The 102,836-nt window shown below is 46.2% G+C and overlaps 1 protein-coding gene and 1 non-coding gene across 3 annotated transcripts; both read right to left on the bottom strand.

Moving 5' to 3' along the window:
• Positions 1 to 13,123: 13,123 nt before the first annotated feature.
• On the bottom strand, positions 13,124 to 13,197 carry TRNAT-GGU (transfer RNA threonine (anticodon GGU)). The gene has a single exon. It is a non-coding gene; the product is annotated as a tRNA-Thr (tRNA).
• Positions 13,198 to 23,842: 10,645 nt separating this feature from the next.
• LOC149340596 (uncharacterized) lies at positions 23,843 to 88,956 on the bottom strand. 2 transcript variants are annotated; one of them, XM_089551299.1, is made up of 4 exons: positions 88,837 to 88,956; positions 44,788 to 44,993; positions 34,709 to 34,844; positions 23,843 to 23,931 (listed from the first exon to the last, which is right to left on the bottom strand). In XM_089551299.1, exons 1-4 carry the CDS (start codon positions 88,883 to 88,885, stop codon positions 23,885 to 23,887), a joined length of 438 nt encoding a protein of 145 aa, XP_089407425.1. In that variant the 5' UTR covers positions 88,886 to 88,956; the 3' UTR covers positions 23,843 to 23,884. The 2 variants fall into 2 exon arrangements, with proteins under 2 accessions (XP_089407425.1, XP_089407424.1); XM_089551298.1 differs by lacking the exon at positions 23,843 to 23,931 and adding an exon at positions 32,508 to 33,506.
• Positions 88,957 to 102,836: the final 13,880 nt, after the last annotated feature.

Below are 102,836 nucleotides of genomic sequence, written 5' to 3'. Positions count from 1 at the left end.
ACATTAGTTTTCTGACCAGAAGACTTCCCCAAAACGACCCTTTATTGGGCCGTCAAGACATATTGTTTGGAACCTACTTATTAAATCTGAATCGTAAACGTAAACAACTATTTCGCACTGCTGACAACTGGAGAATACTTTTTTTTTTTTTGAGTTTAAGTCAACCGAGATCTTGTCGCTGTGAAACATTAGGAAGAAGTAGCACCAGCATATAGACAGCTTTAGCATTGCGCGATCGGCGTTTCTCTGCAGTGATCCGCTTACGCAGGTGCCAAACTTTGCCTGCGCAGATGGACCTTTTTTCTCACACCTGGCCCCTAGGTCTCACTGCGCACATGCACTTGGCGTCTTGTGAAAGCGGGTCACTCTGTGCTAAAGCCTTTTAATATTCTGGCTATTCAGACGGTATACATCAACAGGTTGGGTTACAACCCCATTTTTAGGCACCTTTTTTGCGATGAACTCTCGATGAAGTATGCTTTTGCTTAGCGCTCAGCATTACAAGAGTCACTGCATGTTAGGAGGCGGACACGGAAAGGCTTGCCTGCGTGACTCCAGAGCATAAGGCGTGATGCTCTCATGGTGGCTTACCAAGAATTAGTTCGTAAACTAACAGCAACATCTCTAGGAACGGGAAGATACAAGTTCACTGCTTTCAGGGCGCGTCAGAATACTGTCCCCTGAAGAGACCAGACCACGGAGCCATGGGTGCGGTTTGTGCGACAAGCTGGGAGAAGTCGCTTTCAGCTCGAGGCGCCTCAAGTGCGGCCCTCTTCGAAGCTCTGACACTTGAAGGATCATCCAGGATGCATGCTCTCCATAATGCAAGTGCTCCGGCCTGCACAGTCTTGTTTTTATGCGCGCTTGTCACCTGACATCGGGTTAACGTTCATACAGTGTTAACACCGTTTAAACACTTTTTTATTAAACGTTCTCAAAATCTGTGTTGATAACGCAACGTAGAAATTGGATTTAGAAGCGGGGATTTTTTGGTTGTGTGGTAGATTTCTGTCTAAGAAAAACCGAGCGGAAGTAAGCAGGAAAAAACCTGGGTGACAATTAAGCTGCACCTTTAAGAGTATGACGCGAAAGCTTTAATGGTTCCTGTCAGCGACTCTATTGATCTTACTGGCATGTTACCCGGTCGTGAGCTGTACTAATTTTACCCGATCAGATGAGGCACCAGTGTGACGCGACACACTGAGCAAACAGTCGTGCGCGTACGCTCACCCTTCGCCGACATGCACTTCGCTACGCGCTTGATTACTAATCTCTTAATTAGTGCCTCTATAATCGCACATACTCAGTAGAATGCACGTTATGGGACAGACCACACAACATACATATAACACCCCGCTTTAAGCAAGCCCCATAAATGTTCCTCCCCTAAGGGTAGCGCGTGTAACTCGCAATCCAAGGATCAGGGGTTCGATTTTCCACTAATTACCCCAATTTGCTTTTCAGCGCAAATCATTTACTCCATGTACTTACCTGTCGTAACGAGTAGTGATGCGGCTAGTAATCACGATATATGTAATGTTTTATTCGCTTTTCAATTCCGCCGCTCCACGCGTGAAGACGTTTTCGACCAGTCCGGAGTTTCGCGTCTCACATGTTACGCCTCCAACGAAACTCCGAATTTTCCGTTGAGCGACAGCCTTAAAAGTATCGCTTTAAAACAGGAGCCACGACAGTTCTGTCTTGTTTTGTCTTCGCCCTGTTCAGATGCGCTCATTTTCTGTTCAGAAGAAAAAGAGACGCTGAATGCGTAAGGCCCTCTTACTCTCAACGAGTAGATTTTTTCAAGAGATGCTTCTTGATTTCGATACCTAAAAGAAGAAAAAAGTCTTTATTTGCCCATAACCGTAGGTAAAATAAAATAGTATTCCCCCCCCCCCCCCCCCTCCAGATCCTGCAGAGAGATGTGATGAGGAGTAAGTATACGATAGAGCTATGAACAGCTTCATGGTAACTCACTTCATCAGCAATCCCTCTGCAGTGAAGCCCGCCTTCTCTTTGACGCTCTTGTTGTCAAAGTCAATCAAAAACCACATGTTTGTTCTCGGCGGCCGTCTGGAAGCAACAACCTGGCACCGACGAACAACTTTGCTATGCGTGCATGAGTTTAAAACACGTTTATTATTATTTTTTTTTACCCAGCAGTCTATGGCTGCCTGGTGGTAAAATAAAACATATACTCGCCAAAAGATGGTTTAAAAGATGGTTGGCTGCCTTCGCCAAACGCTTTGGCGAGCTCCGGTGCGCTAGTGAACTGGCGAATTTTTAAGCAACAAGTAGTATTACTTGAAAAGCTGGAAGCGCGCTAGCGTGAAAGGAAGACATTACGCTCCAGATTTTCGGAGCTCAGTTTTTTCAGAAAAATCAGCTGGTTGAGTTAAAGGCAACCAACACAGCCCACGATTGGTGGTTGTTTGTCTCCAGCTTAGAGCCGTTGAAACTGCTTAGGGATGTTCGGCTACTTCTCCGGAATGAGGTAAGATGAGATGAGTATTGCGTCATTCATGAAACCACAGCGAGTCAGCTGCACTCTTGCACCCGAAGGCAGTGAAATAATGTGTTTATGGGAATGAGAAAAACGGAGACAAAATACTAAGTTATCCGGTCGAAGTAGAGCATAATATGTCCATCATACTATGTATATTATTATTGGGACAGGGTTAATTGGAGAGACATGAAGTGGCCTTTGCCCTGCAGTGGGCGTGGGCGTAGTCAGGCTGATGATGATGATGCATGTTACTGGTCTTATATATATATATATATATAAGGGAAGGGGGATTAAGGGACTTGTTATAAATATGAGAGAAGCCAACAGCCACAGAAACCAAGGGGCACAGGGGATTTTTAATTAATTTATTTATTTTGTGCTGTTGTTCGATTTAGAATATTACTGAATATGTTATCGCTTAAAACTAAATGATTAGAAAAGCAGAAGAAAAAACAGCCTTCTGGCAGCCTTGACGCCATAGGAAGCAAAAGAGGGTTCTCACACAGCTTCCACCCTCGCCGTTCGATGACATTCTACGTCACATCAGCGGTAACTCAGGACGTGCTACGTCCGCCGCTTAAGAACGTGGGTGGCGCTGATGAACACTCTCAAGGTTAGGTTATTTGTGAACATACCCCCGAAAGCAGAAGATTTGACAGCCGTCGCCGTAGCTCAGCGGTAGAGCACCGGACGCGTAATTCGGAGGCCGTGGGTTCGGATCCCATCTGCTGCATGTGGTTGTTTTTTCTTCTGCTTTTCTAATCATTTAGCTTTAAGCGATAACATATTCAGTAATATTCTAAATCGAACAACCGCACAAAATAAATAAATAAATAAATTAAAAATCCCCTGTGCCCCTTGGTTTCTGTGGCTGTTGGCTTTTCTCATATATATATATATATATATATATATATATATATATATATATATATATATATATATATATATATATATAGGATAACAAAATCTTCAAGGCAACTGATTAAAAATATAAGAAGTTGGGGAAGTCACATTGAAAAACTTAACAGACTTAACTTAAGTTTTTCAAGTTTCAAACTTAAGTTTCCAAAAAAAAAATATATATATATATATATATATATATATATATATATATATATATATATATATATATATATATATATATATATATATATATATATATATATATATATATATATATATATATATATATATATATATGCACACCAGGCTACGCCGACATTGTGGTCGCCAGCCCACACCAGCTGCGAGGTTACCCAGCGTAATGTAAACCTGTGCCATGGTTATCTTCCTCTGGGTGGTAATAAATCTAGTGATGAGGAATAGCAAGAGCAGCCTTGATACTTTTAACAAACACGGTACGTGCATGTACTGCAGGTAGAGAACCCAGTTGCAGAGTATTCAAATCATGACCCCGAGAGCACAAGCACATGACTTAAAATCTTTCACAGGTGTTGCCTGTAGTGAGCTGAAAACATATTTAATGGGACTAAACCTTACAAGATAGCGAACACGAGACAAGCAGGAAGGAAAATGAAGGTGATGCGCGAAGAGACAAACACCGCACCGCATAGCAACGCGACTTCTTCTCGGCCGAGGGTGTCTATAAACCCTCTGCTCGCTTGCCGACATCGGCAGCGCCTTTGCGGTGTGACTCGGAGCAAACAACTGGGCGGATGGAAAAGAGGGGCGGTGGAAGCAAGGGAACAAAATACGAGCCGGCTGCGGCCTGTTCACTCCACCTTCAGCAAAAAGCGGCCTGGAGGAGGCGGCGGCAGAGGGGGCACTTTCGCCACTCTTAGCCGCAACGGTGAACGTGATCGCCTTGCAGATACCTCATCCCCGGAGAACACGGAGCGCGAGCAGCAGCGCCACGCCAAAGACGCTTCTCTCTTCTGGTCCGCGGGCGGCGCCCATTAAAGCGCTTTCAAAGCGGTGTGCGCCTTCTGTGCTCTCCTAGCTTCTCCACTGGCCTCTTCGTCCTTGCGGTTGTTTGTCTCCGTGCATCGGAATGTGGGACCGGGAGTTCCTGCCGCGACTGGGGAGAGAGGCGCCGAGTATGCAGGTGGCGTGAGGAGGATTGACCTTAGAAGGGTGACGTCACTGATAATGCTATACACTGCTCTAACAAATTGAATAAAGAAGGAATTATACACGAGGCGTTAGCCGTATTACAGGGTTAAGGATTAGCACATTGGGGCCTGCCCGAGAAGGCAAGTTTGACAAAAGCCTACAGTTATGGCGACGAGATAGAAAAGAGCATTCAAATATAAGAAGCTGCGACAGTCATCTTCGGTGGGGAAGTTCATAGGGCAGCGACCAGTTGCAAAAGGGGAAACGGTGCTTTGGTTTGGTTTCGTTTTATGGAGATTAACGTCCCAAAGTTACTCAGGCTATGAAGGACGCCGTAGTAGAGGGCTCCGGGAATTTCGACCACCTGGGGTTCTTTAACGTGCACTGACATCGCACAGCACACAGGCCTCTAGCATTCCGCTCCTTTGAAATGCGACTGCCGCGGCCGGGATCGAACCCGCGTCTTCCGGGTCAGCAGCACCCTAGCACCATAACCACTGAGCCACCGCGGTGACAGGAACGGCGTTTTAAGAGGAATGCAGCTCCCTCGTTCACAATGTGATGCTTTGACGATAAACTGTCTAGATGCATGCAAATGGCTGGTAGTTCCAGAACGCTTAACGGAAAGCCACTGAGCCAACGTCTTAGCCTTTATTTATCGCTGATTTAATTTTGTAATTCCCTCCTTCCTTATAAATGTGGATTAAGCTCCGATTCTTGCGATTTAAAGTTGCGTCACTAAATAAAAAGATTTCAGATATCAGGTACTCTGTAAACACTACGATACTATTCCTCAGTTTTGCATCGGGCTCAGTTTTGTGGTGAGTCGCAAGAATTAAGAAGGTCGATAATTATTTCTAAAAAAATATCCTGGGATACGCAGCTCCGCACTTTCAGTAGGTACTGATGTGTTAGAATCCAGTTTGTTGCTTCCATGCTTTCTCTGATACCATGCGCATTGGCGATGACCTCTGAACACAAAGTTAATCACCTTATTCAACCTGGAATGTAATTACAGACAGGGTCAGTATGAGGTTCAATTTATATTCTTGAGCATTCAAAACAAGCTCGTCGTCATTTCAGAATTTCTTTTTCCTCCTCTATAACCACCTCATTTTTATTTATTTTTTTTTTGGCTCCCTTTAAAGCTTCTTATGTTAAAGTGAAGCCCAAGACCTTCTTTTTGGAACGGAAAAGATGGTCATGACTGTGGTTATTTTTTCACATGCTTCGTATGTCCTTCTGCTCGGTGTGAAATAATATAAATATGAGGGGGAGAGGAGAGGTGGCATGCTTATACAGCGTGCCTAGCGTCTCAAGAAGACGGAGCATCCTACTCGAGTGAACCGAGCCAAGACCTCTTGGCAGCCGCTTGGGGTAGTTTACAGTGGCGAGAAATAGCACTACTGTCCGCAATCACGGATTTCGCCCGTGTCTGTCCGAAGCCACGCCGGGACCTTGAAGCACGAGAGAGAAGCAGGTAGTGACGCGCGCGTCTCGTGGCCTAGCCAATAACGAGGTGGTGCGGTTCGCACAGCCGCAGCCAATGAGCGAGTGGCTGAATCACAGAAATGAAGAACGCAGCATTGAAATAATTCAATCTGCACACCGAGGAAAGCATCGCGGCGCTACTACCAGTTGCTGGGTACAATTCACGTTTTTTGGAGTGGACGTCGGAAATAACTTCACTGTGAAAGCTGTGCTATAGCGTCACTCACCTATTCCCCTCTCCCCTCTAAAATCTGACGTTGTTTATTTAAATGAAGTATCCAGTCCAATCGAAGAGTCTCCCCTCTCCATGTGCATCCTACAGAATAACACCTCCCCCCCCCCCCCCCCCCCCCCCTCCAGCACCTAAATATAGCTAAGGGGATGCCCACCCGCCCACTGGTGCATTTGAACCACCTCCTCAACTTCATCCTCCAGAAACTCCGCCCACCTGCACCCATCTTCAACCTGCAGAAAAATTCCGTCGCGTGGTGGAAACATCGGCCTAGAGTGTAAGCATTCAGTAGAGTAAAAGCCTCAAAATACTACACATCGAGGGTAAATGAAAGTGCTCCACTTGCTACCTGTCGACCGTTCCCCTCTCCCCATAACTCATTCCCCTCCCTTTATCCACTTGTAGAAGAGGGGGGAGACTCCGGAAGAAGAATGACTAAAAAAACGAAACAAAAATGACTGAGTAGAAAATGACTCGGACAACAGCAGGCCTACGTGCAAAGCATCCAGCCTCAAAAGAACCATGTGTGCACAAATGAGGCTTGCCGGAGCTATTCCTTCAAGCATCGCTCTTGAAGATCCACCCGGGGCTGACAAGAACTAGCGGTGGGTATTTGAAACAGACACCTGCCGGTGCAGTGGCGCATCGCTTAATCTCTGCGCCGTTACGTCGGTAGCGGTATGAGGATTCCCCGCGATGTAACAAAGTGACACATTTCGCGTAGTTGCCTAGTCGGAATAGAATCGTAACCGAAATAGATTGGAGGGTGAAATATAATGCATTCAGAATGGGAATAGAATCAGGATTGAAAGAGAATCAAAACTGGAATAAAGAGGCGAGGGAAAGAAGAATGCTGACGCATTTCCTGCCCATAAATACAACTGATCGCCCCACTTTTTTTTTTTAACTTTTTGCAAAAGCAGAATTTCTACATTTATTTTATCCTGGTACACCACTTCTTCTGAATGACGTGAACCACGATTCATAAAAGCAACAAAAATATTTAGATTAGCCAAGTCCTTCTTCCTGATTTCTTCTTTAACGTAAATAATTCCAGAGACGGAAATTTCTTTGCTATCATAGCTTTAAAATGATGATGACAAAAAATTATTTCATTACTTCAAAAGTCAAACGAGAAACGGTACAAGAGGGAAGATTGTCAACCGTTTGTCACGCTGACAAAATTTTCTCGAACCCTGAGAAAGGCAGTTTATCCGGGAGGACAAATCGTACAATACAACTAAGAAATGCTGTAGAATTGATCGCTAGAATCCGTTGCCGTAACAAATTACTGTGCTAAAACACTGCGAAACTTTTCCCGCCGTCCTTCGACATTTTGAATACCTCAAGTAGAAATGTCAACTCCGATCTTTCACGTTAAAAACCCGATTACCGTCGTGAAAAATTTAGAAATAACGTGACTTGCATTCGCGACGAGATCTATCCCATCACAAATTCCGCTTTAATTCAGATCACAGCGAGATGAAAGACTTATTCATGGGAGCGCAGATTCAGCAGCCCAGACACCGCTTAACGCTACTCACGCTCACGGTTAACGAAGTTGACCGTATAATTAAGTCCTTGTTAAGGTCAGAACCTCCACGAAAAATTTAAGGCGCTAACTTCTCTCAAATATACATAGGCTGCGCGCGCGCAGGCCCCAATCGACGCTGCGCACCAATATGCAATGCAAATGGGGTAATTATGGCGGCGGAGAAATTACATCGCGTAATAGAATCCGCGAAGATTTCCGCCTCGACTCTGCGCCTGCCTCGGGTGCGAATTAAGCGTGGCGCCCCCACGTGCGCTCGTCTCATGTTAGACAGAGAGAGGGAGAGAGCGCTGGAATCCTGTTAGCGTCAGGATCAGCGACTTCAATCTGGGAACAAACGCAGGTGCGTCTCTCGCCTCCAACCAGATTATCATCGCCGCGAAAATTCTTCGCTCCTCTGGAGCACCCACAGCGGCGCGCAAAGAGTGCAGGCTTGCGACGGGGGTGCCAGGAGCTCGATTTCTTGTTTTGAGCCATGCAACTCCTTTATTTTGCGCAATAAAAAGCATGCAAGCTGTTCGCCCTCGGGGATGGGTTGCGGCGTTTCAGTTTGCTCTGCAGTGGCGAACTTAGCTGATCTACAGTCTTGATTGAAAGTAAAGGAACAGTTGGAAATTGTGACCAAAATTGGCGCTGAGCCGTGTAGCGTCCACTGTAACCGTTCCTTGTGACCAAATGAAAGCCACAGGCAGCGCGCACCCCCCCCCCCCCCCCCTCTCCCCTTCCTTTAATTTCACGCAAGCACCCTCCCTCGCTCTCCCATGACACCAGGCGCAGTTAATGCACCGGCTCAAAACTTCATGGAAAAAAGTTCCACGGAAAAGCCTTGAAACACCATAGAAAGTCCCTGATACATTGATTTCCATGAAAACAACAAACGAAAACGCAACACGACCTTGAAGCTTCACAGGTTATCAGACAGGATTGTTAACATGTTGATTTTCATGTGAGAATGGAAAGCAGCAGAAATGGAAATAAAAGTGCTCAAGCAGCCGTCAATATCGACTTGCACGTTTCAGAAGGATACCTAAATTGTTCTAAGTGCAAGATACTCTTGCACAATTATAAGGACGAGCTAACTATGCGATGATCGTAGTTTCTTATCGTTTAATGACAAATAAACTGCCCTCTTCTCACATCTGAGGACGAGTTTGATTACTTGCTTACATATGTGTAATACCATCTTCAAACGATGTTTAAGGATAGTATCCCAGCGCACTATTTCTGCACAGCTGAAACCCTTGTCTTTTGCATGGCTACAGTGGCTGGGAATGTGAAAAACCGGAAAACATATACCACCTAAATTCTTATTTTTGGTTACGTTTAGTTTATGCTGAATGAAATTTGTCCTCGTTTTGACCCTTTTCCACTCTCGACTTCCACGATCGCAATAAGCCGCAAAGAAATTTATAAGCCCATTAAGGTCTTGTACCTACCCAACAGCACAACTAATTGGCCCAGTATTGAAAATGTATTGGTATAGGCCGATTCTACAAAGGACTAGAGTGAAACCATCCATTTGCAATATTGAGACTATTACCTGCGCTGCTTGGGATGGTAAAATACTCCTCTCCGGAAACGCCTCAAGCCTGGCCACGTAGCATATATGCCCCAGAATCTACTTCAACAATAAGCTTCGGAAATTTCCCTCTTTGTCTGGTTAGGTAGCCCCACCATCGCCTCCGGTTGCCGACCAACTACCGGCCAGCCAGCGTTTCCTCCCGCACTGATGCAAAGTTTTCTCTCGCCAGCGCCGAGCTTGGAATTTCAAAGGCAGTTCGTCAGCGCTGAAACAGACACCGCAGGCCTCGCTCCCAGCGGAATCGGCGCAGTTAAACCCTATTCAAGGCATCAGCGTGGACGAAAGCGACTGAGAGAGGGCGGGCGACAGGCGCTAGGACATGACTACCATCCAGCTCTATTCAACCTACACGTGCGTCTCACAGCTCCCTCGCTCTCGGAGTTTCCAACTGGCCGTAAACTCCGTTTGGGAACCGACGAGCGTGATACAATTTGCGCCATTTACATAGGTTAGCCTGGAAGAGGAGCTTGAAAGGCATGAGGGGGAGAGGAGAGGTGGGAACGGCACGGGGAGAGAGGGAGCTACGAAGAGCGCGAATGCATACACCGCACAATGGCGGCAGAGGGGGACACCGAAGGCGGGCAGAAGGCAAGCAATGCGGAATCCTTGACGCGAGGGTAAGGAAGGCCCTCGTGGGAAGGGACTCCAGTGGGCAGAAGTATGTGGAGAGCCGGAGGGGAAAACTCGACTGGCGCGCCGGTGATTAGGGTTTCGGCTTGGCGCACTCACGTATTCCGACCTCAGGCAGCTTGCGCCGCCTTCGTGACCGGCATCGTCCCCGTCCCCGCGATGGACAATGTCCATCGTTGCCGCGTCTGCGGTGGCGGAGGCAAAAAGGAGCCGGTTTGGTATGCCACTCCCGGACCCGGCGGACCGATGCTGAGTAGCGCAACTCGAGGCAGGCTTCGGGGCCGGGCTCTGACCTTCTCAATCGAGAGCAACACGGCGCGGCGCAAACCTCGAGCCAATGCCCACGCAGGAAATCTCGGCTGAACAACGCAGAACATGCATGTGCGACGGTTATGGTATCTCGTCAGGCCACACAGCGCTCGAGTGCATGGCTGTCACCATATATGCCAAACACTCGATGGGCTCCGCTGTAGCCGATTTCTGAGTTTCTTTTTGGATACAATGCGACAATGATTCAAGTGAAATTGCTCATACGCCCATGAAAAGGGTTTGCAAGCGTCACTATTAGTCCTTAATAGCTATAACTGTTCATAACATGAAATAGCCGGCTTTTTTACTCGTTCTTGGCTTGTCTTATAAGAGCCGGTTATTTTATGCGTGCTAATTTGATAAAAATAGTAGCTTGGTAGTTTCCAATCGAGAAGTGTGGAGATATTTCGTTAGAAAACAGTGCACAGTCTTGAGGATACTATGCCGTTAAATGCGGCATTTGTTGTTGCAAATTATGTTCTTCTGGACCTGCTAATAAAAAAGATGTCATCCTAAAACATCTGCTCACATCTGGGACGTACATATCGAACTAAAAGTGAAGCGGGTGTTATTTTATTTGCTTCTTTACATGCGCAAAATTTCAGCGTTTTTTTTTTTTTTGAACAATGCGTAGAAATATTGTTCATCACAGCACACATGCACTCGTTGAGCTCCAGGTCCTGATCTTCTTCTGCACGGAACGTTTCGCTGTTTCTCACGCGCTCACAAGAGGCAGGATATGTCGGAGAACTAATTATGTGCGAAATGTTTTACAGAAGTAGACGGTTAATATTGTATCTGATTTCTACTAATTTTTTTCTGGTGGTTGCAGAGATTTAAAAAAAAAACGTTATGCGCAAAAATGTGTTCACCATTAGCACACTGTGTTTTATTTTTAGAAAACAAAAGCATGTTTTGCTCAAAAAAAAAAAGAGTTAGTGAAAACAAAAAAAAAACTGACCACAGAGAAAAAGAATAAGCTATGTGCCTTTTCCTTTCGTCCTCTTTTTTTCCCTTCCTATTTGAAGTTTCCGGCTATATCTGAGCGACTAAGTAAATGTTCGCACTCGTAACCATATCTTGCGGGAAGTAAACATCACCTGCGGGTCATCCGCAGTAGTAAGGGCGCACTTGACGATGGCTCCAAGGAATGAATCAAGCTAAGAATTGAAAAAGAAGGATATACGTATTTTTTCAGATTAAACTATTTATCAGGGCGACCTTTTATCAGCTGTAGACCACCACGCAAGTTAAACCTGCCGACTTCAAACTGAACTCAATTTACAAGGTAAGCACACAGGAAAGCTTGTTTCGTTTTTGGAAAAGTTAAAGGCATCGACCAACCAAACCAGTCTGTTAAAAGAACAGGCAGACTGTTAAGCGCCTTGCAATCAAGCATTGTGGACGGTGTAAGCCGTATACGGTATGTCAGTAATGCTAGTAAGGAAGCTGCCTTTGATTTTTTTTTTCTGCACGTCAACGTAAACGTTGTATTTTTGGCCATGATCGGTACTATGGCCGGTAGTGTCACCAAATGATTTTATTTCGTACCACTATTCAAAACACCGTTTACCTAAACGCGAACGTTTATGCCATGGAGTTTATTAAGAAGAACCCGTATCTTTTAAATTGATACCGTTATGCTTTCGGTGCGTCTCGAACAAAAAGTTCGAACTCATTAAACGGAGATTTTCAGTACATTTCAAGCGTATCTTATTTCTGCCTCATTACTGTACATGTTCAGCGCTCCCGGAAAGCGTGCCATTACGCTGCGAAATAGACGGCGACTAAAAACGACAGCGATACAAAAACTGCAACCACAAGCACGTGCGCACTGAGAGTGCATGTTTTTTTTTTTCTTCCCGGAACGCTTTCGTAAACGAGTACAGAAAATTGCAAGAACTTGCGATGAGAACGGAAGAGAGTTTGCGCACTCTACGGAACGCTTGAACGATGCGGTGCTTTAATACAGCTTCTCGATATTTGTAAACCGTCATCTAAAGATGGCGAATAAAGTCAATGGCAAAGAGCCCCCAAAAAAGAACTGAACTAACGGCCTGCAAAAATTCATACCTAATATTGCTAGACATGACTCCTAACTAAATAATAAAGATTTCTTCACCGCTCTGAACAAAGTGTTTATGCCAAGTGAGACAGGTCGACAAGAGGGAAATGGAGGCCATCGAATATCTTCAAGAAAGACTACGGTTTCCTTACCTAAAATGAGGAGGGAAGCGTTGAAGGAAGCCGTCTAATTTTCAAACCATCCTTAGGCGCTCCTTGGGTTACACGCACTCACGGCGACCGGGTGCCGCTTGTACGCGTCTGGTGTCGAGACTATACGCTAATGATATACAAATATATTTGCTTAAACTGGGAAAAAGGCCAGTACACATCTGCAACCTTGTATCTGCTCTTGAGGTGCACGCGCCTATTTTCGGTCGTTTTGCATTTTAAGCGCATTGTTTCAATGCGCTATATGGCTTTGCGGTAAAACATACTTGGTCTGGCAACGTCCCACTGTTTCCAGTGGCAACAGCGAATGTTCGCTCTGCCATTGTGAACTGTGTGCCACCACCGCCATCGCGACCGTAGACGCCCTACTGTGCGAGCGCAGAGCGAGTTGTGCTGTACTGAAGCTTGAAATAAGGGAGTAGTTACTCAATGACGTCCACCCAAGCGCAGCCATACGGCTACAAAGGAAAGCTATACAGCTTCCTCAGAAACTTCGCAGTTAAAGAAAAATTCGTCCTGGTCCGGGGATCGAACCCGGGACCACTGCTTCACCGGAGCAGTCGCTCTACCAATTGAGCTAACCGGGAAGGCAAGCTTATGGTAGGGCGAGAGCGAATTGATCAATAACTCGAAGTGGGAACAGTGTTGACCCAATGTTTAGGGGAATCCCCCAAGGTGGAGTAGATTTGTAATAAGGGAGTAATTACTCATTGACGTCCACCCAAGCGCAGCCATACGGCTACAAAGGAAAGCTATGCAGCTTCCTCAGAAACTTCGCAGTTAAAGAAAAATTCGTCCTGGTCCGGAGATCGAACCCGGGACCACCGCTTCACCGGAGCAGTCGCTCTACCAATTGAGCTAACCGGACGGCAAGCTTATGGATGGCGAGAGCGAATTGATCAATAACTCGAAGTGGGAACAGTGTTGACCCAATGTTTAGGGGAATCCCCCAAGGTGGAGTAGATTTGTAATAAGGGAGTAATTACTTAATTAATTAAGGGAGTGAAGCTTGCGTACTGGTCAAGGAGCGAAGTAAGGGAGCACGAAGATAGCGTTGTGCCCACCTTAAGCAAAGGACGCTCCAAGGTTGACCTTACGAAGGGTTTCTTTGTGAGGCGTATTTAAAAATGGACCGTAGGAAAGGGAGCCGATCTTAAGGCATCCTCACTGGGGTATGGAACGTTTTAGAATTTGGCCCTATGTTTCACTTTATGCCATGCCGTGTGGTACGCACACAGGGTGACCGAAATTAAGTTTTACAGATTTCTTACCAATAGGCTCGGCGAGGTACATCAAATTTATGACGACGATGATGATGAATTTTTCGGGCGCAAGGGCATCTGTGGCCAAAGAGTGCCATGGCACAAGTTTTTCTCTTCTACTCCAGGTGGGGTCAAAGACCCATTTCCCAAGCATTTTACCCAGTGCTGCCGGGTACCCGCCTGTGGTACAATGGGTACAAGCTTTCACCGGCCTGCAGCTCGGCTTCTTTGGGGTGAAATGCTTTGAAATGGGTCTCTGATCCCACCTTGAGTAGAAGAAACAACCTTGTGCCATAGCGCTCTTTTTCCAATTATTACCTAGCGCCACTAAAATCATCACCATCATCATCATCGTTATATACCGGGAGCAAAAGCCCACCGTACTGTCGTTTGCAGCGCAGAATGATAGCACGCACTCGATTAATGCGGTGTACTCAATTCAGTGGTGAATAAATCTGCTGAGGTCTGTTGTTAGAGACGAGAGGCGGGTCACCCGATTAGGTCCCCAAATTACTACTTCTGATTCCTAAGTTCAGATTCAGAGAAACGTGTTTGTGAGATTTGCCAACAAGAACGTGCAACAGCGTCGACATCGCCTAATGCGTAGGGATAAATTCGCATCACCGAATCCCGAAAACGAGGTGGTGCGTTTTTTAATGGCGAGCTACAAGTTTGCCATTCGTCCGCCTTTCAAACTTTCGTAATCCGCGGGTACTTTGCATCGATATTAAAGCTCAATCCCTGGAACCAGCGACGACTGCCGTCATAAGCGAACACTCTGTAGGTACGTTCAAATGGAGTGACGTCCTGTTTGCATACACCTCGGGCTTCTTAGATTTGCAAACTGCAGGCGCAAGCGTCGTTTCAGGTGTCAACGAACTCTATTTGACTCGGCGCTTGACTGATTACCATCGGAACATCGCGATGTACGTCCGGAAGCCCTGCGAGGATAAAAGAGTGGTCGAGGAGGAGGAGACTGTACTCTAAAGCCCCCAAAAAATGTAAAGAAGAAAGACGGCGCCTCGTTATTTACCCACCGAGACCGCAATTTCAAACGACCAGTCAACCATTACCCGAGATCCCTTCGACTGCTTGTTACCGGCTTGGAGCGGGCAAAGATGTGTGCTCCCAGAGAATAATAAACCACGCGAACAGGTACGCCGAAGGTACGAAGCCCCGCACCGCAGAAAAAGTGCGACACTTCGCCAGAATAAAACAGTGGTTAAATAAAAACGGGGGAAGAAGGGGGTGATGGTGGAGGGGTAGATCCCAGCACATAGCGAGACACCCGCACGGTCCGGCTGCAAGCACCGATGTGCGAGGCGATGCCACTGCCCAGAAAAAGGTGAGGGAGATCCGTGCGGCACACGTATATTGTGTCCGGGGTTGCGTGAAGTATTATAATTTGAAGCGGACAGGGTGTGGCGGGGTGTGAGTGCGCTCGCCCGAAAGGCCAATGATGGCGGCAGCTCGCGTGCTAGGAGAGCTTCTCGGGCGCGAGTTGATGGCACCTCGGGGCCCGGCGCTTAGCGACGACGACCCCGCTCTCCCTCGGCGACCAGGCACCGCGGCTCGGCCGCCGGCGGCGATCTCGCGCAGTGCCGTTTTGCGAGAGAGGAAACTCCACTGGAGCTGCAGCCGCAACCGCCGTCAGCCTTTCTTCACAAGAGCGGTTGCCCTACTAGGCTGTCACTGGCGAAGGTCAGCGTTAAATTAATAAAACTGCTTCAGAAAATTTTCCTGCTTCTGTGACGGAAAACACTCAAAAAGGAAAAGACAGTGATAGAAGGATATCGCGCTCAAATATCAATCAGGATACCGAAGTTTTAGATGTGTGTTTTGTGTCTGGGATAAAATATGCACCGCATTTTTCGCTGCGGTAGTGACCTTTGCAACATGATAAACTACTTAACCGTACGCTTCCAAGGTAGGCATTCAACAAAGTTTTGGTTTCCGAGTGGCAGTTGGAACTACCAATGATTTGTACGGTCATGGAACGAGCTATTTTGCTATTTCGGTGACATTTATACGTGCGGAGGAAACCGTTTTGAAGTTGCGCCATCTGACGGTCCTTAAAGAAGGACGTGAAAATCAGCTATGTGCTTTTAGCTTCTTTAATCACTTATAAAAACCCAACTTTACAGCTCTCAATGCAACTTTTAGTTTAATCGGAACCACATCAACGTCCCGAACCTTCATTAGTTACACACAGAAGAGAAGTAAAACTAGTAAATCTAGGTGTCATGATAATGTATTTATTAATAAGTGTTCTTTATTTTTTTCGGTTACGATTAGTAGTTTTCTACGTTGCAGTGGAGGCCTGTATTTCGATGAGGCCCTGCTCAGCCAGGTTATATATTTTTTGTTTACAAGCGCAGAGGCCAGCAAGCTCTATATTTGCCTCAAATTTCATGAGTAAACGCCTATATGCTCTTTTTTTTTTTTAAACCATGGAAGCTTGGCAGCTCGGCGAAGATGTGCGCTGATGGAAAACCAACGTTCCAGTACGAATTTGACACACGGTACCTGCTTCTAAAAAATGAGAAAAGGAAGTCTTTTAAAGCAAGACACTCGTCAGATATATAGAGAGGGATAAAGAGGAAGGGGGAAGGCAGGGATGTTAACCAGAAGAGCGTTCCGGTTGGCTACCCTGCACCGAGAAAGAGGGATGAGGGGATTTAAAAGCCACTCTTTATGCTAACAGGGCCCCTGTCGTTGCGTCGTCCAATATGTCAGCCTATAGCCTATTACTACTCCTTTTCCTCTAAAACTGCTAATCTTTCCAACAGTTCACCGCCTGTGTCTTGGCCACTCACCCGTAGTGGGTATGTGCCATTTTACTTGAGGCCAACCAACCAACTAATGTCTACGTGTAATGGTGTACAGGAAAGGCGAAGAGAATAATAGCCTTACCCGGCTCTGCGAAAGGATGAAGGATAGACTGAAAGAAGGAAGAGAGAAAGAGGCGCCATAGGTTAGTGTCTCGGATTATTTTAAACCATTGGACACTATTTAACGCTCACTGACATCGCCTAGCTCGCGAGAATTTTCGTCATTTCGCTTCAGGACATTTTTATTTTTTGGGCCGTTATAATACAAGGTTCTATTCTGTTTGCGATGCTGATCAGTTTTTGCATTTTCCCTCTATTAGTTTTTGGCAGTAACGACGCCATGCTCTATATTCACTGTCCTTTATTTTTTTTGAAGACGAGTGAAAGCGGGTGTGTGACCCGTGTGAACGACTGTCCAAGAGCGGAATAAAAGAGGAATTAATAATGAGGTTTAAGACATGTTGCGAACTTCTTATTACCAGTTTTGTAAAGAAGGTGGCACAGGGCACCGCTGGCGCAGAGATAGAGCATCGCCTCGCGAGCGAGAGGACTTCGAATCCCGGTGACGAGCAGTTCTCCACCGGATTAAAGAAGAAAAAACTCCGTGTGTCGATGGAATTGCATCACCAACCCTGGAGTGCGACCTCAACTCGGTGACCAGAACAGACAACGCACTCCCTCACCAGAGCAGGATTTGGCCATCCTGGTGCAGTACTTGTCTGCAAGCTCCTATATGAACAAACCAGTTAACCCTCGGCCCTCGTTCTCCAGCGGCTGTGGGGCAACTGACCAAGGCGCCGGTGAGACCTATGCCGCAACGGAGGGTGCTGAGAATCTCTGGTTCTGGACACGCCGCCACTGGAAACTGAAACTGGCAACGTTTAACGCAAGAACCGTATCTAGTGAGGCTAGTCTAACAGTGCTGTTGGAGGAATTAACGGGTATTAAATGGGATGTGATAGGGCTTAGTGAGATTAGGGGCACATATGAAGCGTACACAGTGTTAAAGGGCAGGTATGCACTAAGCTTGTTCATAGAAGGTCATGATCCGGATCATGAGAGAGAAATAACTAGAAGAATAAGAATGGGGTGGAGCGCATATGGCAGGTTCTCTCAGATCATCAATGGTAGCTTACCAATATCACTGAAGAGAAAAGTATACAACAGCTGTATCCTACCGGTACTCACCTATGGGGCAGAAACGTGGAGGCTAACAAAGAGGGTTCAGCTTAAGTTAAGAACAACGCAGCGAGCTATGGAAAGGAAAGTGATAGGTGTAACGTTGAGAGATCGGAAGAGGGCGGAGTGGGCGAGGGAACAAACGCGGGTTAATGACATCTTAGTTGAAATCAAGAGGAAGAAATGGGCTTGGACAGGGCATGTAATGCGAAGGCAGGATAACCGCTGGTCCTTAAGGGTAACGGAGTGGATTCCAAGAGAAAGCAAACGTAGCAGGGGACGGCAGAAAGTTAAGTGGGCGGATGAGATTAAGAAGTTTGCGGGGATACAGTGGCGGTAACTGACAAAGGACAGGGTTAATTGGAGAGACATGGGAGAGGCCTTTGCCCTGCAGTGGGTGTAGTCAGGCTGATGATGATGATGATGCACTATGCTATCGTGGATTAGCGCACAGACGAGAACTACGCTGGGAATTCCTCATCATTCAGAAGAGTAGCGGACCGGGCTAGTTGGTGCATGTTTGACATTTTTCGACAGCGCTAAAACCACACGGACAAAGAAGGAACAGACAGGGACGAGCGCTACTTCTGTTTATTTCATGAAACCGCAAGTGCTTTACACAGTAGTCAAAGTCTACTATGACAAGGCAGGAGACTGTACGTGCGTGACGAAAAAGTGTAGCTGCCCAGCCTGACAGAAACCAGAAGACTTGTGCAAGATTACGTTGATACACTGAGGAATCTGAGTTCTTTTTTTGACAATGAAATGGAAGGAGCGCCGACACCGGTGCTTCCCAGTGATACAATTTTCTGCGCTTCGATAATCTCTCGGGCAAGTTGATCACGACTACGTCCGATAATACGGAACTGATTTAACAATAGAGCATAGTTCCCGCACTTACTGCAGTGAATGGCTAGGTTGCTTCCGGACGAATTCCTAACATTACTGTTGTGCTGGCGCAGCGGGCCGTTGAGACAACAGCCTGTTTGTACAACATACTTTTTGCCACAAGACAGAGGGATGCAGTAAACAACACAATCAATGCAGTCCACGTACGCAGTTTGGTGTTTGATGCCACATGTTTGTTTGACCGAGGAGTAGGGCTTCGTCAGCTTGCAAAGCTTGTTAAGCTTGTGAGGGGCTGTAAACACAACTGTCACATCTGCCTCAACTTAAAAAATATAGCGCAGAAAGCAGACGGGAGAACGGAGGTAGCCTAAAAGCGGTGAAGAGAGAACAAGGCATAGGCTGAAGTCGTAGAATGGAAAGTTGGGCGAGTTGGTATACGTTCATTTTGGGTGGAAAAAACAGCGCGAAAGGGACGGAAGACAAAGATGAAGGAAACCACACGGACGAGCGCTGACTCACAACTATTTTTTATTCAGAAAAAACAGACATTTATAGTTAAAAAGTCACATGACCTGACGTCACTTGCGCACATGCCCAGACTAACAACAGTCTAAGAACTACATCATGAGTCAAGATTAAAACCTTACAACGCGATTTCAGAACACTGTGATTAACCGAAAAAACACGAGACAGCCAGAAACAAAAAAAAACAAAAAAAAACAGACAAAGCCACTAAAAAACAAAGCACAAATCACGTGTTGTCAAGAAATGCGACCTCTTTATCGACCATCAATAAGGAAGGCTGACTGACGCATTCACCCTGTCTTTTCCGAATATGATATGCCTCAATGAGCTCCCTTGTCGTCTTATCTCTATGGCGGAATAAAATACGTGTGTGCGCGACTAAAGGTCTGCATACTTTTTTATTTTCAAGCTTGCAAGCTTTGCAGTGCTCTTTTAGATGCGAATAGTTTGAATCTGATAGTGAACGAAGATGCTCCCTAAGTCGAATATTTATACATCGGCCGGTCTGTTTTATATATACTCTTTTACATGAAAGAGGAAGTTCATACACAACTGAACATGCGCACTCTACACACCTTGATCTATGGGAAACCAAACAACGAAATGGGCTAATTCTTGATATATTGTCATGGCGGTTCCCTATCATGCGACAAAGCCCCCCCAACTTGTGTGGCGCAGAAAACACCACATTCACGTCAAATCTGCCCGCCACCTTTTTGTTTCTGGCTGTCTCGTGTTTTTTCGGTTAATCACAGTGTTCTGAAATCGCGTTGTAAGGTTTTAATCTTGACTCATGATGTAGTTCTTAGACTGTTGTTAGTCTGGGCATGTGCGCAAGTGACGTCAGGTCATGTGACTTTTTAACTATAAATGTCTGTTTTTTCTGAATAAAAAATAGTTGTGAGTCAGCGCTCGTCCGTGTGGTTTCCTTCATCTTTGTCTTCCGTCCCTTTCGCGCTGTTTTTTCCACCCAAAATGAGGCTAAAGTCGGACGTCTTCGTCTTCGTTAAGAGGCAAAGCAATATGGGTAAGATAGTTAAAGTAGCCGAACGGTTCTGCACACATCTATAGAGTAGCCAATGTAATCAGAACGTTAATGAGAGAAGCAGCACAGCACAGCAATGAGACATCCCGCCAGTAACGAAAGGGGAAGTAAAGAGAGCCTTAGGAGCAACGCAAAGGGGGAAAACAGCTGTTGAGGCTCAAGTGAGGATCAGCAGATCTCTTGAAGGACGGAGGGGAGTTTGTGCTAGAAAAACTAGCCACCCTGTATATGCAATGCCCTATGACCTCGAGCGTGCCAGAAGCTTGGAAGAGCTCTAACATCGTATTAATTCATAAGGAAGGAGACGTCAAGACCTTTAAAAATTACTGGACGATCAGCTTACTGTCCGTTGTCTAAAAAGGTGTTTACTAATGTAATCGCTGATAGAGTCAGGACAACCTTCGACTTCAATCAACCAAATGACCAGGCAGGCTTTCGAAAATGGTACTTGAAAACAGACGATATGCAAACTATCAATCAGGTGATAGAGAAATGAGTAGAATATCACCAACCCCTGTATATAGCGTTCATTGATTACGAGAAAGTATTTGACTCAGAAGAAACCTCAGCAGTCATGCAGGCATTGCGGAATCAGGGTGTCGAAGAGTCATGTGAAAAGTCATGGAAGAGTCATGTGCAGATATCTATAATGACTGCATAGCTACCATATTACTTCATAAAGTCAGCAATAAAATTACGGTAAGGAAGGGTGTAAGGCAGGGTGACACGATCTCGCAATGCTATTCACCGCCTGTTTACAGGAGGTGTTGCGAGGTCCGGATTGGGAACAGATGGGGGTAATAGTTAATGAAGAATACAGAAGTAATCTTCGATTCGCAGATAATATTGCCTTGCTAAGTCACTCAGGACATGAATTGCAAAGCATGATCAATGAGTTAGACAGGCACAGCTGAACGGTAGGTCTTAAAATTAACATGCAGAAAATGAAAATAATGTTCAGCAGTCTCGCAAGAGAACAGCAGTTCACAATTGGTAGCGAGGTGCTGAAAGTGGCAAGGGAGTACGTCTGCTTAGGGCAAGTAGTGGCCGCTGATCCGGATGACGAGAGGGAAATAACTAGAAGAATAAGAATGGGTTGGAGTGCATGTGGCAGGTTCTCTCAGATCATGAATGGTAGCTTACCAATATCCCTCAAACGCAAATTATACAGCAGCTGTATCTTTCCGGTACTAACAAATGGGACAGAAACGTGGAGGCTAACGAAAAGAGCTCAGCTTAAGTTAAGGACAACACTGCTAGCTATGGAAACAAAAATGATAGATGTAACGTTAAGAGATTGGAAGCGGACAGAGTGGGTGAGGGAACAAAGGCGGGTAAATGGCATCCTAGTTGAAATCAAGAGGAGGAAATGGGCTTGGGCAAGGCACGTAATGCGAATGCAAGATAACCGCTGGGACTTAAGGGTAATGGATTGGACTCCAAGAGAAGGCAAGCGTAGCAGGGGGCGGCAGAAAGTTAGGTGAGCGGATGATATTAAGAAATTTGCGGGAATACGGTGGCCGCAGCTGACAAAGAACATGGTTAATGGAGGTACATCGGAGAGGCCTTTGCCCTGCTGTGGGCGTAGTCAGACTGATTATGACGACAGTGGAAATTTTCCCCTGTTTACAGAATTGCAGGTGCAGATAGGAGATGGTGGCGCGACGTACAAGTTGGATCGCATCACCAACAAGCCATGTATCTTGAACGCAGAGATGTGCCGCCACCAACGTTCATGCATCTTCTACGACACTGCTGCCGCCTCAGGCACTTACGCTGGCAATGAAACATGTGGCTGCAGGAATGCCGAAGAACCGCGAATAAATTTTTACCGCCATAAAAGAAGTTAAATAAAGGTGGCGTTTCTTTTAATTCCTCTACGCCATTTTTTTTTTGTCATGCCACTTCTGAAGGAATACATCGGCGCCTTTTCCTCTTTGTTGGTTCCGGACCGCAGTGGGCGTATTGCTTGATGGTCCACTTACAGTCTGCATCCAGCTCGTTGTCATGGGACGGGATAAAACGTTCGCGCTCACTGTTCCCCAACCTATTACACAAAAAATATGTTAATTTAGAATTACTGGTCTTAACTTCCTTATGCTGCAGTCGCAATCCTTACGTTGCAACCGCAATCTTGAATGTGGCATTTGTAAGTGAAGAATTCAGTTCACAGTAAATATTAATTATTGCAGACCTGATTAGCCTCTATAACTATTAAATTGCCGCGGTGCCTCAGTGGTTATGGTGCTCGGCTGCTGACCCGAAAGACGCGGGTTCGATCCCGGCCGCGGCGGTTGAATTTCTTTGGAGGAGAAATTCGAGGCCCGTGTACTGTGCGATGTCAGTGCACGTTAAAGAACTCCAGTTGGTCGAAATTTCCGGAGCCCTCCACTACGGCGTCTCTCATGGCCTTAGTCGCTTTGGGACGTTAAACCCCATAAACCAACCAACCAACCTGACATGAATACAATACCGGAAAGCATAATATACAAAAAACTGACATTTTTTATTATGTTCCCACTAATGCACTCTCTTCTTCCAGAAGCTATTGCGCATCCAAAGCAACGTAAGTTCGTCCAGATGGCCGGTTCCGTAAGCAAAAAAGAGCGGTAACAAGCGAAACGCGATTCATCTCTCTGGCCTGTTAGCGCTGAGAACGCCCTTTGACGAGACCCATTGGACAGGAACCGCAAATTCAGCCGCCTAGCCCTAGAAGCGATATCGAGTGGCACCAAGAAATCTTCCCACCCAACATCCGGGATGTGTCCCAGCATGGTAGTTACGTGAGCCGTCGAGGACCGCAAAATATCCGCGGTATAGCGTAGCCTGTATATATTGCTCACAAATGGCGGTAAAGATGAAAGTTAGAGCGTAGCTTGTAAATCGTTCACAATCCGTGGTAAAATAAAGGGCACAGTACACAATACGTTCTACCGCTAAAAATGAGAATGCCCAAATTTTTAAAAGTGCGCACCTCTGTTAAGGGTGTCAGGCTCGGAGAGCAGCAGAAATGAAAGCGCTGTCCTCGCTTGAATTTTACTCATTTTATGCCAGATGATGATGACGATGGATTTGAATGGAGCAAGGTGAATCTTTTCGAAAGAGCGTCAGGAACAGACCTGATGGCCCATGCAGGTCTTCAATGTGTATGACCCTAGCAAACTTACCGTGTGTCTTTCCTTGTCCCTGTTCTGTTCTTGCGCTATTTTTGTTTGACCTGTTCTAACCAAGCCATCGCTAATCATAACAAAATACGGCCTGAACTAAGAAATCTTTCGCAGTTCAAACCTGTCTGACTCACTACAGCGTCTTAAACGACAATACCGCGAATTAAAAAATAAGGAATCGAATGTAGTAGCTTGCTTTAATAATGATTTTAGGGGCCATTAAAGTCAACGAATACCTTACTAAGGACAAGAAGAAAATCAATAAATAAACTAGTTACTGCGCCCAAGCGCAGCGCAAACTTCAGCACAATCAAAGAGAAAAAGTGCAATTGAAATTTATTCTCTCTAACTTTATCATAGAAGAAAAGTGATGCAACCTTTCGTCGCTTTGTAGAGCAAGAATTCCGAGCTCGAAGTCAGCAGATGCATAAAGCACATTTGTCACGAGAACGTGGCTGTCTGCCTGTGGAAAAAAAAGAAAATAAGGGGATGGGGAGGGGGGGGGGTGTAAGCGTTTCCCCCTGCTTGCAGAGAGCCTTCTTGCAGACATTAGTCAAAGCACTTGGCAGAGGCAAGGCGCCGGCTTTATGTAGGCCTGCCACGTAGGTCCATAAATATATTTCAAGGTTGGGCTCCCTCCCTCGGCACGCCTTGTTAGCTGCAAGCCATTGTTCAACACGGCCCTGGCATCGCAAAGCGACAAAGCCCAGAACGCGTCCAGTAACTACAATAACACCCACAAAACGAGAGTGCTACCGAACTCGGCGCTTCCTTTCAAACCTTGGGGGGGGGGGGGGGGGGGGGGGGCGAAACCACTTCGTGTCCGCGGCGCTTTATCTGACAGGAAACAGGGACACCAATACAAGGGTTAAATACTGAATCGACGACCAACAACGAGCTTAGCAACACTCATCAGTATTCCATTGGGAGCGCGGCCCCACTTCTGCAGCTGCGCGTCTTGTGTTTTCCTTGCGCTGTGTAACAAAAGAAAGGCGACTCGAGAAGGGCGCCGGGAAAAAAGGGAAGAGCAGAGAAGAAAAAAAAAACGCAAGCAGGCATGGCAGGCAAAAAAGCTAACGTCTCAGCGGCTCCTTAAGAAAAAGCTGGGTAGAAAGAAGGCCTAACTAGGAAGGGCGATGCCGAAGGAGGAGCCTAAAAAGAGCGGAGCATAACACGAAACAGAGGGAAGAGAGAGAGCGGGAAGAAAGTAGAAAGGGAAGAAAAAGAGGAGATAGGGAAGATCCTAGGCGCGGAGGGGGCAGGAGGCGGGGGGTTAGAAAGGGAGAGCATCAAGGTTCCATTTATACCTAACGGATGGCTGGGCGCGGTGCAGGCGCTTGCGTTTTTATTGCCCCCGGACTGGCCGCGGCGCAATGTGTCCGAGATTGACACCTTTTATTCCGAGCACGGACAACGATGCAGGCGGACACCCGAGCCCATCCAGACGTCTCAGTTGTCGCGGCGCGCTGTTTTGCGGAGATGGCCACGCATGACCACCGCCGCGGCCGCTTTTTGGGGCCTCTGCTCGGCTGTCGTCCGGCGGGGCTCGGTGGCCCCCAGAGACTGCGGCACCGCGTTCGTGTGCCGCGGTCCAGGTCGCTGCTGCCGCCGCCGCTGCAGGAGTTGACGACCGCACATTTTTGTGCCGTGCAACGCTGACACGAGAGAAAGCGCTAAGCGGGTCATAATGAGACTAACGTTAGCGCCCTGGAATTTCGCTTAAACTACGCGATCCCAAAAACAAGTTCTGTATTTGACGAGGGTGTGTAGCTGTTCGGGCTACGTTTTGCGCATCTGAGAACGTAGTGAGAAAAGGGCCCGTTCACGCATTACTTATTAGGAAGAGACGAAGAACACAACGAAGCTTCCTGGATTGTGGGCCCTTTCGTACGTTGTGTGTCGACGCTCGGTTTACTGACCATATTCTTAGTGCGTGTTATATATGAAAAACACTAGAGGGAATTAGTCGATATTTTGGGCTAGGGGTATGTCCAGAATGGTGCCACGAAACACAAGTGCGAACACTAGTGTTTACGTTTGTAGTCGATGTCCAGGCTTCCGGTGGCCGAATCACCTGAAGGGGGAGGGGGGGGGGGGGGGGGGGGGTTTGCACTTCATGCTTAGACTGAGGAAACGTAGCAAGCCGTGTACAGCCTGCCTCACCCTTCTGCAGAGCACTCAAGCGGCGCACTACCCTTCATAAAAATCCGCACGCCGTCGCAGCTCCTAGCTTTTAGTGGCAACTTTTGCCCGGATGCAGAGTCCCATAGATCTGCAAGCAAGTTGGAATTCAGCACACTGCCCGCCGATCGGGGCTGCATTATAATTTCGGCTTTTAATGCGTTGCGCCGTCTGATGGGGCGCTCTACAGAAGGGTATACGCAGACTGTACACATATCATTATCTTATAAAATGCATCGTTTCATCTTCTATTTTATGAAAAAATAAAGGGGGGGGGGGATTTGCCGGAAAAAACTCATGACATAGGGTTTCTCACAACGCATCTGCAGTTTTTCGGATCACTGAATTCTAAATTCTGTTCTTAGCGCGTGCATTGGAGTAAAGTGCATTAAAATGGGCATCTTAGCAATGAAATAGCCACATTCTCGTTTTTTCTCTCTTCTTTTTATGAGGTTTAACGTCCCATTGTAAGGCAATCTGTGAGGAACGCTTTTCTGGAGAGATACGGATAATTTCGACCCCTTGGGGTTCTTTAACGTGCACTGGCGTAGCGCAGTACACGGGGCTCTAACATTTTCGCTATCATCGCCACTTTCCCCAGTCCAGAGTGCTAAGCAATAAGGCTGGGAATTGATCTTAGCATTTCTGTATGCATGAAGCACATTCTATAAGTGAGGTATTAAAGAAATACCAGGTTTGCTGCAACACTTCAAAGATGAAAAAGAATTGCTAAAGGGCTCCAGTGCCAGCACGCTACCATTCTACCAATCAACCTCTCGGTGATATCACTGCGTAGCAGTGAATATGCCACTTATGTGTCGTTATTGATTCAAAATCCTTGTGAGGCAATTCCTCTCAACAAAGTTTCAACAAAAATTCAGAGCCCACACGCTCGAGATCAGGACCTCCTTTCTAACAATGTGATGTTCGTGTCTGTTGGTCAGCATTACTTTTTTTTTTTTTCTGTTAGAGCCAAGTTTTATTTCACATAGGCAAGCTATTTCTTTTCAAGATTTCCTGTTCCGCAGCCCACGCCAGAAAGCTTACGTGCCCTTCAATAACACGTTTTATTTTATTCCTTAAAGCAAAGCTAAAGTTCTCTCCGTTTTTAGAACGAAAATTTAGCCCTCAATAAATTGATAAGCTTCCCTCCCAGTACTCCCGGAACAAACCTCTTGAGCTCTTTTCTAGGGATAGCCTGGAGACGCTGATTCACTGGCTCCCATAATGGAAACCGAGTGCGCGTCAAACAAGCACAGCTTCGCTTTATGTTTTCTTCCGTCCATTCTCGCCGCAGGTGAACAGGCAGGTGAAACAAACAGCACCAGCGCAGTTCCAATCCATTTTCCATTGGCACCCAGCGGGGGCAGCGGAAGAGCTCGAAGTGGCGACGTCTCGAAATCACTCAAGCAGCCCGACTAGAGAAAAAAAACAAACAAACAGAAACAAAAGGGAGTGGGGAACTGCCGGACAACAGCAGCAAGAAGGGATCAATACCCCTCCGACCAAAACAAATAGCTCTTTTTTTTGTTCGCTCTTTGTTTCGTGGCTCGGACGTGGTGGTGTATACACTCGACCGCGCACTCCCAACTCAAGCTTCCGAACAAAAAGTCCACCCTAAAGCGGCGCGCAAAGTAGAAAACAGAAAGAGAAAAAAAAAGAAGATACAAAAAAAACTCACGTGTTTAAGGTGGTGTGCGGAAGGTGTAAGCAACAGACAATAGGTAAGTCAAAGACGCCTGAGAAGCTTAGTGGTACAGAAAGGAACCTGGAACGTCTTCTTCCAAATTTCCATGCCACGCATAAAAAGAGAGTGCGAAACAAGGCTACTAAGACGCTATATTTCGGGAAAAGAATATGTTGAGGAAGAAGCAGACATCATCCCGTTCAGCCAACACGTGGTCGTTGGGCGTCGATGCACGGGAAGTGAATGTAACGCAGAGCAGCGCAAAAGAACCAGAAACAAAACGCTCTCCTGCAGTACCAACCGAAAGGTGGAAAAGTGGGGAAAGGGCCGAGAGGTAGAAGACCGAACAAAATCAAACGCTCCGCACAAAGCCGTGGACAAAAGTGAGGGGATCGAAAGAGCACGAAATCCATCGCGCCTAGTTGGCGCGAATGTCTGTCTGCCAGAGGTTGGGGCGGGGAGCAAACCGCGGCGGGGGAGTACAGGGAAGTGGGGAGATATCTGCGGCAGCTCAAAGAAACGGTGCGGAGGGAGAAAGCAGGCGTAAGAGGAATGGAAAACAAAACGAGAAAACAAAAACGCCTGCAGTGCATGGGTCGCTCAGTCAGCCGTGCGCTCGCTAAGGGCGACTGGGCGCCAGGGATGAACTCTCCGAAGCCGAGCGTCTGCAACCGCGCACGCGGCAAGGAAGATTGAGGGGCGGGTGGGGACGAGAAAAATAAACGGGAAGTAAGGGGGAGGGGATGGGGCGGCTGTAACAGAATTGGGACAGTTTCGGTGTTGCCCCCTGGCTTTGGAACCGCGGCGAAGAAAAGGCGTTATTCGAAGTGTGTGCCGGCCGCCGCAGGAAAAACGGATTCCGCATCGCAGACCGGCGTAGTTGGAAAAGTGCATTGTCGAAAAGACGCAGGCTTGCCCCATTTCTCTCGAAGGCACCTCGCTTTGGGCCGAAGAGATAGAATGGGGGTGAAGGGAGAAATAGCTCAGGTGCGATAAATTTCCGCAAAGACTAGCAAAAATTGCGAGGATGGCTAGCGCTAAAGGATTGTCTCGCAAAGGTCAATGCACAAGGCATACTGAAGCAGAGAATCCAGTATGCGCCCCACGCCTTTTTCAACGGGAAAGCCTCCTGAAGGTTTTGAGAAATGTGAGAGTTTGACATTTAAAGAAGGCATTCCACAAAAGCTCTTTCTTTGGGTTGAAGCACGTTAACTCGATTTTTTTTTTGCTTTCTTAGGCTAATGGGTGCTAAGTTACGGAGGATTGTTTGCTTAAGGTTTGTATTGTTCATTACATATTTCATTATCACAGACGCTCAGAGATAACAGGTGATAAGTGAGCTTTCGAGCAGAAAAAAATAAAAAGAAAAGTACTAAGTCTAGCCCACTTTAATGAAGCTGACGGTCACGTGGATTGCATTCGTTGTAGTCGTAGTTCGCGGTAAGTGGGCTTGCCTTGTTACCGCCTAAAATAGTACAGCTAGACAGAAGTGGCATAGAGTTCTGCAACAGAATTGGCAGTGGCTTAGCTAGGCTATGCCAGGATATACGTAGCGAAAGCGAGCGCAACAACGAGGCAAGCGATGTGACGTCATACCAAAAGGCGGCGGCGGCTCCACGGCGAGGCGCATGGTGTGACGTCTTACCAGACGGTGAGGCGAGCGCGCGGTGTCTGACAGCTGCGGCGGTTGCTAGGAGATGGCTGAAGGTCGGTCCCTGTGCCTCCTCGGAGCATCGCCGCAGCGAAATCGCAAGTTCGTGGCCAGTGTAGCTTTCGCTACAAAAATCTACAGTGCACACCTGTTTCTTCAAAGCATAACTTATTAAGTTGCTTGATAAGTTCAGGACAACCATGAGCTCTTGGCCGAAACCCTTGCTGCGGAGGGGCCCCTTTAGGGACACAATAATACCGATAGCGATTGAGGCATTCGTAGCAACTGGTTACAGTAAGTCGGCATCCTCGATGTTGCGACGAAGGTACTACAGCGCATGCGCGCAGAAAATACAGTATAATACGCGCTATCCTTGAGTAAAGCGCTCGACAGCGGTTGGGGTTCAAAATAAAGTGACACCTCGCCGCAGCTACTAGGTTCCTGAAGCAACATCTGCGTGGAAGTAGCGCCGCATAGATCTAGAACTAGGTGGGAACTAGCACTTCGCTCGAACACCATAGGCTACTGCCCGAGTCAGTTTTTATTGATTGGTGCGCTCTACACGACAGTTCTACACCAGAGTGACGCAGACTGTCGTCTGCGAGCTACTTTCATACGGCGGCAGCGCAGATGGCGGAATTGTGATTGGGCAGGCGACGCACGCCAAATAATCTGGTAGGCGTGGAGGGCATACAAGGCTTATCTGGAATCTGGACACTGGTATTCAGACTTCTTTAGTCTCTATCTTTTAATAATCATTGACCGTGTGCAGTAGTTTCGTTTTCAACTCTTCCCCTGTCTAGCGCTTACCACGATCCTGCTACCTCTTTCGACTCTCTGCCCAGCCGGTACATACACACTCAGAGAATGACTTTGCAGACTGGCGGGGTGCGCTTGTACGGCGGTTAACTGTAATTTCAAAGCCGTTTTTTTTTTAAAAGTGCGAAAGCATTACTAGCCTAATTAGACGAAATTACTTTGGTGACCTTCGTTGTTGTTCACCTTAAGGTTTATGGTTTCTTGGGGTTTAACGTCCCAAAGCGACTGAAGCTATGAGAGACGCCGTAGTGAAGGTCTCCGGAAATTTCGACCACCTGGGGTTCTTTAACGTGCACTGACGTCGCAGAGCACACGGGCCTCTAGAATTTCGCCTCCATCGAAATTCAGCCGCCTTATGGGTACGACGAGATAGCAGAGTTAATGGCTAAATGCCTATATGTGCATAACTGGTAATTCTCTAGCTCGCATCCATACATCCATACGGCCGGTTAAGCAATGTGCCACTTCCTGCTATGGCAGGTGCTGCCATCGGTGGGGTTTTTGCGAGCCATGTTGCTCTTTCTGAGGAACACCTCGCGACCAGTTCCTTAATTTAACTGCAACCTGCCACGGTGGGCGGTTCGCTCAGAAGCGATGATGTCACAGGGTCACGTGACCTAGGTGGCCAAAATAGCTCCTAGGTTGCTTCTCTGGGAACTTTTCACTCACGATACCACCGCCGCCGACGACGATGCCGGGCTTTCCGCTAACCAGAACCCCTAACTCCATCGCGTCGATAATAACCGGTTTTAACATCTAAGGAAATGCCAACCCCATTGAAGAAAAGAATACAGGTGGTGCAACAGCTACAGTTTAATTCTTACTCATAATGTAACAGCGATGACAGTATGTACAGGATGGTTTATAATGCTTGCAATGAGAAAGTAACTGAACAATACTATAAACATATCACGTAGTTCTCAAGCAAGAAAAAAAAAATTCACGTAGTTTTAGCGCCTTGCTAAGTATTTGCCAGAAACATCTTGTCGTGGCATTAAATGCTGAGGAAGTGTCGGTTCATGAGACGAATATTTCACAGAGGTTTACCCATAACAGCATGGGTCCAATTCACCTCAAGGAAAGGACTATACACCTTTGAAAATAAAAACACTTTGCAATGGCCCATATTTCATCTGTGAGGCAATACGGTCCGAATTCATACGGAATCATTACTTACATGAAAAGCTGCAAGAATCCCTAAAGTAATCTGCGTTATGGGCGAAAGGAAAGAAAAAAGAACTCTGTATTTACTCTATTGCTAAATATATGCCCAGCGGCGAAACAAAGCAAGTTTATTATAGTTATCGTTCCTTGCGTTGCTGTATATTTATTTCGATGCGAAATGAGGAGAAGACCATGCCTTCAGCACTGCATGTTTTACAGCAAAACAGATAAAATATCGAGGACACGAGAACAATCATAAGCTTTTGCATTCTTACCCCTAACTTCCCTTCTCAGCAAGAGAATTCCTACGTTCAGAAGAGTAGGCAAGGTGGGTTGATGGTACATTAACGCACTGCGTTAGTGGAACACAACAGTAACGTTTCAGAGCACTTCGACACACCACAGCGCTGTCTGCAAATGTAGCGGACAGTTAGTAGCACATACACTGAAGAAACAAAATAAAATTACCTGCGTGTATAATTGAAAACATTCCACCAGAAAAACATGAAAGAAATGTACCTTCAACTATTCCGTAATTAAGTATTCAGCAAAACAGTGTCAAGGAAACCTCTTTGCAAAGACATCTCTACCGATGGCTTTTATTTGACAATGTACTGCCGTTTATTTGTTAGAGTACTTCGATAAATGTAGCGACAGTGTTAGAAATTACTTATGCAAAGAACAGTAAAAAGCTTTTTTTTTTTGCAAAATGTTGCTTTTGAAAAATGCGTTTGATTTTGGTGACCCTAGAATTCCTATAGCAATCGAGCAGAGAACGGTAGGGAAATCAGGGGTTCGTTATAGAATACGTATGAAGTAGGCCAACTACGTCTACTTTTTAACCAATTGTATTTCAGTCACAAAAATAACTACGACATTAATTTGCAAATGATTAAGAGCAAATATAAAAAAAAGAAACATTCCTCTTGGCTTTTCTTGGTTTCGGGGACTGTTGTGTTCCTTTATACACCAGGTGTTTCGACTAAGTAAATCTCAAAAATTGTTTTTGTTTTAGATAAAAATATGGCTTTTCAGCATAGTATTATCAATATTGGTGGACACCAGAAAACCGGTCAATATATTTAAGTAGCAAGCTGGTTAGCTAATTTTCAATAATTAACTTTAACTTTTATAGTTAGGCGCCTAGCTGCAATTAGAGGTTTGTAGCCGGCCGTTAGTAACAGCCATATCAGATTTTAGTATTTATAAACACGATTACCCTTGGCGCTGTGGCTCTACAAAATTTGTTTTCATATTTTTTTTACTAGTGGCGTGCCCTGGAAAAGTTCCTTTGCCTGCATACTTTTCGAAAGCGCTTCTATTTTGCAGGATGTGGCCAAATTTTTTCGAACGACAGCGCTGAGCATCGTCGCGTTTTCGAAATTCTATAAACTTTTATGACTTTTACTAACGACCGGCTAGAAAACTATGATTGCAACTAGGCGCCTAACTGTAATAGTTAAAAAGTTATTTATTAAAAACCAGTTAACCGGCTTATTGCTTAAAACGATTCACCGGTTTTCTGGTGTCCGCCAATACTGGAATACAATGGCGCAAAAGCGATATTTTTACCACAAAAAGGCTATTTTCTAAACTTACTTAGCCTTTCCTGAAACACCTGGTAAAATGCTGTAGTAATATCCGTTGTACTAGACTGAATTTACAGGGAGCACTGCTTAGCTGATAACAAAACATGTATCGGTTCCAACCATTGCATGTAAAACGCTATTTCATTAACACATAGCCTATTCTAAGGAGACGATCTTAGTCTGCAATCACGAACATTACTGAACTTAAATTGCCTTCAGGCTAAATTATGCGAGCGACAAAATAATACCACTGCACTGGCAGATGTGAGTTCCTTACGAGTGCGCCTCGACACAAACGATAAGAAAACAATGTCACTGCGAAGCCCACGGATGAACGTTAGAATATCCCCTCGGAAGGCTTACACGTGGCAACAGGCTTCGTGCTGCTAGTTTGCAGTGCCATCAGAACCTGCCTACGTGTATTCACTGGCGAACACCTTGAAGTTTTTATTGTTCGTCGGTCCTTTCATCTCTCTAGCTGTAATAAGCAGATGACGGCAGCGGGTAGGTGCCTAATACCTAGCACATCCGCCGGTGACTAGCCATCGATAGACCACGCGTACAGTGACAAGCATAGGCAGCCCGTTGCGTGCTCTCGATCGTAAAGTTCGTGACGGCCACACAGGGTGTACTCTTAGAGCAAAGCAGCGAAAGAAATAAAAAGAACAAAAAATAGCTCCGCGACTGCACGCGATGTCGTCGGTTCACGTTTGCCCACAGCTGCCGCAGAGGGCTTCTCGACGCTGCTTCTTTGCACTGGGCACTCCGAGCGATCTCTTCGACGCCACAGTCCTTGTTAGCTGAGCAATTCGCGGGGGAGGCTCCGCTTGGTGCACGGCACCCTCTGTCACGTGGTCAGCGCTGTGACGCAAGATGCGAGAGAGAGGACGCGAGTGCCAGGAGGAGAAGCCTTGTCGCCGGTGGAACGTCGACGCTGCTGGAAGAGGCTGTAAGGCGAGCGAGGGGATTGGAAAAATAGAATTAGAATAGATAGAGAGAAAGATAGATGGAAAGATAGATGACGAAAATGGTTCGCAAGGGAAAATTAAAAGTAGAAAAGAAAGAGAGAAAGAGATAGAAAAATAGACGAAGAAACTGGTTAGTAAGCGATGAGTGAGGGGACCAATACGCTAAATTCACATCGGAAATATCACCCTGTTCAATAACGAGTCAGAGGGATCTCTGGCACTGGTCCACAGGAAGAAAAGGCATGATTTTCCTGCCCGTGTTGTGCACAAATCTACACTGTGCTGGTCCTGTATCTGTTCTTCTATTTATGCCTTGTATCGGTGGGCTGCAAGGAGCATCACTGCAGTTCTTTGCCAAAAAATGCCACTCAGCTAGCTAGCACTTTTTTTCTGGATGCTGCAAAGGGATGAAAAGAGTCGTACTGGAAAGGTTTTTGGATAATGAAAAGAAGAGGTGTGAAACATTTTTGTTGCAGCGCATAATAATGAAAAATGCACATATATTAAAAATGATAGCAGAAATTTTTGTAACCTTGATTGCACATGAATTCCTAACGAGAATAACAACACGTGTATTTTCGTGACGAACAAGAACGCTGGGTCTGAGTACATTTAAATGCGCGTTTCTTTCATTGTTGACAAAATACCACTAGCGACAGAAGAATACAAACCATCGGATCCACGAGATCTGGTGCCATTAGCATTTCGCGTAAACCGGGTTTACTATCTGGACCAAAAGTGTAGCATATATTGCTTTGTGTGACTCGCTGTTCCAGCGACGCCTTTCGGCGTTTACGGCATGAATGAGCCCCACGGACGGAAACGATCTGGCAAGGATACAGCTAAGGGCATGTCAGTGTACTAACGCTCATGCCCTTAGATAAAAAAAGTCATCCCATGGCGCGGCAAGTACTAAGTGTAACCGCAGCTTGTCTCGTACAGAACAGTACAGCCAGGACATTTCTTCTTCTTGTCAAAAAAAAAAATCGGGTCTGATCTACAGGCTACCACAAGTACCACAAGATGTACCACAAGTTACAATTCACTTCGAAAACAGTCGAGGACTTTCTTATGCTCATGAAAATTTTGCGTTCCTTATTCCAGAAAGACCAAGCTCTTCCACGCAGACATACATATGCCCCCACACAAAATGCGGAAACAGTTTGGCTCGGGACACTCACAGTCTATCCGAATGAGCTTTTCCACGAACATAGTCTTGAATGAAGGGGCGTCGGCAGAAACCTCGCACTTGTAGTTGCCGCCTGTGAGGTGGTCCACGTTACGGATGAACACGGTCCCGTTGTTTGAACGCTGCAACTGGAAAGAAAAGAAAAGCATCAACTGTAAGGAGGCCGGTTTGCCCAATCAAAGCACTCGCATTTATGTTACCCTGGAGTGCCGTCTAAAGAACTCGACAATGCGCGCCGGAGGGCACACGTGCAAGATGAATGTATTCCTGCATTTTGGACTTTTCTGGGGAAAAGGAGTGAGTAGTAGTAGTACGTCCACCGCACCTCCGCCCAAGACAACTTGAAACAAATAAACGCTGATGTCGCATGTTCAAGGGCAACCACTCCTGGGCTCTTGTGGCCTTTATAGGTTTGATCCAAATGAACGAGGGTACTATTGGTCAACAAATGAACGTCAGGGTTTCCAGTTAGCACATGCGGCGCGTACGCCGATGCTTTTCACACAGTTTCGTTACACAGAATTTGCTCGAAAATTCCCAGACTTTTGCGCTGTATCGTGAATTACAAGTTACAGTTAAGGAAGAATGGGTGAAAACTCGTTATGGGTAAAAACGCCACAATGTGTTATTTAAGACCGCCTAAATTTTAAATATTCAGTCAGAATAACTAGACATTCAAATGTGATTATGCATCTTTTGCACGCTACAACTTTATTTAGGGCTGACGACATTCATCTTTTCCAAGCACAAAAAAAGGAAAGTGGGTCTTCATGAACGATAGAACTGTCGAAAGGTGCGAATGAGTACACGCCAATTTTTTAGGTACTCTTCATGTAAACTACAAAGCTTTTATGGTTTTATGGTTTATGGGGATTTTAACATCCCAATGCGACTCAGGCTATGAGGGACGCCGTAGTGAAGGGCTCCAGAAATTTCTAAGCGTCCTAGACTTGCATAATTATTTATTGCAACTTGCCAATGGTTTTATAATGTACAAAATTTAGGAATTCAGAAAATTTAGAAAATTTAGCTCCCGCAATAGTTAGAGTCGTTTAAGCTCTTATTACTTACAGAGCCCCTCTTAGCCGGTGACTCTTTCCTTAATTAGACTTTAACCCTGCGAGAAGCACTGAAGATCACAGCATAGTAAAAAAATATCAATGAATCTCAACGAAAAATTTAGTGTGTTTCTCATTACCTTTTCATACAAGTAAATCTCCTCAGGACACCGAAAAACTTGACGGCATTTCCACATGTTGAAATGCCTTTGTGATGCTCTACAACAGAGGAGATCGCTAAGCGTCGAAAAGTATTCTCATTTAAATGGTCTCTCAAATGGTCTTCTAGGCGACGACGTCTAGGTCTTCTAGGTTAAATGGTCTGGTCTTCTAGGCAACGACGACCAAAGCCACAAGTGCTACTGGTGCGGCGTTAAAAGCCCACGTGTAAAGCTCTTCTCAACGATATCACAAGTGGTTGCGCCTTGTTACTGTTTGAGTTCTAGCCGTTCCAGACGCTCTGACCCCCATATTTCAGTAAAAGGTCCAAGTCTATAGACCTTCCTGGCAAGTCTATTATGTGCAGAGGCGAAGCCTAACTTATTACGGTTTATTTACAGCGCGTTTTGGCAACATTAACTGTTCTGGCACTTGGGATCCGGAGTTTCTCGAACATGGAAATTCGTATGCGTTTTTTTTTTCAGGAAAAATAATCCACCTGTTCACACATGGAGGAGTGTTTTTTAGCGACTTGCAGGATGACGTAAAAACTCAAGACAAAGCATAAACAAGCAGGCCGTCGTTTTTAGTTAATCATGGTAACGATGATGATGAGTAAATGCTTTCAGACAAATATTAAAAAGAACTGAAAATGAGATAACTATTTCGGGGTACCAAAGACTTTCGTTATCTTGGATTCATTGGACTTCATAAATCGAACTGGCCTTCAGCTAGACATTGACGTCCTAAGGAGGTTACCACTGTACCCCGTTTAGAGAATGGCCATGGACTCTGCTAGAATTCCACGTTTAAGTGCTACTTGGTTCTGTTCAATCAGTGAATAGCTTCATTTCTTTAAAGGTATGCACTTGGGCAAAGAATATGAGGACAAACGAAGCAACGTATGAGGCATGTACAGGGCGCTTTGTACATGTCTTATGTGCTACATAACTTTGAAGAATTGGTTGTATTGTGTTGGGTTTTACGGAACATAGGAGATTGAGGCCGTCATTTAGTGAGTAGGAAATTAAATGGTTTTAAGATATTGGTTTGTTAAGCATACTTGCTTATTTCAGAAAACTAACGATTGATGAAATTTAAAAAGTGAACTATTCCCTAAGAGCACGCTTGGGCTAAAAGGGATGTTTTCATTGTAGAATAGAGTAAAATAACTTTTTCTTAACTGTTAGAGTTTTGCGCACCAGAATATGACGCGGTTTACTGTGAACTCACCTTTACATTTCTCACATATAAGTTTGTCTCCTTTTTCTTTTGTTAGAAGTAGTGCCAAGTGTGGGGGCCCAATGGGAAGACGGCACTAAATGACTTCAATGATGTGTTCTTGATGAGTGCGTGACTTCCTTTCTCTTGTCATGGGCTTGACCTTGTGTAGCTTAATATTTGCCTCATTATTCTGTTTATACTGAAATTTATTCCTCCGCTTCTAATGTTCTAACTTCATGTAACATTTGTAGGTAATGTGTTCTTTCTTTATTTCGAAATTCCAAGAATTCGCAGCACAGACGTAGGCTCTCTAATTGCCGCTTATCCCAAAATAACTTGGGACCTAACAAAATCTCATCATATGGCCTTGTGTTGGAACTGTTTCTATGTTGTAAATGATGCTACCTATCAAAGGTTCAACTGCATTTCTGAAACGTAATGCTTTGAGTGAAGTGCTACTTTGTGTTACCTGGCTGAGTAGTGGACCTCTTGTGGCATGGTCCACAGACTGCCCGCTTTGCCATTTCCATATTTGTGTCTTTCTTCTGCACAAATGCGTCACTGAGCTTAACGTCGGCACAAGGCAATGACAGTATCTCACATTGCTTTCTGTCCAGTTTGTACCGTGAGCAGGTATGTAAACGCTTCGCACCTATAAAATAAATAGGTTGGTGGAGACGCTGGTCTGGGAAAGGCATCTTGCACTTTGGCACTCACTCATTGGTTATCGTTGTCTCTTGAAAGACTTTGTGAACAGTATGTCTACTCTAACTTGCTGATTGACTGATCAACTTATATCGATGAAAAATAAACAACACAACAAACTGTTTCCACAAGTATGAAGGGTTGGAATTGATTTGTTTCTCTTGAACTACTGGTATGGATATTCTGCACACAATTTGTGTGCTCTAGAAAAAGGTCGCTTTCTCATTGTATTAACGATTGCAAAAAAAACTGGAGAAAAAAAACGATGCTGTAATTATAGCGTGCTCTATTGAACCTTAAAGCCACTGCTTAGAATACAGAGCAAAATTATGAAGTTTTTTCTTTTTGCCATTTTTAGCATCTTTTGTCATCTCTGGCCGCTGTTACGATAGAACTAGCACAGGTTGCGCAGACTACGCTTATGCGAATTCAGTAGTCACATGACGTTGATATTCAAAAATTCCTTTGATATGTCTGCAGAAGTTCACGCAAAGCGAAGAGAGGTATCCGTGGGGCCTAAGGGGGCAAAAATATACGGTAGAACACATTTCACTAAAATGAATCAAATGCAGAAAGTCACCGGTATATAGCTCTCACAGCAAAGGCAGACGGGGGACGCTAAGCGTTCAAATTACACTAAATGGTCTGCTTGCGTTTTTAGAAGCCTTTCCTAAGCGACTTGTTCCTTCAGCCAGCATGGGTTGCTGCACACATGACAGAAATGAGGAAACCTGTCACGTCCCGCTGTGCGTGGCATAGTGAATATGCTTTTACTACCTACCTGGGCTCAGCAATGATTCTTTGAAAGTAAACAAAAAAAGTGGGGCTTAAGGGACAGAACAACACACAGCGCGTGGAATTATGAAAGATCCCTCGTCACTATCGCGGGCAATTCATCTCGTCTCGGGCGCAGTATTGCGACCCAAGTTCTCGTTTTCTTTTTCTTTGCCCCGGTCGCTCATGGATCTAGACTTTGCACAAGAACACACAACGAATAAAGTAGAAAGCATCGCTGTTCTTATGCAGGTACGTAAAAAACGCCCCCTCACCCCGAGGGCGCGACATTTCGCGGCGGTTCCGTCTCACCGAAGAGCGAGTCTTTCGCGCGTTGGGCACAGCGCAGAAACCGGCAAAAGCGCTCCCTCGCGGTTCGCCGGCTGAGTCTCACACCCGTGCGCACGGTTACTCGTCTTGAGAAACGCGACGGGGGGAACACGGGAGGGGAAGGCCTGTCGAATTCACGCGCGTCCGCGCGAGGCACTCTCGAAGACGACACGCGGCGGCGCTTCGAGCGGTGCTTTCCAGCTGCAAAACACCTCGCGGGCGCATAAATCCAGGCAGCGGTGCGCGCCGCCGGCTCGTACCTGGGCCACGGTCGGTGAAGGTTCGTGGAACACAGGGAAGAGGGGTTGGGGGTAGTGGAGAGGGGTAGCGAAGGAAGGGGGGCTGCTGCGATCGTTCGAGGAATCAAGACAAACGACGGGCATCCGCAGTAGAGCCATTTGCATTCCCATTACGATTGCTAGGCTGTTGCGCACATATGAAAATGGCAGAATAATGAGCACGAACTGCATTGCATTACGCACCCTCAAAAACTCGCGCCGCGGCAGCGCAACGCACCGCGAACAAAGTTACAGGCGCACAGCTCATTACCATAATAACGAGTGAAGCGGAAAGGAAAGTGCGCGCGTGTAAATATTGTAAGCCGAGCGATGCGCCTCCTCCTTTCCCTCAATCTCCAATCCGTCCCCCCACCCGCTCCCTTTGCCAGCTCTTCGCATTACCACGGTAACACTCCACCGCATTAATAACAAAGATTTAAGGTGCGAAGGGAAGAGCCCCCGAAACACCTCTCAGTGACGCCTCCGACGTCGCTGCTGCCGAGCCTGGCAGGCCCTATAGCAGCCGCACACCCGTGTCCCGACCCTTCGCCTCACGTGTTTGCCTGTCGCCACCCTTGCGTCTGGTGCCGCTGCGCTACGGATGCCACTGCAGAGCTGCCAACGCCTGCATAAAGAAGCACTTTGCGTCGAGTGACGCTGTCCGAAATAAGCGCACAAGAGGGGCGTCGCTGGGCGCGTGTGTAACCTGGAATTCAGCAGCCGTACTGCGAGGACGCAAAGGATTACGCGCAGTCATTGGCGGCATGCCCGCGCGAATATATATGCATGCTGCCTGTCTCTTTTTTTTTTTGGTAATCATGTTCGAGCGGTTTTATTGATTTGGTGTCGCGGAGGGAGGTAAACCATCGTCTGCAATAAGTATAAAAGAGAAATGCTTTCATCGTCAAAAAATAGTCTTGCCTAACTACGGAACGAACAGCGATCCTCAAGCTTGTTCAGAAAAAGAAATTGCGCCAAGGAATTACACTTCGATTCCATTAATTCTATTAATTCTATTAATTTATCGTAAAAGGGAATAACGAATGAGTGAGCCCATTTGTATGGCAAGCAATTTCTCGAGCTCTTTTCGAGTGATCAGTTATAGGGGAAATACAGTGCGGGGATTTCATGTGACTATGCCAGTGTCAACACAAAATGCACCATGGAAAAATTTCAACCTCAAGAATTTTTTCCTTTGATACAAGGGTTGCCATCCAAGCTCGGTTTTAATGTTTGTTATGCGGAAGCCAAACAGATAATTATTAATGACGAAACGTGCAGCGCGGTTCTGAATACGCTTTAGTAGGTAATTAGGTTGTGGGTATTGGGTAAGTCGCTTCAAGATTATACATGAAGATTGTTGCATAGGGAGTACATTAGTGAGAAATAATTATATTTTGCAGTTCAGGGCAGCACTATAGAAGTTTAGCTTAAAGAAATTCAATACAACGCTAGCTTTGTTTGTCAAGTAGTCTACATATTGGTTCCATGAGCAGTCTGACGAGAAGTATACGTCAAAATACTCAAAACTATCAACGCGGTCAAAGAAGTTGCCAATAATGTGGCATTTGGACGAGAAATACTGTCGTTTTCGTGTGAACTGCACATAGCAATACTTCATTATGTTGAGGTGCAGTTTCCAGGTATCCCATCCTGACGCCAAATAATTCAAATAACTTTGCAAAATGCTAACATAATATAAATTGCGGATGCATCTGTAACTAACACAATATACGTGGGGGCGTACATCTGAGACCACATCGCTTGGATGAGATCATTAATAAGAATCTTAAAAAGGAGTGGCCTTAATGCCGACCCCAGTGGCACACCCGAGGTCACATCAACAGATGGGAAGGAGGCACCGTTAACTATAGCACATTGTGTTCTATTCGACAAGTGATCTTGTAGCCCGCGGAGAAAGAGGCAAGTGAACCATGAATGGACAATTTGTGCAATAAGGGAACACGTAGAACTGTGTAAAATGCCGTCTCAAATTCCAAAAATGCAGAATCAAATTAAAATACTTTTATTGTAAGAGAAAAGGATGTCATTTTAAAATTCGCCTAAATGGGTGACACATGACAACATTAATTTAAGACCGTGTTGGTGTCGCGAGAAAATGTACTATTTTCTAGATCATTATCGCAGTATAGATTATGTGCTCCAAAAATTTGCAACATATAATTGGTAAAAAGATGGGACTATACTTCATACCTAAGTGTTTGATGGATGGCTTATGAATGGGTACTAGAATTGCGGACTTCCATTCGGATGGTAGTTCATTGTCTTGTAGCCATTTGTTAAATAGAATGACGAGGAAGGGCACCAGTGCTCGGGCACATTTCTTCAAAACATGATAAAACATGATTAGATATTGCGTCTGGCCGTGGAGCAGAAGACGAATTGTGACAATGAAGAAGTGAAAACACTCCGCTCTCCGAGACAAAAAATATCCTCTCCGTGCCCTTCTTGTGGTAGACTCCCCCGGTGTTCCTCTCCCGTGTGCTTTCCTTTTGCCTTTACTGCGTACAGGTGAATACCAACCTTTACCACCCGATTCTTGGCCGATCCCCCAGAGTGGGTATGTGCCATTCTGTCGTAGGCTACAACAACAACAACAACAACAACAACAACAACACAACAACAACAACAACAACAACAACAACAACAACAACAACAACAACAACAACAACAACAACAACAACAACAACAACAACAACAACAACAACAACAACAACAACAACAACAACAACAACAACAACAACAACAACAACAACAACAACAACAACAACAACAACAACAACAACAATATCAGATTTGAGTTCGGAATGACATCATATTATGGGTGGTAGGTTTCCTTTGTAGCATTCTACAAATACTTATTTGAAGCATGTATTAAAAAGCATCACCTTACCAGCGTCATCATGTACAGTAGCTCTATTGTTAGAAATAGCGAGAACACCAATCGAATCTTCTCTATTGGACTTCACATATTCGCACAATTCCTTTGGTTTTGTACGTGATTCTTCTTTCAGCGGAACAAAAGATTATTCTTAGCTTCTTTTTTCTGCTTCTTCAAAGCCAAGTTGTCTGAGCTGGTCACGTAAAGCATCAGGCCTCACATCCCTGAAGCGCTGACAAAGTTGACGCTTTTTATTAATAAGAGCCCGTATATGTTTCTTGAACTATGGTTTCTCTGTTCTGCGTTTTTCAGTAATCATTTTGAACGGTACATGTCGGGGAACAGAAGAGGCGAGTGCATATCTGAAGAGGTTCCATAGGGTATTGATTTCCATGTATTCAAAGCAGTTTTCAAACTCGGGTAGGAACGCGAACAGATGCTGTGTTATTCCGTCAAAGTTGCTTCGATCACGCAAAAAAAAAAAAAAAAACTTTACGTGAAAGTTTACAGTTTACAGAAAAAAGTACCGATAACAACCTCGTGATCGTTAACACCAGAAATCGCTGTGAGTTACCTAATATCATCAGGATTAGCACATCCTAGTCGAAATCAAGAGGATTGGTTGGTGTATTGGGGTTCAACGTCCCAAAGCAACTCAGGCTATGAGGGACGCCGTAGGGAAGGGCTCCGAAAATTTCGACCACCTGGGGTTCTTTAACGTGCACTTACATCGAACAGTACACGGGCCTCTAGAATTTCGCCTCCATCGAAATGCGGCCGCCGCGGCCGGGATCGAACCCGCGTCTTCCGGGTCAGCAGCCGAGCGCCGTAACCACTCAGCCACCGCGGCGGGGCCGATATCGAGAGGAAGAAATGGGCTTAGGCAGGGCGTGTAATGCGAAGGAAAGATAACCGCTGGTCCTTGAGTGCAATGGAGTGGATTATAAGAGAAGGAAAACGTAGCACGGGGCGGCAGAAAGTTGGGTGGGTGGATGAAATTAAGAAGTTTGAGGGGATACGGATACACACTGGATTTGCTTAATGAAAGAGGTAATTTATTTTTCCAAACAATTGCTTGGAAGTTTAACTCCCCATCAAGATGGATCTGAGCCCAAGGACAATAGTACACCAGACAGTGCCTGGAACTTCTGAGAATTAGCACATTTTAGGGCCTGTAAAAGGATCCGACAGAAAAGTGGAGTGCATTGAGCAGTTCAGTTTTACAAAGTATAGTTCCGCGTGAAGGACCACTGAGTGACAGTGGCATGCTTTATATCTCTTTTTCCGCAAGAATAAAGACACCCCTGCAGTGGGCATTACGATCTTTGTGATTGACGTTAAAATTCGAGATAAATATTTCGCCATCAAAAATCGTATCATCCAGCCAAGATTCTGTGCCTAGTACAATATCAGCTTAAGTCGTAGCTAGTAGAGCGGAAAATTCTTCCTTTTTGTTTTTGATGCTTCGACAGTTAACAACAATAAACTTAAGTTCACAATTTTCAGCTCTACACTTTGTGACAGGGATTTTGATTGCTATTGTTGCTGGACACTTTCTACCACGCAAGAAGTGTTATAAACGAAAGTTTTCTTTCCGATAATCAATTTATTGAAATCTCGTATCTCCTGTAGCCCTGTTCCTTAGCAAACGCAAGCAGTTTTGTTCCTTGCAACGCACGTGACTGGAAAAGTCCTCGCTTACTCGTTTCTGTTTCTTTTTAGTTTACCTTCATTGGCGAGGAACCTGTCGTTTTCTTTGAAAGAAGAAAACTGTACAATAATCGGCCTATTCCTGTCCGGAGAAAAATTACCAATCCTATGAGCACGCTCAACTGCCGACGATTCAATTGTTAGCCCCAAATGCTTACAACAAATCTACACAACGTTACCTTCAGATTCTTACCACGTTTCGCCATCGCCGTCTTGCAGCCCCCCCCCCCCCCCCCCCCGAAAAAAAAAAGGCTAGGTTGGTCCTTCGTGATCTATTTTCAAGATTGTCTGGCTCAGTAAAGACTGCATCCAGTTCAGTGGCTAAGCCTGAACTGTGTGCCTTAAGGTGTAACTCAACACCCACATGTTTCCAACCTGTGACGTCGTTTTTATATTAATTCGGCCCCTAAGTGTAGCAAGCTTTTCACCGACTGATTTCTGGTTCAATCTGGTTTTTGAAATTCGTCTAGACCCTTTTCTGGCCATTCTGCAACTCTGGTAAAGCCCGAATGGCCATTAGTAGCTCCTCTTGCTGTGCTTCAGGAAAAGGACCGGGGTTTACTTTAACTTCCTCAGATAGTATGGCATCTACCGTAGGATTTGCAAAAATTAAAAAAAAATGCGTGACCTGCAAAAATTTAACCCAGAAAAGTAAGCCAAATTTAACAACGGACATAAAAAAAACTGGCAAAGGTGTCTTAACTGTGAAATTTATAGTCATTTGGCATATATACTAAAAAAAAAAAATTAGTTCTGGAGCACGTCCTCTTAGACCTCCTACACGTGACCATGGCCCTTTACATATTCGTGGATGCCATGACCGCATTACAAACACGACTCCCTTAATACGAGATGCTGAAACCCTGTCACACTACGTGAACACTCTATCATATTTCCATCAAAGCCAGGTGCATCGAGCAAATGCACTCACGTCGACCCTGATGCCGTCCACGGGGAAGAACTGTCCGGGCGGCCGGTCGGAAGGCACGAAGCGGAAGAACTCGACGTCGTCTCGGTACCACTTGACGGAGTAGAGCACGTCTCCCTCGAGGTCGTAGGCGCACCTCAGCCGGGCCTCCGTGCCCACAACCACCGTCTGGGGCACCTCCAGCGATAGGATCCGGATGCACCGCACTCCTGCGCACGGACGAGGCTGTCTCATCGAACTAGTTGACGGTAACCACAGCGCGGAAAGAGCCAGGACAAGAAGGAACACACAAGTCAAGGCGGATGCTATGCACCAACTAGACCAGACAAAAGTCCTTACTGGACGTATCTGACCGAACAACGCGGTTTTTTTCATTCGCGGTAACTAAAAAACGACAGAAAGTGAAAGCAGCAAGGCCAGAGCCCTCAGTAAGAAATGTTTCAGAAAGAGCACTCCAATCGAAAGAGTGGTGGAGAAAAATGTTTGTACTCTTGCTTTGGATGCCTATTAGTTAGGTTCTTTCAGACGTCACGCAGCTACCATGGCCGAGTCCAGTCAGCCGCGTCGTTCCAACTGGTCAGGAAGCTCCACCCTCTAGGGAATTCCCGCGCGTGTCAGCAGTGGGCGGCGGGGACTGGTGGCGGGGCCAGGTGAGAAGCGCCGACCTTTCAGCGAGCAAAAAGTGATGAAAGGAGAGGGAAAGTGCGCAGACGCTAAGATTCAAATTTTGACTACAGCTTCGAACAAATGCGTTAAAAAAATCTTGCTGGAGGATATTCGCGGAGCGGCGTCCTTGAACATCCCAGGCATACCGCATATTTACTGAGAGCCCCTTGCAAAGCCTCTTTAACGTGCAAAAAAACCTCGGCACACGGGCTATTTTGGTTTGAAAATAACTAATATAGTAGATATGTGAAGACGAAGACGACCGTTCTGCTTAGCGGCAGCGCTGCCATCGCTGCGCGTGCTGTGTTCTCGCCTTCGCCGACCACGGACTGTTGCCGCCCTGCTCCTGAGGTCCCAGTGCCTTTAACAAACCCCCATCCTACATTTGGTGGAGGTGCGGGGTAACGATATCGGCTCTGGAGCTCCGTAGCCGCACTCTTCCGACACCTGCGATGCCTGTAGACATCCAACACCAAGCCGTGCAAGCAGGCCCACCGATTGTCATCTGTGCCGGCTCCCTTCGCCAAAGGGACCCGGATATCTTCAGCGGCACAGATGACCATGATGTGGAAGACTGGCTCGCCTCCTACGAGCGGGTGAGCCTGTATAACAAGTGGGATGACGAGACAAAGCTCAACAATGTAATTTTTTATCTTACCGGCGTCGCAAACTTATGGTACCGCAACCATGAAGGGGACGTTGCGACTTGGTCAGCCTTCAAGACGAAGTTCTCAGAAGTGTTTGGTCGCCCAGCTGTCAGACAACTTCGCGCCGAACAACGCTTGCGTGAACGGTCGCAGCAGGTCGGCGAAAGCTTCACTAGCTACATAGAAGATGTAACCGCCCTCTGCAACCGAGTGAACGTCAGCATGCCGGAAGCTGACAAGATCAAGCAGATCTTGAAAGGCATTGATGATGACGCCTTTCAAATGCTGCTCGCTCGGGACTTGCGCACCGTTTCGGAAGTCATCACGATGTGCCAGAGCTTCGAGGAGCTGCGTAAGCAGAGGGTCCTGACTCGTCAGCACTCAGCTCAGCCAGAGTCACTTTCTGGACTGACACCCGCAGCTGACAGCTCCTATCTGCTGCAGCAAATGAAGGACTTTGTACGTGAGGAGGTGGCCCGTCAGCTTTCGCTTTTGCCTAGCCCTCAAGGGTCGCCACCCTATTGGGCCCCGGCTCTTCAACATGCAATTCGAGAGCAGGTTGCTGAGGTGCTTCCGTCAGCGCATTCATCACCACCTGTCGCAGCTCCGCTGGCGTACGCTGACGCCGCCCCAAGACCAGTCGCCACCCCTCTCAATTATGGCAACGTCGCCCCAAAACCTGTCGCCCGTCCAATGACTTACGCTGAAGTCGTCGCACAACCTCGGCCGCCTACGTACCCTATAATGTCAGTGCCCGTACAAGCGCCGGCCCCTTATCTGCGACCATCTCCACGAGACCGAGATCCTTGGCGCACGACGGATAACCGGCCTATTTGCTACACTTGCGGATATCCTGGCCACGTAGCCCGCCATTGCCGTCGCCGTCTCCCAGTTTCGGCACCGCCGGTCGGGTACTGGCCTCCAGCGCGTCAGTACTCCGCGTCTGCTGAGCCCCGTGCGTCCCCTCGTCCTTTCTCCCCCGACCGTTCAGCGATTCCCGACCGCCGTTCCCCTTCGCCGCGACGACGCTCCATTTCTCCGATGCGTCGCCGCCCAAGTAATTCTCAGGAGGAAAACTAGATGTCGCAGTTCCTGAGGCAAGAACTGCGTCCTCGTCGCGTACATCTCCAGTTAATTACACAGTCGAACCTCTCGTGCCGTCTTCTGATCGCCGCTGCCGTGGACGCGAGACTGTTCATGTCCAGCGCCTCAAGCCATTCTACGACCCAGCCATCCTGCCCGCGCCCTAAGTCGCCAGGTTGGCTCCTCTTTTCCCCGGGGGCAATTCTGAAGAGGAAGACGACCGTTCTGCTTAGCGGCGGCGCTGCCATCGCTGCGCGTGCTGTGTTCTCGCCTTCGCCGACCACGGACTGTTGCCGCCCTGCTCCTGAGGTCCCAGTGCCTTTAACAAACTCCCATCCTACAGATATAGTATATGAACCGACAATTGAAATTAATCTGTCACCCATTGTTGCCACTGCCACTGGACAGAGAGAGAAACAGAGGAAAGACAGCTAGGTTAACAGAACGGTGTTGTGGTTGGCTACCCTGCACTGGGAGAAAAGAAAGAGGGATTGTAAAAGGGAAGGAGAAATATAAGAAACAAGGCCATCAGGCAAGAACATGGAGATGCAAAGAATTAGAGGGTAAACTTAAGCTTTTTACATAACGGTATGTCGGGATAGCGTATGGGTTAATTCTCATATGTGCAGAATTGGTCATCCTCTACTTTACATTCATAGAACGCCGGAAGTCCTCAAACCACTCCTTGCGCAGTGGTGCAGCGGTTAAACGATGCGCCACTACGCTAGGATGGCAGGTGCTGTCACCGGTGGCCCTTGTGCGACCCAAGTTGTTCTTCCCTAGCGACCAATCATGAATTTAAAAGCCACCTGCCACAGTGGGCAGTTTGCTCACAATCCCATGGGTAGGTTGTGATGACGCCGCAGGGTAACGTGACCTACGTGGCCACCTGCCGCCTTGGCTGCTTGTCTGGGGATTTTTCGTGCATTTTTCGCTCACGGTCAGTGAGATTGACGAAGCCGAAGCGGGATGTTCTGCGACACGAGCTGCTTAACGCTATCGCGTTAGGATCAGAATTTTTCGAGAAAGCACGACGCCCTCGGTAATCACGGCTGGGCCTGAAATTTTGCTCTCCCTTTGAGAGCGAGGACTGACGCGGTCTACAGCACAGCACAGCGTCTGTCCTTCGTTGCTAGGCACAGGGTACTCAAAAAGCAGATGTTCTACTTTTTCATCACATCCACATGTGTCACAAGCAGAGCTGTTGGCCATTGCAACTCGGGATGAGTGCCGGTTTGATGAACACTGAATCATAGACGACAAAGCAAGGTTGCTTCACGCCATGGTACAGAAGGCTGGAGACGAAGCCTTAGTTCAGGGTTCATTGAAATGACGGACGATTTTGCGTGGTTAGGCCAAATGCGAATTAGGTACTCTAGTACTTCGGTTTTCACTTCGGTTTCGGTTCGAGGCTCGGTTTTCAAGGTCAAGCAGACTGCAGAAAAAGATGAGGGAAATCGACTTTATCTCGGTTTTAAGGGTAGTTAGTAAGGGCAAGGGTACGCGTATATGAGAAATCGGTCACTCTCTGGCTTACATTCATAGATCGCTGGTAGTCCCCACACCCCTTCTGGCGCAGTGGTGCAGCGGTATTTAGCGATGCGCCAGTGCCCTATGAAGCAGTTGCTGCCAACGGTGGGGCTTGTGAGGTCCAAATTGCTCTTCCCGAGCAACATCTCGCGACCAGTCATTCATTTAACTGCCAGCTGTCACGGTTGGCAGTTTGCACACAATCCAATGGGCAGGTTGTGATGATGTCACAAGGCCACGTGGCCTAGGTATCCCACGTGCCATCTGGGGGCAACCTTGGTAGCAGCCAGGTCACCAAGTGCAGGTTGCCCACATCCCGGTGGGCACACAGAACAGACAACGGTTAAGCGACTGAGTGGGAGATCTACTGTTAACGCACTAAAATTAAATTTGACTGATATGAACCAAATTCCAGCTTCCGCGCCAACCTGCGAAGACTACCCACTGAGGAGAGAGAGAGAGACTTTAATAAATAAAATAGAGGTCTGCCTGGTTATTAGCCTAGCCCGCTAATCGTCACATCAAAACCATAGTTGTGGGCAGATAGGACGGCTCAGTCCGCGCGGTGGTTTTTAATGATGTCATAGTGTTCCGGCAGCCATTGGCCAAGTCTATCGTGAGCTTTGATGAGAGCACCGTCTTAAAATTCGCGGCTTTATGAAACGAGTTGTTCATGTGCGGCTTGCGGACCTTAGCGCTGCTTCAGAGTAGCAAAAACAGAGTATTTCTGCCGGTTTTGTTGGCTGATTGACTCAATGGGGCAGAAACGTGGAGGCTAACAAAGAGGGTTCAGCTTAAGTTAAGGACAACGCAGCGAGCTATGGAAAGAAATATGATAGGTGTAACGTTAAGAGAGCGGAAGCGGGCGGAGTGGCTGAGGGAAAAAACGCGGGTTAATGGCATCCTAGTCGAAATCAAGAGGAAGAAATGGGCTTGGGCAGGGCACGTAATACGAAGGCAAGATAACCGGTGGTCCATAAGGGTAACGGTGTGGATTGCAAGAGAAGGCAAGCATAGCAGGGGGTGGCAGAAAGTTAGGTGGGCGGATGAGATTAAGAAGTTGGTGGGGATACGGCGGCGGCAACCAGCGAAGGACAGGGTTGATTGGAGAGACAAGTTAGAGTCCTTTGCTTTGCCGTAGACTTAGTCAGTCTGATGATGATGATGATGAGCCCGAAGGACAGCGAATCCCTAACTCGTCCACTCGTCTTAGAAGTCTGGTACAATGTTTTCACCCTGATCAAAATGGTTCCTGTCGGGTTGACTGGATATCCCGCATCACTGGAGGAATTAACTGGGCCGTCACTGTATACGTGCAACCGGTGACTGTGTATAGAACAGAAATATTCTAACGTGACCTATTTGAGAGCAGCTGATGAGCCTTCAGCCTTTTTTTTTTCTAATTCCTGGTATATACACGATCGAGGTTAATGCAGACACCACAATGGGAAGGATGGTCTAGAGTCTGGGGTGAATTGCGAGGCCAAGAACACGAGATGAGCACCATTGACCTTGGCGAACGCAGTACGCAGCCTGGTAACAGAAAGGATGTGAGACGGTGATGGGGGACTCGTGTGAAGGGTAGAATATCTCATACTGTGGACGGCAATATATGAAGTGAATGGACGGTCCAGGGTGATAGTAACAGTTACCGCCGTAGAGGCACATTTCGGTAAGCTTAGGCGCGTACGAAGAGCTTGCGCTTGCACTGTATGGAGAACCGTGGCGTTAGTTTTCCTAATATTCACGAATGCGGGCAGACTGTATCGCAGGGAGGCCGCGGATTACGCAGTTGTAGCGTCGATTACATTGATATGCTCTACGACTAACCCCTCGTTGAAGAGAGTGTGGATAATCTCCGTCAGTCTCTTTTTCACCTAAGAGTTATGTGGCCTCCAGCAGAGCTTTCGAACGATGACAACTCCAAGAAAGAGGTGCTTTTTACGCGGGGGAGGAATTGGCAGTTAATACATATGGAGTATTTTGCCGGTAAGGAGCAAAAGGAAAAACTTCTACATGAAAACTGTTAGGTATTGTTAGAAGAATGTAAAACGTCAGCATCGAAGCGACCTTCTGAAGCATCTCACAAACTTAAGGACACATCGCACTTGATGCAGATATCTTCCAATTAAATGCAGAGTTAGGAAGATTGTGGCAGTAAGTGGACAAGGCTGACGAGGGCAAATCGGAAGAGAGCCGGGGTCAGCTCAAGGATAATGAGAGGAAGTTGGTCTGTCTTCAGTGCGGACAAAGGGTGACCTGTCAGACAAATAGCTGCCTACGCGGCGGAACACGAGGCCGCCAATTACAGCAGTAAAAGACCAAAAGTCTCATGAGGAGAAGTCCAACGTTTAAAGGTCGGCTTGGTTCTTTCTTCGGGAGGGGCAAGATTGGGAAAAGACGCAATTTTAAGCCTTATTCGGGGCTGTTGCCCCAGTTTCAGGAAACGGGTTACCAACCGTGATAGTCAACTAAATGGGGCGTCGCGGAAGTCACGTACGCCCAATGTGCGTCCTTGGGGTGACGGCGAAGGAACCTCGGCGCGTTGCGAAGGCCGTGTACATACGCATATGGTAAGAAATCTTGAGACTTGTTCACGTTTCCGGGTGTGTTCTGCACATTCCAAGAATCTGCAAGCTGTTGCTTAAGAGGGTTGGGCTCGGTGTCAACGACCTTTGGCACTCTCCAAATCGATGCTGTGATCAGAGTCTTCGGAATGCTCAGCAATGACACTGAGCACGCGGGTAATGTTTCGTACATCCTTCTTATGGTGGGGAGCCTTTTTGAAAAGTTCGTTTCAACTATGTAGCTGGTGGGGCATTCAGCGCTGGAAATCTTTCAGGCGACGCCCGGTATTTGCTCCTTTGGGGCGCGCTCTTTAGGCCATGGCATGAAGTGCCGGAGCGTGGCGAGGTTGTGACACATTTGAAATCCCTTTCGAAACAGGCGTGGCAATATTTCACTGGTGCATTTAAAGTAATTAAGAGATTGTCATTCTAGCTGATTTACTGATGAGGATTTTCTTTTGTCTTTTCAGTTTGCTGTTATTCTGTAGGACCACCCATGAAATAACGCTTTTAGCTCAGCCGTCGATGCACTGAACATCCACGACGCGTTCTTCCTCCAGCTTGCTCTAGGTTTCTGATGAGCTGATTGCCTGGTCTCTCGACAGTATCGCAGAAACTGGTAGAAACCGGAGGGTTTTTGCGTAATGTGGGACGTTTTTATCTTGAATTTAGCTGGCGTCTTGTATCCGTGAAGCTCCTGCAGGAAGAGGAAGTCAGCTGCGGTCCTGTTTGCTTCCCTAGGACGTCGAGAAACGGCACGCCAGTGCTGATTTTTTATCCCAGGGTGAACTTTATGGCCGGTTCAACAGAATTTCGACGTGTGAAGAAGTCTTCCGTCTCATTTATTTCAAATCACAAAACTGTTCTCTCCGAATCATAGGAATACATCGGGCCTGTTCGTGAATGAATGGAGCACTCGTTGCTAAATCCCCTCAATCCCCACCTAAGCCGCCGTCACCGAAACTGCAGTTCCCATTGCTGTGCTTATGGCTTGTTCCAACAAACCTCCCTAAATGGAGAACTACATGCCACTGCCTTCGACAAGTCGGGCGTCAGCTTTGATCTCTTTCCTGGCTGCGCTGACTGCCAGAGGTACCGGAACGATGGTGAGGAGGGCGGCGACGTCTAAAGAGACCAAAATGTCATCCCAGTTCCGGAGCTCCTCACAAGAACGGAGCTTCTTTAAGTCAGTGAGGACAAAACACGGCACAGGTAGTTGGACGACGCTCTGAGAGGGAATGAAGAGACACCCCCGATCGGTCGCAGGTGAACAATGGACAAGTGCACTCTGGGGAAGACCCCAGGCGCTGGATAATGAGACACCGTTTGTGTAAGAGAGCCTCTGAGGGGCTGACCTCGAAATCAGGTGAAGTATGAAAATATGTGAGAACACCTTGTTCATTTTTGTCTGGACTCGGCACTGTGTTATACACGGCTTGAAACTCGAATATGTCCTCAACGTAAGTGCTTTGTTCCCCCTCTAGAGCACACCTCAGATAAGGCATTTGAATGCAGCACCATATCACTCTTTTCTAGCGATCCATTCCTTGTATAGCGTGTAAGCATCGCAAACTGGCTCCATCTACCGAAATCCTCAGCTCGTTGTTGCACCCGCCGCGGTGGCTCAGTGGTTACGGCGCTCGGCTGCTGGCCCGAAAGATTCGGGTTCGATCCCGGCTGCGGCGGCTGAATTTCGATGGAGGCGAAATTCTAGAGGCCCGTGTACTGTGCGATGTCAGTGCACGTTAAAGAACCCCAGGCGGGCGAAATTTCCGGAGCCCTTCACTACGGCGTCCCTGATAGCCTGAGTCGCTTTGGAACGTTAAACCTCAATAAATCAAATCTAAATCAAATCAGCTCGTTGTTGCGGTATCTTAGGCAACGTCTCACACATCACTTACTAGAATGCCCCTGTAGACCACTTCTGCTGTCAGTGCCAAGGCATTATATAGGATCTAGTTTTTGCACACCTTTGATGTGTTGACATCGCACAGCATCTACAGGCACATCCGTCTGGAGCGTACGAAGTTAGGCGGGACGAATGAGTTGAAGAATGACTGAATGCACCTTGCTGATGGTCATACTCGCGTGCCTTAACAACACCGTGCGCTTTAACAGATGCCGTAGTTGTAAGCTCCTGATTAACTTCTCCCCCCGTTTTTAGGAGCAAGCTAGAATTTGAGGTGAGATCGATTGAGCGCATCCAGCGTGTTGGCAGGAAGGTTGCTGGCAGAAATCGCCCTGTAATCTTGCGCTTTTTTGATTTCACTGAGAAGATGAACGTCTTTCGAAGTTGCCATAAGTTGAAGAACAGTGGAATTTTAATATGTGAATATTTCTCGGCTCCTGTACGCGAAACGCGCAAAATGTTATGGCAGTCTTCCAAAATAAACCTTGATAATGAGGATAAAGTAAGCTTAGTTTTCGACAAGCTCAAAACAAACCAAGACGTGCACGTACGGGATCACAGCGAGAATAAAGGGGTACGAGTGAAGCAAATGAAGAATCCATTTGCGAAAAGTACAAACGGTCCCCCTGATTGACATTTGAAATCGAAGAAGGCATTAACAATGCTGAGTTTCAATGCTAGAAGCATTGCAAATAAGGTTGATAAGTTAGAAGAAATAATTACGATTTATAGCCCAGATATACTAGTAATAACGGAAACGTGGTTAAATTCCTCAATACATGACTATGAAATCGTCCCGGCGTCTTACACACTGCTTCGGTCTGATAGGGACAGCCGTGGTGATGGTGTTGCTATTGCCACCAAGCAAGACCTTCCGTTCATGGAAGAGGAATGCATAGACTGCCATGAAAATGTTTGGTGCACGATTAAAATAGGTGACACTACAGTACTAGTCGGCGACATTTATAGGCACCCGAATGCATCCGATGAATATCTCTTGAAACTGCACGACTATTTAAGTTACAAAATGAGAGAATGCAGTAACCTTATATTAACTGAAGATTTCAACGCGCCGGGAATTGCCTGGACCACCCTAGCTCCTGGAAGCAGGGAAGTGACTAATTGCGAGCTGCTTTTAAACTTAATGTTCAGTGTTTCCCCGCTACAGCTTGTTACACTGCCGACACGAATTCAGGGTGGGACTAGCTCAGTACTCGATCTTGTTTTTGTATCTGGCACGTTAAACCCGGAACATAGCATCGAAGAAGGTACATCTGACCATGAATTACTTGCATTAACATTTTCTCAGAACAGCAGCAGCATACAAGAGGCCACAGTGCGGAGACACGTATCCTAACGAAGGATTACCGTCGGGCTGACGACGTAAGCATCATCGACTACGTGGAATTAAAGTTGGATAATTACATTGCGGAAGGCCCTGCGACTATCAGTGATCTATGGCTAAAGTTGAAGGAAATAATAAAATATTGCAAAGAAAGCTTTATTCCCACCAAGTCGAAAACAATGCACCGTAAAAATCCATGGCTAACCCGTAACATAATTCACCTAAAGCGAAGGCTTCAGAGAATGCTTAGAAGTAAAAAATCACCTGCGGTAATATGCGAACTTTCACATGTTCTCAGAAAGGAAATTCGAAATGCAAGAGAACATATTTTTTTCAAGCACTCTGTCAAATTTTATGATTACGCAACCGCAGAAGTTTTGGCGTTATTTATCGAAATCTTGTGGTGTTATCTCGAAAATTGAAACTGACGGCATATCACTGAAGATCAGCGAGCGATTGCGAACTGCTTCAACTCGTACTTCCGATCCGTCTTTGCCTGTGCAACTCCAGTGAATATAGCCCCTGCACAGCTCACCACCCACATGCCCGAGCTAGTGATAACGCAAACAGGCGTCCTATACTTGCTCTTGCAAATGAATACGAAAAAATCCCGTGGTCCCGACGGCATTTTAAACGTATTCGTTAGGCGCTACGCTGAACAGACTGTACCTTTTATGAGTGCAATATTTACTGAGTCGCTCAAAACAGGTACCGTATCTCAAGACTGGCTCCATTCGAAGGTGATACCTATTCATAAGGGTGGTAACAAACTGCTAGTAAATACCTACCGACCAATATCGTTAATTAGTTCCTGCTGCAAGGTCTTAGAGCACATAATTCATAAGGCTATCATAACATACTTGGAAGAAAATAATCTACTCTACAATAGGCAACATGGCTTTCGAAAAAACTGTCAACTGTTACTCAACTGCTTGAAATAACACATGACCTAGCCGCAGTAATTGATTTTCAACTACAGGCTGATGCAATCATTATAGACTTCGCCAAAGCTTTCGACCGGGTTCATCACAGAATATTGATTCTGAAGCTGAAATCAATAGGCATAGATTCTAAAGTAGTAGCACAGATAGAAGCCTACCTCTTCAACCGTAAACAGTTCGTCACAATAAACAGTGTCAACTCGGATTACCAGGAAGTGCACTCGGGGGTCCCACAGGGCTCCGTTTTAGGTCCACTGCTGTCTCTTGTATATGTGAACGACATTCATTTGTGTGCTGAGCCTGGCGTGACCATGAGACTTTTTTCCGATGATTGTGTGATTTATACAACTGTGAGGAGCTCTAGTGATAAACTGAAACTACAATCATCTTTACAAAACATTTCTGACTGGTGTGCAACATGGGACATGCAAATTAACATTTCGAAGACGACATGTATGAACATAACAAGAAGAAAATCTCATCTGTCCTTAAACTACACGTTCTCCTGTCTTACAATACCACGCGCAGACAAAGCAGTGTACCTGGGGATCACAATAACCAAAGACCTGAAATGGAACACACACATCGACAACATATGCAGCAGCGCGTTTAAACAACTCGGTTTTCTTCGTCGTCGACTATCAATGGCTGCATCGCACGTAAAACTAACTGCCTACAAAGCATTAGAGCGACCTATTCTTTAATATGCGAACATAATCTGGGACCCTCATCAAGCGCACCTGATAGAAAAGTTAGAAAAAATTCAGTCCAAAGCACTACGGTTCACATATTCCAAGTATTCTCGTCATGAAAGCGTAACAACCATATGTATCAGTGCTCAAATTCCGACCGGGTCTTGCCGGCGTAAAACGACTGGAATGAAATTCCTTTTCAATCTTTATCATAACGAATTAAACATAGTTAAGGAGGATTACTTTAAAAAAAAAGACCACACCGTCACTCCATCCGAGGTAAACATACTAAGTGCACTAGTCAATACTGGGCGCATTGTAACATGTTCAAGTTTTCATTTTTTCCGAAGGCAATCGAAACGTGGAATGCCTTACCGAGTGATATTGTTAACAGTGATAATGCTGATGTCTTTTGCCAAAAAATTAAACCGCTTTTTCGCCCAAAAAAATGAGGCTACTTGACGGTGATTGTAACTGCCTGTTCCACTGTGTTTTTATGTGTATTTGTTTGTGTTTTCGCTTCTTATTGTGCTATTTATATGTACAGGGTCCGTCAAAAGTTCCAAGGCCACAGGGTTTGCTTTTGAGCAGCATAGTCGGGCTGTTGAGATACCCTCGAAGCCCAAAATATCTGTAGAGGATAGAAGAAGGATCGTTCTACCATCTGAGAACCTCGATAGCTCTATCGGAATCTTAAGTGCCAGGATATACCGATGAAAAGCGGACCATGTGGCCTGGGAACTTTTGACGGACCCTGTACATGTGGCTTGACCCACTCCTGTATGAGCCTAAAGAAGGCTTACAGTATTACTAAATAAATAAAAACTAAATAAATAAAAGAAGCAGCCCGTTTTAAATCGCGCTGTAATGCTAGCGCAGTGACGTTACTACATTTTGCCTGAGTCGAAATGCACCCTCCGCGGCTGGGATAAAACCTACTAATCTAGGCTTAGCAGCCGAATGCCATAGCCATTAAATAACAGCGGCGGGGTAAATTAATTATTGCATTGTGCATCTTTCACGCACCTTACAGTGGTAGATAGTTCGTTCTAGGTTGTAGAGGAGCACCAGAACCAGGATCTGCAAGAACGTGTGTGACCATCCTTACAGCAGTCTACATACAAAGAGACGCCACATTGTTCCCAGGTTTCACCACGCAGTGCACAAAATTGGAGCACAGGCTCACTTAACTATGCAGACTTGAGCTCATAAATCCCACGCACTGGGTAAGAAGGGAGCAGTCATGCGCAGTGCGTATGAAAACACGTCATCGATTAATCGATAGTGGATGCGGAGGGACTCATGTATTATGTCGTAAGGCATTCTGTGCATAGGTTTGCAATAATATTGCGCTTCCCTTACTGCCTATATTCTCGGTCGTCATGGCGCTTTGAATAAAGGCCAGCCCGTCGGCCACGCCAGTCCAGAGTTGCGGCGCTTCGATCGTCTATGGACGCTTGCGTACAGTAGAAAAAAGCAAGAAAGGAAATAAGAAGGGAAGGAAAGGAATGGGCCGCTTGTCACGGGCGGGAGCTTCGGCATAATTGATAATGACGGGCCATGTTGAAGGCGTTCGCTCCAGATCGGGTCAACACAATGTCTGACACCTGTATCGATGCGGCTCCTTTGCCGCTATGTGCGACTCATTTGATTGAATGCGCCAAGAAATTGCAAGTGATATAATGAAAGCCATAGCTAGCAGCTTCACGTCGGCCTTCATATGGCTCACATAAGCTTTGCGACGTTAGCTACGGGAATGTATTGGGGGATTTAAATATTGACAGTTAAGATTCACACAAGGCTTAGCTCACCGGCTCTTGGGTATCGCACTCATTCGACAAGAGATAGCTCGTTCCTTGCAGTTAATACCACAGTTTTCACTTCGTTGCACGCCGTTTCATACAAAGTACAATAAAAATTGGCTATATAAAGTGCCGCCCGATGTTGCAACGGTGGATTAGTCTTCGAGAGAGAGATAGGTAGGTTGGGGGGCTACGTTGTTGCCAGGAAACGCCATCCACTGGATGTCTTTTTTCTTTCTTACGAAATGTCAGGCCAGTAATCGTTATGTCGCAGCGGCGATGATACTGTCAGTCTGGTGTTCACATATTGACGCATCCTCCTCATTTAGCGCCTTTGCTCATGAGTATATTTTGCTTGATATGTTCGGTTAATGTCACTGCCCCACTCCTGAAATAAACACACCAAGGAAAGAGGGTAAATAACCAACTGGGAAAAAGCAATGGCAAAATGATTCCAAATGCGGACCCCCCCCCCCCCCCCCCCCCGCCCCCTCCCCCTTTTATCGCGTTGAGATCAGATCAGGGCCTCGGAGGTGAACAAAACCTCGCTGCTCATTTTCTTTCTTTTTGGGCGATACGCGCGCAAGAGGAAAAGAGCCCCTCCCCGTCTCAAATGATCTTTCGCAGGCTGTCCCCGCGCCGAACGATGGGGGCACAATAGCAAATTGCGCGATACAGGTCAGCCTTGGCCGAGCCTCACGCGGCTATAGATTCGATGCCGTGACAGTGAACGCTGCGCGGTCGGACCTTATGGACCACGAAGTGCCGTTAGGGGATCCCATTCCTTACGAATGAAGTAAAACACGACCGCTGTTTTGGAAGGACGGATGGCCGAGGGAAAGAAGATACTAGCCACATCATTTTATAGCCGAGGGTTCGCGCTACAGTAGAGTATGAGGAAAGCCGTGCCTCACAGGGAGTAAAACTGCTGTAGACAAAAATTGCAGAACAGCCTACGTGCGTTAGGAAAAAGGGGCACGAACGTCCAGAGATATAGAGTGGGTCAGCCTGGCCGAGCCGTGTGCGAGATACGTATGGATAAGCCACGCAGTGACTAAGGCAATGGTGGGTCCGGCTTACATCTGACTGGTGTCCATCGTGAGTCCGTGTCTTCACGATAGCTGAAGACAGATTATTAACGCATTAACGTCTACACTCGCTGCCCTCTGCGTCCTTCACGTCCGTGATTTTCTGTCCGCACACAAACGTTTTCTGGGCCATGGGGGAAAAATCTGTTATCTGGTTGAACTTGAAAGAAGAAAATGATGTAGTAGAAAAAGAAGACGACGAAGTAGATAACCCCTTTGCAAGGCATGGGCTTTTGTGGAACCTTTTGAGGAGAGGAAGAACCAGTTAATACTCGTGGGCATTATGTCAATTTTTTAACGTGGTAGCATTAAGGTGCCCTTCCGCAGAGAATTTTCTTGTGACAGGAAAATCCTGATTGGTGGGGATAGTGTTTGCGTCAGAGCCAAACGATTTCGCTTAAAGGAAAGAAATGTTTGGTCAATGCTGAATCGAATCTATGTCCCTTGGGTCGCGAGCTGAGTACGCTACCTCTACGTCACCAAGGAACTTTTTTCTTTACTGCATAAAAATCAAACCCGCTAAGCTACCGAATGTTTACATACACACATACGCCAGCGCGCCGCACTCCCAAGATAAAGTTGAGAATCCCTAGTTTTTTTTATATTACTGAATTAAATAAACTGTTATTCTGGATTCTAGGCAGGTCATACAAATCGACATAACTGAAATATATTGTTCAAGACGTCTGAGCGAAAAAGAGCTTGGCATCTATGAATATTATGCTTATCATCACAACTTAACAAAGAGGGTAATAATGCTGCAGCAAGGCAAGGGTGCTTTCATGCCTTCATCGCCCCTTGGCAACCGCCGGCATGCATAAACTCGATGGCGCCCAGAGCCTTAGTTAAACTCAAAGAAGTAACAGCCGCTATTTGTTGTTATGAGGCTTGTGGTCACTACTTTTCTTCGCCATCACTTTCGCCATTTTACTTTTCTGCGTTCTTGCTCTTTATAATGTTTTCTTTTTTTTTTGTTGCGAATAAGCGTTTGAGATTCATGGTCTCTAAGAAGCCGGACATTTATTGCTAAAACCTTCGTCCTCATACCTGACTATTTTAGGGCCTGGGCCCATGCCACAACGGAGGTCCGTAATCGGCTGTCAGGAACTAATGCACCTCAAAAGAAATATCCGGCATTTTCGAAACGACTGCTGATGCTATTTGCGTAAACAAATGCCTTCGTTAACCATCGACGCTGCAGTTCCGCGTAGAACGGGGAAAGACATCAAAATCTGAAGCTCCGCAGCAAGATTCGGGTTTCCAGGTAAGAATTTATACGCCCCAGAAAACTTCGTTTAATTTTATATTGGAGTCAGGAAGAAAAGAAACAAAAAACCAGATGCCCATACTGTAATCTTTGTTCAGTAAAAACGCGGCAAGAAATGCCATCTTTATTATTATACAATAAGAAAATCTGTGAAAAATGTGCGACAGCCTACGGGAGCGCACAGAACACTATATACGCCTCCCCCCCCCCCCCCCTCCCAACACACGCACAAAAAAAAGCAAACCAAACTCATAAACGAAAGGAGAATTGGGTGGACTTTAATGCCCCTGGGAAATGGTTTTCTATGTCCAGCCTATACAACGCGTTGTTTGCGCCAGCTGCTACATTACTACAGTGGAAAGTGCTTGGAAAGTGCGCGCAATGACCACATTTTTTCACCGTCAATCGAAAATAAACAATAAATCGAACCGACGCATGAGTGAGAGACTTCATGAACTTGCGCGTTAATGTCAAACATTTCTGAAGGCTATCTCTCTGAAATGTTTGAACTCGAACCTTTGAGTCTAGAAAAAAAACGAGCACGAAATGAAGTTTAAGCCTGTGACTTTGATGTAATGTGTCCTGAGAAGAAACTAATTAATTGGTTTGACATTGGGGGCCACAAAAAACCGGGTCTACACAAAAGAGAACACAAATAAACTCAGCAGAGAATACACAGCATGAGCTTCGATGCTTACTTTTTAAGCCTGCAGTGATCTTAACTCGCGTTCCTGGCAAAGACCGTTCGTACAAAGGACCAGAGTGAAGCCAACCGTTTCCAATATTGGGCCGCTTGGCATTTTATTTATTTATTTATTGATACTGCAGGCCAAAAAACTGGCCCTTGCAGGAGGGGCAAATACAGTAAAAGGTGTGACAATGAAAACAAAACAAAACAAAACAATAAACACTAAAGAAAAATAATGCTGGGTGTAGCAGTATTGCTTAAACAAGTACATTCTGGCACCAGCATAATAACTAACAAAACATGAAGAGCCGCACATGTGAAATTACAAATACGCGGGCAGTATTTATTGGAAACAACAGAACTGTTTTTGAGAAAAAAAAAAAAAACATCACAGAGTGAAGAAATTAGGAAAACATAGTAGATTGCGAACACTGCTTTTGTTTCAGTTAGTTATAGAAGAAAAATGTTTTTCCAGCTCTTCTGCGAAGTTTTGTGATTGCAATACCTCGACAGGTATGGAATTCCATTCGTGTATAGTACGCGGAAAAAAAGCTATTCATATGGGATTTTGTTTTAGAAGATATTGGCATGTTCCCGAAACCGCTGCCAAGCCGACGCTCAAAGTAAAGGCGAACCTGAAGGGAAGCCGCCCGAACGCTGTCCAGCAGAAAAACCGCTTTCTTATCCTTGTGTTCAGAGATTAATAGAACCAAAGCTGGTGCAAGTAGAGCATCTTCATTCCCCGATGCCTCAGACTACAGCCCCGATCCGCTCCGTGTAAAAACGTGGTCTGATGTCACCGCTACTCTTTGCCTTTTACCTGGAGTTGCTTTAGTTGAATATTGTGCATAACATTACCATTCATGATTTTCTTAGTTGGGGTAATGTAGTCACAGTGCTTGCATATGGCGAGGACGTCACTTTTTTCGGCATTGACAAGGTTAGCATTGAATAAGCTATATCCCTTAGAGTAGTTTGGCATGGTTTCTGTCGCTCAGGTCACTTGCCTGGAAGGTTCGAGCCTGTTGTCTGGTTTACGAGAATCAACATGCCGGAATAGAATGGTCTTGAGCAACGATAAATAGCCCTGGCGGTCCGCTTCATGCGTACAAGTGCACATTATTGGATGGAGGCGGTAGGTTCCGGAACTTGAGCGTCGTGCTCAGACATTTTTTTTTTTCGCATCCCATTTCAAATTTTTTATCGAGTCCAGCCTGCAACATGTTTCGAGTCTACACTGAAACATCATCACTTCTAACCTGTAGCATATGACCCCCCCCCCCCCCCCCCCCCCCCCCCCCGTCCCGAAAAAAAGATATGAAGTGCGGGTTCTCCTCTGCGCTAGAAATTACATGCAATGTTTGAAAAGAATATTTACTACTTTTGTTCGTCATTTTCGCGATTTGGAGGGGGCCCCTCTATTCATTCAAAACGACGGCGTTATTGGACTTCTCGCCGGGTAAGCCCAGGAAGATTCGCACCTGTTCAATAATGCTGGTAACACACGTGAAGCCCAAACAATCACGCTTCTGGGTGGCGTAAAATAAGTAATCGAAAGACAGCGAAAAAAATTGCTCTTTGGCGTTTGGAAACATCTAACGTGAAAGCGTAGTGCCAGACGGCTAAAGCGCGCTTTAGAAAGTATTTAAAAACCGTGGCATCAACTCGAAGACTGTAAAAACAGGTGAATGACAAAACCAGGAGGTCAGGCAAGCATGATTCAGCGATTGTCAATTTGTCATGCTGCTTCACAGAAAACAAGCCAGAAAAGTTCGCATCAAGGTGAGCTTTTCGACGGTAATAAATTTTATTAGTCATGCGCTAGTATTATAGATTTGTAATCACTGGTGTAAGTTGACAGCGAAAACAATGAGGTTGAGTCCTCCCGCTCATTTGGTGTCTTACAGAGGACAACAACAACAGCAACAACTGTGCGCGTGCGTCTTGTGCTCTCAGTTTGTTTGTACGGATTTCTCCTTATCATGGCATGATCATGGTGAGTCACCAGAAATTAATCAGAAAAACAACACATGATGTGTTTTTGCATCATACCGACATCATAAATTCTTGATGAGCTTTTGCAAAAACTTTTTGCATCACACCAAGACCATAAAATCTTGACGGTATTTTGATTAACGTTTTCGAACTAGACTGATGTCATAAATTCTTGATGAGTATTTTGAGTGAACTTCCTTCACAAAAATAAACTTAAACTTTCGGCCCAACTCATTATGAATGAAATCGCCGTAGCATTATCGTATTCAAGCATCGCCCCAGACATTTTTCTCAATTTCTCGCGCAGTAGTAATGCACGTCAGCTAACAGAACTTGGCAGTTAGGTCTCCTCCTAACTCGTAATTGCCAGAGTCTGCATATATGACATCAAACTTATGTAAGAAAGCTCAGGTTATCAACAACTCATTATTTACACCTGCTGGGGGACTCTTATTGGGAGTACATAAGCATGAGCCGGGTTATGGGTGATGTTTGGATCAGGTGAGTGCCAAGGCATAGGAGGTGTTTTCACAGCATTGTACTGCCCTATTCCCGATCTTGTTGTTACTTGCTCCTTTCAGATGCTCACCAGAAGCTCCGCTGTAATGAATGGCAGGTTTGATCTTGGGCTGCTCCACGTTACAGTGAAAGTGGCACATATAATAGTTCAGTGAATGTGTTACGTTACATATAAAAAAGCAATACTGAGCGTTCCTGTATGACGTTGAAGAGACTTTACGAAAGATGACATTGAAGGCATTTCTTTTAGGTTACCAAAATGCTATTTTGAATGCATCATAAACCATTTAGAAATTAATCATGAATTCAATATGTATACAACATAAATTAATTAGAGCCTCAACAAGAACATAAAGCACATCACGTCTTAAACCGAAACTACATGGCCAATATTAACCAGAAAAGCATTCGAAACTACTCAGAAATTATCACAAATATCTGAAGAGTGTGATGTCTAAACTCACTGACTTTTTATCAGAAACTCATCACACTTTTTTGTATGAGATATAAGCAGCGGATGGAAGCATGCAATGTGTGTACGGCCACTATGATGCAATTCTTTTCGACAGATTCTATTCAGTTCTTGCCACCCGCCCGTCTGAAGAGTTCCAGCGACAGTGATACCATGGGCACTTGAAGAAAGATCAGAAAGAAATAAAAGTCGAATGAAATCATCATATCACTCCCCCCTCCCCCCAAAGTCTCTGTCGATATCAAACCACCATATAACCGCGCACGCATGCCGTAATAGTGCCCGCAATTGCAAAGAATCATGCAGAATAGTACTCGAGCTTGAAATCTCCCCGTCAGTCATATGTTCTCAGCAGTGTTTCATAACAACGCGTGACATTCGTAACTACCGTTCTAGTACAGGCAAATATTATATTTAAAGAAACACTGAAGACAAATCCAAGTTGGCCTTTATCGATAGGCAAAGGCATTCTAGCGACAAGGAGACCACTCTCGTCGAAAACGCAGCTTTCATAAGCTAGGAAAAAGCGAAAAACTATAAAGACAAGCGTCGCCATCACCGGCCGATTTCACAAGTAAACTATATGCGTCGACATCGAATTCCCACGCGGATCCCAGATTCGCTTTAAAACATCGACAACGAGGCTTCCTTGGTGTCACGTGACGATTATGAATCGAGTGAAGAAAAAAGTTTTCAGATTAAATTTTATGTGCCGGAACTTTTTGTTTTTCTTTCAACACAAATCCAAACCAATTAAAAAAAGCCAGATAATCATTTTTAACTTAGAGAAATAATTGGATTTAGTTTTTCTCAGGGTCGCTTTAAGTATATAGGCTGAGTGCCTAATAAGGACTGCGCTATCATGGTCGTCAAAGCGTTCTAATACGGTGTGGAAACAACCCGTTCCTAACTCTCTACGTATTAATGGCAACATAAAACTCGCACACTGACGCTTAGCGCCTTTTATATGTCGTTAGCGTGCGAACACCTGTGTAACAGCTTTTGAAAGTAAATTTTTAGAGCAAAACTCTGACAACAACGTCTGAATATGCCTTCGAACCTGTCGGCAACCTTATGCTGCTGCGCACCTTAGGCAACCTTATCCTTCTGGGCCTAGCTCGTGGCGCCGCCGCAGAGGGGCGTTGCTTTTCTTGAAAATCGTCAGTATGATTATTCAGCATGATTATTATTAAATTAAATAATAATCCAGTATGATTATTATATAGTTCCCAGTTGTATGCGGCGAGGTAATCATTGAGACTTGTTTGTGCAGGCTGGTAAGGTTTAGTTCATCAGGAAGTGCTTGTTAGTTCCTCCTTATTTTTTTTTCGTGATAATTCTCATCCGACTACCGAAGCAGTCTTGCAGGTTAACTTCGTGAACTTACTTCTTAACTTGGCCGTTTCTCTAACTTTTTCTGAACTCCGCTGTTTACTAGGGATTATGCAGAAAGTATTTGCTTTGGCTTTTTGATGTTTGATTTTCGGATGTTTATTTACATTCTTTATCAAGCAAAACTGTCTACAAGGAATGATCGTTTATTATTCCGCATTTAATTTAAACATGGGAGTCGGCCCGACCCCGTCGAGTAAGCAGGATGATTGCGGGCATCTTCTTCTGCATCTCCAGTCCCTTCTTTCTTTCTTCGGCGTCTGTAGCAATGCGTCACATTTACCCCGACGCAGATGAAGCCCCCTAGGCGAGGTGAACGGTGTTTCGAGACTGGAAGTGCTTCAGCCGAGCTACATGCACGGCTTGGGTCTTGCTAGAGCGGCAACCTTGTGCATTACGAACGAAACAGCGCGAGGAACGTGGGCAAACACCAGTATGAAACACACGATCGCGTTCGTGCCCCTAGTTCAGGTTGCGGATGCGAGAAAACACAATGAAAGAGTCTGTAAATTGGGACAGCAGGTCCTGGTACAGACCACACCTGACGATAGGAGCCCTCAGCCACACAAGGGCACCGGGTAAATAGGAGACAACCTTGCATCGGTTGTATTGCCACATAGAACGGTCCTGTAAGGCCACTGTGCGAATCCAAAGCGAGCCTGCGCGCTTCTTCAGCGAGGCAGAATTTCCGCTATAGAAAGCTCGGTGTGAAGAGAGAGAGAGAGAAAAAAAACAGGCTATAACTAGTTGTTTTATGCCTCGCATTGTTGCAGGCGTAAGTAATGAAGAGAAGGACGCCGTCCATATCTTATGACGAGAATCGACATAAACTGGCAAGCAAAATGATGAGCTTCAGGGTTGTACGCTCAACGAGGCCCTTTGGCTGAGGGTGGTAGGGCGTCGAGTAACCAGAATGCCAGGCGCAAAGGTGAAGAAGCACTTCCACAACATGTGCCATAAACTGTTGCCCATGGTTACTGATAATAATGGGAGACCCGTGACGGAGGACTAAAGCATGTGGAATAAATATAGAGACATAAGGAGCGGTGCTGGCGGATGGTTTGGCGGCTGTCTCACAGTAAGGCTTGAGAACGCACATGATGATCCGTCGTGTGCCTTGGGACGAGCGGGGAAATGGACCTAGGAGGTCAATACCAACTTGTTCATACGATGTGTTTGGAGGGGTCACAGGATGTGAGCGAACAAGGCGGAGAATCTGTTGAAAGTTCGAGCCGCTGGCACTGCAAGCAGCTGGTCATGTAACGCTCAGTCATGTGAGGCATGTTCGGCCAGTAAAAGCATTCTTTAGTGCGATGAAGCGTCCTGACGAATTCCAAGATTCAAGGCGTGATGTCATCGTGCATCACGCATAGACCGGAAGATGAGAGATTTGCATGAACGACAAGGAGAAAGCGCAAAGCTCCAGATAAATAATTCGTTCTGTAGAGAAAACCACCGTGAATGTACAAAGGAAAAGACTGTTGAATGAAGAGTGTCTTCATTCGTCCCTCGTCTGCCAGTGCTACAATGTTCAGAATGTCAAATGAACTTTCCCAGCAACACAGCCTGGTCAAGTTTATTTCCGGTACAACGGGCCCTTTTTCTTCGTTCTGTGCTGATCCATGCCGTTCAGCGACCAACAGCAGCATGAAAGGCTAGGATTCTAGGGTTCTGCATCTGGCATCGGTTCTTGCCTCCCGATGTTCTGGGCCTGCTTGGTGGTATTCAACCTTCGGCGGGCCACGGGCTGCGTCTATGCAAGATACTGAGGTCGGAATGGCAGTACCAAACCCGCCTACACCGCCAAAATCTCCGACTTCTTCTGCTTAATTCCCTCCCCTGAGGCCACGTCGTGGAAAAGATGGTGGGAATTCTCTCGCATCATCGTCAACACCACCGAATTACTCTGGCAGCACTTGCTCTGCAGTTTACGGACGCTAATGCCAAAAGGACAGGCGGCCACCAGCAACCGAGTTCATCTGATAGAAGGCGTCAGCGACTGCCCCGAGGAAATCCAGCGCCTGTTTCAACGCGGCCCCAAGTTCGCCATTGAACCTAGACAGTCTGCCCCGGAGTCACTGACTAGGGTCAGGCAAGTTGCTAAGCTCAGTGGCCTGTGTGTCTCGTCTCTCCTTCGTCCCTCGTCTGCCAGCGCTACAATGCTCAGAATGTCAAACCAAACTTAGGAGGGTAGCTGTGTAGGCCAGTTGGTGAGACATGAAGGCGCTAGACACCGCAGCGGACACGGGACATAGAAAGAAGACGACACAGGGCGGTACTTGCAACTCAAGTACCGCCCTGTGTCGTCTTCTTTCTATGTCCCGTGTCCGCTGCGGTATCTAGCGCCTTCATGTCAAACCAACTTGCCCAGCAACACACCTTGCTAATCTCAGTTTTGTTAATTAGCAAACCAGGCACATTGAAAGACACGCTGACATGGTGAAAACGGCTGCCTACAATCCTGCACTAGTCAGACCTTCACTGAGCGCGTGTTCGTTTTCGCAAGCTTGGCACTACTTTTCTGTATGTTATGCTTATTGTTGTATTGTATCCTCCGTCATGTGAGAACTTACGAATGATTAGATAATGTGTTACCTATCCTGAGTGAAGCACCGGCCCGCGTGCTTCGCATGTCTATTGTACAATTTTTACGAAATTATTTTAGTGCTATAAGTTCTTTAATGCCAGTAACAAGAGATGCAGCTTAAATTTCGATGTTTCTTTCCAATTTCTAGAAAACAAGTCACAGGCAACCGGTAATAAATCACAACCTACTTTGTAGATTTGATGGTGTCTATGATGGCCCGAACTTGTATTATCGGCCAAAAACTTGTAAGCGATGAAACGTATTGTCTCGTGAGTCACAAGTAAGACAATGGCTAACGGCATCAGCTAGTTTTGGCAATTATGGCGACTTTCAGGGGTATATGTATGCTCGCTACTCCGCACAGGATTTTAACTGGGAACACTTGTAACTGCATTAGCACGAGGTGAGCACGAACGGAATTTTGTTCCGAAACACATCATGGGGTTTTACGTCCACGCACAGTTGTATGTACGCCAAGTCATAAGTACATATGTACATCTGCATGAAAACGCACTTACCTCATACAAAAAGAAACAAACCTTAATACAATGCAATTTGCTTTAAGCTGCATGACCGAAATACAGTTGAACCTGGTTAGAAATTGAAGCTTGCGGGCGATTACTTTGTTATAGCTGTAGCTTCGTTACCGCTAGTGTTGACCGAGCTCCCAAAGGGAGTCATCATACCTTCGTTGTATCCATTATTTCGTTAAACCGTTTTGTTATAACGTGGTTCAACAGTACTTTTAACCTATTATAAAGCTGCCCGCAGCGCAGGTACGCTTACTGGCTACTTACAAAGAGCGTCTGAGAGTGAAATTTTCGTTCACGATTTGAATTTCGCAGCAGGAAAGCTTTGCCGCACAAGGACTATCCTCTCAACACCACATAACTCAAGTTGCTTTCAAGACGCTAATATCCGTAGAACCACTACCCGGGAATACATTCCTTTGCATCCTTCTCGTCTCCATGACCGTAGCTCTGGAAAGTGCTTCAAAGGACCTGTAGACATTCGTTTTCCGTCAGTGCCACTGTGTTGCAGTTGGGAAGATTGAAAGCTTTGTGTCGTGTTCAAGATTCCGGAGAGCAACTGCTCTCTCTCTCTCAAGCTGAATATTTTTTTTCCCTCCCGTTAGTAACCTTTGAAAGGGCCTAGCTGAAACGAATGCCTCCGGTGTCACTAGGTAATACGTTACACGGAACAAAGCTCTTTCAGCGTCGCAAATCAATAGCGCCGAAACGGGCCTCCCCCTTTTGCAGCCCGTGCTTCACGGCTGGAGCCGGCGACAGACTGTCGCCGTGCAAGCGAGCGAGTGTTCCCTTTCGGATGTTACACGTGCAGACCCAGACATATACTTGCAGAAGTTGTCAACCTGAAGGCAAGTGCCGGCTTCAGAAAATAGCGGACAAGTACCGGCGCAAATTTGAGAACGCTGCAAAGGCGAAAAGCCATGCAGGCGTAAGTAGGCATAGTATGTTATATACAGTCTAGCCATTTGAAGGCTTAACCTAGTTGGATTAAACTGCTCTAACACAGCTTATTTTTGCAAGAAGGCTGCAACGAATACGTGAGCTTAGTTGGCAGAAGGATTCCTCTACCACTCACCGCCATGTTTGTTGCAGAGTAAGTGATCATCACGCCCATGGGGAAGAAATTCTTGGTATGCTTTAGCCGGAACGAACGTGATAACCTTCAAATCACGGTACGCTGCATAGTGGGAATGAAAGCAATCTGTCGTGTGATGCAGATGCTATGCTTAACTTTAGGATTGCTTGCGTTCGTAGCCATAGAATTTCCCTGATAAGGAATGGGCATAGCCCAGACAAAAAATGCAGCTAGCTAGAACAACAGAAAACCTCTGTCTTTACACGTGTTTTCGAAATCCTGATCACCGTTTTGTGATATGCCGTAATACAAACAAGGGTCAATGGCCCATATAGCACCCATTTAAGGCCTTTTAAGCAAATTCCATTCAGTACGATAACGAAAGGCCACAGAGCATTATGAAATTATAGGTGTCTGTTGAAGGATACTCATTAACCTTTCGATTCATACTTTCCGACATAGTGAGACACCTAATTAGAAATTTGAAAACGAGACAGGAACATTCTATTTATGTCGCTTGAGTTCGTAAATCTGTCCACATTGACAGTGTTCGAAATGAAATTATAGGACCTTGCGTTTTCCGAATAAAATAAAACCTTCACAAACCGAAAAAAAAGAAAAAATGGAGCCTGTTTTCTTGCGTGCCAGTGATATTGATTATTGGATGCTCTGGATAGGTATCTTTCTACATTTCTTGCCATGTGTGATTCTAGCGAACAGTCTGTTGGTGACATTCCTGGATTTCATCAAGTGCCTGCTTTTTGTGCTTATGAGTCTTAAGAGAACTTCTTGTACTATAGTAGGATACAACTTAAAAAAAACAGCACTTGCTAACACTCGGCCGCGGTCCGCGGCGTCTTGTATTACTCCGCTGGCCAATCACAACTGTAAATGAAATCAGCTTTTTAATGTTTGACTATATCAAACAATTTGTGAATAAAAATTCTAGAGTTCATAATTTTTTTTCTTGTCATAAGCTCCTTGTTAACGTAACAAGAAGCGTTTAAGCAGCGGACTACTTTTTTGTCGTGGAGGAATTCTGTGCGCGAAGGCTGAATATGGGCGGAGCTTCACTGCAGACTTAAGTTGTATCCGACTATAGTTGGCAATTCATTGTAAGATAAAGGCGTCGAAACAACGTAAGAAACACACACACACACACACACGCACACACACACACACACACACACACACACACACACACACACACACACACACACACACACACACACACACACACACACACACACACACACACACACACACACACACACACACACACACACACACACACACAAACATTAGACAAGAGAACGGGAAACGTCCCTCGCAAGTGGTTTATGCTGCAGAACCCACATATATACACTCAGCCAGCGCCTGCGCAAGGAACAAATTTACGCATCAATTTCTAGATGACAAAGATCGCTCAAAAACTTTATTTCCGCCTTTGAGGCAGAAACTAGTCACTAAATTTAAGAACGTCCAGAGAAAATCAGCTAGGTTCATTTTTAACTTATACAGCTTGCACACGTAACTTTCATTTCTTCTAGAAGCTGCAGAACTCGAAAATCTTGCATCAAGGTGTTACAGAGAAAAACTGATTTTTTTTTTGTTTTCCTTACATGAGTAAATTAGAATTAGATAAAGCATTATACACTCTACCGATTAGGATATGCTCCGCACGCTCATATAACACCAAAAATGCTCGAAATTTTTTGTGCAGGAACATTTTTTGTAGCGCAAGGTTTCCGAATGGAACGCATTACCAGACAGCACTGTCGGTTGCCCAACGGTTTCATCATTTCTCTGTGCACTTGAGCATAAAGCACAACTTTCATGGCCCCCTCTCACCGTAAAATAATTACGATTGAAATGTTTTTCTTTGTTGTTTATGCTGTACTTTATTCTTAAGTGTCTGGCATGTTGTTTTCTCCTTTTGAAGTAATTGAACGGTTTGAAATGCCCACTCCTGTCTAAGGCATGGTAACAAGGCTTGCAGGACTTGCAAAGAAGATAAAATTTAGTAATTGGAATCGATTTCGACGGGTGCACCGAAAGCTCAAAACTTGTCTGCAGTGAGAGTTTTTAAAGTCTGCGGTATATTAACGACGTGCACTATATCCATATCCGATACGGTCTAGTCGAATGTTTCAGGATGCTTTTTAGGGGACAGCTAATAGGGCGAGCGGTCTCTTGCTAGTTTATTACAGAACTTCTTTCTCTCAGTTAGGGCTGCAACGTACCGGTAGTGAACGCACCTTATATGAAATTAATGCGCCTGAAATCACCAGGAATGGGTATTAATATGTGCCTCAAGTGGGTAATATCACTATGCAGGCCGCAATGTTGTTCTTCCTCACTCCACACAACTCGCGCTTTTTAGGAAAAAATAATGAAGCCCACTCTGTTAGGAACGAAGATGTTCTCCGAACGACTTTGAATGAAGCAAAGGCTTGTGTAATATTTCAAACCATTTTCCAAAATAGCCACGCTCCTCCTAAGCCATAGTGGAGGCACCCCTTTCATACAGTGTATCTGCTCCTTCTGTTATGAAGCTGTAGAAAGCAATGACCGAGCGGCAAATAGAGCTAAGGTACTTTCTGTTGAAAGCCGGGCACTCTGCATCTCGAGCACCGCTGACATAATCATAGCTGCTTTTGAATGGGCATACAGGGTGCTCAAATATAAGCCTTAGGGGTTTCTTAAACTGAGGCACTGAGAGGCGCGTAAAATCCGCGTCTGCATATAAATTAGACACCTAGAAGGACAGGAAGTGGTGTATTAATTGCCAGCATCAAGCACTTAATTAACTAAGATCGATTAATGAACTTTTTAGCGACTACAGTAAGGGGCATGTTTGTACTGGAAACTAAGAGGCGGCCGTATTCCTAAACAGTTGCATTTGGTACAATTATACTATACTCAAGGGCAGCCTTCTGTGGCTATGCAGTGGAAGCTATTAGTGCGTGCTGCCAGCTTAAACCTCTATCTCTCTCCCTTGTGAGCGCGTGATAAGAGCCTCGCCCTTCGCCCTCGTAGCTTCCACTGCACAGCCACAGAAAGCCGCCCTTGAGTACAGCACGCATGTGTGTAACGGTACTCGTGTGCAGATTTTCAGCTTGATCCGCATAACTACGCCTCTGATGTGGTGACAATCGGTGAGAAACTCCTTCTAATCTGATGCGACGTTGCGTCTGTCAACGGCTCAGCGAGACCGCCGAATCTGATAACTGGTTACCCTTCACTTTCGGCTTCCGAAATGATAGAACGTCCGATGCAACACTTTAAGGGGGAGTTTCGAGTCGAATGCCAGCGCCGCACATGCGTTATTACGTGAAATCAATGACAACTTTGGGGGCGAATATCTCAGAACACGTGCGCTCTGAAAGAATTCAACAAAATGAAGCAGTCAGAAATGCGACCGCCTCTATGTTTCCAATATGAACATTCACGCTAGCCGCAGTGGGTAAAAAGTTCATAAATAAATTTTAGTTAATTATGTGGCTGTTGCTGACAAGTGTCATCTCACTTTGTGTTTCTCTGGCCGCATAATTTACGTGCAGAGGCCGAGTTCACGTGCCACTCACGTCCTTAAGGTATGTTTAAGATATCTGTAAATCTTAATTCGCTGCACCCTGTATAATTTGCTATCCTTCGAGCCTCGCTTTCCGCATACATTTTCCGAACTTGGGCGATCAAAATGGCCAGTAAGCCACAAAACACTGCAGCGTTATAATCTGCAAAGCTCGATAAATGACGAAACAAACCGCTCAACAGCCCCATACTGCAGAAAATCTTCGTTCGGTAGCAGTTTCACGGCGTATGGCGTGTTGAAGATTTGCGCATCTGAACGTAGATCACTAACGTATTGTTACACATTTCAGTGGAGTAAAGAGAAAGTGTAGCTTCACTTACTCCCACATAGAGCATTCACACTGTACAGGAGCACAATATGAAGCATTTACCAGAATTGTTCGAGGCGGAATCTTGAAGATTTACCAGTACTTAGCGGAAGCGTTTCCCTTGAGATGTAGCGTCGGTCGCTTCTGCGAAGCATTTTTCCTCGAAAAGTCGCTGTTTCCTAATGAATGTACGAAAACTCGAATGGTGCCCTCCCAGGGCATATAATGTTTTCACTAAGTGGCAGAGCTGTATTTTTTTTTTCTGGAAAACTTCTGTACTTACAAGGCAGGCTTTTCTTTATCTTTCCTACTCATGTTCATGCCATCGAAAAATTATACTTAATCGGAGCGGTTACTAAAGTACATCGTTTTATCCCAGCAGCTCTAAGATAATTAACTTTACAGTTCATTCAGCGGATTCAGCAGCGGGAGCATTTTTCAAGAGATCCAGGTCACAGGTTACCGCAGGGGGCAGTCGCATTACACAGTAAAAATATACAACCGAATTTCAACGCCTTTCGCCAGCAGAATGAGTGCGCAGGCAGTTTTAAGCTCTGCTACTCTCCACCGAAGCAGGCATTTCATATCTTAGACAACTTAGGCAGAGTAAAGAGCTGCTGAAGAGTGCATAGCAGCTTGTTCACACTTTATGAGTCTGTGCCAGTTCTTAGAGTGCACAATAAAACTGTAACCAGTAGAGAATATGGGGAGCCCTAGTTTAGCTGAAATTATGCGCTATTGTGTAGCTATGAGTATCCGCACAGCTATCATTACCTGCCTGCGTATATCTCACCATCGAGTTTTCATTAGACCGCGCTTTATGGAACTGAAACCACAGCGTGCACTGTTTACTGCTGTAAGCACATGTGCCTACAAACAAGTATATTCATGCTTATGTGTAAGGATAAAAAAAAGTAAATCAAAGGAAAAAACAAAAGACACTTAAACAAATGTCAGTAGAAGGCGAATTATTCGTTGCTCTATAGGTATTGGTGAACTAAACATTGAGATTGTAATTCACCGTGTGTTCAGAAGCGGCCTATCGCAATAACTATTGCCAACTTGTAACTCATGGGCAGACGTGAGCAGACTTCCCTGTAGCGCTTGTGCGGTCTTCTTCAGAGGAAAGGAAGCAAAATTTTAAAGCAAGTAGTGCCTTTAGCCGAAATTTCTTGCGCTCAAACGCTGCCGCATACCTGTAAGGATAACAATGGCACAAGCGCTGGGCCCTCAACATACCAGATGCGCCAAGATCCCCCTTTCTTTGTCCGCAAGCCCCACCACGCCAGCAGACAAGTCTGCTCACGTCTGAACGCTATACCGAAGAGAGTTGGAGGAAAGTGGGCTAAACCACGTGTCAGCATGCGCAGCCGCCTCGTACACCCACAACGCATCGGGCGCGCAACCAACAGAGAAGTTCCCGTTGCTTGATGCTGAGTTGAAACGTATTTTTATGTTTACAACAAATAACACAACGAAATGTAAAAAGTTATGGGACGATAATAAGTCATTACAAATACCATCAAGGATGCACAATATACGAAGGCCATGTAAGCAACGCACTATATAACGATAAGATAGTGCGCGCAGCAAGAATAAATGTATCGTGCAACTTCTGAGCAGCTTGAGGAACGAAGCAAACGCAAGTAATTGTTGCATGTCCTCTCTTTCGAGAACCGGCAACAACCGAAAAAACGGCCATCGCCAGCGCTGTGAGCGGGGCAACGTCCTCAGCTCATGACAGCCAACTTTTAGCTTTACTTTGAACACATCGGAACATGGACATTTTCTCTCGTGTAACCTGCCAAAAAGAAAGCGATGACAAGAGTTTCATTTCAGGCGACGCATTCATTAATATAGAACTTTTCAACCATGCTTCCAGGAAGACAGGACTCCTGCGTGACCTGGCAGAGTCGTTATTCAAACGGGATTTGCCACCCTGTACCCCAAGGTGTCCCGACAAACGTTGGTACAAGCAACTTGGCAGGAGAAGAAAAAAAAATGAAGAAGAAACAACGTCGAGCCCCGGCGCTTCCCTTTTCATTAGACTCAGCAAGAGACGACGCGAAAGCTAAGTTTAATTTGCGTCGATTAAGCGATTCAGAGGCCGCTAAGAAAAGAGCGAAGGAGGAGGAAAGAAAAGAGAGGTGCACGGCACACCGGGTCGGGTGATAAAGAGAAAGCTTGCTAATGAGACTCACGAGCTGCGTCTTTCCACTAACGCCGACACTTCCTAAGCTGCCGGAAACCATTAAAAGTTTGTCGGCCGGACGAAGTTGAAAACCTACTTGTGACGACAGTAGGGACTACACAGCCCTGCAACATTGAACTAATAGCGCATTAGACACAAGAATAACTGTCTTTCGCAACGAAGAAAAAAAAGGCGGCTTGTCATGTTTATTCTAATCGAGCGCACGAACATTGAGGACCGCTAATACTAAACGGGAACAAATTATCTCAGCGCAAAATCGCTGGGAGTTATATGGTGTAAACCACGCATAACTGTCTAGGATTTCGGAACTGCCGATCAGCCAGTCATCAAAGCTCGTTTGTTTTGACTAGGCGGAATTACAGATTTTTTTTGTCCGCCCAACGTGTAAGACCACAAGCTCCTGATTAAATTTTCGCTGCAGTTTTAGGTAGAAACGTGCACGTAAACAGGAACGACGTAATAGTAATCAAGCGGTATTTATTCGGGAAGAAAGAGACTAAACTTCTCCCCAAGGCAAGTTTACGAGTTGTTTGGCTTAACTTTCATACACTAAATTTTGCATTCGTTTGTCACTCCTCTTTGCGTTCCATATACTTGCAGCGTTGGAAACGCAATTTTCAGAAAAACTGATCATTACACTACTTCGAGCGACTGATTGTGTTGTTAGAAAGTTACAAGAAGCGCACAGGAAACTAACTGCATAAATCACCTACAGGTCACTAAATTGCTGAGTAGGGCTGAGTTTTATTGTTTTTATGGCACACATTGGTGCGAATTTCATAAAATAAATTTCACCTGTGATTTCACCGTCATAAACTTTCCGCGCTTTTCAAAAATGCACTTCGGGCTCAATGCGCTCATTTTCACATATAAATTTCAATGACAAAGAAATCATATCCCGCTTTGAAGCTAAGCTCACTTTCGAAGTTTCTTTGCCACTAGGTATCAATGGCGCTCTTGTACGTGACGGGTGCTCCAGCGAAGCCCGTAGCAAAGTCTAAAAAATAAGCTTCTGGGAAATAAAGATGGCTTCTGTGCCATAGTGCTCCAAGTAATGCGCGTGCTACATTCCATGTCGCACATGTCGCGTCCTGGTGGTGGGCTTTGCTATTGGCATTCAACGGAAGGGCGGTTTTCTGAATGCAAAGTCGATAATGACCGATTCCGCATACGAGGTCTGTTAGAAAAGTATACGACTTTATTTTTTTTTGCGAACACCTGTTGGATATGAAACAAGCGCGCTTACAGCAGCCGACCTTGAACCCTCGTGCGCATGCACGAATTTTTTCCCGCCTGCCGATAGCGTCAGTCGCTGGGAAGCAGCGTTTGAGTGAGGCAGTGCGCAGTGCTCTCGTCGGTTTTTTGTTGCAAGGAAAATGGCGGAGCGAGAGGAGCAGCGCTACTACCTCAAATTTTGCCAGAAACTTGGCGATAGCCAAGTGGAAACCATTCGAAATGTTCACATGGCTTTCGGTGATGATGCTGTGAGCAGCACACACATTAAGCAGTGGTGCAACTGGTTTAAAGACGGCCGCACATCTGTGGAGAGAGAGCCACGCTCCGGTCGGCCATCAACATGCCGAAATGACCAGGTCATTGCCGAAGTGAACGCTGTGGTGATGCGGGACTGCTGTGTGACTATGCGAGAAATTGCGGAAGAGGTGGACATCAGCAATTTTTCTGCACATTCCATTATCACCGAAGATTTGGCCATGGAGAGAGTTGCGGCGAAATTCGTGCCGAAGCTGCTGACGGTGGACAAAAAGCAGCTTCATGTTGATGTCTCACAGGAGATGCTGGATTCCACAAACAGTTACCCTGACTTCACCGACGCCGTAATCACTAGAGACGAGTCTTGGGTGTACGGGTACGACCCGGAAACCAAATCCCAGTCGTCACAGAGGACGCATTCCACGTCACCAAGACCAAAGAAGGCCCGCCAAGTGCGCAGCAATGTCAAAGTGATGCTGACTGCTTTTTTAACTCCCTCTGTGTGGCACACCACGAGTACGCACCCCACAGGATCAAAGAATGACTAAACAGTACTACAGGGATGTCCTCCATCGCCTACGTGGTGCTGTGCGGCGCAAGAGACCGGAACTGAGGTCAACAAGAAATTGGCGCATCCATCGCGGCACTGCTCCTGCACATTCCTCGCATTTGATTCAGACTTTTCTGGCGAAAAACCAGACTACTGTAGTTCAACAGGCTCCTTACTCTCCTGATATGTCCCCCTACGACTTCTGGCTGTTTCCTAAAATCAACAGGCCATTGAAAGGAGCGCGATTTCAGAAAAGAAAGTACATTATGGCTGCAACGACAGCAGAGCTAAATTCCATTCCGAAAAGGGCCTTTTCGGAATACTTCCAACAATGGCAGCACCGCTGGGAGATGTATATGGAGTCCCAAAGAGACTACTTTGAAGGTGATTAGGTTTCCAACGCTCCAGTTATGCCAGTTTTTTTTCTTCGGCCAAAGGTCGGATACTTTTCTAACAGACCTCGTACATGGGCTTTAAGACTTCAACGCTATCACGTCCTACCCTCAAGGCAGAGCTAAAATCTCCCCTCGCTAGAACTGCACGCTGGAACTGAGGCCGCTACTCACCGATTTCGTCTGTTTTTGTCTCAAGACTGCTTTAACTTGAAAACAGGGTCTCGAAGTGAAAACCGAAGTGCAGGCGCACATAATCCACGTTTGGCCTGATTCCGCTAAATCATCCGTCATTTTTCTCACCATTTCGTTTCGTCAACGCGAATCTTTCTGGCGAGAAAAAGGGGCGAGAAACTTCTTGCGCTCGAAATTTCAAACCAGTCTTTTTGCAATTCAGTAGACGCTCCACAATTCGTATCAACGCCGAAGCATAGCTCTTCTGCCGCAAAAGCTCGTCAGGATTGCTATACTGGCTGGCAACCTCAAAGATGAAGCAAATGCTTGCCAAGTGCCCAGAGAGGAAATCCTTTAGATTATAAAGTTAGATTAGCCCACAATACACCTGAAAATAAACAAGAAAGAGACAACAAAACGTCAACAATAAACAATAAACCGACAAAGAAATAGAAGATATTAAATAAATAAAGCCCAGCTTCTAATAGTCTACAGATCTAAGATAGCCCTCTTCAGATTAAATGTGCACAAACATAAACAGTTTGGATCTATGCAGATGCGATCAGCTAAATGTTTTAAAACATGGCGTGGACAACTACCACTGCGTTCTTTGTTGTTCTCGGCGATCAAACGTTCAAGCTTGTTCTCATGTCGATAAAAATTTATGAAAACTGTACCGACAGCTATGGAAAAAGCTGAAGGCGTTGCTTTGCCAAACGCCTCTGTGGGGGCTCAATCGTTCGCTTTCCTTATCTACTCTATTCTAATGAGCAGGAACACCTTATAGCCCCTGAGAAGAAGAAACCTGAAGACCTTCAAGGCAATTTTAGTGAATAGCGTTTGTTACAACTTCGTATTCATTAGGCCTAAATGTCACTGAAACAGACCCTGAGAATGTTTTTTTTATTCTTACTCAACGCAATGAAGGAACAGGACAAAACTTAGAGAGAAAGGATCCGGAAATTTTAGAAGAATAAGTAGGTCTATCTTGCAGTTACATGCACATGTCCTTCAAAATTCTGCACCAAACGAGATATAAAAAAAGAATTAACCTCAAGTATGAATTTTTCAAGTCACAAAGCTTCTAAATGATACTACATGACATGCTGGTAAATTAATAAGAGATGACAGTCACTGATGAACTAATAGCAGCTAATGATGGTTTGTTTTCTTACTATAGCAATGTTGAATTCTGTCATCAGCTAGAGGTTTCCGCTTCTTCGCTCTTTTATTCGCTGCCAATTCCTGCGAAAAAAATTCAGGGGGCGCACTTTGTTGACCTAAAGTGCGGTGAGGCGGAAGCCATAAGCGCGGTGTTGTTGCTTGGATGGATGGAAACAACTTTATTACACACACACACACAAAAAAAATCTTCCAGGGTGGTCCCCTACTGGTCCAGGAATCCACGGGCTTGTGCTTCACGTAAAGCTCGATCCACCAGCCATTTCTGCCCGGTGGGCTGAGCGGTCCGTAAAGCAGCTTCCCAGGAAGAATGAGTGGGATTGGGGATAGGGGGTACTGCCTTTGGGGAAGGACGTTCGCAAAGGTAGTGGAAAAGCATGGATCTAGACACGCCACAGGTGGTACAATCAGGAGGAAAAGTGGGTGAAAGCATGAGAGACGGTGGGGTGAAATAAAGCAGCCTGTCTGTAATTGTCGCCATGTGGCGCTGGATAAGAGTGACAAGGTACTGTGGGGTGGTGGCAGTGTCATGCGGCTGAATTTGTAAAATGTGGTGATTTGGTGATATGTAGAGAGGACCGATGGGGCTTCTTGTGCAGGGTTGGGTGCCTGATCATCCGGGGTGCGGGAGGAGAGTTCTCGGGCCAGCGCATGAACGCGCTCATTACCGGGGATCGAGGCATGCCCAGGGACCCACGACAGAGTAACCGTTCGGTCGAGAGAAGAGGTGGCCGTGGTAAGAACGGTGTGTTGCCGGCGTCGCCACGCCCTTTAGGTAGTGGCGGTACGCGGCCTGGGAATCTGTGCAAATTTCGGTTATGTTTTTGTCAATGATGGAGTGGGCCAGAGCAAGTGCGATGGCGGCTCCTTCCGCCTCTGCAGGCGAATTAGTTCGGATAGTGGCGGCGGCCCCCACTGTGCCGTCTTCATAGGCTGCGACTGCCGTGAAATATCCTGCTTTAGAATTTTGTGCCGCGTCGACATAAAGGATATCAGAGCGGTTGCTGTATGTTTTGGTGTAATAGCTCGCTCGTGCCTGCCGCCTACCGTGATGGAGAATAGCACTCATATTGCGCGGTAGGGGCTTCTGATATATGTGACCCTGCGTGCGCAGAGAAATCATGTAAGGTGTAGGACTTGTTAGGGTGGGAATTGGTGAATTGAGACGTAACTGTCGCAGTAGGCATTGTCCTGTTTCCGTGCGACTCAGTGTCACTGATGTGTGGTTAAGACGTTAAGCTTCGCCTCTAAGAGTGGAACGCGACAGTGTCTTGCAGCGCTGCCAGGGAGCCCACAGAACGCCATCACCCATTCGGCTCTACGCCTTGCTCGACGGTAAATTATTTTTCGAGGAAAGGAAATGTATCTGTCTCGCATATCTCGGTGGACACCTGAACCTCGCTGTAAGGGAAGGGAGGAAGATGGGAGTGAACGAAGACACCGTATTCACTAGACGGGCCTTTGTTCATTCCAAATCATCGAGTGGCAAGGCGGAGTGCTGGTCTCCACTCTGGAGGCCCTGGTTCGATTTCCAACTCGACCAATTTCGTACTCGGTTTTATTTATTTATCTGGTCTGACTACAAACTTAAGCTGCTTGGTTAATTTAGTAATTATCTGAACTCAGTCCCACTTACTTGGAGCTTCACTAGACCATCCCTTTAATTGGTTGCATGGTTACTAGCCTAAGTACAATTGGCCCCGCTTGAAATTCGCGCGCTGTGACGCCACGACCATTTCTACCAAGTGAAAAGCGTGACATTTCTGTCGACAACTCCTGCTTACAATGGTGAGGCGTGACCTGTACATCCATTCACCAAACTATATTTCGCCACGCCGTGACCATCGATTAAAAGTTAAGGAAATTAACTGTAAATCAGAGATCTACAAATATGCTTTTTTCCCTAGGTCTATAAGAGATTGGAACCGGCTCTCTGAAGAGGTGGTATTAATTACGTCAGGTGATTTAATCTTTTCATCTCTGTGAATGCTGTTTTTAGGCTGTATTAATGTTGCATCATGGTTGCATTGTATGTGCTGCACTTTGTTGCCTTTTTTTTTCGTTTGTATGTGTTATTCCCCCCACTATACTGCCACTTGTTCCGCTGTGGGTATTACAATAAACATTAAACAAAGGCTTCCGCCTTAAAACTCCTAGCAACAATCGGTTATTCGTGCTTGCTGCGTAAGTCTCTAGTTGTTAGAATCTTGCAAATCAAAGCTGCCTTTAGGTTATGGGGTGCGCCGTAGTTTGTCACAGGATAAATTTAGACGTCCTCAAGCTTCTCCAATCCAAGTGATTTACAGATGGTACATCGAATCATCAGTCTTCTGAGAAATACTTAGTGGAGAAGTAAATAAAAGAGAATACATTGGTTGAAATTTAAGGTGGACTTTTTCAGGTTTGTAAAGCAGATGACGGCTGATACTTCTTTGTTGCAATCTCTGCCGCTGTTACCAAGTCGTTGCTCGCGTATTGCAGCAGTACACCGTTCCCATTTCGTGGTTATTTAACTATCAGGAAATGTTTAACCACAAAATGTTTAGCTCCCTTCTTAAAATCAAGGCAAACTGTACGTTAGGTTGTTTTAAATCACTATTACACTGTCTCTTATGCTTATCAAACGGAGAAGCTCTGACGAACCTTGTAAGCCCTTGCTCAACTCTGATCCTGTTATCACACGAGCCGTGAGTATCACGACCAAGAAACAGAAAAAGAAAGGAGGCAACGATTTCAAAAAAGTAAGATGAGAAATATATTTCGAGGCAAAAAGAACCGATTACAAGCGACAAAAAGTGTAACCTATTGACACTTCACTCTTGACGTTCCCCCACGCCAGCCTCCCTTGCAGGAGTAAATGTGCCCCGACTTGTGTGCGCAGTGCCGAAGATCCCGCTCTCCGCATGAGTACTTTCTCCGACTACCCTCCACGGGCGCCTATAGTTTTCATCAATCTGCCCAAAGAGGATTAAAGTAAAACCTTTAATCCAGCGCCCCCGATCTTTCGCGCTTCAAATCAAGTCGACAAACGAAAAATAAAGCTGAATTGCAGGAAGAAAAAAAATCGCTAAAAACAAGCTTTTTAATCTCACTCCCGCACGCCCTCAGTTCTCGCAGTCGGTAATCTTCCGTCTTTCTTGACACCAGATACATGAAAACAGAGTGTTCTCCGGTAGGCGCGAAGTATACCGAGACCGCGTTGGATATTACGATTTTTTTTTGCTATTTATAGCATGTGCAAGTGAACAAAGGTCGCCTTATAATGGAGACAGACACCTTGTATATTTGCGGCAATATATCCAAGTTTAAGGGTAGTCAAAATTTCAAAGCGCTTTACTCCTGATGTTTGAGTAAAATGGCACTGAATTTATGCCGGCCAGTGGTCTCATTTCAGCTATTGCTTATCTTACCGCGCCTATCAGCTTTGCGTCACAGCTGAAGTTTTCGCTATTGTTTCAAGAGCATCAGGAGAGTTACAAAAAGGCATTATTTGCTGGGGATGTTCTTATCTGTAATGACAGTAGGCAATATATCTGGCAGAGTGGCATGGCGTAGTTAAATGCAACTGGCCAGAAGAAAAATGTAGATGTGTGCGATGACTATATGGGCGCTTTCTTAAAGCCTCTTCATTTTTCACTTCTTCTTTGGTCTCATCAGTACAGGAATGCAATCATAATACTGAGATGACGTCATTCAACCAATTATAATAGTTTTCCTCTGGTATTCCTAAAATCGATGCCACAGTCGCCCACTGCCTACCCGCTTGTCAGCGTCTTCCTGTCACTCAGGCATTGAAGGCGCCCATCAGTAGATTACATTTTGTTACATTCATGATTTCACACTTCCATAAATTCCTTCAACCGTTTCACTCTATCGACTCAATATCGTTGATTAAGGCTGCATTGCCTTAAATATGTACCTGTTATTATGCTTCATTACGATTACCGCCCCCATCAAGCTGATCCAGAAGAGTTCCCTAATGCTGCTTGCCATGTAAAACAGGGTATTTACTGCGCGCTAAAACTCCCTAATGCCTCTCGCCTATCACACACATCTACGCTTATGCCTCTCGAGTCTCGCCGCATATACACGTGGCTTACCGAGGCTTCTTTTTTTCCGGTAAGAGTTATCCGCTCACTGCGGGGCCAAGCTGACTTTTCCCTCCCAGGAGACAGGAAAGTGAGATGCCGGGGACAACGATGAACCTAACCCGATAAGGAAACAGCAGGCAAAGGAGACGGTGCCGCGCTACAGAGGCCAACGGACACGCTTGAACGGTGGGGGAGTAGGTGCCTCGCCGTACAGAGGGCGGCCATCTCGCCCACACGTGTACTGCGCAGCGGAGGTAGCGGTCAAAGAGAAGAAGAAAAAAAAGAAAACTAAAAGGGTCGAATAGTGCAAAGGGAATGGAGGAAGCGAAGGAGAGGGTTACGCGAGAGCAATCGGCCGGGGGTCGCCTCGAGTGAATATTTTATCCCAATCTTGTTAGGAGCCACACACACGTGCTTGCTCCCACCGCTACTGGGACCGGAGGCAAAAGGCCCGGCAAATGATTAGAATTTGAAAACAGACACTCCCCCTCCCGATCCGAGGGGGACAAACACAAACAAGAGGCAAAGGAAACAAGCAGTTTCCCAAAAGCATTTCCGCAAGCACTTGCTCTCTCTCTCTCTCTTTCGCTGGAGCTTCTCCTCCGTCTTGAACTCGAGTCCGCCTTCTATAGCGGTTCGAGACACGCAGAAACGAGCAACGACCTGGACTCCCGGAGAGAGGAGACGCGGTTTCCTCTGCGCCTTCGGGAAGCAAAAAGCCGCCGTCCACTGGGCCTATTGCAAGTGGTCCATTTCTAGAATGCAGGGGAACGAGGGCGAGGAACGGGCTGGCTTTAAATGGAAGAATAAACAAGGAGATGAGTCCTCCGTTAGTTCCCTCTTTTCTTTCCGGATCGTAGTGCCTTACGGGCGCCGCGTCTGCATGCATTATAGCGCGTACTGCCGAGCTGATCAGAGGAACGTTAAACGAAGTTGAACGTTGCGAAGGAGTCGCACCTTTGATTGGCTTCGATGCTAATTTAAATTTTCTCGCACCCTCAGCGACCCAAGCGCCTGCTTCCAGAGACTACATATGCGCGCATTCTGGCTCTTAGCGAAGGCGAAATTGCGGTTCGGCAGGAGAATTTCATTTGGAGAATGGAAACAAAAGTTTAATTCCGACGCTCTGCCTTTGCGCTGTGAACCAACTAGCTCGGATACTGATCCTTTTGCATATTTTTACTTTACCTTGCGCAATCATCGCGATGAAGTAAGTTGTTGGAATAGAGATGGGCCACCGTATAAAAGGGATCGGGAGCGTATGCGTGCAAGGAATGTTCGCAATAGCCTGCACCTCTGAGCCACTGGCGAGGGGCACAGTTCGCGAATATTAGGCACCTGCGATTGAGTTCCTCCACGTGTGCATGCATCTTGTATGCATTCACGTAAACTTCTCAGCAGAATCACAAGATCATGGGTGTTACTTGTAAATGCATCTTTTCGCGCACTACACATGTAGCTACAAATTGAGCTACGCAGCCTCATGATATGCGTGTGAGCACCTAAGTAAGTGCAACCGTCATTCTCGAGATCTATGCGTTCTCTCGGCTTCCCGCAGCTACAACGACCCGTACGGTTTTTCTCGCGGCTTTGCTCGTGCGCAGGTGTTTTTGTGTGTATGCATGTATATTATTTCCATCCCCTAAAAACGTAGTCTGGATTGACATTAATTAGTGTATTCCAGCGATGAAAAAATGGCACGAAAAGCACTAAATCTTGTGCGACAGTACAGTTTCTTGCAGGAGAACCCCACCGCCACGTGCCTGAAAGCACGATTGAGGTGTCCGCTAACCCAGGAAACCAGTTGAGTGCGTCTTCAACTTTTTCATCGTCAAAGTAAACTTAGCTAATGTACGCCGGCGCCATATGCTCCAGTGACGCGTTTCTGTAGCAGTGTTGTCAACATAGTCCAAGGTTCGACGGAACACCGTCTGGTCAGGGCGAAGCATGATTTATTCACAAATGAAAATTGGGTCACTGACCAAGTCGAAAGATGAAAAATGACGTTTCGGGTCCCATACGGGGCCCTTGTTCACAATAAGGCTGTCACAGAAGAAGGGATGGTTATATACGCTTCAGAATCTTCTGCAATCTTTTCACGTAAGTATGATGTAGCGTGCCCTGATTCTTGTTTAGCGTGTTGGCCGTTGTCTGGATGATTAGGGATTCTAGATGCAGTCTTGCAGATAGGTTTCTTTCCGTCGCCAAGATTTCCACCTCATCCCAGCCTATCTCGTGGCCAGTGGACAGCACGTGCTCTGCAACTGCATTTTTTTGCTGCGCGCTTGTTTCTGACGTCGCCCTGGTGCTCCTTCATGCTCCTTCATGAAGGAGCACCAGGGCGACGTCAGAAACAAGCGCGCAGCAAAAAATGCAGTTGCAGAGCACGTGCTGTCCACTGGCCACGAGATAGGCTGGGATGAGGTGGAAATCTTGGCGACGGAAAGAAACCTATCTGCAAGACTGCATCTAGAATCCCTAATCATCCAGACAACGGCCAACACGCTAAACAAGAATCAGGGCACGCTACATCATACTTACGTGAAAAGATTGCAGAAGATTCTGAAGCGTATATAACCATCCCTTCTTCTGTGACAGCCTTATTGTGAACAAGGGCCCCGTATGGGACCCGAAACGTCATTTTTCATCTTTCGACTTGGTCAGTGACCCAATTTTCATTTGTGAATAAATAGTGTTGTCAACGCCAACGCGTATTGCTCTAGTGCCGTGTTTGTGCCGCAACCTCGTCCACGCCAACGCAAGCAGCGCACACTTCTCTGTCACTACCGCCACATAGCTCAAAGCGCAAGTATTAGCTTCATACTAGTAGTTGATGAAGACAATCTGCAATGCACAGCGCGAGAGTGTGTTGCAGTATAACACGAGGTGTGTTCGGCTGTGGCGATAGCCTATAAAACAATGTTCAATTGTTTCAAGCACATTGCAGAGGCAGCAGTTTACAGAAGACACAAAAATGTTTTTCCTATCGAGCCACGTGTTGACAGGTAGAGTTACGGTGTGTAACTTATAAAAAAAGGTTTTGGCGCAAGGAGAACTTCCTTTCTGTCCATAACCATGTCGAATAAATACCATGAAAGAAAAAGAATTCGGCGACAGCCTAGTGCTCTCGCGCAGTGGCCAGCGAAGCTGATCTGTTCGCCCCTCCACGGGTTCGAATCCCCGTCGCCGATGTTTACTTGATTTCCTTTTATTCATTTGTTTCACTTGGTAGAAACCCACAAACATCACAAGATCTTGCTCGGGGTTTCCTCATTGAAATAGTGCTTTCGCACTAATATTTTAATGCTGGTACTAGTTAATTGGCTGCTTGAAGAGCTGAAATTTTCCACTGTTTAATTCACTGCCGCTTGATTATATCCAGTAAAACGCGGCATCTACGTAGGGGCCCTTTCGATTCCTAGCATGTAGCGGAGTGTGAATTGGTGCGAAGTAATTAACCTTCCCCCACCTTCCCCTATGAACGGACCTTTGAAAGTCCCTACAATCTTCGGCCCAGTGATAAAAGCGATATCTCCCAGTCGGCTGCATAAATAATAATTTTGAAGATGGAAGAAATCAATTGATTCATGGTATAATGCAGATGGTGTCCGCGGCAGGAACCAAAGACCACCAAACAAGCGGGCTCAGTACACAAGCTGAGTTGAGCAAAAGGCTTGGCTTGCACAAACGCTCACCCTGCTGCTTCCTGAAAGCCATTAACCTCACTATAGGTTCGAATCACCGAATAATTAATTACCAGGCCCGTTAGCCTCATGGGTAGATGTGATTAGAAAGAAATAGCGCTAGCAGTACCGATGTTGGACATACGAACTTTGAAAAACAAATAATCGCTCAACCATGCTTTGGCAAAAATTTGTGTAAGCGTATAGCGTTTTTTTTTTTTTGCGTATGCGAAAAGAGAATGTTATTACAATTCTATATTCGAAGACAATAAGTTTTAAAGATGTTGATGTTTGAATGTGAGTTTACATTTTGCTCAAGCACGAGAGAAAGGGAAGTTGCAGCTGTCTACAGTGTTAGTGGTTTGATAACCTAGTTCGAAAGCCGAGTAAAGTAGCGATCTTTATTTTGCGCTACGCAAGGAAAATACCTCGTAGAAGGTGTACTGAATACGACACCTCACTAACATGCCTTCAGCGATAACACTAAAGATAAGGCTGATGACCGTAGTTTAGATTTTGTTTTTATTTCAAGTAGTTCCCTCTAAGAAATTCGATTTTTTCGAAGTTTTTAAAGCTACGATGTAGAATTCAAAAACTTTAATTAAAGCTTTAATTTTAATGAACATAAAATTTTCCTTGCTCGAGAACTAAATACTGCGGTTAATACCACTCTTACGTGCACTTAGAAGGGCTATAAAAGTCGGAGAACTTTTTGTGGCTCTAACATAAAATGCTGGCTATAGCTATCCGACTCACTAGAAGCAAAACGATTCGCTTGACTGAACTGCCTGGTGAGTTCGCTTGAGGGATAAATACAAAAGCATAATATTCTGATGTAATTGTAAAATAATAAAAAAACATGAAGGGCACGGGGAACTAAAACTCTTATCCCAGTGTCTGTTTTTCATAAGTGCGCGTAGCGGCTCTACAAGTTAACGATGGCTAAGCAAGGTGTCAAGGTGCGCTGACAGTACAAAACGCACTGCGGAAGTTCTGGCAAAAAAGAGATGTGAAAATATTATTTTTGAGAACCTCAAAAATATCGCTCATTCGCAGAAATTAATTCTAGTAGTTACACGCGCAGCTCTGAGTTTAAACAAAACAGCAATTCCTTAATCGTTGTCCGAAAGAAAAAAAAACTCACTTCTAGCGAGTGTACTCTGGTTAAATTGGTTCTAAAGAGAGAAAAAAAGATATTTTCAAAAACTCTCTTATCCACGTTATCCCAATCGACAGGAAACTACTTAACACAGCAAGCTAAACTCTGACTTACTATCCCGAAAATGCCAGGCGTACCTACATTCACGCTCTAGTCTTAGCTGCGTTCAGTGGCTTGTCGAGTGAAGTCCATAACCGTATGAGTCAGTACAACCTGACAAACTAGACCTTGCAGTTGGAGCTGCGCACAGAGCACGCATTCTCTTCGGACTTCATTTTACCGGCAATAATATACGTGGTCACACTTCACCACACGCGTTAGCGATTGATTATGTATGTGAAACAAAGTGCACGGTTTCTAAATGTCAGCAAAACGTGGAAATGCCCAGCACTAAGACGACGGCCTTCGGCGTCAGACTCACCCGACTCGAGCACAGCCCAGACCACATAGAGGAAGGCGGCCGGCAACATGAAGCTCGGCGCGCGGGGAACAAGTGTCCGTATCCCGGCTCCGAAAGTGGCGCGGCGCGCGAACCTCGCGTGGCGAGCAGATTGGAGCGGAACTGACGGGGCAACTTCGCTTCCGTCGCCGCTTTTACCCTCGCCCCGCGCACCCGTGCCCTCCTCCTCCTCTTTCCTCTCTCTCTCCGTCGCCTCCGCCGCACGCGGAGAGAGTGCGCGCCGCACTCCGGGCTCGTATCTGACAGCGCACCTGGTGGTCGGGCTCTAGACTTTTTATATCCCCGCAGATCGATACTTTGTACGGAACGCTACTCGAACAAGAGGCGTCTTCTCATCGCGCCCCGACGAAGACGCCTCGTCATCGGCGCGGACGGCCGTCCCGGCGAACGCCTTCGGACCTCCGGCGCCGATGACGGCGCGGCCGAGCCATCTCGGATTCGCTGCTTGGACGGCGCGTTTCTCCAGAGTGACGTATACGCGGACAGTGAGCGGTTCAGTGCTCCTTTTTTTTTTTGAGTGCACAAGTGAAAGAAGACTGAAGCAAGATAACCGTTCGGCGTGACTGCGAGACAAACAAGCAGAAAAAAGCATTACGGCAAGGGCCATGTCTTCCGGCAGCGCGGCCGCATGGTCCGCCGGGTTTCCTACAAACGGGGGGGGGGGGGGGGGGTTACGAAGTAAGGATGCCTTGCGGCTGGCAAACGCCTTCTAACTAGTCGAATTCTCTATTCGTCTCCGTATCTCCACCTACGGAAACAAGAGGAGGATGCGCTTGAGGTCATCTTTCACAAAATTATTAAGCGTGCCCTTGACCTCCCCATCACTACTTCAAACAGCCGGCTTATGACCCTTCGAGTGGTGAATACTTTCCGGGAGCTCCGGGAAGCACACCTTACAAACCAGTACACGCGCTTGCCGCTAACGGAGTCGGGTCGCCGCCTTCTTGCTCGACTCCATGTCCAACACACCCCTCCAATGGAAGACAGGTTTCACATCCCAGAACTGTGGAGACGTGCCCTCCACGTGAGGCCTCTTCCAGCAAACATGTCACACGAAGACTATAATGGTCGGCGCCTGGCACGAGCGCAAGCTCGTGCCCGACATTATGGCAACAAAACAGGTCTATACTACGTGGACGCCTCCGGCCCTCACCACGGGGGATGGTACACGGCCGAGGTAGTTCGCAACAGCAACACAGTTGACGGTCTCACATTCAGAGCCCGCAGTGCAACACAAGCAGAAGAGGTCGCGATTGCTCTCGCGGCCTGACATTCCGATTCAAAATACATCATCACCGACTCGCGAGGGGCCTGTCGGAACTCGAACGAGGCTGCGCTCTCTTTCTAGCCTATTGAATCTACCGAAATTGCATACGGGATACGGGCCCCACACACCATTACCTTATATGGGCCCCTGCTCATCAGGGGTTGGCAGGAAACGAGGCAGCAGACGCAGCCATCCGCGCGCTCTCCCACCGGGCTGTTTTCTCCTCCCCACCCGATCAGGAACCCGATTTTAATCCGTTCTATACGTTCAAAGATATTACCACCTACTATCAAGATAGCCATCGCCTTTACCCTAGCCCATGTAAAGGCCTTAAGGCGGATGAGCGGCTCCTTATCCGCCTTCTTACCAATACATTGCTGTGCCCGGCAGCACTAAAATATTTTGACCCCTCCTTTAGCGGCAGCTGCCCGCACTGCAGTGCGGTGTCTTCGGACACCTATCACATGGTGTGGGCCTGCTCCTCCAACCCGGCCATTCCCCCCATCCGCAACCCATCCCAGGAGGACTGGGAGGCGACCCTGCTCGGCTGCCACGACTTACAGGTTCAACAAGCCTTAGTCGGGCGCGCCCGGGTGGCGGCCACCGCCACTGCGGTCCCAAACTAGGGACCTCGCCCTAGTGTTTCCAAGAATCGGTCTCTTACGGGCTGCTCCAAACATACCTCCTATCCCTTCTAAATAAATGTTTTCACCACCACCAGCGCGATTTGCTCGCGTCGACGTGACGTCTTGGTCTTCTACGTCCTCTTCGAGTTAGCGCTGCTTTGTGCCCTACGCGATATCTAAAATAGTGGTGGTCCTTACGGATGAAAGGCATACTTATTGGCATCCACCCAAGCGCAGCCATACGGCTACAAAGGAAAGCTATACAGCTTTCTCAGAAACTTCGTAGTTAAAGAAAAATTCGTCCTGGTCCGGGGTTCGAACCCAGGACCACCGCTTCACCGGAGCAGTCGCTCTACCAATTGAGCTAACCAGGACGGCAAGCTTCCCCTAAAAACATTTGACCAACACAGTTCCCACTTCGAGTTATTGATCAATTCGCTCTCGCCCTACCATAAGCTTGCCGTCCTGGTTAGCTCAATTGGTAGAGCGACTGCTCCGGTGAAGCGGTGGTCCTGGGTTCGAACCCCGCACCAGGACGAATTTTTCTTTAACTACGAAGTTTCTGAGAAAGCTTTATAGCTTTCCTTTGTAGCCGTATGGCTGCGCTCGGGTGGATGCCAATGAGTAATTACTCCCTTATTACAAATCTACTCCACCTTGGGGGATTCCCCTAAAAACATTTGACCAAAGGCATACTTGTAAAGAGAGGAAGTAAGAGAGGGGAACTCAGCAACTTTCCTGTAAGATTTTACCTCTTAACACATTCACTGCGGCAGGGATTTTGGGGGTCCTATTCTCTGTGCGTCGAGGCCCACCAGTGGGCCACACTTGGATTTTTTTAAACCGGCGTGACCCATCAGTCAGCGTCCGGTGAAGTCAACCTATTGGAGCCGACAGCATAAGGCAATAGCAACCTGGCATGTGTGTTTTTCGTAGGATGTTAAAAAAAAAAAAATGTCTGTGGCTCAACTCAGCTGAGTTAGGTTATACGAGCGAAAGGCAACCGAACCAGTGGTCGATCTCGACGCGGAGAGGTTGGCAGCATCGGCTGTCCTTTTCCGCTTGAGATACTCTTGTTGCCTGTGCCGCCGCTTCTCTAGACATAGTACCTCCCGTTCGTCATCAATTTCATCAACTCGACGAGCCCGCTTTCACGACTTATCTCTAGTCAACGCGGCTTCGTGACGCTCTCTGTTGTAGGGATCGCTAGAAGCAGCCCGGTGCCTCCAATGCTCAGTCGAAGAGCTCGTCCCAGTAACCGGTTCTGTCTCCATGTCTCTGCGGTGTGGACGCGGCGAGCGATGACCTTTATTCAGCATGAGCGAACCATGTGGTCAGACACGTGACACAACTGGCGAGAGCGAGCGGTCGGAGCGGTGGTCGGCGGAACAAGGTAACAGCAACGACAGGTCACGTGGTATGATGCCGCAGCCACACCTGCGGTGAGCTTCTAGTTAGAGGTCAAATCCAAGCGTCATTTGACCTTCAGCTTTGCATGCGAGAAGTGGAGCTTTTCGCTCCGAAATCTGAGCTCTCCCATGGCTTCATACCGCCACTCGGTATTCGTTCCGCACAGCAGGAACACACGACGTGACAAACCGGTGGTCCAAGAGGCAGTTAACATGTTAAAATTTGTATCTTTTGCATTTGCTCACAATTAATAAGAAGTCGAGATGAGCCTCAGAGTAGAGCCCAAACAGTGATGGAAGTACTTCCCCGTAGAGGTGGCGTCATACTAAACTTGTGCTGCGAAGATGTCAGGACTACTTCAGCACGCTGACATGCGTGCCAAGCTCGAAACATCAACCCTGGGTGCGATTTTTAGTACTTGCTACACGCAGAATGGCGCTTCGACAACAGTTACCGTTGTATTGGTAGGCTCGTCCAGTCGTGTGCGTTGCCGTCTCACTACTCTACCGTTCCAGAGAGCAAACCTAGCCACGCCTGCACATAAAACAGGAAACTTCAGCGTAAAATAAAAAAAGAAATGGTTGTGTCTTCCTTCTAAAGGACAGCGAGGGAGGTTTATTTAAAAGGGCAGAGAGCTTGCCATCTAAGTGACCATTATACGGCTCTTCACCCTGCACTGAGGAAGGGGAAGAGGAGAGGAAATAAGGGTGTGAAGGGCGGCGATATGGACAGGTGATGGAGGTTGTCAGGAACTAAGAGCACAGCCTGCGTCACCCTTAACTGGGAGAGTGCGCCTACAGAGAATGAAAACTCAAATCTGGCAGCAGTCGATAATTTTAGGGCTAAGTGCACGGATCCACCTGGCTTGTTTGTTCGCATGGCTGTTCATCTGTGGAAGCATTGCCTCTAGAACATGGCAACTGCCGCATGGCGTCGTTTCGTTTGTAAGGCAGTGCGCCGCTGGAACGCTCAGCACAAGGATGACCCAGACTGTACAGTAAATGCCAATGCCTGAGAAGGCAGAGGTCAAGCCGTGCGATTTAAGATCAGTTTCATCGTAAAGCGTGATAGTCATTGTCTTAATTCAACCTTGTTAGCATCTCAAAGTAGTAGCCTTTATTCATACCTATCAGACGATGATGATCATGACTGATTTTTATGGCACAGTAGCATTTAGCTAAAGAGCGCCATGGCACAAAGTGTTTTCGACTACTTTAGGCGGGGTCAAAGACCAATTTTCCAAGATTTCACCTCTTAGAAGCCGAGCCACAAGCCAACCTATTAGACGATGCGTAGCATCTTTACCATGCACAAAGGGTGTTTTTCTGAGCGTGAATTGCGGTCAACTTAGGCTTGGTTGAATTTTCCATTCAACTTATAATCCCATCACTAAACACAACACCGTACACAAGCAGCGCGATTCAAGCGCCAGTGCTCTCTCTCTCATTCGGTTAACCTCCCTGCCTTTCCTCTCATTCCTCCTCCTCCATTACGCCTTCCCGTAACGTCTGTGTATAACCAACTCCTGCTACGCTCTTACTTCGTGATCTCCGTGTGGTCCCTCCGCGTCCGCAGAAACCCGCTCCCCGCCAAACGTTGCAGTAGTTCCCGGACAGTCGCGACATATCTGCATTTCCCGGGGGAGACAAGTTGGTCGCCATTATTGCAACTGCTACACCCGCGGTCCCTATAGCAAAGCAACGACGCCTCATGCGCTCACGCTACGCCACCCCCGAGGGAGACAAACAAAAATAGACAACGATAGGAAAACCAACAAAGTTGGGACGCCTCACGAATAGACGTGTAGCATAGATTCGGCACAAATGCGGCCGATCCTGGGACGCATAAATGTGACTCGCGCTCCGCCGCAAGACAGCCGAAGCGAAGGGCGAAGCACCGGCACAGGCAGCCGTACGGGAGTGCGCGACGACCTGCTCGGAACCTCAGCGCGCAGCAGCAGAAGCAGCCGGCCGAGCTGCCGCTGTGAAAACCCCGAGCGAGAGTCTGTCGAGTGGGGCTCGGGTTATCTTGTCCGGTCCACGGGTCGTCCGCAGGGAACTCCGAGCGATCCCAGACAGCGCGGGGAGCGCGGAGCTGGGCTGGGGGGAGGAGAAGCATACGAGCTCCGGCCGCCAAGGTCGAAGCACGAGCAATCGCTCCAGAGCAAAATGCACACTTTTCCGTCGGCTCGGAGGAAACCTTGCGGAACGAGACACATTTTGTTCTCCCCCCCCCCCCCCCCCCCCCCCATACCCCGCTCCCACACACCCCCAGCTCCCCGCACACAGCATTATTTGTCATTTACTCTGTTTCACCGACTCTTAGGTGGAGACAGCTCTGGCTTTAGAATTCATCACCCGAAGCACTCTGAGGCAGAGTGTCGGGACGACACATGTGCATAAACTTTAGCTGCCGGCTTTGCCTTTATTGAGCGTACGTGGTCCCATGTCGTCAGGGATTCTTAATGGCCCGTAGTTTTTTATTGAAAAGAGGAAAGAAGTGAAGGATAGATGGAGCCGCAAAGTGCTCCGATTGGTGCAAAAGCGCGAACCTAAATTGAGATCTGTTCGAAATCTGGGACGAGAGCGTCCAACCACCTCCCTCACCTTCTTGACACATAAGCCGAGTCATTGATCACAACAGAAATGGTGAAGTGCGAAATGCCATAATAAGACTAAATCGATTTTTATTTCAGTGGGTGGTACTAAAATTAAAAAAAGAAAGCCAAACTTTCGCAGCCCCCACGGTGGCTCAATGGCTATGGTGCTCGAGTGCTGACCCGAAAGACGCGGGTTCGATCCCAGCCGCGATTGTCGCATTTCGATGGAGGCGAAATGCAAGAGGCCCGTGTTCTGTGCGATTGTCAGTACTCCACTTGGAGGAAATTTCCGCAGCCCTTCACTGCGGCGTCCCTCATAGCCTGAGTCGCTTTGGGACGTTAAATCGCTATAAAAGCAAAACCAAACAAAAAATTATTATTAAGGGTAGTATCTGAAAAACAAAAAAAGACTCAACTGCGGCTACGAAAAGGCGCGGCAGGCCTGTTAGAAGACAACAAAAACAGAACAAAAGAGAACAACGGGCACAGTAGTAGGAGCTAAAGCAAAATAGGAAATTTAGTGTCAAACAACAGCTCTCCACACAAAAAAAAAAAACGCCATAAACTCGTTCTCTGTGTCACTGTTCAGAACAGGAAACAAAGGAAAACGAAAAAACAAAAAAAAAAACGCGGCAGAACAAAGCCGACTGTAGGGCGCAGAAGAATAACACAAACACAACTATGAGACTCGTCAATATCAAAAGTGCGTGTGCGCCGATATGATCTCACAAAGCACTGCAGACGCTAAAGCATGAAGGACACTCACGCAGTCACCTAAACGAGACCCCGTCAGGTGTCCTGGTGCCTCCTAGCCCCGAATTCACAAAAGTTTACTCTTTTGCATTTGTTAAGGTAAAAGCTTGGGAGAGTTGGTGGTTGATCATTCTAAAACAACGGAAAAAAGACATAGATAACAAGAAGAGACGTGCAAGCAGGCGCTGACCTTGTGGCGGATGTAGAACCCAAGCGTCCTCCAGTAGCCGGCGGCCGTAGCGGTGGGAGGTACAAGCGCAGACGGACGCACACAGCAATATGGAAGAGGACCCTTTGTAGAAGAAATAAACGACCGCCTGCAACTCAAGGGCGCTCGGGTTCTGCATCCGCCAGAGGGTCAGCGCCCGTTTGTACGTCTCTTCCTGTTATCCATGTCTTTTTTCCGTTCTTTTAGAATGATCAACCACCAACTCGCCCATGCTTTTACCTTAGCAAATTTTATTTCTTCTTAACCTCCTGTTTAAAAAGATCCCACCTTTGAAAGACTGAAAGACCTGCACATGCCGAAGTATATTTGAAGCAGACAGCTACAGCGTGCTTTCTATACTTATTCATGTCCTCCGAAACCAATTAAGGGTTCTGTTTTGAGTGAATAGATTTAGGTCGCAAGGCGTGCACTTGTTTTGGTTTGGTTTATTTTTTTTTAATGTATACACAAATATTTGGACCGATAGCCAATGAGGCTAGTCAGCGGTCCAATACAAAATAACATATAGGACAGCAATCACAAACACATGGAAGACAAACTAACTTTGTAGCCTTGCTTCGATTCCCAAAAAATGTTTTTTGCATGTCGGTTTGAAATTCCTAGCTTGCTTTATTTCAATTGGCAACGAGTTCCAAATTTTCGCTCCTGTAAATTCTATTCGTCTTTTTCCGTACGCATTATGGCAAATAGGAAGATTAAAATTGCCATTGCTGGCTTGTCTAGTGTTGCGGACGGGAATACTGAATGCACCAAGAGGTAAGGGGTAGTTGGTATTTATAATATTATTAACCATAAGAGCTATTTTGTAATCGCGTAAGGTTGTGAATGACATGATTTGCACTGCGTCAAAAATTGGGGTTTAACGTCCCGAAGCAACTGAGGCTATGAGGGACGCCGTAGTGAAGGGCTCCGGAAATTTCGACCACCTGGGGTTCTTTAACGTGCACTGACATCGCACAGCACACGGGCCTCCAGAATTTCGCCATCACCGAAATTCGGCCTCCGCGGCCGGGATCGAACACGCGTCTTTCGGGTCGTACTTGTTTTCTACTTCTTGCCTTTGCAATGAATACTTTTTCTTTAATACTGTTGATATCTTAAGTCAATGGCAGGCTGTGTATAGAGCTTTTCACTGTTTAACCCTTGACTGAGCGCGCGTGCGTGCTGAACGGTGTTGCGCATGCGCATTAGATGCCTACATGAAATCCGCCAATCAGAACGCAGCTGGCACAGCCTAGGGGAGGTATGGCTGCGCCCAAAAAGTGAAATGTGAAAAGGTTCATAGAAAGTACTCGTTTTAGTCCCATCGATACCTATGTTGAGTAATGCTGCAATCTTAAGTCGGGCACATGCATTGTCTTTGAAAAAAAAAAAAAGAAACACTGAAACTCTCTGAGGTTGGTTGGCGATAACAACTTACGGGGATATGTTATGTGGGCGAAGAAAGCGAAGAAATAAGCCGGAATTTCTACTTATTAAAGCAGAATATTTGTAATTGTGTTGCCTTAAGGCAGAATTGCCTGGCCTGAGTATGATTTCTTTTTTTGAAAGCAGGTGACAACGAACTGCAATTTACAGTCTGCCAAAGGTATCTTGAGCTCCTCGTGTCGTGTTAGTGCTAAAAAGTCGTTTTGAAACTTCTCTTAGTAGACAAGGCCGCTCGCAGGAAAATGATTTGTGGGCTCCGGAATTCGTGAGGAGCTACTATCCTAACACCAGTTTATCCGAAGTGCTGCGTCTGTCGTACACTTATTTTTCAAGCTATTTACCGAATCGACATTAAAATCAACGCAGGGCTCTGCGGGAACCCCGCATTGCGGTGACTTCGTTTAAAAGGCAGTACGCCTTCCAGGCTATAGACTCTTCAGCTTCTATAAAATAGAGACGGCTGAATGGCTGAACGGCTGCAAAATGCAACTTCGGGGAGGGAGGTGGTTAACAGGAACCGGCATGAAAATAGTACGGGAGGGAGAGAGAGAGAGAGAGAGAGAGAGAGAGAGAGAGAGAGAGGGAGAATTGAATTTTAATGAGAGGAAAAGGAAGAGAGGTCGGCCAGTGGTAATATTGCCCTTGCCTTCTACTCCAGACTGGGGAAAGGGAAGGGCAAGAAAGGGAAACTTTGAATGAAGGTTGCTGATGGCATAATACAATGAATTTCATGAGTGATGTCCATAGTACGGGCTTCTTCACATCGCCTCTGACATGGATTAGCCTGAGCCGCTTCATGGTGTGGCGCTGGGAGACTCCGAAAGAACTGTTTGACGGCAACTGTCGGCACCGTTCACCCGGGCTATGCCAAGGAGCTGCATTAAGGCCGTGAGATTTGGAAGTAGTTGCAGGGCGAAAGTGGTGATCCAGTCATCGTGAATGCTGCACGCAGTGTTTGCACGAGGAGCAATGGCGATGACAAAATACACTAATCTGTGAAAATACTATATTGGCAAAAGTTGATGTTTTCTACTTCTGTAAAGCAGACCTCTTTATATAGATTGAGTGCAACGATCAGAGTCGAAGCCAGCTGAGGTTCTAGCATTACAATATACTGAGTGACTCCCTGTATTACAAAGGCAGTACTGGCATATGAGAAAAAGCAATGCCTCTAATAAATAAAAAAAAAGTCCTAAACATTACCCACTCACTTTCCGAAACGTCTCGCCTTATATCCAGCCATGGGTGTCAGCAGTTTGCTGGCAGTTGGCTCAATTCTGCATCACACTGTGCCGTGGGCAGATGTCGGTCGAACCAACACACATACACCCTTCGCCGCCCACGCTATCTAACCTAACTATTTTAGAGCGCAGCTCTTTGGCGTCCGTTCCTGGGTTTCGCGTCGGCGTCGGCGTCGGCCTCGTAACCAGCTCCGCCCCCAATGTCATGCTTTTCAATTGGTCGAAATGCTCGTGACGTCACAGTGCGCGAATTTCAAATGGGGCCAATTGTACTTTGGCTAGTAACCATGCAACCAATCAAAGGGATCGTATAGCGATGCTGCAACTAAGTTGGACTGAGTTTAGTTAATTGCTTAATTAATCAATTAGCCTAATTAATATAGAGGAGAATGAAGAGGTCAGAAGAAAAGAAAAGAAAGACGCGCGCCGCAGCGACAACAGCGTCCGCGGAAGGAGACGCTGCTGAAAAAAAAAAACAGATAAGTACGAAGCCGCGTTCCCACCACCACCACGCACTTCCCCACTCAGTAAGACGTTGCTCGTTTCATATACGTTGTGTCGAACATCCTAGACAGTTTCAACAATTGACAGGTTAATGACAGAACACGATGGATAGAAATGCAATAATGTAAATATGAAATAGCCTAATTAACCTTTCTAGTTAGACCGCATAAATCTATAAAACCGAGAACGAAATTGGTCGAGTTGGGGAATCGAACCAGGGTCTCCGGAGTGCGATACGAGCACGCTAGCCACTCCGTAATGCCAGCTGAATGGTTTGGAATGAACAAAGGCGCGTCTAGCTAATACGGCGTCTTCGTTCACTCCCATCTTCCCCCTTCCCCTTACGGCGAGGTGCAGGTGTCCACCCAGATATGCGAGAGAGATACATTTCCTTTCGTCAAAAAATAAATTTACCGTCCAGCAAGGCGTACAGCCGAATTGGCGATGGCGTTCTGTGGACTCCCTGGCAGCGTTGCAAGACGCTGTCGCGTTCCACTCTTACAGGCGAAGCTTAACATGTTAACCACACATCAGTAACACACGCAGACAGCCAATGGACGCGTCATTCGCTGGCAGCACTTGATTCATCATTCACAACCACATTCTTAACGTACGCTCCCTTGCCGCACATGCCAAGGACGTACACCACGATCACATTCTGCGCCATTCCTCTGTACTTTGCTTTGCTGAATCCTGGATGGATCCCGAAGAGCCTCTCGAAATCATAGATTTCCTATACTGCTGTGGTGCTCGCAGAGACCACAACAGAGCGGCGGGAGTCGCTATCTACTTGCGCACAGGTCTCTCTGCAATACCAGTCGAAATGTTTGGCACGTCACATGAACTTGGCGAACTGTGCGCCGCAAAGTTGCCCAACGGCTTGCTGGTAGTAGCTGCCTACTTCGCCCCTACCGCACTCACGAAACACGTCGTGCACTTCCTGCAACTCGCATTAACCGTCCATCGATCCACACCGATGTTAGTAGTGGGGGACTTTAATGTTGACATAAAGACAAACAGCAATTTCCTAACACTTATGCGGGAGAACATCCCGTTCCTCTCGCTCGTAACGCGTCCCACGGCTGTGACAACCTCGCGAGGCACTTGTATAGATCTCGTCTTTGAGAATCAAGCATTGGTGTACCAAGTCGAACATATATCAGTCTATTTCTCCGACCACAAAGCTTCATTCATGACTTTCAAGAAATGTTAGTGGAATCTTTGTTAAAGGAATACGTGTGAAAAATAAAAAAAAACTCTGTGATAGCGCATACATGTGTTGCTCGATTTCTTTGCCTCAATCTATCGAAAAGGTGAAACAGCTTTTTGCTGCGCTCAAATTTCGCATTAGGAAGTAACGTAATCGTCGGTAATTTTTTTTACTCTTCTTTAACCCTTTTCGTTCATTCACTCCTTCTTTCATGGCACGGTTTACGTCTCCAGAAGCAATTAAACATGAACATGATTTTTACATTTGAGAATTTCTTTCGTCCTCCTCCTATACAGCGAACGCCAAAAATGAAATCAATCAAAGTTATATGCTCATCATAGATGCCCCTCCTTAAGCATGGAGCCTCGGCTGTGACAGCCTGGTTGGCTTTCGCACCGAGGAATATTCCTGCAATAAGTGAATATAAGTGAGGAGAAATTGAATCTCTCAAAAGGAAAAAAAAAAATGGTCGGGCAAGGCATATCAGGAAAGGAGTGACAAGAAATAATTGAAGATCTAACATAAAATCTACTACATTAGGCATTGAGAGTATTATAGATAAAAGTTCTTTAAATTTCGGGAAGTAGAAAAAAAAAAGTTCATGGTACAGTCCTGATGGAAAGGTAGGATTGAAGGAGTTCATCAACATCGCCTGGCTAGCCACTGCTGACGCACATTAGGAGAAAGAAACAATAATTTAAGTGGAACGTGTTACAGTGCATTTGCGAAACACTGTAAGGTTCTCTAAGGTCCTAAACGACAGCATAACGGTTCCCTTTAAAGAAAAGTATGTATCCCGGGAATTCTCCTTTATGGGTGCGTTACTTCTTAGCTATCGAGAAAATCGCAAACGAGGATGGGGAACAGAACTCAGTCATATGCAATTAAGAGCGATGAAAAAAAGAAAAATTAAGTCCAGTAAAAAAAAGAGAACAGCCTTGATTAAATAATGCGATTTGGCCAAATCCTAGGTGTAACTTCGAGGAACTGACGCGGTTAGGAGGTGTATGTAGTGCACAGAACCGATAACCGCCAAACTTTTAAAACCTCCGAACGAATGTCAAGGAAAGGCAAACGCAATCGACGGTATTACTCTGACTGCGCTGTGCAACGAGGTGCCCGAAACAGCAGCGCATGTATACAGTGCTGCGCGCACGTGCTCCTCTCTCTCCATCTATACTATTCTCACCCACAACCAACAAACATTTGTCGTTTATTCTTTAAGGCGTCATCCCCGCGTCCCTGGAATCGATGGGGAGACGGAAGCCCCTAATGGTGTCGCCACCCTTACTGGCCAGATGCGGTTCAAGGAAGAACCTGCGATGCATGGAGCGTCGATGCTGCCTTCCACCCCAAGCCTATTAGGTGGCGGGTACGGTGGGCGACATGCCCAGCTTCTCCCCTCTCAAGGCACGTGGCAGGTTTAGATCCATCAGTGTCAGGCTGCAGGGCGGTCTTGTGAGACCGACCCGTGCTATCAGCGGAAATCTCTCGCGGTCGAGTAACTTCTTCCCGAAAAGCCAGTCCTGCTAGCTGTGTGAAATGACGTACGGTTTGCTCGAGAATACAGTTTTTATTGTTTGTCGCTTATTTGCGTCTACGATAAGAGAAGTCTCATACGGCGCACGGTTTTTGTTTCGTTAGAAACACTGGTGGCACTGCAAGTTTTTGCTATTATTAGTACAGATGCAGAATCTTCCTAGTCTTGATCACAATTCTACAAATTACAAATTACAAGTCTACAAATTAATACAAAAAAGACAAAAGCCGTAATTTTAGGGCCGAAATCGAAGCAAATAAACAGCAGTCTAATCACCCTTCTTTACGAGAACAAAAAAAATCGATATAGACATTAGTGTTAAAATACTTGCAGTTATCTTCGCACAGAATATGCTTTGGGATGCGCACATTGAATCTGTTTCAGGGAAGCTATCTCGTGTTGTTGGTATGACGGCGCCACACAGAGCTATATTACCTTTGAATATAAAGCTTTTTATTTAAAATACTCTCTTTTTTTCTTCTTTGTATTATTGTGTATTGGTGTGGGGTACCACGACACGTACAAATCTTGAAAGAATACATATACTTCAAAAAAAAAAAAAATTGTTCGAGCACTTTTTAATGTACCGTATCATTCCCATACTTCAGAGCTATTTTCGAAAGCAAACATAATACGCGCGTTTAATCTTTATAACTATAAGTTAAGTCTGGCTTTCAAACGGGAAGGTGAAAGAAAATCTCGAGTTTTTTCATGAATTATCAGATCTCGATAAAAACACACATTCCTACACCACCCGTTACACAGAACCGTGGAAGGTGGTCACTGCGCGGGTAAATTATTTCAGGCAAAAAGTGTCATACACACTGCCAACCCTTTTAAATTCATTTCACAAATCAGGTATAGATTTGCATACAATTTCTGTACGAACCCTACGCCAACATTTCATTAACAATCCTTGCTTACAATAACAACTAAAAGTGTTATCTTGCCTTTTGTTATTTACCTCTTGTGACTATCAAGTATGCGTGCATTAATTTTGAATATTGTGCTTTCTGCGTTTTTTTTTTGTTGTTGCTCTATCGCTGCCTGCTTTGTAGGGAGGCTGCGGGCTTCAGTCAAGTCGCTTGTTGTCAAGAGGCTTTTATCCGCAGTCTCCCCCATCACTGATGGAAATAAACAAGTTATTATTATTA

The sequence above is a fragment of the Amblyomma mixtum genome, chromosome 6, assembly GCF_055824585.1.
Source record: "Amblyomma mixtum isolate Tamu chromosome 6, ASM5582458v1, whole genome shotgun sequence".
Lineage (NCBI taxonomy): Eukaryota > Metazoa > Arthropoda > Arachnida > Ixodida > Ixodidae > Amblyomma > Amblyomma mixtum.
This window is presented reverse-complemented; position numbering and strand designations above follow the sequence as displayed.

What these genes read in the sequence shown, in the direction of transcription:
- LOC149340596 (XM_089551298.1), bottom strand. Translation starts at nt 88,885, where the DNA reads ATGTTGCCGGCCGCCTTCCTCTATGTGGTCTGGGCTGTGCTCGAGTCG. An exon ending in TGGACGGCATCAGGGTCGAC is followed by an intron (nt 34,845 to 44,787) that starts GTGAGTGCATTT and finishes TTTTCTTTCCAG; the next exon opens with TTGCAGCGTTCAAACAACGG. An exon ending in AAAGCTCATTCGGATAGACT is followed by an intron (nt 33,507 to 34,708) that starts GTGAGTGTCCCG and finishes CTCGCCTTACAG; the next exon opens with CCTCTTCCAGCAGCGTCGAC.